This window comes from Hemitrygon akajei, chromosome 4 (genome assembly GCF_048418815.1).
Source record: "Hemitrygon akajei chromosome 4, sHemAka1.3, whole genome shotgun sequence".
NCBI lineage: Eukaryota > Metazoa > Chordata > Chondrichthyes > Myliobatiformes > Dasyatidae > Hemitrygon > Hemitrygon akajei.
This window is the reverse complement of record NC_133127.1, coordinates 186555207-186699385: the sequence shown is the minus strand read 5'-3', so window position 1 is coordinate 186699385 and position 144179 is coordinate 186555207. Positions and strand designations below refer to the sequence as shown.

Sequence of the window (144179 nt, the reverse complement as noted above, 5' to 3'; positions counted from 1 at the left end):
AAGAACTGACCATGCAGGGTGCCCAAACATTTGCTTTGGGCCCTTTTCCTTTTTTGTTATTATGAAACTGTAAAAGATGGAAATAAAAAAGTAACCTTGCTTAAAATATTAAAGCAATGTGTCATCTTTAACTTTATGCCTTTTGGAAATCAGGTCATCTTTTACTCGCTTAGCTATTCACAGTAGCAGAAATTTTGACCAGGGTGCCCAAACTTTTGCATGCCACTGTACATTGATAATAAATTTACAAAGAATAATAAGCTGACTAAAGGATGTACAGAAGATGTACGAATATGAAATTGAGCTACTGAGCAGGAATCTGTGGTTAAATGTGATGTACTAAGGAGCATTATGGGATATTCAAAGGCTCTGAAAGCTTACATTAGGATTTAACATGGAAAACAGCAGAGCAACACCAGAGATACAGTACAAGCACTATCCTTGAAACAGTCTGGGAACTGGAGAATGAGTGACGCTATATTTCTGATCATCCTCTAGCAGGAACACAACCATGTTGTGGTTTGGAGGCTTGTGTGCGTTAATGACCTGCAGAGCTATGCTGGCTGGAGTCAGGGCTTTGGCTTTGGGTCTTGGTAGGGTCACCCATGCCAAACAGGTCAAAGGTAGAGGCCAGACTAAGAGATATCCACTGGTCCTCCAGTTTCAGAGTTTCAGCTTACGGCTAACAACCCTGAATGATAAAGCAAAATTGTTACAGAACCAGCAATGAAGAACTCTTCTACATCTTAGTGCGATGGTATTCCTGAATACCCAAGATTTGCATGGCTGACAGTAGTGAAAACCGAGAGAAAGCTACTGACGCAATGAAGGAAGTCCTGAACACCGCCAGAGATGGAGGACCTTCAGCGGCGTAACGGGCAGTAAGTAAGACCATAAGATATAGGAGCAGAGTTAGGCCGTTTGGCCCATCAAGTCTGCTCTGCTATTTCATCATGGTTGATCCAATTTTCCTCTCGGTCCCCATCTCCTGCCTTCTTCCTGTATCCCTTCATGCTCTGACCAATCAAGAATCTAGCAACCTCTGCCTTAAATAAAGACCTGGCCTCCACAGCTGCCTGTGGCAACGAATTCTGTATATTCACATAGTAAGTAAGTACTTCTGATCATAAAGTAATCAATTAATCTATCTGCCATTGAAAGAAGAAAAACTTCTGAAGGTCTAAAGATAAAAATTAGCTTTATTTGTCACATGACCTGGACTTCTGAGTCAAGAGAGTGGAAAAGCCCCTGTGCAATGGCTTTTCCACTTTAAAAACTCTCCTGCACAGGGTTCCTGTCATCGTCTGACACGATAGACACCAGTTCATCAAAACATGCGGTGAAATGTGTTGTCTACGTCAACAACCAACCCAGTCTGAGGATGCACAGCCCTCAAATGTCGCCATGTTTCTGGCACCAACATAGCATAGCAATCTAACAACCAGTACGACTTTGGAGTGTGGGAGGAAACTGGAGCACCCAGAGGAAACCCATGTAGTCACAGGGAGAACATATCATCTCCATACAGACAGCAGCAGGGATTGTACCCCAATTGCTGGCATCAAAAGACATTATGCTAATCTCTACACTACGGCTACCATGCTCCCCGCTAATGTAATTCCATATCTTCGTGGTATTGTTTCTAAGATTTACCTTATTTATTTACTTGAATTTAAATTTTCCTGTTGTCACAATGGGATTGGGTCACAATTCCATCTACTAATCCAGTATTTTAATGGTGAAGCTTCATTCATTACGTGCCGTGTTGTATGACGTAGGCAATGTCTGATCACCTGGCTGTACTTCTACTCCCTGAGTATAGGCAGAGGCTGAAGACTGCAGCACCAGTAGTGAGGACCAAGAAGGTTTGGACAAGGGAAGCACAGGAGCGTCTGCAGGACTGCTTTGAATCGGTGGACTGGACCGTATTCAGGGATTCATCGTCAAATCTGGATGTGTATGCTGCAGTTGTTACCGACTTCATTAAGACCTGTGTGGATGAGTGTGTGCCTATGAAAATTTGCTGTACATTCCCAAACCAAAAGCCGTGGATGAACCACAAGGTTCATTATCTGCTGAGGGCCAGATCTGTGCTATTTAGGTCTGGCGATCCAGGCCTGTACAAGAAAACCAGGTAAGATGTACAAAGGGCTATTTCAAGAGCGAAGAAACAATTCTGAGCGAGGTTGGAGGCACCATTAAATGCACATCAATTTGCAGGATATTACTTACTACAAAGCGAAACCCAGTAGCATGAATGACAGCGATGCTTCACTACCAGATGAGATCAAGGCCTTTTATGCCAACTTTAAAGGGAGTATATAACTATAGCTTCACCTGGTGACCCTGTGATCTCTGTCTCGGAGGCCAATGTCAGACTATCTTTCATGAGGGTGATTCTGCGTAAGGAGACAGGTCCCAATGGAATACCTGGCAAGGCTTTGAATATTGGCAGGTGTACTCAAGGACATTTTCAACCTCACATTGCAATGTTTGGAAGTTCCTTCCTGTTTCAAAAGAGCAACAATTATACCAGTGCCAAACAAGATTAGTGTAAGTTGCTTTAATGACAATAGTCCAATAGCATTCCCATCTATAGTGATAAAATGCTTTGAGAGATTGGTCGTGGCCAGAATCAACTCCTGCCTCAGCAAGGACCTGGACCCACTGTAACTTGCCTATCACCACAATAGGTCTACGGCAGGCGCAATCTCAACGGCTCTTTCACATGGCCTTAGATCACCTGGACAGTACGAACACCCATGTCAGGATGTTGTTTGTTGACTATAGCTCAGCATTTAACATAATCCTGATTGATAAGCAACGGAACCTGGTTCTCTGTACTTCCCTCTGTAAATGGGTCGTTGACTTCCTAACTGGAAGACCAGAATCTGTGCAGATTGGTATTAATAACTCCTCTTTGCTAATGATCAACAGTGGTGCACCTCAGGGGTGTGTGCTTAGCCCACTGCTCTACTCCTTCTATACCCATGACTGTGTGGCTAGGTATAACTCAAATGCCATCTATAAATTTGCTGATGGTACAACCATTGTTGACAGAATCTTAGATGGAGACGAGAGGACATACAGGAGTGAGATATACCAGCTAGTTGAGTGGTGTCACAGCAACAACCATCCACTCAATGTCAGTAAGACCAAAGAGCTGATTGTGGACTTCAGAAAGGGTAAGACAAGAGATCATGAACCAATCCTCATAGAGGGATCAGAAGTAGAGAGAGTGAGTAATTTCAAGTTCCTGAGTGTCAAGATCTCTGAGGATCTAACCTGGTCTCAACATATCGATACAGCTATAGCAAAGGCAAGACAGTGGCTATATTTTATTAGGAGTTTGAGGAGATTTGGTTTGTCACCTAAAACATTTGAATACTTCTACTAATGTACCGTGGAGAGCATTCTGACAGGCTACATCACTGTCTAATATGGTGGGGGGAGGGGGGATAGCTACTGGACAGGATCAAGAGAAGCCACAGAAAGTCGTAAAATTAATCGGCTCCATCTTGGGCATTTACCTCCACAGTATCCAAGACATCTTCAAGGAGCGGTGCCTCAGAAAGGCGGCATCCATTATTAAGGACCCCCATCACCCAGGGCATGCCCCCTTCTCTTTCAATTTCTTGTGCCTTACGAACTGCAAATTCCCTTCAACCATTGTTTTTTGACTCAGTCAGCCCAACCCTAATCGTTGGTGCTTAGTAACACTTTGCTAACTTTGCACTCAAGTTTAGTTTATGCTTTTTCTTGTTAATGTTCTTGCTACGTCCCTGCGATGCTGCCTCAAGTTTTTCTTGGCATCAGTGCGTACAGTACATGAACTTGTGCACTTGACAGTAAACTCGACTTTGGCTTTGACCTGACCCAATGGCTGAGCATGTTAAAATTGCGAAGTGGCTGCAAGTTCCATTATCTGTGCCGGCATTAACACTGGGTAGTTTTATTCTCACTATTTGATGCAGATGCTGTCCTATCCTTAGTTAACTATTGGTACTGGTTTTGGTTTTTTATTGACACATGCTGCATACCAAGATTCAGTGTAAAGCTCAACCTGCATATTGTTCTTACAGATGAAACTATCACACAGTGCATTGACGTAGAGTAAGAACAATAACAATGCAGAATAAAGTGTAAAAACTACCAAACGAGGACAGTTTAGGTAAACGATAAAGTGCAAGATCATAATGATGTCGATTGTGAGGTCAAGGTTCTATCTTGCTGTACAAGAGGTTCTTTCAAGAGTCTGATAACAGCAGAGAAAAAGCAGTCCTTGAGCCTGGTGCTGTGCTCTTTCAGGCTTTTGTATCATCTGCCTGATGGGAGAGGGGGGCGAAGAGAGAATATTTGGGGTGGGTGATTCTGCTGGTTGGTTTACTGAGGCAGAAAGCAGTTTAGATAGTGTTCATTGAGGGGAGGCTAGTTTCCGTGAAGTGCGGAGCTGTGTCCACAGCTCTCTGTGTAGTTTCTTGTGGTCACATACCAAACTGTCCTGCAACTGGAAAAAACGTTTTCTATGGTGCATCTATAAAAATTGGTAAAAGTTGACAGGGACTTGTGATGAACAAGGCAATCTGAATCTGCAAGGTCTCAGAAGTGTTCTCGTGAGCTCCTAAGCCCATCAGCACAAGCAGCAGCGAGAAAGTAAACGATCACTACAAAGCTGTGAGCTAGTGGAGTTAGGGTGTGTTGTGGAGTCAAACCTCTGCAATATAAAATGGCTGGTTTCCTGGCAAACTATCAAGTTGACAGACGATTCTTAGCAGCAGTGAAACAGTTGCTTTGAGTTTTTTTTATTGAGTCAGGTTCACCAGGGTCATTTCATTTAATGGGCTTAAGAATTATCTTCCAATTAAATATGATATATATGAATATTTAGTCAGTGATATAATTCATTTTCTCTTCTTGGATGAGGACCAGAACAACATCAGTGCAAAGAGGTTTTTCCAGTCCCTCCTAGTTCACATCTGGTTAAGATGAAAGGAAAGCCTCATCTCTAAGGGTTTGTGAATCTCAACATAGCACTCACATTACCGAGGAGATGTTGCCGGTGGAGCGTACAGTCGCACCTTCCCTGGTCGGCACAAGTGCGAACACTTAAGTTAGCATTGTAAAGCTGCAATTATCAGGTGAACTGGATAAACGAGTTTCCTTTACTGCGGGGACCTGAACAAGTCTAGATAACAGAGCGATGAATAATAAACTTTGGGATAATAATACCATTAATTATTCAGAAGGAATTTACTGAGCATTCACTATTTTTAGTAATGAGGCACCATACATTACAACTCTGGAGTTGCCCATTATAAGCCGACTCCACATTTTTCATAAGAACGAATATATTTTCAGGTTATGTGTATAGTCACACTTAACTGTTCCTTGTACATTGGTGTACAACTTTGCCGGTGGCTAACCATTTTAATTCCTATCCCCATTCCCGTATCGACATGTCGGTCCATGGCTTCCCCTTTTGCCACAATGAGACCACTCTCAGTGTGGGGGAGCAACACCCTCTATTCTGTCTAGGTAGCCTCAACTTGATGGTATGAGCACTGATTTCTCTTTCTGGTAATTTTTTTTCCAATCCCCTTCCCTCTTCTTCTAGTCCCCACTCTGCCCTCTTACCTCTTATCCTCACCTGCCTATCACCTCTTTCTGGGTCTGCTCCTCCTTCCCTTTCTCCCATGACCCACTCTCATTTCCTAACAGATTTCTACTTCTCCACTCCTTTACCTTTCCCACCCACCTGGCTTCACCTTCTAGCTCACCCTCCACCTCTCCTCCCACCTTTTTATTCTTGCATCTTCCTCCTTCCTTTCCAGTCCTGAAGAAGGGTCGCGGCCTGAAACGTCAAATTCGAGTTTAATTGCCATTCAACCAAACATGAATACACATGAATACAGCCCAATGAAACAGTGTTACTCTGGGTCCAAGGTCCAAAGCACAGTATCAAGAGTTACACACACCACAAGAAGGAAAGGAGTCTCTGCTCAAAACGTTGATTGTTTCCACAGATGCTGCCTGATCTGCTGAGTTCCTTCAGCATTCCGTGTGTGTTGAACTTGCACATTGTGTTTTTTAGGATTTTTTATATTTATAATTACTGTGCTCTTTATGCTTATTGTGATTTTTACCCACATTGGGTCAAGAGTAACAATCATTTTGTACTCCTTCTTACTTAGGCACTGAAGAATGGCAATAAACAATCTTATTTATTTCATTTAGAAATACAACACGGAACAGGCCCCCATGGCTCAACAAGCCACACCAGCCTGACCACAGGATTAGGAGAATTTACAATGACCAATTAACTTACTAACTGGTATGACCTTGAACTATGGGAGGAAACCAGAACATCTGGAGGAAACCCATGCATCCTTGGGGAGAACGTACAAATACCTTACAGACAGTGCAGGAATTGTAATAGTATTGTGCTAACTATTGAATCTCGAATCTTGAAGTTTCTTTCTTTGACTTTTAATTGCAAAGAATTCACTTTCTTATGTGAAAGTGACTCAGCCAGAAGATTGATTAGGTGCACAGGTACACAAATTCAAGTTTTGTCAAGTTATATTCTCTTAGTTTTATGTTTGCCAATTTTCATTTATCCTTAACAGTATTCAATCAAAAACTGTCCAATTCTCAGCTTTGAGTTACAAGAAATCCATTGCATGAATGATGGGCCTGAAGGCTTTCTATCAGAGCACTATCGATGTATAATCCCACAAATTGCAAAATACTTAACTTACAGCACATAAGGAGCTTTTGACCCAACTGGTCTCTGTCAGTATCTAGGCTGTATACAAGTTCAGAGATAAATCTGAGTCAATTGTGCTCACCCTGCTATAGGAAACTTGCCATTTAGCTGGAATGTGTGTCAAAGGGATAAATGCACAAAGTCTTTTTCCTGCGGTTGGGTAATCACAAAACTAGAGGGAATAGGTTTAAGGTGAGAGTGGAAAGATTTCATGTTTAAACACGAGGAAGTCTGCGGATACTGGAAATCTGAGCAACACACACAAAATGCTAGAGGAACTCAGCAGGCCAGGTAGCATCTGTAGAAAAAAGTACAGTTGACGTTTCAGCCCGAAATGCCAACTATACTTTTTTTTTCCATAGATGCTGCCTGGCCTGCTGAGTTCCTCCAGCATTTTGCGTGTGTTGTGAGGAGGAGATGGTAGGTAGGTGTGAAGAAGTAAAAGGCCAGAATGGAGGGGGGAGGGGGAGGAAAAATATTTACCGGAAGAGAAATCGATATTCTTGCCATCAGGTAGGACATTTAATGCTTGGTCACTTTTCTTGTAGCGCTCGATACTTATACTTTATACCTATTATTGTGTGGCTCAGTACAGCTGAAATGCCATGTTTAAGTTTATTGATGACTCTACTACTGTCATCAATAGTGATAACACCACTGGGGGCAGGTTCACAAATTAAAGAAATATTCTGAATGAAAGCAGACTTTCATTGTGGTTTTGCTTTAATTTACAGCGTGGAACAGGCCTTTCCCAATGAGCTGTGCCACCCAGAAACCCACCTATTTAACGCTAACCTAATCACAGAGCAACTTGCAACGACCAATTAACCTCTTAACTGGTGCGTCTTTGGACTGTGGGAGCAAACCGAAGCATCCAAAGGGACAAAGAGAAGTTCTCACCTTGCAGGAAACAATGACAAAATACTCTATATCATTCATTTTTCAGTTGTTTCCACTGGTTTAAGATAAATCAGATACTGCAAACTTTGAACTGCACACGTGCCCACTCCTGTCTGCTTCCCCCTGCCAAAAGTTGCTGATCTATGAAACCATACATCAAAAACCTTTCGAAAGTGCCTCTTCTTTGAATGGCTGCCAACAGGCATCTAGGAGTCTATTCTGAATTGATATCAGAGTTAATGGAGAATAATAGATCAAAAGACTGAGTACTTATAAAATTTGGTACCAATCCAAACCTTTTCAAACATCCTTAAATAGATAAAAGACAGATGGGAACCCCAAAAAGGTATTTCTTTTCCTAAGTAAATAACTTGATTCCTTTTATAGAATATGGTGTTCATAACTAGAAGCTTCTACGAATGGAGCTCAGAAAAATAGAGGGCTATGAGTAACCCTAGGTAATATCTAAAGTAAGTACATTTTTGTTACAGCATTGTGGGCCGAAGGGCCTGTATTGTGCTTTAGGTTTTACATGTTTCCAATGCTTCCAACTGGGTCCTTTGCACACACATTTCAACAACTTTCTTCAGAGATAAAACTTAATAGTTTTGAAGGAAATACAGTTGAAGTCAGAAGTTTACACACACTTAGGTTGAAGTCATTAAAACTCATTGTTCAACCACTCCACAGATTTCATATTAGCAAACTATAGTTTTGGCAAGACGTTGAGGACATCTACTTTGTGCATGACATGAGTAATTTTTCCAACAATTGTTTACAGACAGATTATTTCACTTTTAATTGACTATATCACAATTCCAGTGGGTCAGAAGTTTACAATCAGAATCAAAAGAAATCAGCCAAGATCTCGGAAAAAAAAATTGTGGACTTCCACAAGTCTGGTTCATCCTTGGGAGCAATTTCCAAACGCCTGAAAGTACCACGTTATCTGTACAAACAGTAATATGCAAGTATAGACACTGTGGCACCACGCAGCCGTCATACCACTCAAGAAGAAGACGCATTCTGTCTCCTAGAGATGAACTTACTTTGGCGCGAAAAGTGCAGATCAATCCCAGAACAACAGCAAAGGACCTTGTGAAGATGCTGGAGGAAACAGGTAGTCAAGTATCTATATTCACAGAAAAATGAGTCCTATATCAACACAACTTGAAAGGTTGCTCAGCAAGGAAGAAGCGACTGCTCCAAAACCGCCATAAAAAAGCCAGACTACAGTTTGCAAGTGCACATGGGGACAAAGATCTTACATTTTGGAGAAATGTCCTCTGGTCTGATGAAACAAAAATTGAACTGTTTGGCTATAATGACCATCGTTATGTTTGGAGGAAAAAGAGTGAGGCTTGCAAGCCGAATAACACCATCCCAACTGTGCAGCATGGGGGTGGCAGCATCATGTTGTGGGGGTGCTTTGCTGCAGGAGGGACTGGTGCACTTCACAAAATAGATGGCATCATGAGGAAGGAAAATTATGGGATATATTGAAGCAACATCTCAAGACATCAGCCAGGAAGTTAAAGTTCGGTCGCAAATGGGTCTTCCAAATGGACAATGACCCCAAGCATACCTCCAAAGTTGTGGCAAAATTGCTTAAGGACAACAAAGTCAAGGTACTTGAGTGGCCATCACAGAGCCTTGACCTCGATCTGATAGAAAATTTGTGGGCAGAACTGAAAAAGCGTGTGCAAGCAATGAGGCCTACAAACCTGACTCAGTTACACCAGTTCTGTCTGGAGGAATGGAACAAAATTCCAGCAACTTATTGTGAGAAGCTTGTGGAAGGCTACCCAAAACATTTGACCCAAGTTAAACAATTTAACGGCAATGCTACCAAATACTAACAAAGTATATGTAAACTTCTAATCCACTGGGAATGTGATGAAAGAAATAAAAGCTGAAATAAATCATTCTCTCTACTATTATTCTGACATTTCACAGTCTTAAAATAAAGTAGTGATCCTAACTGACTTAAGACAGGGAATGTTTTCTAGGATTGAATGTCAGGAATTGTGAAAAACTGAGCTTAAACGTATTTGGCTAAGATGTATGTAAACTTCTGATTTCAACTGTAATTCCAAGGATCAATTCTTGATCCACAATCATTTACTCCTTATTCCAGGTAGGACTAGAAATAACCTTTGAAAATGCTGCATCAACCCAGCAGCATCTATGAAAAGGGAAAAAACAGTGTTGACATTTCGGGCTGAGACCCTTAATCAAGACTAGATTAAAGATCCTAAGGAAGAGTATCTGCCCGAAATGTCCATTCTTTATTCTTTTCCATTGATGCTGCCTGACCTATTAAGTTCCTCCAGCATTTTGTGTATGTTATTCAAAATTTCCAGTATGTGCAGAATCCTTTGTTTCTAGAACAAGAGGTCATGGGTTAAGGGTGAAAGGTGAAAGGAACCTGGGAGGAATTTTTGTCACTCAGAGGGTTGAAGGAACTTCTAGTGGAAGTGATGAATGCAGGAACAATTGTGACATTTAAGGAAAGTTTGGATAGGTAATTGGACGGGAGGAGTACAGAGGCAAAGTTCAAAGTAAATTTATTATTGAAGTACGTATATGTCACCATATATTACCTTGAGATTTATTTTCTTGCATCTTTTTGCAGGAAAATAAAGAAATACAATAGAATTTCACGACATGTGTGTGTGTGTGTTTATGCACAATTTATTTCATATCCATAACTTAACTTATCATTTATATCATCCCTCAATCATTCCCTCAGAAACTGATTGGAAAGCTGAGCCTACTGGGTCTGAACACCTCCCTCTGCAACTGGATCCTAGACTTCCCGACTGGGAGATCTCAGTCAGTCTGGATCGGAAGCAGCATCTCCAACACCATCACACTGAGCACGGAGGCTCCCCAGGGTTGTGTGCTCAGTCCACTGCTGTTCACTCTGCTGACCCTTGACTGTGCTGCAACACACAGCTTGAACCACATCATCAAGTTCGCCGATGACACGACCATGGTGGGTCTCAACAGCGAGAATGACGAGTCAGCTTACAGAGAGGAGGTGCAGTGGCTAATGGACTGGTGCAGAGCAAACAACCTGTCTCTGAATGTGAACAAAACAAAAGAGATGGTTGTTGACTTCAGGAGGGCACGGAGCGACCACTCCCCGCTGAACTTCAATGGCTCCTCGGTAGAGCTTGTTAAAAGCACCAAATTTCTTGGTGTTCACCTGGCGGAGAATCTCCCCTGGTTCCTCAACACCAGCTCCATAGCAAAGAAAGCCCAGCAGCGTCTCTACTTTCTTCAAAGGCTGAGGAAAGCCTATCTCCCACCCCCCCCCCCCATCCTCATCACATTCTACAGGGGTTGTATTGAGAGCATCCTGAGCAGCTGCATCACTGCCTGGTTCGGAAATTGCACCATCTCGCATTGCAAGACCCTGCAGCTGAAAAGATCATCAGGGTCTCTCTTCCCGCCATTACAGACATTTACACTACATGTTGCATCCGCAAAGCAAACAGCATTATGAAGGACACCACGCACCCCTCATACAGACTCTTCTCCCTCCTGCCGTCTGGGAAAAGGCACCGAAGCATTCTGCAATGGTTCCAGTGAACTAGAAAATTGCAACTGTCACTCCACTCCTGAAGAAGGAAAGGAGGCCTAAGAAAGGAAATTATAAGCCAGTTAGCCTAATCTCTGTGGTTGGGAAGATGTTGGAGACAATTGTTAAGGATGAGGCTCTGGGGGTATTTTGAGGTACATGATAAAATAGGGCAAAGTCAGCATGGTTTTTTAAAGGGAAAATCTTGCCTGACAAATCTGAGAAATCTGTTGGAATCCATTGAGGAAATAACAAAACAGGATAGACATAGGAGAATTGATGGATATTGTATACTAAATTTCAGAAGGCCTTTGATAAGATGCTGAATATGAGGCTACTTAACAGGACAAGAGCTCATGGTATTACAGGAAAGATACTGGCATGGATAGAGCATTGGCTGATTGGCAGGGGTCAAGAGTGGGAATAAAGAGTCCTTTTTCTGATTGGCTGCTGGAGACTGGTGGTGTTTGGCAGCAGTCAATGTGGAGACCACTTATTTTTATATTATATGTCAATGATTTGGGTGACAGAATTGATTGCCTTGTAGCTAAACCAAGTTTGTAGGCAATACGGAGACAGGTGGAGGGGCGGATAGTGTTGAGAAGACAGGGAGGCTGCAGAAGGACTTGGGCAGATGAGGAGAATGGGCAGGGAAGTGGCAGATGGAATACAGTGTTGGGAAGTGTATGGTCATGCACTTTGGTAGAAGGAATAAAAGCACAGATTATTTCCTAAGCAGGGAGTAAATTCAAAAATTGGATGTACAAAGGGGCTTGGGAGTCCTTTTGCAGGATCCCCTGAAGTTTAATTTGCTGGCTGAGCTGGTTGTGAGGAAGGCAAATGCAATGTTAGTGTTAAGAGGACTAGAATGTAAAAGCAGGGATGTAATGCCATGGTTTTGTAAAGCAACCGTGAGGCTTCACGGAGTATTGTGAGCAGTTTTGAGCCCCTTATTTAAAAAAGAATGTGCTGACCTTGGAGAGGGTTCAGAGGAGGTTCACAAGAATGAATTCAGGAATGAAGGGCTTATCATATGAGGTGCGATTGATGGCTCTGGGAATTTTTACTCGCTGGTATTTAGAAGACTGAAGGGGGATCTCATTGAAACCTATCGAACTTTAAAAGGCCTAGATAGTGTGGATGTGGAGAGGATGTTTCCTTTGGTGGGGAATTCTAGGACCAGAGGGCATAGCCTCAGAATAGAGGGATGTCCATTAGAACAGAGACAAGAGGGAATTTCATCATCCACAGGGTGGTGAATCTGTGGAATTCATTTGCATAGATAGGTCATTAGGTGTATTTATGGCGGACGTTGATAGGTTCTTGATTAGTCAGCGTGTGAAATGTTACTGGGAGAAGGCAGGAGATTGGGGCTGAGAGGGAAATGGATCAGCCGTGATGAAATGACGGAGCAGACTTGATGGGCTGAATGGCCTAATTCTGCTCTAATGTCTTATGATAAATGTATATGCAAATAAAGATGATTCTTGACAGTTGAACGCTGATCCTATCTAAGAATGTCTGAAATGTCCCTAAATTTACCTGCCTCTCCCACTATCCCTTGCAGGAAGTTCCACACAATTACCACTCTCTGTGTAAAAGAACCTACCACTGACAACCACACTCCCCCCCCACCCCCATACCTCTCTCCAATCACTTTAAGATTATTCCCCATTTCCACCCTGGTAAAAAGTTTCTGACTGTCCACTTTATTTGTGCCTCTTATCATCTTATGCATTACCATCATTGTAATATGCTGGGGTAATGGAGTGGGAGAATCTTCAACGTAAAATGTATTAAAATCCAGGTACATAGAAAGTTAACTAAAATTCAAAGTTCAACATAAATTTATCACCAAAAAGCAGCTATGTCCCCATATACTTCTCTGAGATCCATTTTCAAATACAATAGAATGAATGAAAAACTACCCACAAACAGACTGACAAACAACCAATGTGGGAAGGTGGAGGATGGTGAATCTCTGGAGTTCTCTGCCCAAGAGAGCTATGCAATCACAGTAATTTATAATAAATAGAACAGTCAATGTGATATAGAGTACACTCAAATCAGCGTGAGTTCATCAGTCTGATGGCCTGGTGGAAGAAGCTGTCCTGCATCCTGTTGGTCCTGACTTTTAAGCTGCAGTACCGCTTCCCGGATGGTAGTAGCTGGAGTAGATTGTGGCTCTGGTGACTTGGGTCCCCAATGATCCTACAGGCCCTTTTTACACACCTGTCCTTGTAAACATCCTGAATAGTGGGAAGTTCCCAACTACAGATGTGCTGGGCTGTCCGCACCACTCTCTGCAGAGTCCTGCGATTAAGGGAGGTACAGTTCCCATACCAGGCAGTGATGCAGCCAGTCAGGATGCTCTTAATTGTGCCCCTGTAGAAAGTTCTTAGAATTTGGAGGCCCATACCAAACTTCCTCAACCATCTGAGGTGAAAGAGGCGAGGCGCTGTTGTGCCTTTTTCACCACACAGCTGGTCTGTACAGACAACGTGAGGTCCTCGGTGATGTGGATGTCGAGGAACTTAAAGCTGTTCACCCTCTCAACCCCGGATCCATTGATGTCATTGAAGTGGAGGTAGATAAATTTTTGAAAGATCAGGGGTACTCAGTATTATGGGAATTTGGAGCAGTGAAGGAGTGATGGCTGGTGTGTGTAGTAGGCCTCCGTTAGTCTCGATAGACCATGGATTTTCACCTTGGAAAGTTTCCAGGGCGCAAGCCTGGGCAAAGTTTTTTTTTATGGAAAACCGGCAGTTGCCCAAGCTGCAAATCTCCCCTCTCCAAGCCACCGATGTTGTCCAAGGGAAGGGATGGCTGGTAGAACAGCTTTGAAAATATTGAATGCCAGAGTGGATTACAAACACAAGGTGGCTTACTCATTCCATATTTTCTTGTGTTCCCAACTTTAATCAATGTACACATCTAGTCAATAGTTGATCTCTCTCCATTTAACCCACTAGTTCAAAGTAAACTTATTATCAAAGTACATAGGTATAAATATGTCACCATATACAACATCAAGAAACAATTGCTTGCAGGTATTCACAGTAGAATAGAGAAATACTATAGAATTAATGAAAGACTACACACTAAGCCTGACAAACAATTGGAAAAGGAAATAAATGGATCAAAGAAAATAAATAAAGAATACCAAGAACATGAGTTGTAGAGTCCTTGAAAGTGAGTTCATAGACCATGGTCAGTGATTAGTTCAATGACAGGACTTAGACAGATTAGGAGAATAGGTAAAGAAAAGGCAGAAGGAATACAGTGTTGGGAAGGGTTTGGTCATGCACATCGGTAGAAGAAATGAAAGGGTTGACTATTTTCTAAACGGATAGAAAATACAAAAAACTGAGATGCAAAGGGATTTGGGTCCTTGTGCAGGATTCCCTAAAGGTTAATTTGCAGGTTATTTTCAGTGAGGACTGTTTGCGTTCATTTCAAAAGAACGAGAAAATAAAAGCAAGAATGTAAAGTTCAGACATTATAAAGCACTGGTGAGGCCTCACTTGGAGTATTGTGGCAGTTTTGGGCCCCTTATCTTAGAAAGCATGTGCTGAAACTGGAGAGGGTTCAAAGGAGGTTCATGAAAATGATTCCAGGATTGAGTGGCTTGTCACATAAAGAGCATTTGACAGCTCTGGGCCTGTATCCACTAGAATTCAGAAGAATGAGTGGTGACTTCATTCAAACCCATCGAATAATGAAATGCCTTGATAGAGTGGATGTGGAGAGGACGTTTCCTATGGCGAGTGAGTCTCAGTCTAGAGGATGCAGCTTCAGAATAGAAGGGTGTCCTTTTAGAATGGAGATGAGGATGAATTTCTTTAGCCAGAGAGTGGTGAATCTGGAATTCTTTGCCACAGGCAGCTGTGGAGGTCAAGTGTTTATGTAAGTGTTTGGCAAGATCCAAGATGGTGGCATGATGCAGCTTGCAGCGGCCACTCCGGAACTGATTATCTGTTATTTGTGAAATGGGGTGCCGTGAGCAATCATAATAGATTGAAAACGGATGTGGAAGCACGGAGACACATCGGGAAATTCCAGGAAGACCTTCTTCGTTGCTGCTGCTGTGAGGTCCGGGACTCTGCTGGGAAGAACAGGCCCCCAGTCCTCCGGGTCACGTTGCCGATGGCCGTTGGTGAGGCCGTCTTAATACGCTCGGCAGAGGAAGGTGCACGGAGAAGCTGTGCCGGAGGGGATGGTCGTCGGCTCAGAGGTTCGACGGACTCAGGTCGCTTTCAGTGTGTGCTGCGTCTGCGAGGCTGAGTCGGGCGGCGCCTTGGAAGTCCATAGCGGGGGTACTCCCTTCTGCTGCCAGCGTGGGATGGCGAGTCTGTTGGGACCCTGGGGACTTGTGGAAATTGTGGTGACTTCTTTTGAACTTACAGTCCTTTAACATCTTGGACTATTTTTACTGTGCCCATAGTCCGTTTTTTTAATCAATTATGCTATTGTTTGCACTGTTGTAACTATATGTTGTAATTATGTGGTTTTGTGCAGGTCTTGTAGCTTTAGTTTTTGGTCTTGTTTGTCTGGTGGATTTGGAGCTCCTTTCCAGGGAACGCACTAGACGGTAGCGCGATATTAATACGCAGCTGCCTCTCCAGACTCTGGATTAGGGATTGCCAAACATTACGTGGATTTTCTGGTGTAGTCTGTTTTGTCATATGCTTTTGTGATATCATTCTGGGGGAAACGTTGTCTCATTTTTTAACTGCATTGCATTTGTGGTTTCTAAATGACAATAAACTGAATCTGAATCTGAATTTAAGGCAGAGGTTGATAGATTCTTGATTGGTCCGAGCATGAAGGGATATGCGGAGAAGGCAGGAGATTGCGGCTGAGAGGAAAATTGGATCAGCCATGATAAAATGGCGGAGCAGCCTCTAATGGCCAAATTGCCTAATTCTGCTCAGATATCTTATGGTCTTATGGTGTTCAGGTGAGTGAATTTAGCCACACTCTTTCAGGAGCCTGATGGCCAAAAGGTAATAATTGTTCCTGAATCTGGTGATGTGGGACCTAAGGCTCCTGTCACTCCTTTCCAATGGCAGCAGTGAGATGAGAACGTGGCCTGGATGGTGGGTGGCAGGGAGGGTCCTTGAGGTTGGATGCTCTTTGTTGATGTGCTTAATGATGAACTCCTCGGCTTTTGTAGGGTTTTCTGTTCTTAGGCATTGGTGATTCCATACCATGCTATGATGTACTCACAGAAACAGCAATGAAGAATCCTTCTACATCTGAGTGACACGGTTTTCCTGAGTCTCCACCTGGAACTTGCATGACTGAGCTACTGACATGATGAGGGAAGCCCTGAACACTGCCAGAGATGGAGGACTTACATTGTTGTCCTAAATATCAGGTATGTAAATAGGCAGTATAGAGAGAGAGAGAGAGAGAGAGAGAGAGAGAGAGAGAGAGAGAGAGAGAGAGAGAGAGAGAGAGAGAGAGAGAGAGAGAGAGAGAGAGAGAGAGAGAGAGAGAGAGAGAGAGAGAGGGAGAGATCACTGGCATTTCCATGTGTGTCTCCATGTGCAATTTTATGATCCTTTCTCAATTCCTGAAAATTAACCCTTGAATCTGACAACCTGTGATGTTAGTTCTATTCCTCGTTCCACAAGTGATGTCTGATCTGCTGAGTTCCAGCATTTCCAGGTCTTTTTTTTTCCTGATTCCAACACCGGCAGATGTTTCTGTTTTAAGTTGAAAATCTGTCTTCAATCTGCTACCCATCTAAAGTAATTCCAGGAGTCCAGATTAGTCTTGATAATTCCCAGCAGTGTGCACCTTCTGAGGGTATTGGTATCCGACTCAAGTGTTTGCCTACAACCTGATTAAAATCTGTGAATAGTTCTCCAGTACCTGAGCCAGCAGCTTATTCCAGTGGTCAACTTTTGGACAGGGTCAGATGGACTCCAACCAGCTATTTGGAGTCACCATCCTCCGTTCCTTCCCATCCATACTCACCTGGTCTAAATGCAGGGAGGAAAGTGGTCCTGCTGGCCTGATGGTCTTAGTGATATTAAGGCCCTTGACCGATGCTAACATTGAAGAAGATCCAAAATAGGTTCATGAGAATTATACCGGCAATGAAGGGGTATGAGGAGTTCTTTATGGCTTACACCTGTGCACTTTGGAGTTCAGAAGAAGGGGGATCTCATTGAAGCCTATAAAATATTGAAAGCTCTAGACAGAGTGGACATAGAGAGGATAGTTCCTATAATGGGAGAGTCGAGAACCAGAGGGCGCAGCCTCAGACTAGAAAGGCATCCTATTAGGACAGACAGACATACTTTATTGATCCCGAGGGAAATTGGGTTTCGTTACAGCCACACCAACCAAGAATAGTGGAGAAATATAGCAATATAAAACCATAAATAATTAAATAATAATAAGTTAATCATGCCAAGTGGAAATAAGTCCTATTGGCTCAGGGTGTCTGACACTCCGAGGGAGGAGTTGTAAAGTTTGATGGCCACAGGCAGGAATGACTTCCTATGATGCTCATTGTTACATCTCGGTGGAATGAGTCTCTGGCTGAACGTACTCCTGTGCCTAACCAGTACATTATGGAGTGGATGGGTGTCATTGTCCAAGATGGCATGCAACTTGGACAGCATCCTCTTTTCAGACACCACCGTCAGAGAGTCCAGTTCCACCCCCACAACATCACTGGCCTTACAAATGAGAAGGTGCTTAATCTGTGGAATTCATTGCCACAGACAGCTTTGGAGCCCAAGTTGTTGGGTATATTTAAAGAGTTGATAGTTTCTTGATTCATACAGGCATCTAAAGTCATGGTGAGAAGACAGGAGAATATGGTTGAGAGAGATAATGAATCAGCCATGATGTAATGATAGAACAGAGTCAATGGGCTGAATGGCCTAATGCTGCAATGGTCATTGGCCCTTGAGGAAATTCAGCTGTTGAGGATTTTAATAGGAACACTTTAATGTTAGCATTGGTATAAATTTTAAAAATCAAGTATTTTTGTTTTGTTCATTTATTCAGAGATTGTAACATGCCTTTTGAGCCTAATGAGGCCACGCCATCTAATTACACCAAAAGGACTGATTAACCTACCGTACATCTATGCTTCATTCTATGCTCTGTGTACAATTTGTAAGCTTTTAGTGATTGTACTTATGGGGTGTAACATGCTAGAATTTTTGTCCCTCACTTATTGTCCCTGAATCAGTTGATAATTAACCATTCTGGTGAGTTTGGAGTCACAGAATAAAGACCAGATTTTCTCCCTTTAGGGCATTAATGAACCAGATGTTTTTTAAGACTAATTTTTATTTGTCATATGTACCTTGAAACATTGAAACATACAATGAAATGCATTGTTCGCGCCAAAGACCAACACAGTCTGCGGATGTGCTGGAGACCGTGGCAAGCTTCCCCCTGCTTCAGCACTAATATAGCATGCCCAGAACTTATTAACCCTAACTGATACACCTTTGGAATGTGGGAGGAGACCAGAGCTCCTGGAGCAAATCCACATGGTCACAGGGGGAATGTACAAACTCCTTACGGCAAAGTCAGTAATTGAACGCATCTCTCTAGCACGTAATAGTGCTACTGTACCGTGCATCCCATAATTCTAAAACTTAAACATAAAATAAATAAATACTTTGAATGTATGAAACTAAATTATACAGGATCAATCAATAAAGGATATACTCATACAGCTGGTGAATGTAATTAAACAATCACTTGTCAGTCATGCGTTCCATAAGAACATCAGATATAGGAACAACATCAGGCCGTTTAACTCATCGAGTCTGCTCCGCCATTTCATCATGACTGATCCATTTCCCTCACTCCCAATCACCTGCCTTTGCCCCACCCCCATATCCCTTCATGCCCTGACTAATCAAGAATCTATCAATTTCGACTGTAAATATACCCAATGAGTTGGCCTCCACAGCCACCTATAGGAATGAATTTGACAGATTCATCTCTCTCTGGCTAAAGAAATTCCTCCTCATCTCCAGTCTAAATGGACATCCTTTCTTAGATAAGGGGCCCAAAATGGTTCTCAAGACTCCAAGTGAGGCCTCGCCAATGACTTATAGACTCAACAATGCATCAATGTTTGCATATTCTAGTTTTCCCAAAATGCATGCTAACGTCACTGGCTCACTCTACAAGTTACTGTAACGTGCTGTAAGATTTCATTGCTAATGTAATGGCCTCTCTGTAATACTTCACTGCTAATGTAATGGTTTTTCTGTAGCAGCAATGTTTGGGTTATGACTAGAGATAACGGGGGCTTTGGACTGTAGGCTAGCCAATGAGCGGGATGTTGACTTTCTTGTGGGTCTGGGAGCAGGGATTTCATGGTCTTTCACTGGGGAGAGATGAGGAGAGTAGGCATGAATGGAGGGAGCTGGTAGAGTGCCAGAAGAGTGGAGGAGGACCGAGGGTCCGAGGGTTGGCTACGCCTGGAGGAGGTCGACTGGGAACAAATGAATGCAGTCATGAGCTCCAACGTTGCGCATTAGACTGTTTCATGAGAATGGGCCCTTTTCTTTCTTTTCTGTTTCTTTACTAACCATATAGTCAAATTAAGAATTATAAAGCTAAATCGTTTAATTGCATATTGTGTAGTTTGTTATTTCACGGTACTGAGTTGTAACAGGGGACACATCATGCAGCATCCACCCAAACAAGATTTCTTAAGTTTGGCCTGGCCTAGCGCTGTCTTCCCCCAGATTAAGCTGCTAGCCGAACCAAGATTTATATTACCCTTCAGGGAATCCTGCACAAGGGCTCCAAAATCCCTTTGCACCTCAGATTTTTCTATTTCCTCTCCATTTAGAAAATAGGCCACCTTTTAATTTCTTCTACCAAAGTGCATGACTATACACTTCCCGACACTGTATTCCATCTGCCACTTCTTTGCCCATTCTCCTAATCTGTCTAAATCCTGCAGTAGCCTCTCTGCTTCCTCAACACTACCTGCTCCTCCACCTATCTTCGTATTGCTCACAAACATAGCAATAAAGCCAAGTTTGGAGATCCCTAGGATTGTCCTCCTAAATGTTATGGCCAAACAATTCAATGCCAGAGACATTAAGTGATGAGACTTAGGCAGGTACATCCCATGTAGCTGAAGACGACAGAAGATACAAAAGCAAGTGCATATAAACTCAAGAGCAGCTTCTATCCTGCTAACAAAAGGCTATTAAATGGGCCCTTACTGTGATATGATGGACTCCTGACCTTACAGTCTGTCTCGTTGTGGCCTGGGGTCTTATAGTCTACTTGCACTGCACTATGTTTATACAGAGCTTTTTATAATTCCTTTGTATTTCTTTATTTTCCTGTAAATGTCTGCAAGGTAATACACGATGACGTATATATACACTTAGATAATAAATTTACTTTGAACTTGAACTCTCTTTGTAACTGTAGCACTTTCTTTGGAATCTTTTATTGATTTCCCTCTTACTACCTTAATACATCATTGTAATTTATTTATTTGAAGATACAGCGTGGATTAGGCCCTTCCAGCCCAACGAGCCGCACCGCCAAGCAACTCACTTTCTTAACCCCAGCTTAATCCCAGGTCAATTTACAATGACCAGTTAATCTACTAACCAGTGCATCTTTGGACTATGACAGGAAACTGGACCACCTGAAGGAAAGCCAAGCATTCATGGGGAGGAGTCATAAACTGAAGATAACTTGTTTAAGAAGGCTAAAGGAAGGTATTGAAAAGACTTGGAGGCCATTTATTCAATATTTTCATACGATGTAATTTGACCCTTTTCCAATCCTATTTCTTTCTGTTTCTGATTATATACATGTAGAGAGGATCAGAGTTGATGTCACTGATGATTCTTTGTCTTTTCTTAGATATTATAAACAGCCCATTTTTTTTTCTGTTAGTGGTTAGTTTGTTAGATTAGTTCTTTTTAGGGGGTAAAATGTTTTTTCTTCTTTTTCTGCCTTTTTTCCAATTGTTATACCTAGTTTGTTTTTTTTCTGTCTTGATACGAATATAACATGAACATGCATGATTTTGGAAGACTTTATTGCACTTATTGTTTAAGTATCCTTCTATGTTCGTTTTAATTTTGTAATCCTAATAATTATGTATCAGTTTTTTGTTATCTCAAGCTGTTGATATTAATAAAAAGATTGAAAAAGGAAGGTATTGTAAATTTTAAATGTGATCTTTTATTAGTTAGCTAGAATTCATTGAACTACTTTTGTAAGATTTTTTTCCAGCTGCTGAACACAGCCAAGAGCCTCAAACCAATTTATGGAAATAGGGAGAACATGCTTTACAGGCGGTGCCAGAATTGAACACTGAACTCCAGTGCCCCAAGCTACTAACCCACTAACTACTGCGGTACCTTGGTAATAAAATAATCTAAATAGAATCATAGCAAAGTACAGCACAGAAACAGGCCCTTCAGTCCATCTAGTCCATGCCAAAACCATTCAAGTTGCCTACACCCAGTGACCTGCGCCAAGACTATCGCCCTCCATATCCCTACCTTCTCTTAAACATTGACATTTAGCCCACATGAACCACTTGTGCTGGCAACTCATTCACAGTCCCACAACCTTCTGTGTGAAGTAGCTTCCCCTTAAATGTTTAACCTTTCATCCTTAACCCATGACCTGCGGTCCTACCCAACCTCAGGGCAGAAAGCTTGCTTGCATTTTCCCTATTCATACCCCTCATAACGTGGATAGTATGCAAAGCAACGTTTTTCCACTGTACCTCGGTATTGCAAACCAATTTACTAAGGAAAGCCATGGAATATTTGGAATGCACTATTTGTCCCAAAATTGCTTCAGCCTTGTACAATACAGCTTGTCCTTCTTATTTCCATGAGTTCATGTGATGCTCGCAGCTGCGTTCAGCTTGATACACAGCTGGAGAACTGCCCAAGAGGGATCAGTAGGTGGGAGAAATGTATCAATTTTTGACTATTAGAACTGCCAAGCACTGAGCAGATCCTCCAGAATGCTCGAGCAGCCAGCTAGTCAACGTCAGCTGGACGAGACGTCATCTACAACCATTTTCTCAATGTCCAAACTAAATCAACATGTGTAAAAAAAAAGCATAGAAAACCTGTTAAGGAAGATTTTCAAGACAGAAAACATACAACATGAAAAACTACATCACAGTACAGGCCCTTCAGGCCATGATGTTGTGTCGATCATTTAACCTACTCTGAGATCATAATCCCTCCTTCCTACATAGCCCTCTATTGTTCTATAATCTATGTGCCTATCTTAAATATCCCTGATGTATCTGTCTCTATCACCTTCCCTGGTAGGGTGTCCTACGCATCTATCAATCAGTGTGTAAAAAACTTACCTCTGATGTCCCCTTATACTTTTGTCCAACCTTTTCCTCCTATCATAGGGTAGTGTTTATCATTTCATGGACTATTCAGAAATCTGATAGTGGAGGAGAGGAAGCTGTTTGTAAAACACTGAGTGTATGTCTTCAAGTCCAGTCAACTCAAGCCAAGTTTATTGTCATTTAAAAATCTGACATGTTCATCGCTAGTGGAGTTTGTGACTGTTAGATGCAGACCATTTTATTTACCAAGGGAATTCACCTCTGTCTTTATAGTCGGTGTGTACATTCCCCCCAGCTCTAATGCCAAGGAGGTGCTCTGTGAACTGTACGGGGCTATTAGCGAACTGCAGAACACACCCCCTGATAGACTGTTTATTGTTGCCGGAGATTTTAACCACGCGAACCTCAAGTCAGTGCTCCCCAAATTCCATCAGTGTGTGGACTTTACAACAAGGGGGGAGGACGCGTTGGACCTTGTTTACACAAACATCCCCGACGCATACTGGGCAGAGCCTCGCCCCCACCTCGGTTACTCAGACCACAGCTCTGTTGTGCTAATCCCAGCATACAAACCACTCGTCAGATGCTCCAGACCTGTTCAGAAGCAGGTGAAAACCTGGCCAGCGGGAGCCATCTCTGCTCTTCAAGACTGCTTTGAGCACACTGACTGGCACATGTTCACAGAGGCTACAACCAATGGCGACTACCAACTTAAGAGTACACGACATCAGTGACTAGCTACATCAACAAGAGCATTGATGACGTCACTGTGTCCAAGACAATCACTACACACTCTAACCAGAAGCCATGGATGACAGCAGAGGTGTGTGCACTGCTGAGGACCTGTGACTCCGCCTTCAGAGCAGGCAATGAGGCAGCCCTAACAACAGTGAGGGCTAAACTGTCCTGGGCCATCAGAAAGGCAAAGCATGCAGCATCTCCAACACCATCACACTGAGCACGGGAGCCCCCCCCAGGGCTGTGTGCTCAGTTCACTGTTGTTCACTCTGCTGACCCACGACTGTGCAGCAATACACAGCTCGAATCACATAACCAAGTTCACCGATGACACGACTGTGGTGGGTCTCATCAGCAAGAATGACAAGTCAGCATACAGAGAGGAGGTGCAGTGGCTAACAGACTGGTGCAGAGCCAACAACCTGTCTCTGAATGTGAACAAAAGAGATGGTTGTTGACTTCAGGAAGGCATGGAGCGACCACTAGCTGCTGAACATCGACAGCTCCTTGGTAGAGATCGTTAAGAGCACCAAATTTCTTGGTGTTCACCTGGCGGAGAATCTCACCTGGTCCCTCAACACCAGTTCCATAGCAAAGAAAGCCCAGCAGCGTCTCTACTTTCTGCGAAGGCTAAGGAAAGTCCATCTCCCAACTCTCATTCTCACCACATTCTACAGAGGTTGTATTGAGAACATCCTGAGCAGCTGCATCACTGCCTGGTTCGGAAATTGCACCATCTCAGATCACAAGACCCTGCAGCGAATAGTGATGTCAGCTGAGAAGATCATCGGGGCCTCTCTTCCCACTATTACAGACATTTACACCAAACGCTGCACCCGCAAAGCTAACAGCATTGTGAAGAACCCCACGCACCCCTCATATAAACTCTTCTCCCTCCTGCCATCTGGCAAATGGTACTGAAGCATCTGGGCTCTTATGACCAGACTGTGCAACAGTTTCTTCCCCCAAGCCATCAGACTCCTCAATACCCAGAGTCTAGACTGACATCTACATTATTTATTATTATTTTGAAATTTGTTCTCTACTGTGCCTATTGTTTAATTTATTATTAATTAATTATTGTACTGCTCTGCACTATTTTGTGCACTTGATGTAGGTCTGTAGTCTAGTTTCTGTGTTGTTTTACGTAGTCTAGTGTAGCCTTGAGTTGTCTCACAGTCTAGTATAGTTTTGCATTCTTTCATGTAGCACCATGGTCCTGGAGGAATGCTGTTTCATTTTTACTGTGTACTGTACCAGCAGTTTATGGTCAAAATGACAATAAAAAGCTACTTGACCTGACTTGATGTATACCGCCAAACAAGACAACATTTCTCTGGACAGAGGCATAAAGCACAATAATGCACATAACTCACATACAACACTCAAAAAATTAGGGAAGGAAGAATTGAATCTGCAAATGAATCTTAATAATAAGCAAAATAAAGTACATATATAAATATTGTAGAGTACAGAACAGATTTACCAGTGACACTTTGAATGTGATGAGGCAGGGAGTTCAGAAGCCGAATGGTCTGGGGGAAGAAGCTGTTTCCCATCCTGACCGTTCTTGTCTTTATGCATCAGAGTCTCCTGCCTGATGGTAGAAGGCCAGAGGATACAGATGGACCCTGAATACACAGAGCTCCTGATAAATGTCCCCAATGAATTGTACAAAGACCCCTATACTCCTCCATGGTCATAATGACAACAGGATATGTGTCAGATGGTGAGGGTCCTCAATGATGCCTACCTTCTTGACGTACTACCTTTTGAAGATGTCCTCAATTGTAGAACGGCGAGTGTCCATTGGTCTATAACCCTCTGCAGCCTCTTTCAATGGCATTGGAGCCTCCATACCAGACGGTGATGTAACCAGTTAGAATGCTCTTCACAGTACATCTGTAGAAGTTTGCTGGAGTTTTTGGTCTCTTCAAACTCGTTGCCAGCCCTAGCAAGCCTTGTAGTAACTTCTATGCTACTGTGCGAGTAGCAAAGAAGCGTAGTGGCTAGCACAGCACTTTACAGTATAGGCAATCCAGGTTCAATTCCCAGTACTGCCTGTAAGGAGATTGTTTGTCTGTTTGTGACCTTGTGGATTTCATAGAAACATACAAAACCTACAGCACAATACAGGCCCTTTGCCCTACAATGCTGTGCAGAACATGTACTTCCTTTAGAAATTCTCTAGAGTTACCCATAGTCCTCTATTTTTCTAAGCCCCATGTACCTATACGGGAGTCTCTTAAAACACCCTATTGTATCCACCTCCACCACTGTCACCATTCCACATACAGTACTCAACAATCTCTGCTTAAAAAACTTAACCCTTACATCTCCTCTGTACCTGCTTCCAAACATCTTAAAACTGTACCCTCTTGTTTAGCTATTTCAGCCCTGGGGGAAAAGCCCCTGACTATCCACACCATCAATGGCTCTCATCATCTTATACTCTATCAGGTCACATCTCATCCTCCATCATTCAAAGGAGAAAAAGCCAAGTTCACTCAACCTATTTTCATAAGGCATGCTCCCCAATCCAGGCAACATCTTTGTAAATCTCCTCTGCACCTTTTCTATGGTTTCCACATCCTTCCTGTAGTGAAGCTACCTGAACTGAGCACAGTACTCCAAGTGGGGTCTAACCAGGGTTCTATATAGCTGCAACATTACCTCTCAGCTCTTAAACTCAATCCCACGATTGATGAAGGCCAATACACTGTATGCCTTATTAACCACAGAGTCAAACTGAACAGCAGCTTTGAGTATCCTACGGACTTGGACCCCAAATTCCCTCTGCTAGTCCACACTGCCAAAAGTCTTACCATTAATACTATATTCTGCCATCATATTTGACCTACCAAAATGAAGCACCTCACACTTATCTGCCACTTCTCAGCCCAGTTTTGCATCCTATCAATGTCCTGCTGTAACCTCTGACAGCCATCCACACTATCCACAACACCTCCAACCTTTGTGTCATCAGCAAACTTATCATCCCTCCACTTCCTCATCCAGGTCATTTATAAAAATCACGAAGAGTATGGGTCCCAGAACAGAACCCTGAGGCACACCACTGGTCACAAACCACCACGTAATATATGACCCGTCTACAACCACTCTTTGCCTTCTGTGGGCAAACCAGTTCTGGATCCACAAAGCAAGGTCCCCTTGGATCCCATGCCTCCTTACTTTCTCAATATGCCTTGCATGGGGCACCTTATCAAATGCCTTGCTGAAATCCATATAGTCTACATTCACGGCTCTACTTTCATCAATGTGTTTAGTCACATCCTCAAGAAATTCAATCCGACTCGTAAGGCACAACCTGCCTTTGACAAAACCATGCTGACTATTCCTAATCATATTATGCCTCTCCAAGTGTTCATGAATCCTGCCTCTCAGGATCTTCTCCATCAAATTACCAACAATTGAAGTAAGACTCATTGGTTTATAATTTCCTGGGCTATCGCTACTCCCTTTCTTGAATAAGGGAACAACATCTGCAAACCTCCAATCCCCTGGAACCTCCACCTCCCCCTCCCCCATTGATGATGCAAAGATCACTGCCGGAGGCTCACCAATCTCCTCCCTTGCTTCCCACAGTAGCCTTGGGTATATCTCATCCGGTCCCAGTGATTTATCCAACTTGATGCTTTCCAAAAGCTCCAGCACATCCTCTTTCTTAATGTCTATATGCTCAAGCTTTTCAGTCCACTGTAAGTCATCCCTACAATAGCCAATGTCCTTTACAATAGCGAATACTGAAGCAAAGTACTCATTAAGTACCTCTGCTATCTCCTCTGATTCCATACACTCTTTTCCACTGTCACACTTGATTGGTCCTAATCTCTTGTCTTGTCCTCCACTTACTTGTAAAACGCCTTGGGATTTTCCTTAATCCTGTCTGCCAAGGCCTTCTCATGATCTCTTCTGGCTCTCCTAATTACTTTCTTAAACTCCTTCCTGCTAGCATTATAATCTTCTAGCTCTCTATCATTACCTAGTTTTTTGAACCTTTCGTAAGCTTTTCTTTTTGACTAGATTTTCAACTGCCTTTGTATACCACAGTTCCTGTACCCTACCATCCTTTCCCTATTCCCTGTACCTATGCAAAACGCCATGTAAATATTGCCTGAACATTTGCCACATTTTTGCCATACATTTCTCTGAGAACATCTGTTCTCTATTTAGGCTTCCAAGTTCCTGCCTGATAGCTTCATGTTTCCCCTTACTGCAATTAAACACTTTCCTAACTTGTCTATTCCTATCCCTCTCCAGTGCTATGGTAGAGGAGACAGAGTTGTGATCACTACCTCCAAAATGCTCTCCCATTGAGAGATCTGACACCTGACCAAGTTCATTTCCCAATACCAGATCAAGCACAGCCTCTCCTCTTGTAGGCTTATCTACATACTGTGTCAGTAAACCTTCCTGAACACATCTAACAAACTCCACCCCATCTAAACGCTTGCTCTAGAAAGATGCCAATCAATATTGGGGAAATTAAAATTCCCCATCACAACAACCTTGTTATTACTGCACTGTCCCAGAATTTGTCTCACTATCTGCTCCTTGATGTCCCTGATATTATTGGGTGGTCTATAAAAAAAAACACCCAGTGGAGTTATTGACCTCTTCCTGTTTCTAACTTCCACCCACAGAGACTCTGTAGACAATCCCTCCATGACTTCCTCCTTTTCTGCAGTTGTGACACTATCTCTGATCAACAATGCCACGCCCCCACCTCTTTTGCCCCCCTCCCTGTCCTTTCTGAAACATCTAAAGCTTGGCACTCGAAGTAGCCATTCCTGCCCCTGAACCATCTAAGTATAATGGCCACAACATCATAGCTCTAAGTATTGATCCATGCTCTAAGCCCATCCACTTTGTTCATGATACTCCTTGTATTAAAATAGACACATCTCAAACCATTAGTCTGAGCATATCCCTTCTCTATCACCTGCTTATCCTCCCTCTCAGGCTACCTACAAGCTTTCTCTATTTGTGACCCAACCACCCCTTCCACTGTCTCTTCAGTTCAGTTCCCACCCCCTAGCAATTCTAGTTTAAACTCTCCCCAAGAGTCTTAGCAAACCTCCCTGCCAGGATATTGGACCCCCTCAGATTAAAGAGAAACCCGTCCTTCTTGTACAGGTCACGCCCGTCCCAAAAGAGGTCCCAATGATCCAGAAGTCTGAATCCCTGCCCCCTGCTCCAATCCCTCAGGCACACATTTACCCTCCAACTCACTCTATCCCTATACTCCTGAGATTACTACCTTTGAGGTCCTGCTTCTCAGCTTATTTCCTAACTCCCTGTAGTCTGTTTTCAGGACCTCCTCCCTTTTCCTACCTATGTCATTGGTACCAATCTGTACCACGACCTCTGGCTGTTCACCGTCCCACTTCAAGATATCGTGGATGCGATCAGAAACCTCCCAGACCCTGGCACCTGGGAGGAAAACTACCATCTGTGTTTCTTTCCTTTCATCTGCAGAATCGCCTGTCTGGCCCCCCAACTATGGAGTCCCCTATCACTGCTGCCCTCCTCTTCCTTTCCCTACCCTTCTCCAGGTTTCCTCCAGGCACTTCGATTTCCTGCCACAATCCAAGGACATACCGGTTGGTAGGTTAAATTGTCCCATGATAGGCGAGAATTAAATTGCTGGGCAGCATGGCTCGAAAGGCTAGAAGGGCCTACTCCATGTTGTATCTCAATAAATTAAAAAATAAAAACTAAAACAATGTTTACCATGCTAAATTGACTTAATTTGTAGTTTTATTTTATTATTGTTATTTAGCAATACAACGCAAAGTAGGCCCTTCCGGCCCGTTGAGCCAAGCCACACCAGCAATCTCACAACCCCAATGAACCTAAACCTGATCTTGGGGCAATTTACAATGACCAGTTTGTTTAAATTTTTTGATTGAAAGAGGAGGGAATTTATTGTGGCCAGTTAGGGAGCACACAATAAGTGTGATTAGATTGTATTGATCAGAATATTCAGATGGAGGATTCAGGGCCTATTATTCCTGAGGGAAAAAATCATCCATTTTCTCATTAATTTGGATCTGCTTGGCATGGGTCCCAGATCCTCCAGGCTTCTCCATTGGGGGCGGGGGGAGGAGGGGGAGATGGCAACAGGAGGGAAGAGAGTTCCACCAGTTGACAGCTGAAGCAACTTGCCAATAAGCGTGACACATGCAGATTCCTCAGTACTGTCAAGATCATTTATGGCCCAGGCACTCAGAGGCCCAACTACACTGAGAAACAAGAAAGTTGACATATATCAATACAGATTGAGATTAGTTTATTTTCACGTCCACCACGGTGCAATGAAAATACTTGCTGATGTGAAGCTCACGAGGTAAACCATATACATGGTAATTATACGATTATAGATACAGCTCGTCAGCCTGGGAAGGCAGTCCATCTAAGAGGGAAAACTCTGATTTCAAACCTCCGTTGACTTGCAGCCATACCCACTCATGGGAAAGGCTTTGGGAGTAACCCGGAGGACAAATCCGGAGCGGGGTCCCTAAGGCAGTCCGATGTTGCCTTCAACCTCGTTCTGGCAACTCCTGTGATGATACTGGTGCCAAGCTGTATCGGCCCTTGTCCTTCCCTCGGACAATATCAGTGGCATGGAGAGGGGAGACTTGCTGCATGGGCAACTGCCGGTCTTCCATACAACCTTGCCCAGGCCTTGTCCTGAAGAGGGCACAGACCCATGGTCTCATGTGACTAACGGATCACACACACACACACGCAGGTACAACTATGAGCACAACACAGTAGAATATTGCAAAGTTCAGTCATACAAATTGAAGTAGTGCAAAGAGACACTATAGAGATTCTGAAGATGCTGGAAATCTTGAGTAACACACAATGCCAGAGGAACTCAGCAGTTCAGGTAGCATCTATGGAGAGGGATGAACAGCATTTCATATCAAGATCCTGCTGAGTTCTTGCAGCATTTTGTGTGTGTAGTGACATTAACTGACCAAAGAGTTCCTATTTTAAGATGTTTCTAAGTCCAATAAGCTTCACCTTTTCCGATTTTGTGCATCCCAGCCTCCATACTAGACTGCGATGTGACCAGTCAGAATGCTCTCCACTGTACATCTGTAGAAATTTGCTAGAGGCTTTGATGACATAACAAATCTCCTCAAACTTCAAATAAGTAGAGTCACTGGAGTGCCCTTGCCTCAGAAGGCTGGAGAGTGATTCAGTTTCAGCCAGCTGCATCACAAGCACAACCCTCCACGCCATTGAAGATACCTTCAAGATGTGGAGCCTGAAGAAGGCAGATCCATCATTGAGAAACCCACCATCTGGAACATGCACTCTTCTTGTTACTATCATCAAAAGGACATACTAGAGCCTAAAGACTCACGTTCAACAATTCAGAAACATCTTCTCTTCTGCATCAGATTTCTGGATGGTCCATGAACTTGTTAATGTTATTTCATTATTTACACTATTTTTAATTAATTTATAATAATTTATGACTTTGAAATGTACTGCCACTGTAAAAGAACAAATTTCACAAGACCTAAGTCAGTGTTTACTTACTTGGGTCCTTAGCTCCCAGTGGAGCACAGACCACCGATCACCCCCTGTCTCCAGCGTCCAAAGTTGATGGCATGGTTGGATTTCATCAATGCTTCTGCAGTTCATTGCATCCACTGTACAGGGGATTGGCCTGCACAGTTTCACCTAAACCCTACTGGACGGCCTCTCATGATGCCGACATAGGTTTGGGCTTTGAGAGGCTAAGTCAGTGATTATGAACTTAATTTTTCTTCTTGAAATATGTTTTGATTCAATTTCACCTAAGGTAGGTGATTGGAAACTTGCTCAAAGAGAGGCTCCAATACACCCAAATGATCTCACAGAGGCCTTCCATTCAAAACAACACTGTAAAGGTGGAGAAGCGAAGAGAGGGCCAAATTAAGGGAAGGAATCCCATAAGACCATAGACATAGCAGAACTGGCCATTCAGCCCGCTCCTCCATTCCATCATGGCTGATTTTTATATCCCTCCCAAGGTCATTTGCCTGCCTTCTTCCCATAACATTTGATACCCTTATTAATCAAAAACCTATCAATCTCCTCTTCAAATACACTCAATGGCTTGGCCTCCACAGCTGTCTGTGGCATTGAATTCCACAGATTCACCACGCTCTGCCTTTAAGAAATTCCTACTCATCTCTGTTCTAAAAGGAGCTACCTTCTATTTTAAGACACCCCCACTATAAGAAACATTCTCTCCATGTCCCTCCTACCTAGGCCTTGCAGTATTTGGTAGGTTTCAACGAGATGCCCTTCCCTCATTATTTTAAATCCTATGAGTACAGGCAAGGAACCATGAAATGCTCCTCATACATTAACTCTTTCATTTCTGGATCATTCTCGTGAACCTGCTCTAGCCCCTCTCCAATGCCAGCATATCCTTTCTTAGACAAAGGGCCCAAAACTGCTTTCATTACTCCAAGTGCAATATGACCAATGCTTTATAAAGCCTCTGCTTTAGAATTCTGGAGTTAATTTACAGCTATCCATTCCAGTCACTTTAAGTTTAGTACAAATGTACTAATTTTAACATGCAAATACTTGCTTCATTCTTAAGACGTTCCTTTTCAAATATTTTTGTATGTGTAATACTCATGGTTAATGTCTCCATTAACATAGGCAGGGATGGGAGTTCAATAGATCAACTGATAAAATGATGACATCAAAAAGATTGAGTGCTAGAAATGGCGAAGAGCCAAGATCACAGTGAGTTCTGGCGATGATTTATCATCCTAAAACATTACCTCTACTTATAGAGAACAGATCCACATTGCTTGGGACTTCACCCTCCAGAGTTCAGAAGAAAAAGAAATAAGAACATGAATCCTGTAAAATTCTAATAGGGCTGAGCCAGGAAAAATGCTGGAATTATGTTTCTCCTGGCTGGGGTATCCAGAATCAAGATTTATACTCTCGGTATAAGGGATCAGCTCTGAGAGGAGGAGACGTCAAAAGTCAGAACTGAGAGAAGTTTCTTCAGAATGTAGTGCATCCTTAGAATTCTCTTCCCAATTCCTTGAACATAGAAGATTGAGAAATGACGTGATAGAGATACAGTACTGTGCAAAAGTCTTAGCCATATATATAGAAACATAGAAAACCTATAGCACAATACAGGCCCCTTGGCCCACAAAGTTGTGCCAAACACATCCCTACTTTAGACATTACCAGGCTTACCCATAGCCCTCTATTTTTCAAAGTTCCATGTACCTATCTAAAAGTCTCTTAAAAGACTCTATCATTTCCGCCTCCACCATCGGTGCCAGCAGCCCATTCCATGCACTCACCACTCTCTGAATATTCACCCCCTTTAATATGACACACCAAATCATTACTGGTGCAGCCAACTGCTTTTAGAAATCACATAATTAGTTAATTGGAGATCACTTATGTGCATTCAAGGTGTTTCAATTGATTGTAGTTAAAATACACCTGTGTCTGGAAGGTCCAACTGCTGGTGAGTCAGTATCCTGGCAAAAACTGATGGTCAGTGCAGGAATGTGGTGCTGAGTTAAAAGATCAGATAAGATCTTGTACTATCTCAGAACAGGGTGAGGCATCAAATAGCTGAATTTTTTTAAAAACTTTTTTTATTGAGTTTTTCAAATGATTACAGAAAGAAAATATATATATACCCTTCCCCCTCCCCTTAGCCCCTCTCCCCAACATCCCTATAGAAAAAAAAAGAAAAAAAAGAAAGAAAGAAGGAAAGAAAGAAAGAAAGAAAGAAAGAAAGAGTGCCTGGATATCGGAAGATCCCCACATGCTCCACGGAGTTCGTAATAACTTTAGTATATATATTTCTTTCTTTCCCCAAATAACCAATTATTTTATCTTTGGAGCACCTATATATTTAATCCTGTCTTTTGTAAATAAGGGCGCCAAATTTTCAAAAATGTTTCATATTTATCTCTTAAATTATAAGTAATTTTTTCAAGTGGAATACAGCTGGAAATTTCATTCTTCCAACGATCTATACTTAAGTATGAATCCGATTTCCAAGTAACTGCAAAAGCCTTTTTGGCTACTGCCAGTGCAATTTTTATGAATTCTTTCTGATATTTATTCAATTCGGGTTTTGATTTTATCCCTTCAATATCGCCTAATAAAAATAATAGCTGAATCTTGATTCAATTGTTCATAGCCTTGTATTGGATACGAAACAAAGGAAAAATAGCTGGAATTGCTTTGCACTTCCATTTATTAGGTGCATCAAAAATCAAACTTGCGAAAATAGTCAAAAGAAAACAGCTAATATTTTCAAAGAGATATCTACCAGAAAATACACGATAGCTTCATACTCTTTTTGTCCAGTGGGAACTCTCGGCAGCTCTGATGAGCTCCTTTTTATTTGGCACGAGGACATACCACCTTTAATTACCCACAACGATAACTTAAGACTACACATGTATTGGAAGATGAAGCAACCCACAAGCCTCCAAGGCGACTACAACCTTGTCATAGAGATTGGAGGAGTTTGTGCCCCCAAAGACTCAGAGAGCTTTGTTGGCTGGAGTCAGGGCCTTGTACTTCGGCTCTTGATAGAGTCACCCATGCCAAACAGGTTAAAGGGTAAAGGCCAGACTAAGAGTGGTCTACCAGTCTACAGGATCGGAGTTCAGCTCAGGGCGAACAATCCCGAGTGGCCAAAAAACAATTGTTATGGAAAGAGAATCCTTTTCTACAGACAGACATGGAGGACCTTCATTTTGTTCCTAAAAGTCAGCAGCGTAATAAGCAGTAAGTAGGGACCCCACAACATAGGTACAATCGTATTACAAAATGAAGAGATGTACCTACCATAAATACAGTGTACAAACAATATATACACATCCTAGTAGTAAAGAAATGGAATATTCTTACCGTGTATGGCAATATGGCAGCAAAAGGCACCAGGAAGTCAACCTGACTGCATCAGCTTGGGTTAGGACTTCTTATGAGACTATACCGGAGAAGACTTTGGAATGTACACACCCAGTGCAACAACAGAATGACGGTGGGGGGGGGGGGGGGGAGGGAGGTGTGTGTGTGTGTGTGTGTGTGTGTGTGTGTGTGTGTGTGTGTGTGTGTGTGTGTGTGTGTGTGTGTGTGTGTGTGTGTGTGTGTGTGTGTGTGTGTGTGTGTATAAAAAGAGTGCATTTACTGAGTGCTGTGCCTCACATTTTGTGTTTCTGTTACAAAAGATGCTGTCCAGTCCACTGAGTATTTGCAGAATTTCTGCTTGTAGATCTGATCTCCATCCTATGCAGTTGTTTAGCTTTGGAGCTACTGTCCAGTTCATGGCTGCTTCTCTTGAGGTGCTTATCTTGAAGTACTCCCGTTCTTCTTTCCTGCGTCCCTATCGCCTTGAACCAAATATGGAAAACGTTCAGCAGGTCAGGCAGCATCTTTGGAAAGAGAAACAGCTAACTTTTCAGGTCCGGGTTCCTTCATCTAAGAGATAGAGAAAAATAGAGAAAAAGGGTGGCATAGTCGTGTAGCAGTAGCATATCGCTGTCTGTAAGGAGTTTGCCCGTTCTCTCCATGACCATGTGGATTTCTCCTGGGTGCTCCAGTTTCCTCCCACTTCTCAGAGTTTACATACAGTTAAGGTTAGTGAATTCTGGGCATACTATGTTGGCACTGGAAGCATGGCAATGCTTGTGGGCTGGCCAGCAAAATATCTGCTGATTTGATTTGATATAAATGATACATTTCACTCTATGTTTTGATGTAAGTGTGACAAATAAAGGTAATATTTAATGCTTAAAGCAAGCTGATTTTACATAGCAGGAAGAAGGAAGAAAGATTGCAGATGTTAACTGCTTCCCCTTCCACAGATGCTGGCTGACATGATGAGTGTTTCCAGCAAATTTTAGTTTTATTTCAGATTTCCAGCGTCGGCAAATTCTTTATTCTCTTTTAGCATTCTTGCCTTTTTCCCTTGTCCATTTTTGATGAGCTATCTAAGAGGAATTTCGCTGGAATGCCTTTGCCTGCCGCTGCACTAGTGTGAGATGTGGAACTGCTGCGTGCTTATTCTTCTGGAAACATGGCTGCAGGAAAACATTCCATGCACCATCAATCTTCAGGCCAAGACACTAAGGGACCTGGGCTGTATTATATATCTTTGTGATTGTATATGTGTGTGTGTGTGTGTGTGTTGGTACTCTGTTTTGCACCTTGGCCTGGGGGGGAATGCTGTTTCATTTGGCTGTATACGTATGCATGGTTGAATGACAATAAACTTGAACTTGAATTCTTCTGCAGGTACATCCCTTTCAAGTTCAAGTTTAATTGTCGTTCAACCATACACATGTATACAGCTAAATGAAATATCATTCCTCCGGTGCCAAGGGGCAAAACACAGTGCGTATAGTCACACACAGCACATAAAAAATGTAAAAGCACGCATGTGATCTTGAGGCTTTATAAGACACCAGTGAGGCCTCCTTGGAGTATTGTGAGCAGTTTTGGGTCCCTCATCTAAGAAAAGATGTGCTGACATTGGAGAGGGTTCAAAGGAAGTTCACAAAAGTGATTCCAGGATTGAAAGGCTTGTCATATGAGAAGCGTTTTATAGCTCTGGGCCTGTACTCCCCAGAATCGAATGTTGAAAGGCCTCAATATGAGTGGGATATAGAGAGGATGTTTTCTATGGTGGGGGAGTCCAGGCCCAGAGGACAGAGCCTCAATATAGAGAGAATACCATTTAGTATGGAGATGAGGATGAATTTCTTTAGGTAGTGGGTGGTGAATCTGTGGAATTAGTTGCCACAAATGGCTGTGGAGGTCAAGTCGTTGGGTATATTTAAGGCAGAGATTGACAGATTGTTGATTGGTCAGGGCATGATATGGGGAGAAGGCAGGAGATTGGGACTGGGAGAGAAAATGGATCCCCTACGATGAAATGGTGGAACAGTTCTGATGGGGCCAAATAACCTACTTCTGCTTCTATAGTTTATGGTGTTATATAGTTATGATAGCAGATACAGTCTCAAAATAATAGCACGAGTCCCTGAGTGTCATGGCCTGAAGACAGATGTTGAATGGGATGTTTTCCAGGAGCCTTTTTTCTGCAAGAATAAGCTCTTCTCGAGAATAGTTTCTGGGTCTGAATTATTCCACGTCAATTCCATACTGAAATGCCACATCTCACAAGGCTGACCTGCCAATAACTCCAAGGTGTTCAGAAATTCCACAATCATAACCCCAAGAGTTCTAACACCACAGAGTCTTACAGCTTAGGAACAGACCTTTCAGTTCACTGAGCATATGCACTCATTCTACAAAACATAGAACAGAACGGTGCAGGAACAGTACTTTTGGTCCATAATGTCTCTGCTAAATTAAACTATTCCCTTTGTTTGCACATGATTCATATCCCTCCATTCCCAGTGCATTCATGTGCATGTCAAAATGCCTCCTGACATTAGCACAAGATGCTCTGAAAATCCAGAGGGAAACACACACACACACACACACACACACACACACACACACACACACACACACACACACACACACACACACACACACACACACACACACACACACACACCCCCCCCCCCCCCCCCCCCCCCCCCCCCCCACAGAGAGGAATAAGCAGTCAGCTTTTTCGGGACAATGCCTCAGTCCAAAACGTAGCCTATTGATTCCCCTCCACCGATGCAGCCTGACCTGCCGAGTTCCTCCAGCATTGTGTGTGTGTCATCACCACCTTGTCTGTTTCCACTGCCATCCCTGAGCCTGTTTTGCTCAGCCCACACTTCCATCAGTTTCCTCAGATTCTATTGGTAGCAGTGCAACCACTGGAGCTGTGTATGATGTTCCCCCAAGGGGTACTCCCTTAACCGAGAATGCCTTTACGTCATTTTGTACAATGTGGGGATGCACGGGCAGCCCCCACGCAGTCCTTGACCGATCGGGTTAGGGTCCAGTGGCACGGAATGCAAGATGACTGGGGACCCATCACTGCTGCAGCCTTCTTCCCCTTCACAGTCATTGTGATGTGTCGTTATCTGTCGCCAGCTCCACTATTGAGCTCTTGGTTGGATCACCCTCTGTCCTGATCCTCCCCTTTGACCTTATTGCCATGGGTGGCCCTTCCAGAAGCTAAGCAGACAACGACGCTCTTAGGATCTCAGGAACTCACAAGCCTTGTCACCACGACAAGGCGGCAATCCCTGGAGAAGTCGGATTCTATTGCTCATCTACAACAGGGGCAATTTACAGAGGGTAATTAAACTACCAATCTGCACACACTTGAATCAGAATCAGGTTTATTATTGGTATAACACGCTGGAGGAACTCAGCAGGTCAGGCAGCATCCGTGGAAACGAGCAGTCAACGTTTCGGGCTGAGACCCTTCATCAGTCCTGACGAAGGGTCTCGGCCTGAAACGTTGACCGCTCGTTTCCACGGATGCTGCCCGACCCGCTGAGTTCCTCCAGCGTGTTGTACGTGTTGCTTTGACCATCATGTACTTTGTGGTTATTATTGGTATATTGTCACATGTACCATATACAGTGAAAAGCTCGTCTTGAATACTGTTTATACAGATCAAATCATCACACAGCGTAATGATCTAGAATCAAGTCTCACGTGCAGAAGCTACTGAGAAAGTGTTGAGCAGGTACATCAAAAGGCTCTGAATTGTGTATCTGTAGAAAACTGCTAGCATCACATCCTGCGGATATACCCCTATCACAGACTTTCTGCATCTGTGCGGTGTCTGGGTGATAACTCAAGTTCAAGTTTATTGTCATCTGACTGTTCATATATACAATGAAATGAGGTTCCTCCAAACCACAGCACACCCATAAAACATACATCACACAAAGAGCATAAAACAAAATATTACCATAAATAAGTTAATAGAATTTAATTCGAAATACATGTGGTAAACAGTAAATGAGGAGACACGGCAGAGATCTGTTGCAGCCACATGGGGAGATGGTGTAATAGATAGATAGATAGATACTTTATTCATCCCCATGGGGAAATTCAACTTTTTTTCCAATGTCCCATACACTTGTTGTAGCAAAACTAATTACATACAATACTTAACTCAGTAAAAAATATGATATGCATCTAAATCACTATCTCAAAAAGCATTAATAATAGCTTTTAAAAAGTTCTTAAGTCCTGGCGGTTGAATTGTAAAGCCTAATGGCATTGGGGAGTATTGACCTCTTCATCCTGTCTGAGGAGCATTGCATCGATAGTAACCTGTCGCTGAAACTGCTTCTCTGTCACTGGATGGTGCTACGTAGAGGATGTTCAGAGTTATCCATAATTGACCGTAGCCTACTCAGCGCCCTTCGCTCAGCTACCGATGTTAAACTCTCCAGTACTTTGCCCACGACAGAGCCCGCCTTCCTTACCAGCTTATTAAGACGTGATTATTAAGTACCTTAAGGTCATTATGACATTGACCTCCATAGAGGCAAATGCAAAAAGCTATGTAATATTGCTGGAACTCTAGGGCCTGAGTTATAGAGAGAGGTGGTACAGGCTAGGGCTTTGTTTCTTGGAAGGCAGGAGACTGAAGGATAACTTTCTAAAGTAAGGTTTCCCAACCTGGGCTCCACCGATCCCTTTGTTAATGGTGGAGGCCCATGGCATAAAAAAAGGTTGGGAACCCCTGTTCTAAAGGTTTACAAATTCATGAGGGGTTGTAGAACGCAGACTTTATCGTTGGGAAAACTAGAGTGGAGAGAAAAGATTGCAAAGAGATTTGAGGAGCAGCTCCATCATGCAGAGGGTGGTATGTACATGGTACAAGCTGCCAGAGGAAGTAATTGAGGTGGGCACGGTAACAACATTTAAAGGACATTTGGATCAGTACAAGATGAGAAAGATCTGGAGGAATACAGGCGAGACACTGCTAAATGAATCTAGCTTGTCGGGTACTCAGGTTGGCACTTTGAATCTTTGAATTGAGAAGCTGGGCCTAAGAATACTGGATTACTCTATGGCCCTGGGCACATATGTGAAAGAAAACTCTCTGTTTATGGTGCCCTGCGGAAGGTAATGCTTCTGCAATGAGATGTGAAGCTGCCCAGTCAGTTATGTGTTTGGGAGATGCTGCTGGAGACTTAGAGAGCGGATTCAGGATTGTTTATCGTCATGCATCAGTACACAAGTGGAAAGGAGAGAGAAATGATTGTTATTCTGGAGGCAATGCAGCATAAAAAAAACAATAATTATAAAAAAACCCACAATTTTAAATAAAACAACATATATATATATGAGATTAGCTTTGAACATAGACTGATTATATGTACATAAAATGGTGAGAAGTACATAAGATTGATTGATAAAGTAGTGGTGGTAGGTTAGTGGGTGGAGGTGTCGATCAGTTCTGACAGATTGGGGAAGTAATTGTTTTTGAGTCTGGTGGTCCTGGCACGGATGTTACATAGCCTCTTCCCTGAAGGGAGTGGGAACGACCAGTCCACGAGCAGGGTGGGTGGGCTCCTTTGTGATATTGCTAGCCTTCTCCCGGCACATTTCTGTATATTTTGTATGTCCTTGGGGCTGATAGGTTGGTGCCAGTGATGCGTTGGGCAATCTTAATTACCCATTATTTTTTAAATTTGTACTTATTTAGAGATACAGCACAGTAATGGGCCCTTTCCGGCCCAGCGAGCCCGTGCCGCCCGTTACATCCGTAAGACCAATTAACCTGCCAACCTGTACGCCTTTGGAATGTGGGAAGAAATTGGAGCCACCGGAGAAATGCCACGCAGTCACGGAGAGGAGGTATAAACTCCTTACATACAGCAGTGGGCATTGAAGCCAGGTCACTGGCACTGTAAAGCAATGCACTAACCACTGTGCTGCTTTACTGCCCACAGAGTGTCACCGCAGCATAGCGACCCTCCTGTAGGGCCCTCTTTACAGAGCCCTCCCTGTGACACAGCGTGTTAGAATGCTCTCAACCGCATGTCTGAGGAAGGTCGTTCTGTAAGTAGTGCAAACAGTAGTCTTGATGTCTTGGCAGAGGGGAGAGTAAACATTTAGGGTGGTGGACGGGTGCCAAGCAAGTGGGCTGCTTTATCCTGGAGGGTAACTTTGATTTATTTTTGGCGCTCCTTGTGGAATTTGACAAATTAGAGAGTTCACACAAGCTGCAGCAAGTCTTTTATTTAAATTTGTTTTTTGTAGATTTCATTGCTACCATCATTTTTCTCTCTGGCTTAATTCCCCTTGCAGTCTATTTATGTTCTGTGCAAGCAATCGCTCAAAGTGTGCGGGCCCACCTCTCCCCACCAGCATTTTCCACTTTTTCTCATGTTTCTGTTCAATGTTTCCTAAAGCAGGGCAGTATTTACAAAAACATACTTCCCCTCCATGTGTATTGACGGGAGCTGCATAGATCCCAAGGGTACATTCTTATTTTAAGTTTTTACTTAGAGGTAACAGGCCCTCTCGGCCCACCCTGAGCCAACCAATTACACTCATGTGATCAATTAACCTGCTGATCCGTATGTCTTTGGACATAGGAGGAAACCAGAGTACTCAGAGGAAACTCACGCAGTCACAGAGGAAGCATACAAACTCCCTACAGACAGCGGCAGAAATTGAGCCAGTGTCTTTGGTGCTGTAATAGTGTTATGTTAACCACTATGCTACTGCGTCACCCCCAAGCTGCCTGTATATCTCACAGAGGAATTATTAAATAAATACAGCTCCCCTTGCCAGAAGCCACAATATGCTAAATTTACGGAAGGTTTGGGGGTTTGATAATAGTTGCACTTTGCTCTTTATGGTTTGCATTGAATAACATTCCTTTCTGTGGTCTAGTTAAACTTTTTAAGATTCCTGGAGGCTTTCCAATGACTACTTAACTGCTTCTTCTTTTTGACTGATCACTGGCTTGGTCCATTGACAATTTCTCCAATGTTGTACTCAGTCTAATTTGAAATGAATTTTGTCATGAATCCATCCACACTCAGTGGCCACATTATTAGGTGCAACTGTATTCATGCTCATTAATGCAAACATCTAATCAGCCAATCATGTGGCAGCAACACAATGTATAAAAGCATGCAGACACGGTCAAGAGGTTCATTTGTTGTTCAGACCAAACATCAGGATGAAGAAGAAATGTAACCAATGTAAGTTTGACCGTGGAATGATTGCTGGTAGTGGACGGGGTGGTTTGAGTATCTCAGAAACTGCTGATCCCCCGGGATTTTCATGTCCAACTGCCTCTAGAGTTTACAGTGCAAAAAACAAAAAGCATCCAGTGAGCAGCTATCCTGTGGTTGAAAATGCAAACACAAGAAAATCTGCAGATGCTGGAAATTCAAGCAGCACACACACACAAAATGCTGGTGGGACGCAGCAGGCCAGGCAGCATCTATAGGAAGAAGTACAGTCGACGTTTCGGGCCGAGACCTGGCGAAGCCCAAAACGTCGACTGTACTTCTCCCTATAGATGCTGCCTGGCCTGCTGCGTTCCACCAGCATTTTGTGTGTGTTGCTGCGGTTGAAAATGCCTTGTTAAGGAGAGTGGTCAGAGGAGAATGGCCAGACCAGTTCAGAGGGTTCAAAGCACATTTATTATCAAAGTAGGCATAAATCATACAACCTTGAGATTTGATTGCTTACAGACAGCCACAAAGCATGAACCTGAAAGAACCCAGTTAAAGGAAAACGCCAATGTGCAGAGGAAGAGGGGAAAGTAAACACAAATCTTGCAAACAATAAAAGCAAGCAATGGCATTCCGAACCAGACTGAGTCCAAACTACAGACCGGATTAAGCCTGTAGCCTCGGTCTCAGTTCGTCATAGTGTGGGGCAAATCGCCGCAAAGCTCGCAGACATGAAGCACGTAGCAGCCGGAGTAGTCTCACAGCCTCAGCGCCGCAGAGGAGTGAACATCGCGGAAGAGTGAGCAGAATGAACACGGCCCTCGCCTCTGGTCCTTTCCAGTCGATCTGAGCGACGGTAACTCAAATAACCAGGTGTTACAACAGTGGTGCACAGAAGAGCATCTTTGAATACACAACATGTCAAACCTTGAAGTGGATGGGCTACAGACCATGAGCATATCCTGAGTGGCCACTTAATTGGGTAGAGGAGGTACTTAATAAAGTGCCCACCGAACGTATATTAATTTGTTTAATCGACTGCAATAACTCCCATTCAGTCTGTTTACTCTCCAGCCTGTGTCTGTATACTCTGTGAGGACTTAAAGAGCATTCTAACAAAAACACATCCCTCGAGGGAAAAACAAAATATGGTAATGAATCAACTTCTGTAAAGGCCAAGTGTAAGTCCAGGCACAAAAATGAGAATGTAAATACTAAACAGAATTGCTTGCGGTTTTAGGCACACGCAAAAGACTTTAGTTTGGATATCCTGTCCCTGTGAGAAGTGTCCAAGGAGAATAAATTACCATCTTTCATATGATTGCTCTCAACAATAGCTTTATTCAATCCTTGTTTTCATTTCCAACATAACTCATTTCATTATGTTCTTACTCCCCAGTGAGTTCTAGTGGTTTTCACCATGAGTTATTTAAATGAAGTAATTGCAGAATCTGGTAGTGGCAGCACTTTAGCATTGACCTCCATGAAATAAAATTGGGATCAAGCTCTGTTGAGAAGGATTGGAGCCTTCCCCTCCATCCTAAAGGGTTACAAATTTAAGGATTAGTGACTATATTTTGTTAGGAGTTTGAGGAGATTTGGTATGACACCAAAGACTTTAGCAAATTTCTACAAATGTACCTTGGACAGCGTTAGAACCCTAGAACACTACAGCACTGAAAACAGGCCATTCGGCCCTTCTGGTCTGTGCCAAAACTTCATTCTACCAATCCCGTTGACCTGCACCCAGTACATACCCCTCCAGACCTCTCCCATCTATGTATCTATCCAATTTATTCTTAAAACTTAAGAGTGTGCCCACATTTACCAAGTCAGATGGCAGCTCATTCCACACTCCCACCACTCTCTGAGTGAAGAAGTTCCCCCTAGTGTTCCCCCTAAAACTTTCCCCGTTCACCCTAAATCCATGTCCTCTCGTATTTATCTCTCCTAATATAGGTGGAAAGAGCCTACTCGCATTTACTCTGTCTATACCTCTCATAATTTTGTAAACCTTTATCAAATCCTCCCTCATTCTTCGATGCTCCAAGGAATAAAGTCCTAACCTGTTCAATCTTCCCTGCAACTCAACTCCTGAAGACCCGGCAACATCCTAGTAAATTTTCTCTGCACTCTTTCAATCTTACTGATATCTTTCCTGTTATTAGGTGACCAGAACTGCACACATTACTCCACGTTTGGCCTCACCAATGTCTTATACACTTCACCTTAACGTCCCAACTCCTATACTCAGTACTTTGATTTATGAATGCCAAGATGCCAAAAGCCTTCTTTACAACCCTGTCTATCTGTGATGCCACTTTCAGGGAATTATGTATCTGAACTCCCAGATCCCTTTGTTCCTCCGCACTCCTCAGTACCCTACCATTTACTGTGTATGTCCTACCTTGATTTGTCCTTCCCACATGCCAATCCATGCCCTAAACTCATCTGCCTTACCTACAATGCTCCTTGCATTGAAATAGATGCACCTGAGAACATTTCTATCATGTACAAACCTTTGATTTCTGTCTATACATGCAATCTTCGCATGACCTTTATCCTCCTCCACTTCACTATCTGCTCTAACACTCTGGTTTCCCTTGCCCTGCAAATCTAGTTTAAACCCCCCGGAGCAGCACTAGCAAACCTACCCACAAGGATGTTAGTCCCCCCCCCAGTTCAGGTGCAAACCATCCTGTCGGAACAGGTCCCACCTTCCCTGGAACATAGCCCAATTGTCCAGAAGGATTAAGCTCTCCCTCTTGCACCATCTCCTTAGCCACGTACTTAGCTGCATTATCTTCCTATTTCTAGCCTCTCTAGCACGTAGCACAGGTAGCAATCCTGAGATTGCAACCCTGGAGATCCTGTCCTTCAACTTTGCACCTAACTTCCTAAACTCTTGTTGCAGGATCTCCTCCTTCTTCCTATCCATATCATTGGTCCCTACATGGACCAGGGCATCTGGCTGCTCACCCTCCCTCCTGAGAATACCAAGAACTCAATCCGAGATATTGCGGACCCTGTCACCAGGGAGGCAACAGACCATCCGGGATTCTCAATCTCTCCCACAGAACCTCTTATCTGTCTCCCTAACTATCAAATCCCCTATCACTACAGCTCTCCTCTTTTCCCTCCTTCCTTTCTGAGCTGAGGGTCCAGTCTCGGTGCCAGAGACGCAACCACTACAACTTGTCCCTGGTAGGTTGTCCCCACCAACAGTGTTCAAAACGGTAAACTTATTGTTGATGGGAACAATCTGACTGGTTGCATCACTGTCTGGTATGGAGGGGCCAATACACACAATTGGAAAAAGCAGCAGAGGGTTGTAAACACCACCAGCTCCATCATGGGCACTAGCCTCCTTACCAACGAGGACATTTTCATTTTCGTGAACCTCCTTTGAACCCTCACTAGTTTCAGCACATCCTTTCTTAGATAAGCCTCCCAAAACTGCTCACAATACTCCAAGCAAGGCCTCACCAATGCTTTATAAAGTCTCAAAATTACATCCTTGTTTTTATGTTCTGGTCGTTTTGGAATGAATGCTAACATTGCATTTGCCTTCCTCACCACAGGCTCAACCTGCAAATTAACCTTTGGGAATCCTGCACAAGGACTCACAAGTCCATTTGCACTTTAGTTTTTTGTATTTTCTCTCCATGTAAAAAATAGTCAAACCTTTCATTTCTTCTATCTAAGTGCATGACCACACATTTCTGATTGCTATATTCTATCTGCCATTTCTTTGCCTATTCTCCTAATCTGACTGTCCTTCTGTAGTCTCTCTACCTGCCCTCATATCATCTACAAACTTTCCAACAAAGCCTTCAGTTCCATCATCCAAATCATTGACATATAACGTAAAAAGAATTGGTCCCAAGACAGACCCCTGTGGAACACCACTAGTCACCAGCAACCAGCCAGAAAAGGCTCCCTTTATTCCCACTTTTTGCCTCCTGCCGATCAGCCACTGCTTTATCCATGCCAGTATCTTTCCTGTAATTCCATGGTCTCATAGCTTGTTAAGCAGCCTTATGTGTGATACCTTATCAAAGGCTTTTGGAAAATCCAAGTACACACCATCAACCAATTCTCCTCTGCCTATCTTGCTTGTTATTTCTTTAATTTGTCAGGCAAGATTTTCCCTTAAGGAAACCATACTGACTACAGCCTATTTCATCATGTGCCCCCCAGGTACCCTGAGACCTCATCCTTAATAATCAACTCCAACATCTCCCCAACCACTGAGGTCAGACTAACTGCCCTATAGTTTCCTTTCTTCTGCCTCTCTCCCTTCTTGAAGAGTGGAGTGACATTTGCAATTTTCCACTCCTCTGGAACCATTCCAGAATCTAGCGATTCTTGAAAGAGCATTACTAATACCTCCACAAACTCCTCAGTCACCTCTTTCAGAACTCTGGAGTGTCCACTATCTGGTCCCGGTGACTTATCTACTTTCAGACCTTTCAGTTTCCCCAAGAACCTTCACTGAACTTCACACACTTCATGCCCCCTGACACCTGGAATTCCATCTTTACCTTCTTAATGGCTTTTTTAGTCACCTTCTGTTGGTTTTTAAAAACTTCCCAACCCTCTGTCATGAACAGCACTTGGAGTATTCTGAGCAGGTTTGTGCAGAGAGTCCAGAAGAGTTTCACAAGAATGATCCCAGAAATGGCAGGGTTAATATATGAGGGACTTTGATGGGCTGTAGGCCTGTACTCACTGGAGTTTAGAAGAATGAGAGATCTCTTGAAACCTTTGGAATATTGAAAAGCCTAGATAGAGTGAGTGTGTGTGGTGAACTACATATACCTGTCTGGACACGCCCCCTGCTGACTGCTCCTTTGGCCCCTCCCACTGACCATGGCTCCTCCCACAGGCCCCGGTATAAAGGCGATAGAGGCCTGAGCCCGGCCCTCAGTCTCCAGGATGTAGTATGGTGGTCAACTACTGCTTGTTCTTTCTTCCAGTCAATAAAAGCCGATATCTCGTCTTCATGTCTCAGAGAGAGTTATTGATGGTGCATCAGTGTGAGAAGGATGTTTCTTATAGTGAGGGAGTTCAGGACACGGGAGCACAACCTCGGCATAGAAGAATGTTCCTTTAAAACAGAGGAGGAGGAATTTCTTTAGCCAGAGAGTAGTGCATCTGTTTCTTTGTCACAGATGGCTACAGAGGCTGAGTCATTGTGTATTTAAAGCAGTGGTTGATGGGTTTTAATTAGTAAGGTTGTCAAAGGGAAAAGGGAAGGGAAGGGGTTGCAAATAATAACAAATCAGCCACGGTAGAGTGATCAAACAGATTGACGGGCTGAATGGCTGAACTCTGCTCCTATGTCTTATGGATGCCCTTGATGACAGAAGTCTTTTATCAATTGTTGGGGAGGCCAACAATTTTTTTACATCCCAATTTGTCTCAATTTTGCACAAACTAGAAGAACAACTTCATATTCCACCTGAGCGGATTACAATCGGATGCCGTGAATATTGAATTCTCCAACTGCTCTCCCTCCCTCCCTGTTCTCTCTCTTCCTGATCCAACCAGTTCTTCCTACCTTCAGCGCAGCCCCCATCACTCTGTTTCTTCCCTCTCCTCTACCCCGTTCCATCTGCCCATCACCCATACACTCCTCCCACTGCCCAATGTACCGATCTGCCCTCCCCACCTCCCTCGTTTGATTACATGCTCCACAAAAATCATACTGAAAGTGGTGCATACAGCCCAGTCCATCATGGGTAAAGCTCCCCTACCAGTGAGCACATCTACAAGGAATGCTGTTGCAGGCAAGGTGTATCCATCAAGGACATCCGCCACCATCGAGCCCATGACCCCTTCTTCTTAGTGCCATCAGGATGGATTGTACAGAAGCCTTAGATCCTACAACACCAGGTTCAGGAACAATTATTACACCTCAGTCAACAGGCGGCTGAACCACAGTGGTGCTATGGTAGCCTAGAGGATAGCGCAACGCTATTCCAGATCCGGGTGTTCCAGAGTTCAGGGCTCAATCCCAGTGCTGTTCTGTAAGGAGTCTCCATGTCCTCATGTGAAATTCATGGGTTTCCTTTAAGTCCTCCGGTTTCCTCACACAGTCCAATGATAGTTTAACCTGTGAGGTTAATTGATCATTGTAAATTGTCCTGTGATTAGTTTAGGGTGAATCAGGTTTGTCCAGGATTACTGGGAAGGCATGGCTCGAAGGGCCAGAAGGACCCACTCCATACTGTATTGTCAAATGAATCAATAAACTTCACTGATCACCACACTGAACTGAGCCCACAAGCTCACTTTCAAGGGCTCTGCAACTCATGTTCTCACTATTCATTATTATGATTTTGCTTTTTTTTATTTTGCATTTGCACTATTTGTTTTCTTTTGCACATTGGTTGTTTGCCTATTATTGCTCGTGCTTAGTTTTTCCTTGATGCTATTCTGTTTCTTTGCTCTACTATGAATGCCCACAAGAAAATGAATCTCAGGGTTGTATATGGTGCCATAATGTACTTCGATAATCCCCTCCTCCCTTAGATGCTGTCTGGCCTGCTGAGTTCTGCCAGCATTTCATGTTTTTTTATTTATTTCCAGCATCTGCAGATTCACTCGTGTTTACTTCGATAATAAATTTACTTTGAACTTTGAACCTCTGTCTCCTCCACCTATTGCCTCCCAGCTTCTTCCACTCTCCCCCCTTCCATCACTCCGCCTATTGCTTATCTGCTCTTGGTCTACCACTTCCTCTCACCTCTTTACACTGGCTCACACCCTTCTATCTTTCAATCCAGGTGAAGCATCTGAACTTGAAACATCGACTGTAAATTTCCCTTCGCATATGCTACTTCTAGCAATTTTAGAGGGAAATTGATTTTATTTAATTGAAAGTGGCATCTTGGGTAGATAGGGTCATAAAGAAAGTTTTTGGCACATTGACCTTCATAAATCAAAGTATTTGGGATGTTACATTGAAGTTGTATAAGATGTCACTGAGGCCTAATTTGGAGTATTGTGTGCAGTTTTGGTCACCTACCTACAGCAAATAAGGTTGAAAGAGTACAGAGAAAATTTACAAGGATGGTGCTGGGTCTGGAGGACCCAAGTTATAAGGAAAGATTGGACAGGTTAGGACTTTATTCCTTGAAACATATAAGACTGAGTGGAGATTTGAAAGAGGTATAAAAAATTACAAGAAGTATAGATCAGGTAAATGCAAGCTTGATTTCTACATTTAAGAGAAGTTTGGATAGTTACTGAACATAGATGGTAGGAATTTAGAGGGCTATGGTCCCAGTGCAGGTCGATGGGAGTAGGCAGTTTAAATGGTTCATCATGGAGTAGATGGGCTGAATAGCCTGTTTCTGCACTGTACTTTTCTATGACTCTGAAGTGTTATTAAATGATATTGCTTTTAATTATGAATTGTAATATTTCTGCCTTTGACAATATCAGTTTATTCACTTCACTTCAATTTCTTTTATAACAAGAGGAATTGAGTATAGGAGTAAAGAGGTCCTTCTGCAGCTGTACAGGGCCCTGGTGAGACCCCACCTGGAGTATTGTGTGCAGTTTTGGTCTCCAAATTTGAGGAAGGACATTCTTGCTACTGAGGGAGTGCAGCGTAGGTTCACAAGGTTAATTCCCAGAATGGCGGGACTGTCATATGTTGAAAGATTGGAGCGACTGGGCTTGTATACACTGGAATTTAGAAGGGTGAGAGGGGATCTGATTGAAACATATAAGATTATTGAGGGATTGGACACATTGGAGGCAGGAAGCATGTTCCCGCTGATGGGTGAGTCCAGAACTAGAGGCCACAGTTTAAGAATAAGGGGTAGGCCATTTAGAACAGAGATGCGGAAAAGTTTTTTCACCCAGAGAGTGGTGGATATGTGGAATGCTCTGCCCCAGAAGGCAGTGGAGGCCAAGTCTCTGGATGCATTCAAGAGAGAGTTAGATAGAGCTCTTATAGATAGCGGGGTCAAGGGTTGGGGGAGAGGGCAGGAACGGGGTACTGATTGTGTATGATCAGCCATGATCACAGTGAATGGCGGTGCTGGCTAGAAGGGCCAAATGGCCTACTCCTGCACCTACTGTCTATTGTCTATTGGCATTGAGCCCAGTGTTATTCTGAAACATTTCTTAAGATTAAATCAGCTTCTATATTGTCATTCCTTATTATATATTGGACACTTGGGTTTAATTATGTGGTCCCAAAACGGAAAATTCTACTCAGATTCAGATTTGAGTAGAATTTCAGATTAATTTATTTATCATGTGTACATCGAAACATATAGTGACATGCGTCTTATGTGAGTTTCCTGTATTACAGATATAGGAACCTTATGGTTTAGCTCTGTATTCTTATACTTCAGTCCTGCTTCTAACAAAATCTTTGATTCTTCATGGAAATCTAATCAAACAAAAAGTAATGTTGGAGCAACAGTCAGCTGGAGGAACGCAGGTCAGGCATCTCGTATTATGTGTGGCGAGGTATGGGTATAATGAAGAGCTTGCTAGTGGCAGCAATACAGGCATGTAGATTCGTGAAATTTGTTGTCTTTCTGGCAGCAGTACAGTGCAATAAATTGTGAACTCCATTAAGAAGGTGTGTGTGTATATATACACGCAATTTAAATAGTTAAATTAAAATAAGTAGTGCAAAAATAAAAATGATAAAACGTAGTGAGATAGTGTTCATGGTTTCTATGTCCATTCGGAAACTTAATGGCAGAGGGGAAGAAGCTGTTCCTGAATCACTGAGTGTGTGCCTTCAGGTTTCTGTACCTCCTCCCTGATGGCAGCATAAACAAGAGGGTATGACTTGGGTGATGGGGGTCCTTAATGATGGACATCAGCTTTTTTGAGGCATCGCTCCTTGAAGATGGCCTGGATACTACACAGGCTAGTGTCCATGATGGAGCTGACTAAGTTCATAACTTTCTGTAGTTCCTTTCGAATCTGTGCAGTAGTCCACCCATACTAGATGGAGATGCAGCCAGTTAGAATGCTCTCCACGGTAGATCTGTAGAAATATATGATTGTCTTTTATGATGTACCAAATCTCCTCAAACTCCTAATGAAGTATACTTGGTGCCGTGCCTTCCTTGTTGCTGCCTCGATATATTGGGCCCAGGACAGATCTGCAAAGATATTGACACCCAGGATCTTGAATTTACTTACTCTTTCCACTACTGATCCCTCTGTGAGGATTGGTTCATGCTCCCTCATCTTACACTTTCTGAAGTCCACAGTCAGTTCTTCAGTCTTACTGATGTTGAGTGCAAGGTTGTTGCTACAACACCACTCAACTAGCTGATATACTTCACTCCTGTACTCCCTCTTGTCAGCATCTGAAATTATGCCAACAATAGTTGTATCATCAACAAATTTATTGATGGCATTTGAGTTGTACCTAGCCACACAGTCATGGGTGTAGATCATAGGGCAGTGGCTAAAGCATATATCCCTCCAGAACATAAACTCCAACTTCTGGTCTGCCTGGCAATTGGGAGCCCGATGTCTGTTAGTTTGAGAATCTGAGCAAGGGACTAATGGTTGGAGGTCTGATGACTGTGAGTCTGAGAGTCCAAGGCCAAGGACTGGAGGCCCGGAGATGGCCTGTTCTGATGTGTGTGTGTGTGTGTGTGTGTGTGTGTGTGTGAACTTTGTCGGCATGCTGCGCTGACTCCGGAATGTGTGGCATGACCTGCGGTCTGCTCCCAGCACCTCTTTAAGTTGTGACGTTGTTAACGCAAGGGGTGCATTTCACTGTGGTGTGGCTAGTAGAGCCACTGCCTCACAATACCAGAGATCCTGCTTCAACCCTGACCTCGGATGCTGTCTGTGTGGAGCTTGCATGTTCTCCTTATGACCATGTTGGTTTCTTCTGGGTGCTCTGCTTTCCCCCCACATCCCAAAGGCATGCAGTTTGATAGGTTAATTCACCGCTGCATAATGTCATCAATGCATGCAGGTGGGGGGTAGAATCCGAGGCAGGGTGTTGGGGGGAGAGTGAATGTTAATGTGGGAAGAACAAAAATGATTAATGTCAGATTACTTACTGCCTGTTACACCTGCTGCTGTTAACAACAATCTCTGTCTATCCTTGGCCATACTCTCACACACAGATGTAGAAGGATTCTTCATTGCTGTTCCCATAATGGTTTTGTTTTATCAATCAGGGTTGTTAGCCCTGAGAGGAACCCCCCGAACCTGGAAAACCGGTGGGCCACTCTTACCTCTACCCTTTGACCTGTTTTGCATGGGTGACCCTACCACGAGGCAAAGCATAAAGGCCTGACTCCAGCCAGCATAGCTCACCAGGTCATTGAGGCCCATAAGCCTCCAAACGACGACAATGTTGTGGTCCTCTTGGAAGAATGGAAGATTAGGGCTGGTTGATTGCCAGCATGGACAGGCTGGGCCAAATAGCCTGTTTCTATACTGTATGCTTTAATGTAGATACATTTTTGAAAGATTGCAGAATTCAGTGCTATGGGGAGCTGGCATGGAAGAGGAGTTATAGTCTGGGACCAATCAACCATAACCATATTGGTAATTGGTAATTGAGAATCAGAATCAGAATCAGGCTTACTATTACTGGTTATGAGGTGAAATTTGTTGTGTTGTGCCAGCAGCACATTGCAATACATAATAATATACATATTATAAATTACAGTAAGAAACACGTATATTAAAAGCAATGCACACAAAGCGTTGGACGAACTCCGCAGGTCAGGCAACATCCATGGAAAAGAAAAACAGGTGACGTTTCAGGCCGAGACCTTTCTTCAGGACTGAGAATAAAAAGGTGAAAAATTAAATTAAGTAGGTACTGTAGTGCAAAAAGAGCAAAAAACCCAGAAAAAATACTGAGGTAGTGTACATGGGTTCATTGTCCATTCAGGAATCTGATGACAGAGGGGAAGAAGCTCATACTACAATGTATGAGGATGTGTCTTCAGGCTCCTGTACCTCCTCCCTGATGGTAGCACTGAGAAGAGGGCATTAGTTTATTCTTGTAAGGAGATGCAGTGAGAAATGTTTGTTTGCATGCCATTCAGGCAGGTCATTCTGTTCTTATGCAACACGCACAAAATGCTGGAGGAGCTCAGCAGGCCAGGAAAAGAGTAAACAGTGAGCGTTTTGAGCCGGGACCCTTCATCAGGATGAGAAAGGAGAGGAGTAGTCAGGCTAAGAAGGTGGGGGGGAGGGGAGGAAGAAGTACAAGGTGGTGGGTGATAGGTGAGAGAGGGAGGGGTGAAGTAAAGAATCGAGAAGTTGATTGGTGAAAGAGAAAAAGGGCTGGAGAAGGGGGAGATGATAGAGGGTAGAAGACCAGGGAAGAAAGGGAAGGCGGGGGAGCATCAGATGGAGGTAATGGGCAGGTGAGGAGATAAGGTGAGAGAGCAAATGGGGGAATTGTGAAAGGTGGGTTAGCAACTACTGGAAGTTTGAGAAATCGATGTTCATGCCACCAGGTTGGAGGCTACCCAGACAGAATATAAATGTGGCCTCATTGCGGCAGTAGAGGAGGCCGTAGAATGACGTTAGTGCAGTGAAAAGGGAAAGCAGTAACAGAAAAGAGAATATAGTCTTATGCTCACTCCCTGCTTTCTGTTACAGTGTTGGGTAGAGCATTTGCCATTCCAAACCGTAATGCATTTTGTAATGTAGGGTGTTCTCTATGGTGCATCAGAACACCAGGAACATGCTAAATTTCCTAAACCTCCTGAGGGAGGATAGGTACTGGTGTAACATACACAATTTTGTAAACAAAAACTATATTCATAATTTTAAAAATGTTTGCAATAAACCTGGCAGTGACTTTTCAGCCAAAATCAATGCTTTCAGTAAAGTTCCCCTGCACATCAATAGGACGTGCAAATCGCCTCTCAGGCAGGAGCTGATACCAACCTCTCAAAGCACTTCATCGCTGTGGGTGTCAGTGCTACTGGACGATGGTCACCGAGGCAGGTCACCATGTCCTTCCTGGGCACCAGGCTAAGTGAAGCCTGTTTGATGTGGGTGGGTACCTCGAGTCTGCCGAAGCAAGAGGTTAAGATCTCAGTAAATGCTCCAGCTCGTTGATCAACACGGGTCTGTCGGACTTCTGTAGAAGTTTGTCAAAGTTTTTGGTGGAATGCTGAATCTATGCATCTCTATAGATGTTGAATGCCCACGATGTTTTCCCCAGGTCTGGGGAATCAAGAGGGCATAGGCTTAAGGAGAGAGGGGGAGAGATTTAATAAGGACATGAAGGATCTGTTAGTTTTTGTACCAGAGAAGGTTTGGGGGAGTTTGGGGTTTGTGAGTTTTTGTTTCTTTTTTTCATGGGGGGGGGGGCTTGTCGTCTTTCTTTCAACTACTCTGTGGCTTTCTGTATTTTATGGCTATCTGGAAAAGACAAATCTCATTCTGCTTACACATTTTGATAATAAAATGATGAGCCTTTGAACTTTTTCCACCCGAAGGTTGGCTTGTCTGTGGAACGGACTTTCAGAAGAAGTAGTTGAGGCATGTACAGTATCAACATTTAAACGACACTTGGACAGGTATTGTACTTGATAGAAAATTATGGGCCAAACGGGACCCGGCTTGTTGGCAATCGTGCTTGGCACGGGCCAGATGGATCGAAGGGCCAGTTTCCGGGCTATAACAGAACTTGGAAGACAGCAATATATTGTCATTGCAGGAACACACTAAACACGCGGAAAGCTTCAACGACCAAGCATTGTATACGCGAGACATCTGTCACCCAACCTTGGCGTCGTCTCGGACTCTATCACAGACCTTCTGTTTCGCTGTTCCCTACCACTACACGCGATTAAGTCACTGCTTTTCCCATTTCTGGCATTTAATGTATGCCTCCCCCCCCATCCCGAGATGCCACCTGAACTGCCGTGTGACTTCTATCGACAGTGACTTCTAACTCACTGAAATCCGCCACTTCAGTGAGTTGCATTGGTGTGTCGATGAGTCTGTCTCCACCCACGCTAGTAATAATTTAGTGAGGTGAATGCGTGAAATCGAACGCTGTCCCTCCCCTTTCTCGGGGAACAGGCTGCCCCCGAGCCAGTCCCGCTCAGGGGTGTATGCATACTACGCCAGCCCGCCGGCAGTAAACACTCCCCCTCTATGTCAGGCAGCCTCCCCGAACCCTCCGCTTCCACTCAATCTCGCAGAGTCCGATTCGCAGAAACCCGACACATTGCTCTGCGAGTTTAGTTGGTTTTCCTGAGTCCAACGAGAAAATCTGAGCGGGTCTCACTTACCATCTGGCATTAAATATACCCCTTGCAACACACAAGTCTGCGAGCCACTGACGAAACTTCAAGGGAAGCTGCTTAAAACTCCCCCCCCCCATAATGGATCAATGAACATAATATTTTTTCTCTGCTATAATGAGGAAAGCAAGAAGGCTGACTCCCAACCGAGGAGGTTTTCCTGAAATTAGACGCCTACCCGGCACTTTCGTTGCTTAATCCCAACAGGACGCCGGAGTGTGTGTCGGGGGATTAATGGATCCCCTTTTACATACAGAAACGACTCAGGAGTGACCCGCTGACACCCTTGCATGCAACTGGACCCAGCTGTACAGACTAGCATCCGAAACACACAAGGTAAATACCCTTTTTTTAACACTTCTGTATGATTTAAGTGATCGGGATTGCAAAAATAAGTAACAGTTATAAAATAATAATATTTCAAATAATTGAAACTGCGTTTGCTCACATAGGATTTATGACAATATTGCATATTAACGAAAACAATATTTCAGTCGGTTGGCTGGCTATTATTCAAACTACCTTTTGACCTTTCTGTTTGTGACCATGTTGCATAATGGTGAGGATGAAGTTTGCAACTTTTCAAAAGCAGATGATGGGAACGTTGTGTAAATGTTGCCATGTTTCCCCACCGTGAGATCCCAGTCAGGGCACCGTGTCACTCGGCAGCAACGCACACGCACAAAATGCTGGAGGAACTCAAGCGGGAAAGTCAGTGTGGATGGAAAAGAACGAACAGTCAACGTTTCGGGCCGAGACCCCCCTGAAGATCCGGAGCAACACGCTCACAAAATCCTTGAAGGGGTCTCGGCCCGAAGTGTTGACTGTTCGTTCACTTTCCTGGATGCTGCCTGACCTCCGCAGCTCCTGCAGCATTTTTGTGAGTTGCGCTGGATTTCCAGCATCTGCAGAATCTCATGCCTTTATGAACGGCAGCAATGTTCTTTAAAGAGAGGGTCCTGGAATTTCACACATTATCACAGCATTTGGCCTCGATGGCCCGGGGAAGTGTGTGTGTGTGTGTGTGTCCGTAATCGGAATCATCTGTATTTGGCCAACGGTGACTCAGTGTCTACAGCGACAGGCTGGTGGGGAATAAAAAGCCGTCGCTCAGGAGTGAACCCTCGCGAACCAGGCTTAAACCTATTCGTGTCCACGAACGAAACCCCAGCACAATACAGCTGCCTCAAAGTTTCCCTAAACTTCGCCCACCGTGTTTCCTCGAGTGCCGGTGTTGTACTAACATATTACCCGCATGCTCTGCGAATATTTCTAGTCCCCCTCCACAATAGATTAAAACTTTTGTTTTGGACCTGCCTCTTAATAATAGAACAAGGCAAAATAAACACTAGCGATTCTGCTGGAGGAGAATCATTCACCTGAGAAGAAATTGGATTTTAGCTCGAAAAGATGACTGAATAACAGTTGGATCAGGTAGTATGGGTTGATATTTTAAGTATCTTTCCCCGAACTAAACACTCCGTGTCCTCATTGCAAATGTCCCAGAACAGAGAGCTTGTAACCTCCACACGTTACGACCTCCGAAGTTAGAATGAGAGTTCTCGGGAAAAGCCACAACTTTGTCATACAGAGGCGGGCTGCCCCGTGATTGACGCGTGAAACAGCCAGTCAGTGATTTCACTGGTGGGCGGGGTCCCCGAAACAAAACTCCCTGTAATAATAATTCTTTCAGTTCTCTGTAGAGTGGAAGGTAGATGCGACAAAACCGTTACACATGCCTCCCCATTCGCATTCCCCATGTCCCCAGTCACAAAAAAAGAGAAAATCTGCAGATGCTGGAAAGCAAAACAAGACACACAAAATGCTGGAGGAACTCAGCAGGCCAGGCAGCATCTATGGAAAAGAGTACAATCGACGTTTCAGGCAGAAACCCTTCATCAGGACCTGAAGGAGGGTCTCTGCGCGAAACGTCGACTGTTTACTCTTCTCCATTGATGCTGCCTGGCTTGCTGAGTTTCTCCAGCATTTTGTTTCTAGCTTCTCATTGATTCCATTGTGTTTGTCTGTATCTTCTGTGAATGCCCGCAAGAAAATGAATCTATACGGTTACATATATGTACCTAGACAATAAATTTACTTTTAACTTTGGACTTGCCCAGATTGAAGACAAAAAAACATATACATGAGAGACACAGATGGTGAAACATAGAAACTAATATGTTGCTGTCTCTTATACTCTGTTCTTTATACACAGAATCTGTCTCTTATAATTTTATTAACAGTAAAACAGTGTATACACATAAAAAGACAAAATGACTCATCTTTTTTTTCTTTAAAAACAGCTGGGACCACTTCAACAGCTGTCATTCAGATTTGCCCATTCCACATCAGGCAATTACAGAATCTCTGAATAATAGCCCCATGTCCATTATAGCCTAGGTTGCTTAATGACACACACACAATGCTGGAGGAATTCAGCAAGTCAGGAAGCACCTATGGACAGGAATAAATAGTTGACGTTTCGAGCTGAGACCCTTCATCGGGAGTGTCACTTGGTATATAGTGTACTATGGCCCAGGTTGCTTATAACAGATGAGTACATATTATTGTGCACAATTATATGACTTTTTTCCAATAAATATCGTGTTACACAAGTGTGGCGGTGGACGAACCCAAGTGCAGAACACGGGCACGGAGGCAGAGTCAGAAGGCATTATTGACGTAGCAAGCATGGAATCGGTATCCAGGAGTGATGCTAGACTTAGAACTGACCGTCCTAAGAACCATGAAACGAGGTTACTCATACCGGAATCCACCAACGAACTGGCAACTCCTTGTTGTGATCACAGGGTCTTTATCCTGCATTTCCTGATGGAAAGCAGGTGTATGTAGTTAGTAGAACCTGGGAATGGTTGGAACTAAATGAGGGGATTGGGGCCCAATCCCTGAGGGAAATAGTGAGGTGGGGGATTGCCAGAAAGGACCATGACATATTGCTGCTAAAATATTTGTATATAATAACCGAATATCTATGTTTTGCACAAATAGCTGATCTGAAGCTTATTCTACTTAAACTATATTGTTGATCCATTGATTTCAAATATTTCTCAATGCAATAAAGTGAGGGATGGTAATGCGGTAATTGTTTATTAGTATCTGTAATGTGAAGGGTTAGTTTACTTGCTGGTCAAAAGCTACCTCCACCATGCTGGTTGTTGATTGGCCCATTCGAAGGATGCAGCAGCACTTTCCCATTGGTTGCCTTGCTCGCCATGGCACTGGTGTTCAGTTCTGGGCGTATCAGGGGTATAAGAATAGCAAGTGCAAGGGACTTGTGGGTTTTCCTTTGTCTCCAGGGGCTCCTCTTCATAGTGAGGTTGTGACCAGTGCCAAAAAGCCACTGGGGAAAATATGCTGCAGATATAGGAGGGCCCATGTGCACACTTAGCTAAGTAACTGTTTTTTGAATGTTTAGCTTAGTAGTTGTGTAACTTGGGGGATACTTAACAAGGTACCTGTTGAGTTTGAAGTGTTACTGAATGTTTAGTGTCGTGGTTTCTGTAAATTAGGGTGGCTTAGATGTAGAAACATAGAAAACCTACAGCACAATACAGGCCCTTCAGCCCACAATGCTGTCTGAATATGTACTTACTTTTACCCATAGCCCTCTATTTTCCTAAGCTCCATGTAACTATCCAAGAGTCTCTTAAAAGACCCTATTGTATCCAACTCCACCACCGTCGCCGGCAGCCCATTCCACGCACTCACCACTCCCTGTGTAAAAAAACTTACCCCTGACATCTCCACTGTACCTTCGTATTTCCAAGTACCTTAAAACTGTGCCCTCTCATGTTAGCCCTGGGAAAAGCCTCTGACTATCCACACGATCAATGCCTCTATCAGGTCACCTCTCATCCTCTGTCACTCCAAGGAGAAAAGGCCGAGTACTTTCAACCTATTCTCATGAGGCATGCTCCCCAGTCCAGGTAACATCCTTGTACAACTCCTCTGCACTTTTTCTATAGTTTCCACATCTTTCCTGTAGTGAGGTGACCAGAACTGAGCACAGTACTCCAAGTGGGGTCTGACCAGGGTCCTATATAGCTGTAACATTACCTCTTGGCTCTTGAACTCAATTCAATTGAATGTCTGGTCGAATATTTTACTGTTTGTCTGTAAATAAATGCGCTGATTTATAATTATTGTCTCACTTACCAAACCCATGAACTTGCTTTCTTGTAACAATGGCAAAGCAGTTAGTGTACCACAATTACAGCACTAACGATCAGTGATCAGGGTTCAATTCCCACTGCTGTCTGTAAGGAGTTTGTATGTTCTCCCTGTGATCACACATGTTACCTCCCACATTTCAGAGGTGTACAGGTTAGGGTTAATAAGTAATAGGCATTCTACAGTACTGTGCAAAAGTCTTAGGCACATTTATATAAAAAGGGTGCCTAAGACTTTTGCACAGTATTAAATTTGTCAACGTGGAGCAGATAGCAAGTTTGTAAATTTGTTGGGCAGAAAATACATTGGGAGTGGCAAGAGTGGAGCACTGTGGGAGGGGTGTGGGACAGGTGGCAGAGAAGGTGGTGATACCTGTGTCACTTCCCACCGCACGTTCAGAGGAAACACCAATGTATAAAAGGCCACAACGGGAGCACCGGACACAATATACCACACCAGCCGACTTCCTCCCTCACCACCATTCAGGGCCCCAGACAGTCCTTCCTGGTGAGGTGACACTTCACCTGTGAGTCGGCTGGTGTGGTCCGGTGCTCACGGTGTGGCTTTTTATATATTGGTGAGACCCGACGCAGGCTGGGAGACAGTTTCGCTGAACACCTACGCTCGGTCTGCCAGAGAAAGCAGGATCTCCCAGTGGCCACACATTTTAATTCCACGTTTCATTCCCATTCTGATATGTCTATCCATGGCCTCCTCTACTGTCAAAATGAATCCAAACTCAGGTTGGAGGAACAACACCTTATATACCGGCTGGGTAGCCTCCAACCTGATGGCATGAACATTGACTTTGCTAATTTCAATTAATGCCCCTCCTCCCCTTCTTACCCCATCCCTGACATATTTAGTTGTTTGTTTTTTTTTCTCTCTCTCTGCCCATCACTCTGCCTGTTCTCCATCTCCCTCTGGTGCTCCCCCCCCCCCCCACTTTCTTTCTCCCGAGGCCTCCCGTCCCATGATCCTTTGCCTTCTCCAGCTCTGTATCACTTTCGCCAATCACCTTTCCAGCTCTTAGCTTCATCCCACCCCCTCCGGTCTTCTCCTATCATTTCGCATGTCCCCCTCCCCCCACTACTTTCAAATCTCTTACTATCTTTCCTTTCAGTTAGTCCTGATGAAGGGTCTCGGCCCAAAACGTCGACGGTGCTTCTCCCTATAGATGCTGCCTGGCCTGCTGTGTTCCACCAGCATTTTGTGTGTGTTGTTTAGGGTTAGTATGTTTTGGGCATGCTAGATTGGTACCAGAAGCATGGCGACACTTGTGGACTGCCCCCAGCACGTTGCAAACGATGCCGCAAATGATGCATTTCACTGCGTGTTTCAATATACAGTACTGTACAAAAGTCTTAGACACATATATATGGGTAGGGTGCCTAAGCCTTTTGCACAGTGCTGTGGTAATTTTATATATTGCACTGTACTGCTGCCACAAAAAAAATAATTCCATGATGATAAACCTGATTCTGATATGGGCCTCTATTGTGGACTGTTTAGGAAGGGGGCAGGGAGAGAGGGAGGGGGACGGAAGCACCAGAGGGACATTCTGTAATGATCAATAAACCAATTACTTGGAATTAAATAACCTCTCCTGGTGTCTCAAGGATGGCTGTCTCTGTGTCTGTGCCACCACTGCCCTGGCACCTGTTACTCACAGTGCTGCACCCTCACCATTCCTAACATCCTTTGCTCCTGCCAGATTCACAAACTCACTATCTGCTCCATGTTGACAAATACAGTACTGTGCTAATGCCTTGGGCGTCCTACCTATATACTGGATATACGCACCTGCGAATTTTACACAGTACTGTTCCTGTACCAAATAAAGCTAATCTCTGTCTATCACTTGTCAGTTTCTGCTCCATCACTTCCCTTTGTCTCATTATACTGGCTATTTCCCCTGCACTTTTTAAATTCAAGTGAAGGGTGTCAACTCGAAACATCAACTGTCCCATTTCACCCATAGAAGCTGCCTGACTCTCCGAGTCATTCCAGCATCTTGTGTGTTGCTCTAGATTTCAGCGTCTACCGTCTCTTATCTCTGCGCAGTGAAGCAAAGACTGTAGTGTTGAGACAGGCGCGCCTCTGGCCGATGAAGTGGATATGTGTTGGAGACACATTTTTGGGTCAAATAAAACACTGGGGTTGCATACAATCCATTTCGGTTACAGGCAGAGGCCAGGGAGAGGGACAGCGTTTGGAAGAGAGTTTGTGAAAGGAAAGTAGTAATTATAACAGCTTACTCACATTAGAACAGGGCACCTAGGCCTGTATGACAGTACAGGTCCTTCGCCCACGATGTTGTGCTGACCTTTTAACCTACTCTAAGATCAATCTAAGACAGCCCTTAATTTTAGTATTGTTCATGTGCCTTACCTAAGAGTTTCTTAAATACCCCTCTATATCTGCCCTTCTGTATCTGCCTCTAACACTACCCCTGGCATGGTGGGTAAGAGTCACACACACACACACACACACACACACACACACACACACACACACACACACACACACACACACACACACACACACACACACACACACACACACACACTTACCTCTGACATCGTTCCTGTACTTTTCTCCAATCACCTCAAAATTTGTCATTTTCCACCCTGGGAAATATAGTCCCTGGTTATCCACTCAATCTATGCCTCTTATCATCACTCCTGGATCTTTGCTTAACATTGACTTCAGCCTATAACTGTCTACAAACAAAGTCAAAATGTAACCCAAAGAATAAAAGTTCCACCATAAAATACAGGAGCAGAATTATGAACATGGGAAAGTCTGCAGATGATGGAAATCTAAAACAAAACACACAAAACTGAGCAGGCCAGGCAGCATCTATGGAAAAGAGTAAACAGTCGATGTTTTGGGCCAGGATCCTTTTTCAGGACTAAGAAGGAAGGGGGAAAGAAGTGGAGGGGTGTGGGAGGAGCAAGAAGCTAAGGTGGAAGGTGATAGGTTAAGCCCATGTGAAAGGTGAAGGGTTGGACAAGAAACATCCTGATAGGAGAGGAGAATGGACAATAGGAGAAGGGGAAGGAGGAGGGGATCCAGGAGGAATTAGGAGCAGAGTCAGGCCATTCACTCCATCAAGTTTTTCACCATTCACATATAGCTGACTTTTTTCGACCTCGTTGTCCCCCATTTGCCCTTTAACCCTTTACCAATAAACAGCATGTCAATTTTTGCCTTACACCCAACGACTTAGCCTCTGTGGTAATGAATTTCACAGATTCACCACTCTCTGTCAGAAGAATTTCTTCCTCAGCTTAGTTAAAGAGGCACCTTTTTATTCTGGGGTTGTGCTCTTAGATCCAAGACTCTCCTACTAAGGGAGACATGCTCTCCATGTCCTCCCTATCCAGCCCGTTCAGTATCTAGTAGATCTCAGTGAGATAATGAGATTCCCCCCCACCCCCCACAACCTTCTGAATTCCATTTGAGAGACATCAAATGCTCCTCATATCGTAAGTCTTTCATTCCTGGAATCATTCTTGTAAATCTCCTGTGGACCATCTCCAGAGTTTTCAAAAGTAGTGTTCTACTTCAGACTAATTATTTGTTCAGGATTAAATGCATCCTCTAAAGATAGAGTGGCATGGCAGTGTAGTGGTTGGCACAATACTTTACAGTGCCAGGGATCACGATCGGGTGGGGGGGGGGGGGGGGCGGGCTGCGGTTTGATTCCTGGAACTGTCAGTAAGGAGTTTGTATGTTCTCCCCGTGACCGCATGGATTTCTTTTGGGTGTCCTTGTTTCCTCGCACATTCCAAAGAGATCCGGATGAGTGTTAATGAGTCGTGGGCATGTTATGTTGTCGCTGAAAGCACGGTGACTTTTGCAGTCTGACCCCCAGCAAATCCTCAGACAATGTCAGTCATTGACGCAAGTGACTCATTTCACTGTGTGTCTAGATGTACCTGTAACAAATAAAGCTAATTCCATCTCATTTCATTTAGAAGCAAACTTATTTAGCAGGCTGCCCAAACCCCAATCATGTAAGCTTTTGTGTTACTGTTGTAAATGCCAAAACTTGATGAGACTGGGGAGTAGGACAGAAGGATTAATTAGAGATTTTCCATCCATTAAATAAAGAAATAATCCTGCACAAATAAATATCACGTGCATGTCCGCAACAAGCAAGATTTTCTGCTTCAAAAGAAGGGAAATTCAGATGGGCAATTTTGAGGTTTGTCTAATTTCATAATAAATATTGACAGGGGCTTACAATGGAAAAGCAAGACATTTAGTGATAATGACAAGGAAAACGGCTACGAATGCAGGAAGTGTGTGCTTTTGTATGGGTACAAGAGTTCATGCAGATGCAAAATTTCACTTTGATTTAAAGCTTACATTTATCCCAGTCAACATTAACAAATCAAAAATCCATAGCAAGGATTTTTGTCTAATTGTTTCCATTTATTTGATTTTTTAAAAATAATCATTATGAACGATGGATTTCATCAAGTGAATACTTTCTTCCTGTTCTTTCACTGGGGATATGGGCAGGAATTCGTACTTAGTGCCCCATTGAATATTCCAGTCGAGACAGGTTATGGACCAGATGATTAAAATAACTATTTATAATGTACCTCCTCCTCTGAGTGTCAAATAAATGGCTGAGCCACAGCCTTGTCCTGGACATTATCAGTTTAAATAAGACAAGAAAACCAAAACACTGTTGCTCCTAACAACGAAATAAATTGGATTAGCTTTATTTGTCACATGTACATAGTAACATCAAAATATTTAGGCTTCTTTCCCCTTCCTTTCCAGTCCTGATAAAGGGTCTCGGCCTGAAATGTCGACTCTTTGTTTCTCTCCATAGATCTACCTGACCTGCTGAGTTCCTCCAGAATTTAGTGAGTGTAACAGTGAAATGTGGGTTTTAGGTTAACGACCAACCCTGTCTGAAGGTATGCGCAGGGCAGCCCACACATGCTGTCACAATTTCGGCGCCAGTGTAGCATGCCCACAACTTACTAACCCTAACCAGTACATCCTTGGAATGTGGGAGGAAATCTGAGGGTCTTGAGGGAACCTACGAGGTCATGAGGAGAACATACAAACTCCTTACAGACAGTGGCGGCAATTGAACCCTGACTGGTAATGGCTGGCACTGTAAAGTGTTGTGGTAACCTCTACGCTATTATGCCACCCCACTGAATAAAATCAAAGGCATTATCACAGGTCCACCACTTCTTCATCTCAGAGTTATATAGAACGGGACAGCAGAGGAAGAAACCTTTCCACCCAAGATGTTGTGCCAAGCTAATTAAACGAGTAATTAAATGCCTAAATAAACTAAACCTTCCTGCCTGCGCTATATCCATATCCCTCAATTCTCTGCACATTCTTGTGCTTAACGAATAGGCTCTAAAAACGGGCATTTGAACAGAGATTGGGAGCGAGAGAAGGAACGTCTCACTCAGGTCGGTGAGTGGACACTAAAAAGCAACGCTTTGCAGGAGCTTCGGTGTTGAACAGCGGACAATCTGAGATTGCAAATCACTGGCAAGTGCAAATTGAAGGCAGAGGCAAGAAGAGTGGCCTTTGTGGGAGCGGCCATTGTTGGAGTGGACGGTGATAGAGTGGGGCCTTTGAGGCTTTAACTCTTTGAAGCTTCAGCGAGGAGAGGTTTGAGTGAGAGAAGTGAAAAGCTGTAGCTGGATTTTTTTGGCTTATTTATTAATTGTTTTCCTTCTTTATATTTGCACATCCAGAGCAGTAGGGATGCAAGGCGGGATGTTTGAATGCTCCTCTTGCAGGATGTGGGAAGGCAGGGAGACCTGCATTGTCCCTGACAACTTCACCTGCAAGAAGTACATCCAGCTGCCTCTCCTTCCTCCTTACAGACAGTGGTGGATAGAACCGGGGATGCTGCACATGTGATAGTGTTACCCTCACCGCTATGCTACCACGCCACCTTATTAATCTTCTAATTGAGTACTTACTGCTCTCCAAGACTCTATACAAATTCAACAATTTCAGATAGCAACCATTTATAAAGATGGTCTTTATTTGACATGTGAACTTCGAAACATAAAGTGAATTGTGTCATTTTGCATCGAATCAAATCGACAAGAATTGTTGTGGGCTGCCTGCCACGCTTCTGGCCCACAACTCAGGTTCTGGACTTCCCCTCTATAGGAAACATTCCCTCTACATCCACTCTCTCTAGGCCTTTTCAGTATTCAACTAGTTTCAATAAGATCGCCCCACGTTTCTTCTAAACTCTAGCAAGTACAGGCCCAGAGTCATTAAATGCACCACATACATTAGCAATTTCATTTCCAGAATCATTCTTGTGAGTCTCCTTTGGACCTCTCCAATGCCAGCACGTCCTATCTTAGATAAAGGGCCAAAACTGTTCAGAATGCTCTAAGTATGGTCTGATCAATGTCTTAGAAAGGCTTGGCATTACTTCTTAGCTGTCTTTTCTAGTCCTCTTGAACTGAACGCTAATTTCCAGTATGTTTTCTTTCTTCTCTTTACATGGTACCTTAGATATTATTTGTCTCATCTTATCACCTCGCCTCTGGCCTGTCTTTACCTTTAGCATTCGCTTCTGCCTCATCTCCATTCTATTACTAACCTCTTTTGCTTCTTATGCCCCTCTTTGAATCCCTACAATCCACTATCACCCCCCACTCCTGCAGCTTAAAACCTGCTCCATTTTTGCCTTTTCCCAATCCTCCTTTACCTTCAGGCGCTGCTTGACTTGATGAGTATTAATGGGCCGTTCTCATTTTAAATCACATTGATTAGGTTGAGATTTTGTCATTATCTTAAACACGAGTCTTCTACACATACTGATTAACTAACTGTGTATATTCAGAGTCCGCCGTTCTCTATACATGCAGTGGCCACTTTATTTAAATTCTTCCTGCACCTAATAAAGTGGCCACTGAGTGTATGTTTGTGACCTTCTGCTGCTGTAACCCATCCACTTCAAGGTTTGACATGTTGTGCATTCAGAGGTGTTCTTCTGCACTCCGCTGTTGTAAAGTGTAATTATTTGAGTTACTGTCGCCTTCCTGTCAGCGTGAACCAGTCTGGCCATTCTCCTCTGACCTCTCTCATTAACAATATGCTTTCACCCACAAGAACTGCCACTCACTGGATTTTTTTTTTTGTTTTTCACACCATTCTCTGTAAATTCTAAAGATTGTCATGCATGAAATCCTCAGAAGATCAGCAGTTTCTGAGATACTCAAACCTCCCCATCTGGCACCAATAATCACACCACGTTTGAAATCACTTGTATCACATTGCTTCCCCATTCTGGTATTTGGTCTGAACAACAACTGAACCTCTTGACCAGACCTGCATGCTTTTATGCATTGAGTTGCTGTCACATGATTGGCCAATTAGATATTTGCACTAATGCACGGTTGTACCTAATAAAGTGGCCACTGAGTGTAACTTGTCCATTGACTTTGATAGATTGCCTGATACACAGATGAGAGAAGTGTGCTACCTTTGTGATATTCTGCAACTAGTTCAAGAAACCAAACAAATTTCCACCCTATTACATCATATGGGCCATTCAGCCCTTTATACCCATGGTAGCTGCTTGAAGAATTAGTCCCATTCCATCTGCTCATCCTTAGTACACTTCGCATAATCAAACGCCTTCCAATAACCATGTTTTTACACTCAGGCATATTAACCCCTTTGTTTAACAGTGTACCCCTCCATTACCCATAAAATAGTGCCTGGCCCTTCCCTATTTCCCATCTCTGTCTACTTGCCTACACTGCTGACTGTGTATTCAAGCCTGCAAAGCAAAATAATCCCTCCTACCACTGAAAAATTGGCATTTTTCATATTTCCTGTTTCCAATATCAAGCCAGCTTTATCTATTGCAAATGTTTATTTTTACTTAGAGACACCGCACAGAACAGGCTCTATTTAACAGGCCCCACCTACTTATCCCTAGCCTAATCACAGGGCACCTCCAAGAGGACCACAGCCTTGTCATAGGGTTTGGAGGCTTGTGTGCCTCAATGACCCACAGAGCACTATTGGCTGGAGACAGGGACTTGTGCTTTGGCTCTTGGTAGGGTCAACCATGTCAAACAGGGTAGAGGCCAGACTAAGAGTTGTCCACAGGTTCTCCAGGTTTTGGGCTTCAGCTCAGGGCTAACAACCTGACTGCTCAAAAATTGTTAAAGAAGCAGCAATGAAGAATCCTCCTATATCTGAGTGTGACAGCATGGACAGACAGAGATCAGGGGCTTCATTGCTGCCCTAAATGCCAGCGGCCCAGCGGTCAGTAAATTAAGTAATTATAGGAAAATTTACAATGACAAATTAACGTACTAACCAGTACGTCTTTGGACTGTGGGATAAAAGCAGAGCACCCAGAAGAATCTCCCGTGCGTGCAGGAATTGTGTACAAACTTTCATACAGAGGATGCCTGAATTGAATTGGGAACTCTGATGCCCTGAGCTGTAATAGCGTAAAAACTGCTATTCTACCATGGCTCCCCAAACTTTTCCAAAGTAACTTTGCCTTGAAAGTTGTTTTTCAATCTGCTCATCCCTTTCTTTAAGGCAGTATTTTCCAGATTAATCCAGTATACTGCAGCAAAATATTCTTCTCTCCCATCTGAACTTTTTTGGTCAGGGCTTGTCTCTGAAAGAGAAAATGCATAAGCCTTCTGCTTCTATGAACTACTTAACAGTTTAGCTACAAATCTTCCTTAGATCCGAATGTTTTCTCTTCATTGTGTAGGGCGTTATGTTTAGCATAATTGCTTTACAGCTCCACTGATTGGTAATCTGGGCTCGATTCCCGCTGTTGTCGGTAAGGAGTTTGTACGTTCTCCCTGTGACCATACCGCATTTCCTCTGGGTACTCCGGTTTCCTCCATATTCCAAAAGACATAGTGTTAGGGTTAAGGTTTGTGCATTGCGGCCATGTTTTGTCAGCACCAGAAGTGTGGTGACACTCATGGGCTGTGCCACCTTTCCTGCACCTCACTGATTTGATGCAAACGACACATTTCACGGTATGTTTTGATGTTTCGATGTACAGTTTGCAAATAAAGCTAATTTTATATTCTTAAACATAGAATATACACCAGTACAGAACACGAACAGGCCCTTCAGCCCACAAAGTTGTGCCAAACTAATTAATTTAGTAATCAAATGGCCAACTAAACTAAACTTCTCTGCCTACGCAATGTCCACATGCTTCCAATTTCCTCATGTTCATGTGCTGATCCAAGCGTCTGTTAAAAATCCCTAATATATCTGCCTCTATCACCACTCCAGGCAGAGCATTCCAGGCATTCTTACTTTATAAAGCTAACTTGGGTTCTTAACGTTGTTACAGCTGAGAATGGAGGTGAAGATATGCTCCCACTGCTTATTAAATGCTCCCAATGGCGTGCATCTCAAATAGCCTCTGACAACCAAGTCTAGCTCCTGGTCTTCATGTGCGGTTTAGCTACTAAGTTCAACAGAACACTTTCTACTGCCAGGAGAGGGGGCAAAGGCAGGTTACTGGCACCTTAAAACCAGTTGCTTTGGGCAGATGGGATGCCTCAGCCATGGTTGGTAACTCAACTAGGAGAAGGAAAACTCTGATCTCAAACCTTTGCTGTCTTGTGTCTATAGCCACTCATAGGGAAGGCTTTGGTAGTTATCTCTAAGGAAAAAATTAGTGCTGGAGTCCCCAAGACAGTCCTACGTTGAGTTCAACACAGACTGGCAATTTCTATAATGCCACTGGTGCTAGACTGTATTGGTCATAAGGCCAATAGATCTAGGAACAGAATAAAGCCATTTGATCCATTGAATTTTTTCTGTCATTTCATCATGACTGATCCATTTCCCTCTCAGCCCCAATCTCCTGCCTTCTCCCCATGTTCCTTCATGCCCTGACTAATCTAGAACCTATCAACTTCTGCCTTAAATACACCCAATGACTTGGGCTTCACATCTGCATGTGGCAACAAATTCCACAGTTTTATTATTATCTGGCTAATGAAATTCCTCCTCATCTTTGTTCTATTCTCAATGTACATCGCTCTATCCTGAGGCTGTATCCTCTAGTCTTAGACTCCCTCACCATGGAATCATCCTCTCCACATCCACTCTATTGAGGCCTTTTAAAAGGTTTTTGTGGTTCTATGAGATCACCCCTTATTAACCTGAATTCCAGTGGGTAGAGGCCCAAAGCCATCAAAAGCTTCTCATATGACAAGCCTTTCACTTTCGGAATAATTTTCATGATTCTCTTTTGTACCCTCTCCAATGCCAGCACATTATTTCTTATATGAGGGCCATTTGTTTGGATTCATCAGCTGTCTGGAGAGGGGAAGCCTGCTACAAAGGCAAATGGTTGATCTCCAGGAATCTGAGATGCAGAGGGATTTGGGAGTCCTTGTGCAGAACACACTGAAGGTTAACTTGCAGGTTGAGTCAGTGGTGAGGAAGGCAAATGCCATGCTAGCATTCATTTCAAGAGGTCTAGAATACAAGAGCAAGGATGTGATGCTGAGGCTTTATAAAGCACTGGTGTGAGTCCTCACCTTGAGTATTGTGAGCAGTTTTGGGCCCCTCATCTTAGAAAAGATGTGCTGGCATTGGAGAGGGCACAGAGGTGGTTCACAAGGATGATTCCAGTTATGAAAGGTCTATCATACGAGGAATGTTTCAAGGCTCTGTTTAAGGCAGAGATTGATAGGTTCTTGATTAGATATGGCATGAAAGGTTACAGGGAGAAGGCTGGAACTGGGGTTGAGGAGAAGACAGAAAAAAAGGATCAGTCATGATTGAATGGTGGAGCAGACTCAATGGGCCAGATGGCCTAATTCTGCTCCTATGTCTTATGGTGTTATGGTCTTATATTGTACTACCCTGGTCTGCCTACCATGTAGGCAGCTCTGGATGCAATATCCGTATTTGACCCCGATCAATTTAGCGCCTCATAAAGCTAATCTTACATTTGTTTGACCAATTCAGATGCTGACTGTAGTATTTCTGACAGTTTTTGTTTCTCAATACATTGTACTATACTCTTCCCCACTTCCTGAGCTGAGTTATAATTCCATCAGAATTCTGTGGGAATGATGCATGATTAGTGGGTTGTCTTACATTCTTCATGCAAGAGAAACCCATGCCTCTCACCGGAACCTTTCCAACTCCATGGATTGTATTTCATCCTTGAATATCGTTAACAGTCTCCTTTCACCGTAAGCCTGACAGCGTTAAAATGAATGTGCAAGGCCTTATGAGCTGGAATTTGTCTTGATTACATTGGCGAATAATGTAATTGAAGATGCTGGAATGGAATATATGAAACTTCGTGAGGATATGACATTGACCCTGTCACCCATTGGCAAAGCAACTACTTGGGAAAATTTGCCTGCCAATTGGCCCATCAAGCCTGTTTAGACTCTTCAAAACCTGCTCCGATATCCATCAGAAGTTTGAATCTTCTTTTGCAAGCCTGTTTTGATTTCTGTTTAGATGGTGGCTGTGGATTGCATTTCCAACAACATATCAGGCAACACATTTCTATTTAGAATATCTCACTACATTAAAAATATTATCATCTTTTCTCTCCTGGTTCTTTTCCCATTTATTCTAAAGTTACAACATCTGGATTTCAGTATTTCTATGGCTTGAAGCAGGTCCTTATTTAGCCTTTCTCTTCACTCACTCGTCATTCAGGATGAGGTACTAAATTGGATTAGACATTGGATTTGTGGGAAAAGCCAGAGAGTGGTAGCCCACAAGACCATAAGACATAGGAGCAGAATTAGACCGTTTGGCCCAGCAAGTCTGCTCCACCGTTCCATCATAGCTGATTTATTATCGATCTCAATCCCATTCTCTTCTCTTCTCCCTGTAACCTTTGACTCCCTGGCTAATGAAGAACCTTTCCACCTCTGCTTTAAATAAACCCAATGACTTGGTCTCCGAAGCCAGCAATGGCAATGAGTTCCACAGATTCACCACCCTTTGGCTAAAGAAATTCCTCTGCATTTCTGTTCTAAAGGGGTATCCCTCTATTCTGAGACTGTGCTCTCTGATCCTAGGTTCCCCCACTATAGGAAACATCCTTCCACATTCACTCTATGCAGGCTTTTCAATTTTTGATAGATTTAATCGAGATCTCATCTCATTCTTCTAAATTCCGGTGACCACAGGCGCAGAGCCATCAAAAGCTCCGCATACCCAGGATCATTCTCATGAACCTCCCCTGGACCCTTTCTAATGCCCGCACATCTTTTCTTAGATAAGGAACCAAAAAATGCTCACAATGCTCCAAGCTGGTCTGGCCAATACCTTATAAAGCCTCAGCATAACATCCTTGCTTTTATATTCTATTTCTATAAGACCATAAGACATAGGAGCAGAATTAGGCCATTCAGCCCATTGAGTCTGCTCCGCCATTCCATCATGCCTGATTCATGACCCCATACACCTGCCTTCGCACCATATCCTTTGATCAATCTGGAAACGATCAACTTCTGCCTTAAATATACGCAAAGACCTGGACTCCACTCCAGACTGTGGTAAGCATTTCACAGATTTACTACTGTCTGGCTAAATAAAATCTCTCTTTATCTCTGTATAAATTTTGAGGCTGCGTCCTCTAGTTCTGAATACCCCCACCAAAGAAAACATCCTCTCCACATCCACCCCATCTAGTCCTTTCGACATTCGGTAGGTTTCAATGAGACCTCCCCGCATTCTTCTAAATTCCAGTGAGTACAGGATTAAAGCTGCCAAACGTGCCTCATATGTTAACACAAAATACTCTGCAGAAGCTGTGGTCAAAGCAACACGTACAAAGCAACACTGGAGGAAGTCAGCAGGTCAGGCAGCATTGTTTCAGGCCAAGACTCTTCGAGGCAGGGGCCCTATAAAGAAGGTGGGGGGAGGGTGGGAAGGAGAAGGCTGGTAGGTGCCAGGTGAAAAACCAATAAGGGGAAAGATCAAGGGGTGGGGGAGGGGATATGCAGGAAAGGTGAAGGAGGAATGTAAGGGGAAAGTTGGGTAGTAGAAGAAGGCAGAATCATGAGAGAGGTGATAGGCAGCTGGAGGAGGAGGCAAAGTGAAACTGGGATGGTGGAAGGGAGAGGGAGGGAACTACCAGAAGTTGGAGAATTCAATGTTCACTCTGTTATTTTATTTATTTATAATTTATGTTGAGCTACGGCACACCAACAGGCCGGATGGATTCATGCCACCTAATTACATCCTTCTACTAATCTCTGTGTACTTCGATTGTGGGAGGAAATCCAGAGCACCCTTAGGAAAAACCACTCGGCCACTGGGAGAATGTCCCTTTCAGGCAAGGGTGGAATTGTGTTTAATTTATTTATTGTGATAAAGCACAGAGTAGGGCTTTCTGGCCCTTCGAGCCACGTCACCCAGCAGTCCTCTAGTTTAATCCCAGCCTAATCATGGAACAATTTACAATGGCCAATTTACATACCAGCTTGCATGTCTTTGGAATTTGGGAGGAAACTGGAGCACCCAGAAGAAACCCACGCGGTCACTGGGAGAACATACAAACTCCTTACAGACAGCAGCAGGAATTGAACCCTGGTCGCTGATGCTGTAATAACATTACACTAACCACTACATACTGATCTTCCTAGATCCTTGCACCTCACTGTCTACCTGCACTACACCTTCTCCATCATTGTAACACTCATTGTTGCTTTCCTTTGTCCTACCTGAATGCACCATTGTAATGAAATAACCTTATGGGTGGCAAACAAAACAAAGCTTTCTCTGTACCTCATTACACATGACAATTTACCTCTTTCCCATTCAAATCAGTAACTGCATCACAAAGGTAACTGACCTTAACAGCCTTGACTAATTCACCATTATAGGCATCCGTTAGTACCAAGAGACCATGGATTTGCACCTTGGAAAGTTTCCTGGGCAGGGTTGTATGGGAGACCAACAGTTGCTCATGTTGCAAGTCTCCCCTCTCCACACCGCCGATGTTGTCCAAGGAAAGGGCAAGGGCTGATACAGCTTGTCAATGGTGTCGTTGTGGTTAAGTGCCTTGCTCAAGGACACAACACGTTGCCTTAGCTGAAGCTCGAACTAGCGACCTTCAGATCATTAGACCAACGCCTTAACCACTTGGCCATGCGCCAACACCATTACGTTCAGTCAAAACGCTGGAACAGGATACACTGATAACACAACTGCATTCCAGTTGCTTGCAGCACTCCAACATTAGAAATAAATGGCACTGCATTGAAATCAAGAGCGAGGAGTTTGTGTAAAACTCAATGAAGAATTCATTAAGTTGCCATTACTTGTATCAGAGCCAGATTAGATGTAAGGCAACAAACTATTTTAGAGTCATACAGATTGTGCAAATGTCTTGGGCACATACATATAGCTTGGGTGCCTAAGACTTTTGCACAGTATCGTACTTGTCAATGTGGAGCAGCGAGCAAGTTCATAAATTTGGCAGGAGCAAAAGATGTTGGGAATGGCAAGGGTGGAATGCTGCAGGAGGGGTGTAGCAGCAGAGAAGGAATGCCAGGGGTGGGGAAGGTGTGGGGTTGGTGCGGGTGTAGACACAGCCAGTCCTGAGACACCAGGCAAGGACATTTTATTCCAAACAATTGGTTTACTGATCATTACAATAATGTCTCACTGGTGCTTTCTGATCCCTACCCTCTCCCTTCCCCTTTTCCCAACCATGATTCTCCTCTCCCTGCCCCCTTCCCTCTCTCAGTCCACAAAAGAGACCCATATCAGAATCAGATTTATCATCACTCACTTATGTCATGAAATTTGTTTTTTTGCAGCAGCAGCAGTAGTACAATACAATACATAAAATTACCACAGTACTGTGCAAGATTCTTAGGCACATATAGGTATATAGTGAGACTTCTGCACAGTACTGTATGTTATACCTTTTCAGTTACCAAATAACATTTAATACTACTGAGCCAATACAAAGGTAAGTACTGTTATTTCTCTTTCCCAGTTTTAACCAATATGGTGTACAGTACTGTGTAAAAGACTTGGCCACTCATAGTACTTTATTTCCTGTATGAATTTGACAGACACTTGTGTCTAGAAAGTCAATTTATGATTAGTACATTGAGAACCTCAATTTCATGCTATGTTTATGATGAATAATTTCTTAATTCAGATTTATACATCCAAATAGTTTGATGGGATTATTACTATGTTTATTCCAAAATTAGTGAAACTTTACTAAATTAGTATTAAATAATCACAAGAAAATTTCCATTATCCTTCACTAGTTTTTTTTTGCAAATGGCCTCCCTTTATTGGATGTCTACAGCTGGAGTCATATCCCACTCTGTAGCCAAGGGAAAGACTGATTGGTTCCTGGTTGTGGTTGCTGGGTGGAGGGGTGGGGCGTGTAGGAGCAATTTGATAGTACAGTTGGGTTTGGATGGAGGACTATGGTAGTTCTGGGAAATGTCCAAGGTTTCTGATGAAGGGTTTTCCACCCAAAATAACAACTGTTCATTCCCATCCACAGATGTTCCTCCAGCATGGTACCCGATGCAATTCATCCAAGTTAAAAAAACCTACAAGCAATCTTCCTGAATCTTTGTACAGAATGCTAAATCATAATCATTAAACAGCATTTCTCATTCTGATGATAAGTGCTGCATTTTCAACAAAATTTATTTAGAAATATAGTTTATTACCTAGAACATAACAAAGAAAAGCCCAAGATCAGGCCCTTCAGGCCACAATGTCTGTGCTGTACACAATGCAAAATTAAAATAAAACTCTTCAGCTTGCACAGCATCCATATCTCTCCATCCTCTCTACACTCAGGTGTCCATCTAAAAGCCCCTTAATGCCACTGAATCAGGATCAGGTCCAATCTGACTGTCATAGGTCGTGCAATTTGTTTTGCAGCATCAATACAGTGCAGTAATTAAAATATACTACAAATTACAATAGAAAATATGAAATATATACATCTACAATAAATCAAATTAAATAATCAGTGCAAAAAGGGAGCTAAAGCAGTGAGGAGTTACTTTCTGGTTCATTGTCACTTCAGAAGCTTAATGGCAGAGGGTAAGAAGCCATTTCTAAAATGTTGAGCATGTGCCTTCAGGCTCCTGTACCTCCTCCGTGATAGTAGCGACGAGAAGAGGGCCAGTCCTTGGTGGTGGGGTTGATTAATGACGGATGCCATCTCTTTGTGGTATCATCTTTTGAAGATGTCCCTGATGGTATAATGATACATGTTGTACATGGGCTGCCGAGAGTACCAGACATTGCTGTGCCTACTCCCACCACTACCCCTGGCAGCCCATTCCAGACGCCTACCTCCCTGTGTTAACAAACTTGCCCCTGCACATCTCCTTTAACCAATCCCTCTCTCAACTTAAAAGCATCTACTCTGGGAAGAGGTGATTCTGACTGCCTACCCTATCTATTCTTCTCCTAATCTTATAAATTTATACCAGGAATCCAGTGGACCAGAATTCCATGTGCTGAACTCAGTGGGTACTTTCCAGTTGCAAAAGGAAATCTTGTCTCTAACCGGAAACCTTGCTAATTCCATTCAAGGCAGCTTATCATTAACTCACAATTCGCAAGTCAACATCACATGACTGACTGTGTAAAAATGAGTAAGGTGGTTGGAATTAGTACATTTTTCTTTTGCTACATAGATATCGCTGGGCAATAGAAGCTTGAGAATGCACACCATCAAACCCAAAGACAGCTTCTACCTCACTGTTATAAGACTCTTAACCAGATTTCTTCTATGATAAAGATGAATTCTTGATCTCCCAGTCTATCTTGTTATGGCCATGGCACTATATTTGTCTTCCTCAACTGTAATTTCTCTGTAATTGTAAAACTACACTCAGTGGCCATTTTATTATGTGCCTCCTGTATCTAATAAAAGTCATCACTAAGAGAAAGAGAGAGAGAGAGAGGTGGGGGGGGGGGGGGGTTGGGGAAGAGGTCTTACACTAAAACAAATAGATCCATACATCACACTTCCTCTCCCTTTAGATTAATGCACCATAAAACTGAATGTGTACAAAACATTCAATAACTCTTTCAATAAACCATATTCCAAATAAACATGCTTTCACAATAACGGTACATAACTAACTTCACAGGCCTAAAGATTCAGTTTTTTTTTTGAGTATCGCTCTGTTTCATTCAGGATATTGCAGCTGGACCTGTGGAGTGGCATCAGGTTTGGTAGATGTCTTGTCTAAGACAATGTTCTCAGTTTCCAGTGTCACGTTGTTGTCAGTGACATAATCCTCACAGAGAGGTAAGTCCGGTGACTGTAATGTGTCCGTCTTGTTAGATGCAGTCGAGTCAGGTGTGTTCTTTGGTTGAGCATCCAGTATCTGGTCCACGTGACGTCTCCATGTCTGATCTCCAACATCCACTGTGTCCATCAATGGTCCAGCTCTTGTGTAGCTATCCTACCGGATGCCCACTTGTTAACTTGGTAATCATGCACTAAGACTTTTTGTCCAATCTTCAAGCTCTTTGTTGCTTCACCTGGCAACTGGTTGAACTGCTTATTCTATACTTCCCTCCGGAGGTCTGGTTTCAGGAGGTCTATGCGAGATCTCAGATCCCTGCTCACGAACAGCATTGCAATTGTAGGATTTGTTGTCACGTGAACACAGTTCTGATACACTAAAAGGAAGATGTCCGACTTGTCCATCGCTTTAGTGGACTTCTTGAAGGTTTGGATAAACCTTTCAACCAACCCATTTGCTGCTGGGTGGTGAGAAATGCCTTTTGCTAGTTTTCTTCGTTAACAGTCGGAATTCTTCTGGCATGTATTGTGGTCCGTTTGTCGTTCCTAATTTGTTCCAGTAAGCCATTTCTGGTGAAGGTGGTCCTCAGGGTGGAGACAGTCTTTGCTGACGTGGTTGAGTTCATTGATATAACTTTCGGCCACTTCAAATGATCATCCACAACAATCAGAAACATGGAGTCCATGAATGGTCCAGCAAAGTCCATATGTACTCTTTGTCTTTGCCAGACGGCCACCCCCATGTGTGTATCAGCGCCTATTTTGAATCTTTTGGCATCCCAAGCAGTTTTTTTGCCAAGTCTTCAATCTGTTTATCTATTTCCTTCTCAAACACCTTCTGATTAGCATTGAGCAGCTGTGCCAGTCTTTGGTTTGTGCTACCGTTTAGGATGCCATTGTCTGTTGATGCCACACTGAGAGCTTTGATTGATGCCAGTCTAGTTTGACTATGCTCAACCACTCATGCCTGAAAAGTGCTGGCCCTCCACTTCTCAGTACATAAAGCTCTGACTGTTGTGTTTGGCCTCCATACATCACCTTATTTTAGTTTGCCTCTGTGTAGGTCTTTAGCATCACTGAGGTCTTCTCTAATGGTATCTCAGAAAGCATTGTGTTGTAGTCAGCCTCTGGAATTATGGACAAAGCTGACCCTGCATCCAACTCCATTTTCAGTTTTACACCAGACACATTGTGATCCGTATAATATTGCAATCTGTTTCGGTAACACTATGCAGTTCTAGGCATGACAGTCCAGCTTTGTCAGACTCTATGTTGTCTGATTCTGTTTTACATTCGGTAACTTTATGCATTTGCTTAGTTTTGTGTTTGAGAATTTTCACTCAGTTGTGCTTTTTGTCTGCCTTGCATATTCTCTCTATGATGCCTGTGATACTTTCTGCAGACTTTTTGTTTGAACCTACAATCATTTCTATCATGGGAGGATTTGCCACATCGATAACATCTTTGGCTTTTTGCACCATTCGGGGACATTTTGTGCATTTCACATTCTAATCTCCTTTTCTGTAGCTCTTCCGCATCCTTTCCTGCAGTCTCTAACAATATTGCAATGATCAATGCCCATCCTAAGATTAGGTCTCTTTTGGATAATAGCCTCATTTGAGTGAGTTAACTATTTATGCCACATACAAACCTGGATGCATTAATGCATCTGAAAGTTCACCGCTAAAGTCACAGTACTGGGAAAGTGTGTGCAGTTCTGTAATGTATTCAGAAAGGCTTTCATCTTTTGACTGGTTCCTTTCATAAGATCTAAATCTCTCAGCTATTAACAGAGGTTTAGGGCTCAATTAATTCTGTAAAATTGCAACAATATCATCGAACGTCTTGCTTGCTGACTTTGCAGTGATTACTAAGTTGTGTAAGAGACTGTACATTCTTGCTAAGAAGTAGGGGTTTTCTTTTGCTCCTCCACATTGTTCGTGTTACAATACAGTTCCACCCTCTCAATATACAATTTCCAGCCTTCATCAGCGCTATCAAATACATCGACTTTCCCAACTGAAGCCATTGCCATATCATTTTCACTTTAAATTCAGTGCGTCCTTCACTGTGTACAATGTACTGTACTCACGCCTTTCATAGCATCCGTGATGACTTTCTCGTGCTGTTTAATTCTCGCTGTTCCATCCCCTGTCAGTGCAGATCATGATATTTTCTGACATTCAGGTTCAAATCAAGTCAAGACACTTTCTATTGTCATTTCGACCATAACTGCTGGTACAGTATACTGTAAAAATGAGACAATGTTTTTCAGGACCATGGTGTTACATAAAACAATACAAAAACTACACAGTCCTGACGAGGGGTCTTGACCCAAAAATGTCGACACCACTTCTCCCTATCGATGCTGCCTGGCCTGCTGCGTTCCACCAGCATTTTGTGTGTGTTGTTTTAATTTCCAGCATCTGCAGATTTCCTCGTGTTTTTGTTTTAAAAAAAACTACACCGAACTACGTAAAACAACACAAGTCTAGTGTAGTTTTTTTTTCTGTGTTTTTTTTTACGTAGTTCAGTCTAGTTTTTTGTACTGTGTCATGTAACACCATGGTCCTGAAAAACGTTGTCATACATATCTACATACATACACACATACACACACTCACTGACTCACTGTGTGACTAGGTACAGCTCAAATGCAATCTATATAAATTTGCTGACGATACAACCATTGTTGGCAGAATTTCAGATGGGTACAAGAAGGTGTACAAGAGAGAGATATATCAGCTAGTTGAGTGGTGTCATAGTCACAATGTCAGGAAGAGCAAAGAACTGATCGTGGACTTCAGGAAGGGTAAGATAAGGGACACACACCAGTCCTCATAGAGGGATCAGAAGTGGAGAGAGTGAATATTGTCAAAATCCTGGGGGTCAATATCTCTGAGAAGCTAATCTGGAGCCAGCATAGTGATGCAGCTACAAAGAAGGCACAACAGTGGCTATATTTCATTGGGAGAAGATTTGATATGTCTCCAACAACAATCGCAACTTTCTCCAGATTTACCATGGAGAGCACTCTGACTGGATACGTGACCATCTGGTATGGGTGCTGGGGGCGGGTGTGGGGCTACTGCACAGGATCGAAGTAAGCTGCAGAGAGCTGTAAAGTTAGTCTGCTCCATCAAGAGCACTAGACTCCTTAGTATCCAGGACATCCTCAAGGAGCAATGCTTCAAAAAGGTGGCATCCATCATTAAGAAATCCCATCACCCAGGACATGCCCTCTTCTCGTTGCTACCATCTGGGAGGAGGTACAGAAGCCTGGAGGTACACACTCAACAATTCAGGAAACAGCTTCTTCCCCTCTGCCATCTGATTTCTGTATGGACATTGAACCCATGAATACTACCTCACTATTTTTGTCTCTCTTTTTGCACTACTATCTAATTTAACTCTATATATATATATGATTTACAGACTGTAAATGTAATTTATATGTTATCCTCCACCTCATTCTAACTCTAGGAGAAATATTCTTGTTTTTATTGAAAGAAACAGCTGTAGTTTCTCTCATCTCTGCTTTTTACACAGACTTTCTCCTCAATAAATACCGGTACTTTGTTAATCTGACTCTGTGGAATTTATTGCCACAGACAGCTGTGGAGGCCCAGTCATTGGGTATATTTAAAGCGGAGGTTGAGAAGTTCTTCACTAGTAAGGGTGTCAAAGATTACGGGGAGAAGGCAGGAGAATGGGTCTGAGAGGGATGATAAATCAGCCATGATGGAATGGCAGAACAGACTCAATAGGTCAAGTGGCCTAATTCTGCTGCCAGGTCTTATAGAACATTACAGCACAGAAATGGTCTTATAGTCCTATAGTTTTATACTTAATTGCACAATCAACTGTTGAATTACAGACCTGTTTCACTTTAACTCACCGATTGATGCACAAATGTTACTGGATGAGAGATTTTGAACATAAAATTGAGGCTGACGCTTAAGTTCAGCACTGAGGGAGTGCTGCACAGCTTTAAATCCCACCTTTCTGATGAAAGGTCAGATTATGACATTAACCACTCCCAAGGATCATCAGATCTGGCATTAATGACCAATGTTTTTGCTGTATATTCCATGAAATTTAAAAAAACATATGTAATATAGATAGATAGGTGTGTGTGTGTGTGTCTAAGATTTCTGGACAGTATTGTACAGGTTAGGGTTAATGAGTTGTGGACATTCCATGTTGGCGCCAGAAACGTGGTGAAACTTGTGGGCTGCCCAGCACAATCCCCGCTGATTTGATTTGATGCAAACATGCATTTCACTCTAAGTTTTAATGTACCTGTGACAAATGAAGCTAATCTGTCTTTAATCTCTCAGTTCTCCCTATTGCTGCACCAAATAATGTGCTAACAAAAGAATGTGTCTCAAGTGTGTCTTTTTAATCGTTTCTCGGCTACTGAACACCTCTGTGCTTCCTGGCATGTGCAATGTTTCAATACCTGGTCGAAAGCAATAAAAAAGCATGTGGAATGCATTAGGACAAAGGTGATGCCGATGGTTTTTCCATTAGTATTTGAAAGTTAAAACACTCTTTCGTGTGTGTGTGCCAAACTTCATCAGAACTGGGTTATTATTGTCACAAGCACTAAGGTAGAGCGAAAAGCTTGACTGGTATACAAATCAGGTCATTACACAGTGCGTTGAGATGGTAGAAGTTAAAACAAAAACAGAATGCAGAATAAATTGTAACAACTACAGACAAAATACTATGCAGGTAGACAATATGGTGCAAGACAACGTGGTCAATTGTTAGGTTAAGAGTCTATATTATCTGACATGGGTGCGACGGTAGCATAGCGGTTAGCACAACACTATTACGGCTCAGGAGGTCAGAGTTCAATTCCAACGGTATCCATAAGAAGTCTCTGTACATCCTCCCTGTAGAATGAGTGGTTTTCCTCTGGTGTTCCGGCTTCCTCCCACAGTCCAAAGATGTACTGGTTAGGTTCATTGGTCCCGTGATTAGGTTAATCAGAGTGGTTGGATGTTGCTGGCACTATGTGGCTCGAAGGGCTACACGGACCTACTCCGTGCTGGATCGCCAAATAAAATAAATGAACTTATGTACTAGAGAACTGATGCACCATCAATAACTCTCTGAGACGTGAGGCGAGATATCGGCTTTTATTGACTGGAAGAAAGAACAAGCAGCAATCGACTACCATACTACATCCTGGAGACTGAGAGGCAGGGCCCAGGCTCCAATCGCCTTTATACCGGGGTCTGTGGGAGGAGCCACGGTCAGTGGGAGGAGCCACAGGAGCATTCAACAGGGGGGGGGGGCGTGTCCAGACAGGTATATGTAGTTCACCACAAGAACTAATCAGTAGTCTTAAAACAACGGGGTAGAAGTTGTTCTACGGCCTGGTGGCACATGCTTTCAGTCTTTTATATCTTCTGCCTGAAGGAAGAGAAAATGTCTTGAGTGGGTGGAGTCCTTGATTATGTTGGCTACTTTCCTGAGGTAGAGAGAATTATAGGAAGAGGAGCGTGGACAGCTAGAATTTTCTAAGCATTAAAGGGATGCAGTTTATATTTTAGGGATTTGTTATTCGTGGCAGATCGTAAGCAGGCTTACTTGTGTTAATGGAGTATTAACCGTGAGAAGTTTGTTAACGAGCAGTTCCCCTCTGAATTTTTCAGGACTAACTTTTAACATGAAGATGTGGTAAGTTCATTGCGAAGAGTGTGGAGAGGGTAAATGTGAGCTGAATGTCACCTTGGGAGGGCACAGCCAGTGTCAGGGGGCAATAAGGGTGCAGGAGCAACACCTGTCTGGGTAGCCTCTGACCTGATGGCATGAATATACATTTCTACTTCCGATTTTAAAAAAATTATTTTCCTCCCCTCTTTTATTCCCCACCCTGGCCTCTTCCCTGTTCTCACCTGTCTATCACCTCCCCCTGAGTCCTTCCATTTCTCCGTGGGTCCACTCTCCTCTCCTATCAGATTCCTTCCTCTCTGTTATGTTTTGTAACTTCAAGAATATTAAACTAATTCAAAGGAAGCCAAAGGAAACCAAAATGCAGTTCTAACTTTGTGTTTTTCTTTAAGAGAGGTGCGCACGTATCACATGGTAGAGTGGTGATGTATGCATTTAATGTATATTTACATATAACCATAATGAATTACTTATATTAACAGGAATGCTTGATCAGCCAATATATATACAACAACACCCCAATATTACATAAATATTAAATACATAACACTCTCCAACCCTTTACTTTTCCTACCCACCTGGTTTCACCTACCACCTTCTAGCTTCCCTCCTTCTTATTCCCCCATTTTTTAAAATTCTGGCATCTTCTCCCAGCCTTTCCAGTCCTGAAAAAGGCCTGAAACATTGACTATCTGTTCACTTCCATAGACGCTGCCCGACTGGCTGAGTTCCTCCAGCATTTTGTGAGTGTTGCAAAGCTTCTTGTCGGGCTAGGGGCTCAACAGGTCAGAGGTAAGAACTGATAATGGTGTTATAGAGTCGTTAGGTCATACAGTATGGCGATGGGCCCTTCATGTCAACCTGTCCATGCTGACCAAAGATTCAAAGTACATTTGTTATCAAAGTATGCATGTCGTATGCAACACTGGAATTCATCTTCCCACAGACAGCCAGGAGACAAAGAAACACCATGGAACCCGTTCAAAGAAAACACCAAACAACCAACGCGCAAAAGAACGAACAAAATGCACAAACAGCAAAAGGCAAACAACAAACACAAACCATGAAACACCAAACCACAGAGTCATTGAAACAGTCTAGGAATGTTCGGTTGAGTTTAGCGCTGTGCCAGTCTGCCCAGATCAAAATCGCACAAAATAGCAATAAAAAAGAGTAACCAGATAAGATAAACAAAAGAGACCAATCCACAAAACCACATTGATTAAACCTTGTTGAAAACTCAAGATTGTGGTGCCATCCTCCAGCAGCAGTGAGCGAGGGTGAGTGAGAGAGAGAGAGAGAGAGACCGGTCAAGTGCAGGCAACTTCCTCTGGGAGCAGCAAGCAAGAGAGTCTGTCAAGATTCTCTGCTAGACCCATTTGGCCAATATCCCTCTAATCTTTTACAATCTATGTATATGTCCAAGCTCAATTTAAATGTTTTTAATGTACCCGCCTTGGCTATTTCCTCTGGCAGCTCATTCCATATTCTGACCACCCTGGAGTGATAAAGTTGCCCTTCATGTTCCGATGCAGTCTTTACTCTCTCACCTCAAACCTATCCCCCAACCTTGGGAAAATTGACTGTGCACATTCTCCCTATCTGTGCCACTCGTGATCCCATACACTTCCACGTGCTCCTATGCTCCAGTGAAAAATTTCCCAACCTGCTCAACTTTTCTTCATAACTCAGTCCTTCACGAACATCTTCATAAATCTCCTCGACACTCTTTACAGATTAGATAGATGGATAGATACTTTATTGAGCCCTAAGGAAATTATGGGGTCACAGTAGCATTACAAGTTCACAGACATACAATATTAGAAGACAAGTAAGAAGAATAAATAAAAATAGGGTATCTTGAACAGTCTAACAGGAGGCGGTCATCACTTCCCTGGCTATAGGTTGACTCAAAATAGAGCCTAATAGCTGAGGGTAAGAATGACCTCATATATAGCACTCTTTGGAGCAGTGCAGTTGTCTTACTCTATTACTAAAAGTGCGTCTCTGTTCAGCCAAGGTGGCATGCAGAAGGTGAGAAAAATTGTCCAGAATTGACAGAATTTTCAGTCGGGCCCTTTGTTCTACCACAGCCTCTAATGTGTCCAGTTTGACTCCTATAACAGAGCCAGACTTTCTGATCAGTTTATTGGGCCTGTTGGCATCACCCATGTTGATGCCATTGCCCCAGCAACCCACCAAAGAGAAGATTGTACTGATGACAATAGTAGAACACTTGAAGGAGAGGCTGGCATACTCCGAAGGACCTCAATCTCCTCAGGAAGTAGAAGCAGCTCTGGCCCTTCCTGTACACGACCTCTGTGCCAGTGCTCCACTCAAGTCTGTTGTCCAGGTCCTTGTAGGTCTTCACCACATCCATGCCCACTTCCTCACTGCAGTATGATTATGGTATAACTACTTATTTACTGAGATACAGCGCGGAGTAGGCCCTTCTGGCCCATTGAACCTCGCTGCTCAACAACCCCTGATTTGACCCTGGCCTAATCGTGGGTCAATTTACTTTGACCAATTAACCTACCAACCAGTACGCCTTTGTACTGTGGGAGGAAACCAGAACACCCGGAGGAAACCCACGCCGTGATGAGGGAGAACGTACAAACTCAGTACAGGCAGCGGTGGGAATTGAACCTGCGTCCCCTGTACTGTAAAGTGTTGTGCTAACCACTGTGCCAGCCCACTACAGCACTGTGCAAAGCTCTTAGGCACATATACAGTATATAGCTAGGGTAACTAAGACCTTTGCACTGTACTCTAGAACAATACAGCACGGAACTACAGGCCCTTCAGCCCACGGCCTTTTAATCTAGTTGAAGATTCATGGTTTCCTGTACAACAGAATTCTGTACAGAGATTCTAGCGACCCCAAAGTCTCATCAGCAGGCATTAGGTCTGGCCAGGCAGGAAATGGAAGGCCAAGGATGCAATAAAGATGGCTGAGTCACACCTGAGGCACATGGATCTGGGAGGGACAGTGGCATCTGGTCAGATAGGGCTTGGTAGCTTCCCTTTACTCTGCTTCGACAGAGCCCAAGGCAGGGACGGGCGCAAACTCATTCAGGAAGAGGTGGTAGCAGGAGTTGAGGAAGTGCATACCACCAGGATGGTAGGAATGGGGCAGCAGGGAGCTTGGACAAGGTGGGAGTGTGCTCTGAAGTGGAAGATCTCCTGCTCCAACATTTGGTTGTCAGAACCTCAGTGCATCAGGTTCACGATCCAGGCCAAGTACGACGTCCTGCCTGGTCCAACGAACCTTCTTGCTTGAGGCAAAGGTGAGGCACCATCATATCCACTCTACCCTGGCAGAGGGACCCAGGAACAGATCCTCAGCAGCTGCTGAAAAGCCCTGGGAGAAGGCCGCTACTGCTAGCGCCATGACCAAGTGCTGAGGGCACTGGCAGAAAGTATCTTCTCGGTCATTAACAACAGTAGGCACCTCTGCCAATCTGGAAAGCCCATATCCTTTGTCAAATCTGGAGACCAACCACAGCCTCAGTCCAGATCACCAGCAGGTTTACTCACCACGGCGTCTGACTGGCCACTGAACGTTGATCTTGGCAAGCAAGGAAAGTTCCCTGACTTCACTGCATCATCATCCCTGAGGTCCGACATGGTGAATCTGTCAGAAGCCTCAAAGTAGGTGGTCATGGTAGAAATGGAAGATCCTTGGGATTGAGGAGGTGCTTAAGCGTAAGAAAGCTAAATATCAGGAACTGGTATTTGATCAGTAGATGACTTTTTGTCTAACTGCATGCATGAACATCCCTCCTCTCCTCTCTTCTTTCCCATTCCCCATTCTAGCTCCCCTCTTACCTATTCTCTTCTCATCACATGCCTATTACCTCTCTCTGGTGATCCTCCTCTTTCCCTTTCTCCCGTGATTCACTCTACTCTCCTATCTGATTCCTTCTTTTTCAGTCCTTTACCTTTTCCACCAACAACCCCCCCTGCTTTTCACTTCATGCCCCTCCCACCACCTTCTTCCCCATTCCTTTCCAGTCTTGATAAAGGGTCTCAGCCTGAAACGTTGACTTCTTATTCCTCTCCATAGATGCTGAGTTCCTCTAGCATTTTGGATTTCCAGCATCTGCATAATTTCTTGTGTTTATGATTTTTTTTTTCTTTTTCTCTGACAGGACACGCCAGAATTTTTATGCAATACTGTGATGATCGTTTTCAAAGTGAATCTTCCCTGATGAACGGTTCAACACTGCCAAAGTAACATCAGAAAGACACTCTCTAAGAAACCCAAGGAAGAGCCTCCACGAGTCGCCAGCTTAAAGTGCATCGCGTTGTCCTTCGCTCTGCCACCCACATCATTCGAATTTTGCCACCTCTGACAGAAGTATGGCAAAGGTGTTCGAGGCATCGCCCCTCATGGTTCCCATGGTAACCCTCTCCATGGTGCTGATGTTAACTCTGGGATTTTCAAGCCAGGCACTCTCATGCCCACAACCCTGTGCCTGTTACTTCTCCACTGAAGTTCACTGTACTTTCCGATCACTAACAGCTGTTCCAGCAGGAATACCAAAGACGGTGGAAAAGATCAATTTTGGGTGTGTATTCATTTAGATATGATTCTATTATCTGCAAGGTTTTTTTTTGTAAATCTGTAAGACTGGAAGTGTGTGAAGTGATTCATTTTGGATGGTCGAATTTGAAGGTAGAATACAGGGTTAATGGTGGAATTCTTAGCAACATGGAGGAATGGTGGGAACTTGGGGTCCACATCATAGAACCCTAAAAATCACCATGCAAGTTGATAGGGTTCTTAAGAAGACGTATGGTGTGTTAGCCTTTAGCAGTGGAGGGAATGAGCTCAAGAGCTATGAGGTAATGTTAGACCATAAGACATAGGAGCAGAATTAGGCCATGCAGCCCATCGAGTCTGCTCCAACATTCCTTCATGGCTGAGCCCGGATCCCACTCAACATCATACACCTGCCTTCTCGCCATATCCTTTGATGCCCTGACCGATCAGGAAGTGATCAAATTCTGCCTTAAATATACCCACGGACTTGGCCTCCACTGCAGTCTGTGGCAGAACATTCCAGAGATTCACTACTCTCTGGCTAAAAAAAATCCCTCCTTACCTCTGTAAGGAGCATACAGAAGTTGACTTGATAGAAGTGTACAAGGTGATAAGGGGCATAGATAGAGCTAACAGCCAGAGACTTTTTCTCAGGGCAGATTTCCAAGGTGACATAACTTTAAGGTGATTGGAGGAAAGTATAAGGGGGTTGTCAGAGGTAAGGTTTTTACAGAAGGAATGGTGGGTGTATTGAACACTCTGCCAGAGGTGGTGGTAGAGGCAGACACAATAGGGGCATATAAGAAATACTTGGACAGGAAACTGGATGATAAAAATATGGAAGGTTATGTAGGAGGAAGGATTAGATTGAGGTTGGAGTAATGGGTCAGCCCAGCATCAGAATCAGTTTTAATATCACCGGCATATAGCATGAAATTTATTGTCTTAGTGGCAGCGCTACCAAGCAATACATAATGATAGAAAAATAGTGAATGACGGTAAGTACATATATAAAAACAGTTTAAATAAATAAGTAGAACAAAATTAAAAATTAAAAAAATAGTGAGATAGTGTTCATGGGTTCAATGACCATTCAGAAATCTGATGGCAGAGGGAAAAAAAGCTGTTCCTGAATCATTGAGTGAGCATCTACAAGCTCCTGTACCTTCTTCCTGATGGTAGCCAGGAGAACAGGGAATGTCCTGGGTGATGGGGGTCCTTAATGATGGATGCTGGCTTTCTGACGCATCAGTCCTTGAAGATGTCCTACAGAATCTAGAAGGGCCAGTTTTGTGATGTAATGTTCTATGTTCTATAAGACAATTTTTACATAGCTACAATATACAAGAAGTGGAATTTTAATTGAATTGAAAGCATTGAGACAAATTTGGCTGGAAAATGTGTAAGCAGGATGGGGAATGTAATTCTCCGTGTATGAATGACTCCTTACATTGCATGCGTGCTGTATTCCTGGCCCTAGTTATAGCTTATTGGTGACAGCTCGCTGAGTCAAATCTTCATGGGTTTAATTCCCCCTCAAGGGACTTGAGCACCACCAGTACCCGCACCATCCAGGGCATGCTCTTTTTTCACTGCTGCCTTCGGGCAGAAGTACAGCAGGCATTGCCTAATGTCCCACACCACCAGGTTCAGGTGCAGTTATTATGCTACAACCATCAGGCAACTGAATCAGTGTGGGTAACTTCACTCACCTTTCCTCAAACCAGCAATGGAAACCCGGAACCCAGTTTCCTTAATCATAAATTTTCTATGACCTTTTGTACTCTGAACTATGATTTTTGTTACTGTACTGACAGGGCACTCAACCATCAGCAGTGTTATCCTTCGTCAGAACTGTTAAACTAAAGCACTCCCTTCTCTGAAGTGAAAGAGAAGGTTGGTAGCTGGGGATGGCTGCTTGTTCACAGAGCCTGAAGGTTAGGTCACCAGCGTTTTGTCACCAATTGAGGTGACGTCATCAGTACACAATTAAGTATTGCCTCTGCTGAATGCTCGAGTTTATATATAAACAACTCTCAATTGCGCACTGACGATATCACCTTGACTGATGACGAAATGCTTGCAACTTAAAGTCCAGGCTCGGCAGACTCCCTTATAAACAAACTCCCTTCTTTCTCAGTAGAGATAAACAAAAATCCACTATGGCTTTAATCAAGGAAGCCAAGGGAATATGTACATATGGTGTCTAAGTAGCTTGGCCTTCGTTTTATTCCATTTATAATCTTATTCATCAGAATTCTTTTAATTGTTTGGCAAGGAAATGTGCACTGTGCACATCTGTATAGCTAGGGTGCCTAAGCCTTTTGCACAGTGCTGTTCATTGGTTAAAATAGGAGGGTAGTTAGGAAATAGAATTGTGAGTACTTAGCTTTATATTAGCTGAGTAGTATTAAGTGTTATTTGGTAATTGGAAGGGCATAATATAAAGTAGATCATAAACTTTAATAAACTTTAAAACTTTAAAATACAAGATGGCATTTATTATAACCTTCTTGAATAAATCGATTAGGAAGTGAATACAGTTTAACATGTGGTTAAGAAGATGGTGCAGGAGGGAGGGTTTCACATTTTTGGATCATTGGGCTCCATTCCAGGGAAGCTGGGTCCTGAACAGATAGGATGGTTTGCTCCTGAAGTGGAGGGGGACTAATATCCTAGCGAGAAGGTTTTTTAATGCTGCATGCTGGTGGTTTTAAACTAGAGTTGCAGGGAAATGAGAACCAGACTGCCAGAACAGATAGTGGAGAAGTTGTGAGGAAAGATGATGGTAAGCCTACATGGAAAGTCAGGAAGTTTGAGCGTGATGGGACTGATGTTCTGAGTTATGTATATTCCATGCAAGGAGTATTGTAGGAAAGGTGGAAGAGCTTAGGGCATGGATCAGCACATGGAATTATGACATTGTAGCCACTTATAAGACATGGTTGCACGAGGAACAGGATTGGCTGCTCAGTGTTCCGTTGTTTTAGATGTGATAGAGCAGAAGGGATTAAAGTGGGAGAGGTGGTATTACTAGTGAGGAGTCCTGTGTAGGTCTGTAGTCTAGTGTAGTTTTCTCCGTGTTGTTTTTTACGTAGTTCAGTCTAGTTTTTGTACTGTGTCATGTAACACCATGGTCCTGAAAAACGTTGTCTCATTTTTACTATACACTGTACCAGCAGTTATGGTCACAATAAAAGTGACCATAAAAGCAGTTACAATAAAAGTGACTTGACTCGACTTGAAAGATTTTACAGCGGTGTTCAGACAGGACAGATCGGAGAACTTATCTACTGAGGCTGTATGGGTGGAATTGAGGAATAAGAAAGGGGTGACCACATCAATGGGATTATATTATAGACCACCTAATAGTCAGCAGGATTTAGAGAAGATTCACAGACTGTTGCAAGAAACCTAAGTTTGTGATAGCAGGTCATTTTAACTTTCCATATATTTCATTGGTTCTCCCATAATGTAGAAGGGCTGGATGGGGTAGAGTTTGTCAATTGTGTTCACAGAAGCTTCCTTATTCAGTTCGTCAAATTCCCAACGAGAGAGTATGTGATACCAGATCACCTATCAGGGAATGAGACAAGCATGTGACAGAAGTTCATGTTGGGGAACACTTTGTATCAAGTGATCATAAATAATGTCATTGGTTTCAAGATAATCATGGAGGAGGATAGGTCTGGTCCTCAGGCTGAGATTCTGAATTGGAGAAAGGACAATTTTGATGGGATCAGAAAGGATCTGACAAGCGTGGATTGCGACAGGCTGTTTTCAGCCAGTGGCGTACTTGGTAGGTGGGAGTCCTTACCAATTTTGAGAGTACAGAATTTATTTGTTCTAGTCAGATTAAAAGGCAGGGATAACAGGTTCGGGGAACCTTGGTTTATGAGAGATATTGAGGCCCTAATAAGAAAACAAAAAAAAGAGGTGCGTCGCAGCTATAGGCAAGCAGGGACATTAGGCACTTGAAAACTATGAACTGCAAGAGAATCAAACCTTTGACAAGGTCTTGCACGGCAGGCTGGTCCAAAAGGCTCAGTTGCTTGGCATTCAGGACGAGGTAGTAAATTGGATGAGACATTGGCTTCACAGGAGAAGCCGGAGAGTGGTTAACAATAGACGGTTGCTTCACCGACTGGAGACCTGTGACTAGTCGTGTGCCACAGGGATTGGTCCTAGGTCCGCTATTGTTTGTCATCTATATTCACGATCTGGATGATAATGTAGTAAGCGGGATCAGCTAGTTTGCAGATGACATCAAGAATGGGGATGTGGTGGACAGTGAAGAAGCCTATCAGACTTTGCAGCTGTATCTGGACCTGCTGGGAAAATGGTAGACAGGATTTAAAGCAGTCCTGCATGAGCTTTTGCACTTTGGGAGGATAATCAAGGTTAGACTTGTAGGTGAATGGTAGAGCACTAAGGAATGCAGTTGAACAGAGTGGTGTCACTTCCAAGGAATAATCAAATTATTGAGTACAGGAGTTGGGATGTTGTGTTGAAACTGTGTAAGAAGTTGGTGAGGCCTATCTTGGAGCATTGTGTGCCGTTTTGGTCACCTACCTACAGGAAAGCTATCAATAAGATTGAAAGAGTGCAGAGAAAATTTACATGGATGTTGCTGGGACTTGAAGAAAGATTGAATAGGTTAGGACTTTATTTCCTGGAGCATAGGAGAATGAGGGGATATTTAATAGAAGTATATGAAATTATGAGAGGTATAGATAGGGTAAATGTAAACAGGTTTTTCCAGCTGAGGTTGGGCGTGACTAGAATAAGAGTTTATGGGTTAAGGATGAAAGATGAAATGCTTAAGGGGGACAATTGGGGAAGTTCTTCACACAGTGTGTGATGAGAGTGTGGAATGAGCTGCAAGTGGAATTGGTGGATGCAGATTCAATTTCAAAATTTAAGACAAATTTGGATAGGTACATGAATGCCTCTAAGAGACCTACAACTTTCCTGTGGTTGGAGGCTTGCGTGCCTCAATGACTCGGAGAGCTATGTTGACTGCAGTCAGGGCTTTATGCTTTGGTTCTTGGTTGGGTCACCCATGCCACACTGGTCAGAGGTTAGAGGACAGACTAAGACTGTTTCACCAGACCTCCAGGTTCAGTGGTTCAACTCAGGGCTAACAACCCTGACTGGTAAAACAAAATTATTACAGAAACAGCAATGAAAAATCCTTTTACATCTGAGTGCGACGGTATTCTTGAGTCTCCAACCAGGACTTGCGTGACTGACAATATTGAAAACCATGAGGAAGCTATTAACGTGATGAAGGAAGCCCTGAACACTACCAAAGGTGGAGGACATTCTTTGCTGCCCTAAACACTAGTCTAGCATGGACTAGATGGGCCAAATGGCCTGCTTCTGTGCTTTAGTGTTCTATGACTCTGATCGATGTTTTTTTGTTTGAAATGAAGGATAACGTAATAATTTACATCAATGCTTTATTTGAGCTTAAGAAAATGCTGGTATGCTTTCTATGTTCCAGACCTTCTACTCTTCAAAAGAGCATCATTTGCCCATATTTTGTTATGTAACTGGGAAAGGGTTATAAAAATGAATCACTGTATTCCTTTGCAATGTGCTGATAAGGAGCTGATGCACAGATGTACCGCGAGAACCAGAAGTTTAACAGCAATCAGATTAAGCGGATAACTTCATTCAACTTCATTTGCCCCATCATTGAAATGTTTGCTCTAGCAATGGACTCACTTCCAAGGATTTTTCATCTCTTGTTCTCAATATTTTTGTTTGTTTGTTTGTTTGTTTATTTATCTATCTATCTATTTATTATTATTATTATTATTATTATTATTATTATTATTATTATTATTATTATTATTATTATTATTATTATTATTATTATTTCTTTCTTTTTGTACTGCACAGTTTGCTGTCTTTTGCACAGTGGTTAACTGCCCAAGTTGGACAGTTGTTCATTGATTCTGTTATGGTTATTGAGTAGCCTGTAAGAAAATGAATCTCTGGGTTGTATATGGTGACATACGTGTACTTTGATAATAAATTTACTTTGAACTTTGGAAGATTTTATCTTTTAAAGAAATAAATCCATCCAAATAAGAACAATTAAATGTCTGGTATAGGATGTTCAGAGAGCTTTTGACCTCCGTAATGCATTGCATTATTTCAAGCCAAAGTGAAAATAAAATTTATTGTCGAGAATGCCTGCATTACCATTTACTACTTGAGATCCATTTTCTTGCTGACATTTACCATAGAACAAAGAAATAGAATAGAATCAATGAAAAACTGCACACAAACAGGAAAACAGAGAAATACAGTAGAATTTATGAAAAACTGTACACGAAGACTAACAAATAACCAATGTGCAAAGGAAGACAAATAATACAAAAAAATACTGAGAACAGAGTTGTGGAGAATCTTTGAAAGTGAGTCTGTAGGTTATAGAATCAGTTCAGAATAATGGTAGATGAAGTTATCCACACCAGTGATGCACCATCAATAACTCTCGGAGACGGGAGGCAAAAGATAGGCTTTTATTAGCTGCAAACGTGACCACAACATCTTGGAGACTGAGGGAGGAGCAGTGCCTCCAATCGCCTTTATACAGGGGTCTGTGGGAGGAGCCACAGGAGCAGTCAGCAGGGGGGCGTGTCCAGGCAGGTATACACATAGTTTACCACAACCAGTTCAAGAGCCCGATGTTTGTAGGGCAATAACTGTTCCTGAACATGGTATTGCGAGACCTGAGGCTCCTGTACCTCCTGCCTGTTGGAAGTAGTGAGAAGAGAGCCTGACCTGGATGGTGAGGGTCCTTGATAATGGATGCTGCTTTCTTGTGGCAGCACTCAAACATGTTCAGTGATAGGGAGGGCTGTAGACTTCCCTGTTCCTGGGCATTGGTGTTTCCATAACAGCCTATGATGCAACTGTTACGTTTTGTAACTTTAAAACATTAAACTAATTCAAAGGAAGACATGGGAGTCCAAAATGCAGGTCTAACTTTGAGTTTACTTTAAGCAAGGTGTGCATGTATCACATGGTAGCATGATGATGTATATATGCAATTTGCGTATTTGTACATATAACTCATAACAAATTATTTAAACAATCAAGAATAGTTAATCTGCTAATGTATATGTGCAAGATTACTAAAATATTACTGAATTATTAAATACACAACAGCAACCAGTGCACCTAGAAAAGTTTGTCAAAACTTTTGGTGACATGCTGAATCTATGTGAACTTCAATGAAATCTGGCTTTTTTTCATAGCGATGTTCTTCTGTTTTGTACAGCTTTAACAACATACAGGTCGTGCACAAAGAATTATTCAATGGACTGCAAAGGCTGGAACTTCTAATGCTTCACGGGAATGACATTCAAAGTCTTCCGGATAAGGTCTTCAAAAACTTGAAATCACTGCAGGTAATATTTATGACATTATTTAAAATATATATAATATATTGCTTAAAACTACATTTATGTTTTCATGTACAAGAGTGAATATCACAAAGTTTATTGAAAATATATTGAATACAGGATCATAAACTCAGGGCATTCTGGAGTTCAGAGTTCAATTCTGGAGAAGTCTGAGAGGAGTTTGTACATTCTCCCCATGAACTGCCTGAGTTTCCATCGGGTGCTCCCGTTTCCTCCCACAGTTCAAAGGTATACCAATTAGTAGGGTAATTGGTCATTGTGAATTGTCCTGAGATTAGACTAGGGTTAAATAGATGGGTTGCTGGACGTGCGGCTCTTCGGGCTGGAAGGGCCTGTTCTGTGGTGTATCTCTAAATAAATAAAATATTGGTGCATTGAGAAAGGAGGCCATTAAACCCATTGGGTCTATGCTGAGCCCCAGTTGAGTCATCTGTCAGTAGCTTGCTTCCGCTTCCTCTCCATCATACTATAAATTATTTTCACTCACATGCCTTTTGAAGGTCTCAATTGCTTCATTTATTCATTGTCCTGACAGTTCCAGAAGATTTACAAAGCTGTTGCTGGGACTTGAGAACTTGAGTTTTGAGAAAGATTGAGTAGGTTAGGACTTTATTCCCTGCAGTGTAAGGGAATGAGGGGTGATTTGATAGAGGTATACAGAATTGTGAGGGGAATAGATACTGTAAATGCATCCAGGTTTTTCAACTCAGGCTGGGTGAAACTAGAACTAGAGGTCATAGGTTAAGAGTGAATGTTGAAATATTTAAAGGGAACTTGAGGTGGAAGTTTTCACTCAGAGGGTGGTGAGAGTGTGGAAAAGATTTCTGCAGAAGTCATGTATATGGGTTTGATTGCACATTTAAGAGAAATTTGGATACGTACATGGATGGGAGGGGTATGAAGGGATAGGTTCTTGGTGTGAGTCAATGGAACTAGACAGAACAACAATTTGACACAGATTAGATAGGCCGAAGGGTCTGTTTCTGAGCTGTGGTGATATATGAGTCTATAACTACGTTCTGCATTCAAAACATTTTTCCTCACATCCTTCTTTTATCTGTTGCCCAGGATGTTAAATCTATCTCTGTGGTCCTTGAGCTATCTGCTAATGGAAACGGTCTCCCTCTCTTTGCCCCATTTAAATCAGTCTCTCTCAAAGCTCCTTTCAACCTTCTCTGCTCAAAAAAACAACTCCAACTTCTCTGCTTTAGCCTGAGGCAGAAATTCCGCAGCCTGCTAATCACTTTCGTAATTTTTTTTCTCTGTAACCTTTCTAGGACCTCGATATCCTTCTTAAAGTTGAGTTTAGAAGTGTTTATCTGGGAAAAAAAGGTCTATTATTTCGTCCTCTTTCAGGTGGATTAGAATGCACTGTCAGATATTCCTAATTACCCTCACTCTCCACATATGGAAATTCACTGAATCATCCCTTTGAACAATAGTGTCAGTTCATTATTTTCAAAGCCATTTCTATAAAGCCTTGAAGCACCTGTAATTGTGTGGTTCCACAGTGACTCTTTTGCTTAATCACAGAGGTTCCTCTTTGCTCTTTCTTTTCCCCCGGTTTGGTTGATGGCTCTCAGAGGATTAAGATTAGATTTATTTCTCATGTTTACATCAGAACACACAATTAAATGCACCATTTACATCAAATCAGATGAGCAAGGATTGTGCCAGGCAGCCCTGCAAATGTGGCCTCACTTCTGGCACCAACAACTCACTAACCCTGGCCGTACATCCTTGGAATGTGTTAGGAAACTGGAGCATCTGGGGAAAACCCATGTGATTACAGAGAGAACATCCAGACAGCAGATGGAATTGAACCCCGATCGGTGGTTGCTGTGCTGTTATTGTGTTACATTAACCACGATGCCAACATGCTGAAATAGCTGGTATTTACATGCTGTGAAAATAACTGGTAGAGCAGCATATGTTCAAAGTAAATTTGTTAACAAAGTACAGATACGTCACTAAATACGACCCTGAGATTTGCTGCCCGTACAGTACTGTGCAAAAGTCTTAGGCACATACATAGAGCAAGGGTGCCTAAGACTTTTGCACAGTACTGTATTTGTCAACATGGAGTGGAGAACGAGTCTGAAAATCTGACGGGAGCAAAGGATGTTGGGAGTGGCAAGGGTGGGAGGGGTGTGGGACAAGCACAAGTGAAGACACACCCAGCCCCGAGACATGAGTCAAGGTTGTTTGTTTCCAAACAATTGGTTTATTGATCAACACAGAATGTCTCTCTGGTGCTTCCTGCTCCCTCCCCTCTCCCTTCCCCTTTTCCCCATCATGATTCCCCTCTCCCACCCGTATAACCATATGACAATTACAGCACGGAAACAGGCCATCTCGGCCCTTCTAGTCTGTGTCGAATGCTTACTCCCACTTAGTCCCACTGGCCCTCACTCAGCCCATAACCTTCCTGTCCATATACCTATCCAATTTTACTTTAAATGACAATACCAAACCTGCCTCTACCACTTCTACTGGAAGCTCATTCCACACAGTTACCACTCTCTGAGTAAAGAAATTCCCCCTCGTGTTACCCTTAAACTTTTGCCCCCTAACTCTCAACCCATGTCCTCTTGTTTGAATCTCCCCTACTCTCAATGGAAAAAGCCTATCCACATCAACTCTATCCCCATCATAATTTTAAATACCTCTATCAAGTCCCCCCTCAACCTTCTACACTCCAAAGAATAAAGACCTAACTTGTTCAACCTCTCTCTGTAACTTAGATGCTGAAACCCAGTTAACATTCTAGTAAATCTTCTCTGTACTCTCTCTACTACTCTCTGTACTACTACTGTACTACTGTACTCTACTACTACTGTACTATCCTCACTCCTCCCCACTTGCAGTCCACAATAGAGACCCATATCAGAATCAGGTTTATCATCACTTGCATATGTCATGAAATTCATTTTTGTGGCAGCAGTACAGTGCAATACATAAAATTACTATGTTACTGTGCAAAGGTCTTAGACACCATAGCTATATACTGTGTATGTGAACACAGAGCAGAGACACCTACAGCCCACAATGTTGTGCCGACCATGTAACCCACTCTAGAAACTACTTAGAATTTCCCTACCTCATAGCCCTCTATTTTTCTAAGCTCCATGTACCTATCTAAGAGTCTTAAAAGACCCTATTGTATCCGGCTCTACCACCTTCGCTGGCAGTGCATTCCATGCACCCACCACTCAGTGTGCCTAAGACTTTTGCACAATACTGTACATTGTCCATTCCTTTCCCTGAGTAATGGCAATGTACTTCTTGATGTTGGAATGACTTGCCAGTTTGTTCCAAAGGTTCAAATATTCAAAGTTCATTTATGATCAAAGTACGTCTGCTGTATACATCCCTGAGATTGTTCTGGGTGGCATACCACATTCATACTTTGATAATAAATGTACTTTGAATCGTCCGGAGCAGTGGTTCCCAACCTGGTATCCACGGACCACTTGGTTAATGGTATAAAAAAGGTTGGGAACCTCTGTTCCAGAGGGTCAGTTAACACATTCAGAGCTGGCTGAAGATGACAAATGACCTTTCCTGAAGAACATTAGTGGACGAGTCTCCACAGCAGTTTCATTAGGTTTCAGTAGGTACACTTAATGTCAGAGAAATGTATACAACATACATCCTGAAATTCTTTTTCTTTACAACCATCCATGGAAGCAGAGGAGTGCCCAGAGAATGAATGACAGTTAAATGCTAGAACCCCAAAGATCCCCCAGCTTCCCCCCTCAACACACAAGCAGCAACAAGGCAACGACCCCCCCTCACCCCCCACCAGCATCAGTACCCTCCACTGAGCATCCAAGCATGCAGCAAAGCATCAATAAAGATACAGACTTACAGTACCCCAAAACTACTCGTTCACCCAGTAGTTCGACAAACCACAAGCTCTCTCTCTCCTTAACAAGGGAAAGAGAAGTGTCCCCGTTTCACAGCGAGGGGGGAGACATAACTAACAACTCGCTGATTTACGATGTTAGAAGTCTGTTGCTTCACTTTTCTGAGCTCTGCAACCAGAGAGTCGGCCCCAGAAAGGCACAGCTCTCTGGACACTCAACCCCCGGCAGCTAACCGGCCGCTCCCAATGTTCCGCGTTCTCCCGCAACGCTTCAGTCAGGGGCACCGGCCTAGAATCAGCCCGTCTCCAGAGCCACGGAAATCCGGAACCCTGAAGGCGTGTTCGCCTTCCAGGCCACATCCTTGGGAGATCAAAAAGTGGCCGGTTGTGAAGCCCTGAGAGCGGGTCTCATTCCTGCAAAGAACCAAAGCCAGAGTGTAACTCCAGGTCAAAAAAGAACCTTGAAAGGGGAAAAGGAGATATCAAAGATAGAAACAGAGCTGTTTCCGAAAGTGCAAGCAAAGGAGTTGACTTCTTGACTTCGCTCCACCCCTCCAAGTCCATGCTCACCTTTACTGGTACAACCTAGATGCAGAAGATTTTTCCCCAAGTAAGCTAATTTAGAATCTAGAGCTGCTATATTAAGTCAAGTGGGCATCACTCCGGGTTTTCTAGACACTTTATCCAGTTATATATCTACGATGCACCAAACGCAGTAGTTAAAACATTATTAGATTAAACTGAGATTACCACTGTGAATCAGCCAGTACTAAGTATGTTGGAAATGGTTCAATGGTTCCATTTAATATCAGAGAATGTATACGACATACATCCTGAAATTCTTACTCTCGGCAGACTTCCTTGCAACAGACGGAAAAAACACTAAGAATAAATAACAGAAATAATGTAAGAACTCCAAAAGCCCCTACCCCTTCCTGTGCACAAGCAGCATCAACCCTCCCCCCACATCTTCTAGCAGAGAGTATCAGCATTCCCACCATCCACCATGCAAGCAACAGCAAAGCTCCCAAAGAAAGATTATGGTCATTGTGGCATACTGTAGTTCAAAGGTTCATTTGTTGCACTGTTCCTGGCAATGAAAGTTTTAATGCTGTATTGTCTTTCTCCTTCACTCATCATTGTAAGTGCAGCTTTGGAATTTAAAATAAGAAAAATGAGACACTTCAGAAAGTTTGGCCCCAGATTCTTTGCACAGTTACGTATTGACCATTTCATAATAATCAGCTTGTCCTGAATAAATGATGAAGTTTATTGAGTACAATTCTGGATAACTTTGTAATCTAGGAGCTGAATTCCTCTCAATTTAAGGAGCAAAAGCTTAAAATAAAACACTGAAGAAAAAAAAATTAACAGTGTGAGTGAAGAGATTTTGTACAAAATATATCATCAACATTATTGCATAGGATTGTAGCAAGCTGCAAAGAGATGTAAAATTAATCAGCTCCATCATGGATACTATCTTATGTCATATACAAGACATCTTCAAGGAGCAGTGCCTCAGAAAAGTGGCTTCCATCATCAAGGACACCCATCACCTAGGTCATGCCCTCTTCTCATTGTTACCATCAGGAAGGAGGTACAGAACCATGAAGTCACACGCCCAATGACTCAGGAACAGCTTCTTCTCCTCTGCCATTCAATTTTAGAATGGACATTAAACACACGAACACTACCTCACTACCTTTTGTTTTATTTTCTGGGGGGTTTTTGCCCAACTTACCTTAATTTAATGATTTAATATACATATACCATATATACTTAATATAAATCATTTTTTGTTATTTATCAAATATTACATAGTGCTGTTGTCGCAAAACAGCAAATTTCATGATATATGCTGGTGATATTAAACCTGATTATGATTCTGACTCTAACTATCTTGCATTCTGCCAAGTTAAGCTTTCAAGAGCAAAGTTTAGGATCAAAGAGAAAGATTCAAGTTTATTTATCACGAGTAGATCAAGACATGTAGTGAAATGCATCATTTGAGTGAACAGCCAACAAACCCAAGGATATGTTGTGGGCAGGCCGCAAGTGTCACCACGCATTCTTGCGCCAGCTTAGGATGTCCACAATGCTCAGCAGAGCAAGCCAGCTCACAGCAAGCAACAAACCACCAATGGTAAATCAAGCCCAGATCCTCCCTGCCAAGCGCACATAAACTGTCCTTTAACTCACTGTTAGCTCCTGTTCTACTTCACTGTACACCCATGCCGCAAGATTTTTCCCTTCCTCCATCTCCATCATTTCCTTAAACCTCCCAAGACGATCCAATAAAGTTCAGTAATGCTCTGTGGGGAAGTAGGAGACTAATCATGTCAATGATCTGTGAATATAATGCATGTGTTGTTTGCTAATGTAATGCCTGGGCATTTTGGAGGAAGTCATTGTGCATACTGAATTGATTTAGTTTTCCTTTTGAATTGCATCGTGTTACTTAATGTTGCATTCATTTCTTCCAGACACTTAAACTGAGCTACAATAAAGTGACTACTATTACAGGATATACGTTTCAGGGACTGGTGAATTTGCTGCGGTTGCACTTGGATCATAACAAGATTGAATTCATTGAACCTGGGGCGTTCAATGGACTGACTTCCCTGACACTACTGCACCTTGAAGGAAACCAGTTGCAGCAAATCCATCCAAACACCTTCGTAACCCTCTCGGTTCTGCAACATTTTATGTTCTCTTCAATAAAGCACCTCTATCTCTCGGATAATTCCATCCGTACACTGCCCAGGAAAATGCGAAGTCAGATGGTACAGCTGGAAAGCCTCTATCTGCAGGACAACCCCTGGGCTTGTGACTGTAGCTTGCAGTGGCTGCTGGAGTGGGGCAAAGAGGCTGGAGGTAATCAGTGACTTTCTGAAGGAACCTAGTCCTGCATTGTTATTTGTGTTGAGGAACAGTCCATTTTGATCTCGCACCACAGTCAGGTGTGTTGCGATAGGTTGCAGAGAGAATCTCCCTGTAAGAAAGAGAAGATGAAAAGGTAATTTGTAAGTTATGAGGAAACTTAAAGCCATTCAGTCACAGAGTTAATGAGCCCCGAAACAAGCCCTTCAGCCCATCTATTCCATGCTGATTTTTCTGACTCGTCCCATCAACCTGCACTTGGGCTATACCCCTCCATACCCATCTCATCCATGTACCTATCCAAATTTCTCTCAAGTGTTGAAGGTGATCCTGCGTCCATCACTTCCACCGGGAAATTGTTCCACATTGTCACCACTCTCGGAGTGCCGTTTTCCCTCATTTTCCCCTTAAATACTTCACCTTTCCACCCTTAACCCATGATCTTGAGGGGTTAATCATGATGGAGCAGGTTTAGAGAAAACTTGTTATTTGAGTGAAAACCAAGGGTCATGAACAGGAGAGGGTCAGAGTCAAATCCAGTAAAGAATTCAGAAGAAACTGTTTCATTGAGATGGTGGAGAACCGGCTCTCACAAGGAAGGGGAGGACTTCAATAAAAGATGCTTTTCAGGGGAATTTTAATAGGCCCTTCAGCCCACAATGTTATGCTAACCTTTTAACCTACTCCAAGATCAATGTAACATTTCCCTCCCACATGCCCTTTCATTTTTCTGTCATCCATGTGTTATCTAAGAACCTAAATGTCCCTAATGTATCTGCCTCGGATAACACCCCTAACAGCATGTTCCATGCACTCACCACTGTGTAAGAAAATACCTCTGGCATCTCTCCCCTATATTTTCCTCCAATTACCTTAAAATTATGCCCCTCATATTACCGTAGCCATTTTCTCCCTGGAAAAAAGTCTCTGGCTATCCACTCAATCTATGTCTCTTACCATCTTGTCACCTCTATGAAGTCAACTCTCATCCTTCCTTGCTCCAAAGAGAAAAGCTCGCTCAGCCTGTCTTCAGAAGTCTTGCTCTCTCATCCAGGTAAATCTCCTCTGCACCCTCTCTAAAGCTTCCGTATCCTTCCTTAAATGAGTCAGACCAGAACTGAACACAATATTTCAAGTCTAACCAGGGTTTTATAGAGCTGCAATATTACCTTTTGGCTCTTGAACTCTGTCCCTATCTAATGATGGCTGTCTTATCCACCTTATCAACTCCTGTGGCCACTTTGAGGGATCTATTGACATAGAAACCAAATTCCCCTGTTCTTTCACTTTGCTAAGAATCCTGCCTTCAAAATAGACATTCCTAAGTTAATCACTTCACACTTTTCTTGGTTCAACTTCATTTGCCACTTCCCAGCTCAGCTCTGAATCCTAACAAAATGTTTTTCACCTGACACTTTCCACAGCTGCCCCCAGTCCAGCTGAGTCTTTCCAGCACTTACTGTTTTTACCATGTAATTTTAGCTCGAGTAATGTTAGAACAAATTCTTCTCACTCAAGATGGCAGAAATTTGGACTTCTCTAAACAAAAAACTGCTGTGGCTTGGTCAGTTGTAATGGCTGAACCTGAAATATCAGCAATTCCTTATCAGCCACTGACGCTGCTTGACCTATTGGGCTCAACTGGTAGATTATATTTTGTTGTGGTCTCTTGTGTCTCAAATGACAGCAAGTGTCTTAAAGGTCTGAACACAGGCAGATGTACAGGGTGAACATAAAGATCAGTAATGATTTTTTTCTCCATGTTTTTATCACTGATATATGTCATGAAATTTGTTGTTTTGTCGCAGCAGAATAGTGAAATACATACAAATACTATAAATTGCAATAAGAAATATATATAGTGCCTATAAAAAGTATTTGCCCCCCCTCCCTGAAGTTTTTATGTTTTATGGTTTTACAACATTGAATCACAGTGGATTTAATTTGGCTTTTATTGATACTGATCAACAGAAAAAGATCTTTTCAAAGTGATCTAAGTTATTTGCCAATATAAAGCACAAAATAATTGATTTCATTAAGTATTCACCCCTATTAATATGAAACACCAGATCATCACTGGTGCAGCCAATAGGTTTTAGAAGTCACGTAATTAGTTAAATGGAGCTCACCTGTGTGCAGTCAAGGTGTTTCACCTGATTGTCGTAAAAATACACCTGTATCTGGAAGGTCCAACTGCTGGTGAGTCAGTATCCTGGCAAAAACTACACCATAAAAACAAAAGAACACTCCAAGTAACTCCGCTAAGGGTTATTGAAAAGCTTAAGTCAGGAGATGGATACAAGAAAATTTCCAAGTCACTGAATACCCCTTGGAGTACAGTTAAGTCAATCTTCAAAAAATGGAAATAATATGGCACAGCTGTAAATTTGCCTGGAGCACGCTGTCCTCAAAAACATGAAAACTTCCAAGGGGGGTAAATCGTTTGATATGCACTCTAAGTTTGAGAAAAAAAAGTTGTGCAAAAAGAGAGAAAAATAACGTGGTTATGTTCATTGTCCATTCAGAAATCTGATGGTGGAGGGGAAGAAGCTGTTAATAAAACATTGAGTGTGTGTCTTCAGTCTCCTGTACCTCCTCCCTGATGGTAGTAATAAAAAGAGAGTATATCTAAGGTGGTGGGGTATTATGGTGCCTTTTTTGAAGCATCACCTTTTGAAGATGTCCTCAATAGTGGGGAGGCTAGTGCCCATGTTAGAACTGGCTGAGTTAGCGACAATCCTCTGCAGCTTTTTCCAATCCTGTGCAGTGGCCCCTCCATACCAGACCGTGATGCAATCAGAATTTTCTCCATGGTACATCTGTACAAATTTGTTAGTCTTTGGTTACAAACCCAATCTCCTTAAACTCCTAACCAAATAAAGCCACTGTCATGCCTTACTCATAATCGCATCAATATGTTGGGTCAAGAAAAGATCTTCAGAGATGTTGGCACCCAGGATCTCACTGAAAGATGGGAAAATTTCTAGGGTTGACGTCTCTTTGTGCTTTGTACTGTCCAAGGACTGAATCTCACAGCCCCTCTTCCACCAGGAGACATAGGGGAGTTTGGCAAAGTCAAAATAATATCAGAATCAGTTTTATTATCATTGGCATATGATGTGAAATTTGTTAACTTAGTAGCAGCAGTTCAACACAATACATAATATAGAAGAGAAAAATGAATAAAATAAAAATAAAAATAATAATACGGCACATATATATTGAATAGATTAAAAAACATGCAAAAACAGAAATACTGTATATTAATAAAAGTGAGGTAGTATCCAAGGGTTCAATGTCCATTTTGAAATCTGATGGCAGAGGGGAAGAAGCTGTTCCTGAATCGCTAAGTGTGTGCCTTTAGGCTTCTGTACCTCCTACCTGAGGGTAACAGTGAGAAAATCACTGATAATAATAACCTGCCTAATAATTTACCACGTTATCCTTTCCTTCTCATTTACAGATGTCGTGAAATGTAAAAAGGACAGAACGAATCCCGAGGGTCGAGTGTGCCCGGTATGTTCAGAACCCAAACAGTTTATCAAAAAGGAACTATTTAAACTGGACTCCAGTGAACTGACCTGCACAAAGCCGACCATCAAATCCATGTTGAAGAGGGGTTACAGCAAAGACTGGGAAGCTGATGAAGCCGAAGATATATTGCACGAAGACTATCAAAAACCTCTTGGCAGCATGTCATTGAACTTAACGGACCAACAAGGAAACAAAAATGACTTGTTCTGTCAGATCCACGGTATGAAAAATGAGGGGTATGCCAAGTGGCGTCGGGTGACTGAGCAAGATGTAGCCGTCAATGTGACACTCTCAGTAAGACTGACATGCCCCATGAATCAGGAAAACATGGAAAGACTTTGGAAACTCATTGCCTACTACAGCGAAACACCTGTAAGACTAAAGAAGGACTTAACAATGTCTCAAGAATCTTCAAGCTACCAATATAGACAAGCAGTTGACAGAGATTCCTATTACTACACCGATGTAAGGGCTAACATAGTGGCCAAGCCCTCCTGGTTAGTGCAAGATTATGTCAACATAAAACTTGATAGAAAGCTAACTTCTGCTAATGATGCTGTCCTCATATTCTCACTGTACCTGTCTCAACAATTTCCAGTTCAGAGTACTACAAGGGAGAAGACTGACTGGGTTCTGATCAAAGTGAAGGACAAGACAAAACTGGTTCATGTTGTGGTTACTGGAACGATGTTGGAGCTACAATGTCAGGTGGTTGCCTCTGAGAATCCATTGATACAGTGGGTGTTACCCAATGGTAACCAAGTTGCGGCACCCTACACCAGTGAGGGCAACCGCATTTCGGTCTCTAGCACTGGGAAATTGGTGGTGAAGGCAGTGGAACATCTGGATGCAGGTTTATATCAGTGCATTGGCTCTGTGAAGGATGATACAGACAGCCTGACCCACAGAGTCGTTGTGCAGCCGGCAGAACTCCACGCGTCACAGGTCAGGGAAAGAGGCATCATTGTGCCTTACGGTGACACCATCTCTCTACCCTGTACGGCCGCTTCAGTACCTGAAGCCCAGCTCACCTGGATCCTCCCAAGCAGAAGCACGCTCACCGCCCCGACAAATGCCACAACTGGATCAGTCCAGGCAAACGGGACTCTGGTCATCCGAAGTGGCCACGATGGCAACAGTGGACACTACAGGTGCATTGCAGCCAACAGGTACGGTTCAGATGTAATGATCGTCAACGTGGCTGTCATTAAAAAGCTGCCCAGCCGGGTGGTCGAAAAGGGGAATCCTTCCCGTATCTACTTCAGGGCTGGGTATCAGAAGGGAAAAGAAGACGGTGGTTCGGGTGAAGTGACAGCCCATGAGAGTCAGAAGAAGGTAACTTACAACATATACACAGGCAGACCGCCCAATGGGAGGAGAAATCTTCATGCTGACGGAGCCCGGGATGATTCGAAAGTGGATTACCCTCGGGACGTCAGGCTGAGGAAAGGGTTCAAGAGAGGCAGAGGGATGGTGGCAGCTGAAGGCAGGAGGAGGTTGGACTCACGCAGACGGATCAATATGACGAATAAGAAGATCGATCCACAGAAGTGGGCGGATATCTTGGCCAAAGTCAGAAGGAAATCCATTCCCCGGCCGACAGTTGCCCCGTCACACCAAGCCTACACATCAGTCTTCCCGTCTCCAACCACTCCTGGGCGACGAGTGCCTGGGACCGTCGTGAAAGTTCCCGCTAAGGCCAGTCCAAAGGCAGGGTTTGATTTGGAAGACTCTTCTGGAAACGGTGACCTGAACTTCTCTGAGGATCAGTTAATTCACGTGGTCACTTCACATAATGTAGTGGTGGGGACACCAGAGGACGCTATGTCCCGGGAAAACCTCAAGCTGCAACCTTCGGAAAGCCATCGTGGTCCTTCAGAGGAGAAGCTTACACCGAGTCCTCCTCCCGAGATCAATACAGAGTCTAGCACTGCGGCTACACCTACTCGGGGACCGGAGATTTTGGGACAGGTACCGACCCCCACCCCGCCAGTTGAAGTGCATCCCAGTGAAGCGACGGGGATGTTTCTCAACACGTGGCTGACTCAGGAGAAAGTGGGGAGTGATGTCAAGCAAGTAAGCGTTCCGAAAACGTATGTAGATGAGTCAATTGCCGGAGTTTGGGTTGCTAGGAACCTTGACCATCCGAAGGCTAAGGAATCAATGGTGGATGTGAATGTGAACAGTGATAATGACACCACATACTTCTCTGGAGATCTGAATGTAGTCAATGAAACTACTACATTGAGCACCCCCATAGTGTCCATCAGAGACCCAGCTTTGAAGGGAACTACTCAACGGACTCACACCACCACACCTAGAATAACCACTGTTGCCGCTGGTACCACAATCCAAGCTGACAATATCTCCACTGCTGCAACAACTGTTCCCACCTCGTCAGGCGAAACAACTACACCTAAAAAAACAGCGTCCAGCACCATGACAGCCACCACCACCGGCGTCAACACCAGCACACGAGCAGCCGGCAGGAGGCGTTTGTCTTACCCTGGTTCTCGAAGGTACGGCCGGAAGAGACGCCCCGGGAGGAGGTATCGTCTCAATAGGCTTAGGCAGAACCATCATCCACAACCAAAGGCCAAGGCCAATGGGGTGTCCACCACTTGGCCGACGATGAAAGGGGCTCCAACAGAAGAAAGCAGACAGAAAGTCAGGATTAATGCTTCCACAGAAAATAAGGCTGGTTTGATGTTGACCACTGCAGCTTACCGCAAAACAGAGCCACAGCGACTGACCACAGAACGACCAGGGACGACCTCGGCAAATGTCTTGACCACGATAGAGTCTACACATCTAGGTACAAGTCCCACCATAGAGCAACATCGCCCAAAGGTACAAGGACTGAACACAACTCCAATGGTGCAGACAGAACAGGCCGCGGTAAAAACTTATCACAAGGCTGCCAGTCCCATCCCTCCCATCCAGCGGTCAAAACCTCTGCGTACTCAAAGCCACTATGAATTGCAACATGAGTCAAAACTCGTAACTACAACTGTGACAGCTCCGATGGTAAGCCCCACTGGTAAATCTCCAGATTCCCCGGACTCTAATAATGTGCCAGTGTCAAGTGGGAGAACAACTACTATAGATATTCCAGTGGTGGAGCTGGAGGACAGCAGAGAAACATCAAATGTTTTCTTAAGTCCACTTGTCCCAATTACAGAACATTCCGTTTCTTCAACAGTTACATTGACATCCAAATCTGTATTGAATTACCATGTGGCGTCAGCCACTGCTCCTAATATACAGAGATCAGGCAGCACTCAAACATCAAACGCTGTGGTAAAAATGCCACCTACAGTTTTAGAAACTGATCCTGACTCACCAAAGTTTCATCCTGATGATGGAATTTCCACAGGTCTTGACCACAGAGGTGACAGCCCTCCAAAAATACCTTCCCTTCCTTATGTTGATACTATGACTTCAATACCCTCTGTTAAAAATAGAACTCTAGATGGAATGGGAATTGAAAACATTGCACCAGAAATACAACCGACTGTTGGAAACTTGGTGGTAGTCCCTGATTTGCATCCTCAAGTTACCAAAACAACACCACATCCAGATGTTAAATTGGGTGGCGTTACCTCACAAGGAAGGGATTCTCTCCCTTATCCGAACGCTGGAGTGAAAGAAATTGAACGAGACGGAATAGACACCACGGGAACATCTGAAAGTAATGCTATACCAGACAGATTCCTTCCAAAGCACCGTACAAGTGGCTGGCAACAATTGAAGGAAAGACACACCGGGCAGACCAGCAATTCGACCTGGATTGTGAAGGGTGGGCGGAAGTCAAGTGGAAACCTCAGGCCGAAGGCCATTCCAAACAAAGGCACATGGCATAAATCTAAATATATCCCCGTAGAACCAACACAAAAGACACTGAGCTCTGCAGCAAGTGGTAAGCCCCCTTACTCTGTAACCGGATCCCCATCAGTAGGCACCAGCGTGCCCAATTTCTCAGTATTTGCTACAATGACCATGCAAAGCATGACAACGCCAGATGAGCCTTCTATCAGGCCTCCTACGCCGACGTTAGTGCCTCCAGTCCGAACGACAAATAGCAAACCCCGCAATAAGTCTGTTGCTGATTTAGGCAACCGTTCAAGAATGAATAAAACAAAGTACCTGCTGAAAGAACACACTTTACAAAAATCCAACAGCAGTCGAGGCACTCAGAAGACACATTCTGTGCATGTTCCGATTCCATTTACTAACGTGAGGACTTCACCAGCCGCCTACAAGACAACCACCCGCCCAGTTCCAGTACCTACTCAGACAAGTGTATCCACACCACCGGCAGAGTGGCTCTCTAAAACTGCCTCAGTAAACAGCTCCCAGGGCCTTGCATGGGTAGAGAGAGACTCACCTGATATTACCCTGGCACCTCCCAGGTTTAGGATGAATGGAACCAAACCAAAGATAATTCCCAGCAGTCCTGTGACCGTGTCAGTGAAAGCAGAGATGGATGCGCATCTCCCCTGTGAAGCTTTTGGGGATCCTATGCCTATTATTTCTTGGTCAAAGGTGTCAACAGGTAAGGTCTCCTCTATCAAACTGCAATCACCAGTGGAGAAGCATGTAATGTGATCTGGTCTGCCAGAATGGTTTTATAATGCCATCTATACAGATATATTCATTATAGCAGAGCTTTGAGGAAAAACAATAACACAATTCAGAATAAATACCTCCCACAGAGCAGAAAATTACTTGATTTCTTGATAAGATTCTTTATAAATTGTATTCAGGTTGCCGTAAATTGCGTAGATCCATGGAGTTTTGGAGCACTACTACACAGAAATGGGCCCTTCGGTCCATCTAGTCTGTGTCAAGCTGTTATTCTGCTTACCCCTGTCAACCTTGTTATGTTTTGTGACTTCAAAACATTAGGCTAATTCAAAGGAAGACATAGTCTGAAATGCGGATGTAACTTAATCTTTACTTTAAGCTGGATGTAAGCAATTAACATATTTTTAGTTACAGGTGTCCCCCGCTTTACGGCACTTCACTTTTACAAAAGATCTACATTAGTAACCTGTTTTCGCATTACAAAGAGGATTCTCACTTTTACGAAAATTTTTCCCATATAAAGTAATGGTTCTTCGCTTTACGCCATTTTGGCTTAAGAAAGTTTTCATAGGAACACGCTACCTTTTTAAGGGGGGGGGGGGGAATACCTGTATAACCAACAATGAAGTATTTAAGCAAACAAGAAAGAATGCTTAATCAAACTATAAATAACAGAATCAGGTTTTTCTTATAATCAATGGCATGTGTCTTGAAATTTGTTAACTTAGCAGCAGCAGTTCAATGCAATGCATAAAATGGAAGAAAAAAATAATAAATAAAAAGTAAATCAATTACAGTATATGTATACTGAATAGATTAAAAATCATGCAAAAACAAAAAAAAGTATATATTATACACACACATACACAAACACATCAAGATGACTCAAATATTATTAAAGTATTAAATAGACAGCAGACCTGTACCTGCATCATAGCCCTCCACTGCCCTCCCATCTATATACTTATTCAAATTTCTCTTAGTTGCCAGAATCAGACTCATACCCACCACTTCAGTTGTCATTTTGTTCCATGCTTGCACCACCGTCTGAGTGAAGATGTTCCCCATCAGGTTCTCCTTAAATATTTCACATTTAACCCTTAACCTATGACCTCTATTTGAAGTCCTCCCCCCCCCCCCCCCAACCACAGTGGAATTTCACAAGTTATTCCTTTTTTTATACAAATCAGAAATGTGGTGTACCAATTTCCCAGCAGGTGGATGAAAATTCTATCCACAAGATCAATGCCTCTCATCATCTTATACACCTCTATCAGGTCACCTCTCATCCTCCGTCGCTCCAAGGACAAAAGGCCGAGTTCACTCAACCTTTTCACATAAGGCATGCTCCCCAATCTAGGCAACATCGTTGTAAATCTCCTCTGCACCCTTTCTATGGCTTCCACATCCTTCCTGTAGTGAGGTGACCAGAACTGAGCACAGTACTCCAAGTGGGGTCTGACCAGGGCCCTATACAGCTGCAACATTACCTCTCGGCTCCTAAGTTTAATTCCACGATTGATAAAGGCCAATACACCGTAAGCCTTCTTAACCACAGAGTCAACCTGCGCAGCAGCTTTGAGCATCCTATGGACTCGGACCGCAAGATCCCTCTGATCCTCGACACTGCCAAGAGTCTTACCATTAACTCTATATTCTACCATCAGATTTGATCCTACCAAAATGAACCACTTCACACTTATCTGGGTTGAACTCCAACTGCCACTTCTCAGTCTAGTTTTGCATCCTATCAATGTCCTGCTGTAACCTCTGACAACCCTCCACACTATCCACAACACCTCCAACCTTTGTGTCATCAGCAAACTTACTAACCCATCCCTCCACTTCCTCATCCAGGTCATTTATAAAAATCACGAAGAGTAGGGGTCCTGGAACAGATCCCTGAGGCACTCCACTGGTGGCCGACCTCCATGCAGAATATGACCCATCTACAACCACTCATTGCCTTCTGTGGGCAAGCCAGTTCTGGATCCACAAAGCAATGTCCCCTTGGTTCCCATAACTCTTTACTTTCTCAATAAGCCTTGCAATGGGTACCTGATCAACTGCCTTGCTGAAATCCATATACACTACATCTACTGCCCTTCCTTCATCAATGTGTTTAGTCACATCCTCAAAAAATTCAATCAGGCTCTTAAGGCATGAACTGCCCTTGACAAAACCATGCTGACTACTCCTAATCATGTTATACCTCTCCAAATGTTCATAATTCCTGCCTTTCAGGATCTTCTCCATCAGCTTACAAACCACTGAGGTAAGACTCACTGGTCTATAATTTCCTGGGCTATCTCTACTCCTTTTCTTGAATAAAGGCACAACATTCGCAACCCTCCAACCCTCTAGAAACTCTCCCGTGCCCATTGATGATGCAAAGATCATCACTAGAGGCAGTAATCTCCTCCCTCACCTCCCACAGTAGCCTGGGGTATATCTCATCCGGTCCCAGTGACTTATCCAACTTAATGCTTTCCAAAAGGTCTAGCGCATCCTCTTTCTTAATATCTGCATGCTCAAGCTTTTCAGTCTGCTGCAAGTCATCACTACAATCACTAAGATCCTTTTCCATAGTGAATACTGAAGTAAAGTATTCATTAAGTACCTCTGCTATTTCCTCCGGTTCCATACACACTTTCCCACTGTCACACTTGATAGGTCCTATTCTCTCACATCTCATCCTCTTGCTCTTCAGATACTTGTAGAATGCCTTGGGGTTTGCCTTAATCCTGCCCGCCAAGGCCTTCTCATGGCCCCTTCTGGCTCTCCGAATTAAGCTCCTTCCTATTAGGCTTATAGTCTTCTAGATTTCTAACATTACCTAGCTCTCTGAACCTTTTATTAGCTTCCCTCTTCTTCTTGACTAGATGTATTACGTTTGTACACCACGGTTCCTGTACCCTACCATCTTTTCCCTGTCTCATTGGAATGTACCTATACAGAACTCCACACAAATATCCCCGAATATTTGCCACATTTCTTCCGTACTTCTCCCTGAGAACATCTGTTTCCAATGTAAGCCTCCATTTTCCTGCCTGATAGCCTCATAATTCCCCTTACTCCAATCAAACGCTTTTCTAACTTGTCTGTTCCTATCTCTCTCCAATGCTATTGTAAAGGAGCTAGAATTATGATTACTATCTCCAAAATGCTCTCCCACTGAGAGATCTGACACCTGGTCAGGTACATTTCCCAATATCAAATCAAGTACAGCCTCTCCTCTTGTTGGCTTATCTATGTATTGTGTCAAGAAACCTTCCTGAACACACCTAACAAACTCCACCCCATCCCCCTTGCTCTAGAGAGATGCCAATCGATATCTAGGAAATTAAAACCTCCCATCACAACTCTGTTATTATTACACCTTTCCAGGATCTGTTTCCCTATCTGCTCCTTGATATCCCTGTTACTATTGAGTGGCCTATAAAAAACACCCGGTAAAGTTATTGACCCCCTTCCTGCTCCTAACCACCCACAGAGATTCCATAGATAATCCCTCCATGGCATCCACCTTTTCTGCAGCCGTGACACTATCTCTGTTCAACAGTGCCATGCACCCACCTCTTTTGCCTCCCTCCCTGTCCTTTCTGAAACATCTAAAACCCGGCACGTGAAGTAACCATTCCTGTCCCTGAGCCATCCAAGTCTCTGTAATGGCCACCACATCATATCTCCAAGTATTGATCCACGCTCTAAGCTCATCCACTTTGTTCACAAACTCCTTGCGTTAAAATAGACACATCTCAAACCTTCGGTCTGAGCGCGTCCCTTCTCTATCACCTGCCTATCCTCCCTCTCACACTGTCTCTAAGCTTTCTCTATTTGTGAGCTAACCTTCTCTTCCCCAGTCTCGTCAGTTTGGTTCCCACCCCCAACAATTCTAGTTTAAACTCTCCTCAGTAGCCTTGGCAAACCTCCCTACCAGGATATTGGTCCCCCTGAGATTCAAGTGCAACCTGTCCTTTTTGTACAGGTCACACCTGCCCCAAAAGAGGTCCCAATGATCCAGAAATCTGAATCTATGCCCCCTGCTCCAATCCCTCAGCCACGCATTTATCCTCCACGTCATCTTATTCCTATTCTCACTGTCGCGTGGCACATGCAGTAATCCTGAGATTACTATCTTTGTGGTCCTGCTTCTCAACTTCCTTCCTAACTCCTTGTAGTCTTTTTTCAGGACCTCTTCCCTTTTCCTACCTCTGTCATTGGTACCAATATATACCACGACCTCTGGCTGTCCTCCGTCCTACTGCAGGATATCTTGGACACGATCTGAAACATCCCAGACCCTGGTACCTGCGAGGTAAATTACCATCCGAGTTTCTTTCCTGTGTCCACAGAATTGCCTGTCTGACCCCCTAACTATAGAGTCCCTTATCACTACTACCTTCCTCTTCCCTTCCCTACCCTTCTAAGCCACAGGGCCAGACTCTGTGCCAGAGGCACAGCCACTGCCACTTCCCCCAGGTAGGCTGAACCCCCAACAGTACTCAAACAGGAGTACTTATTGTCAAGAGGTACAACCACAGGGGTACTCTCTAGTACCTGACTCTTCCCTTTCCCTCTCCTGATTGTGACCCACCTGTCTGTCTTCTGTGGCCCTGGTGTGACCACCTGCCTATAACTCCTTTCTATTTCTCCTGTTTTCGTCCAAACAGGTGAAATATTTCTCCTCAGGCAACGCAGCATCTATGGAAAAGTGTACAGTTGTCATTTTGGGCTGAAACATCAACTATGCCCTTTTCCCATAGATGCAGCCTGGCCTGAGGAGTTCCTCCAACATTTTGTGTGCATTGGTTGGATTTCCAGCATCTGCAGATTTTCTCTTGTTTGTGAACATTTCTCCTATTCAAGAGAAATATTTCGGTATGTCTTCCTTCTAATACAAATTGACATAAACGTCAACCAAAATCCTATTGCATCTGTTGGCTCAGTGCAGTTTACTCATATTCCTCGTGTTTGCTGACTCGCTTTGTCTCCTAATTAATCAATGGCTCTGCTTTTCGAGTATTTAGTCATTTCAGTTGCTCCCAAAGCCTCACCCTTTCTGGGCAAATTATTCAGGCCCTAAAACTCTGTGAGCTGTTTTTGATCCTCTCATTCATCAAATTAATATTCATATCTGATCCATCCAGTAACCTGCCAAAGACCTCAACTCTGGAATTCCAGTCCTATATCTCTCCAACTCTCTATATTCCTTCCTTTGGAGCCTCTTTATTAAACCTAAAATATTGGCCCAAGCTTTTATCATCTGTTCTAACTTCTGCTTTTGACTTGGTGACAAATTTGTTTGATAATGGCTTTGGGGAACATCTTGATATGTTTTGGAACCTTGGACGGGTGGGTTAGTAAGCTTGTAGGTGACACAGAGGTTGGTGGCATTGTGGATAGTGCAGGGGTTGTCGTAAGTTACAAAGGGACTTTGGCAGGGTGCAGAGCAGGGCTGAGAAGTGGCAATCTGGAAAAGTGTGAAGTCATTCACTTTGGAAGTTTGAACTCAAAGGCAGAGTACAGGATTAATGACAGGATTCTTAGTGTGGGAGAAAAGGGGAATCTTGGGGTTCAAGTCCCTCAAAGCTGCTACACAAGTTGATGGTGTGGTAGTTGGGGGATCAAGTTCGAGAACCATGAGTTAATGTTGCTGCTCTATAAAACTCTGGTTAGACCGCACTTATGTTCAATTCCTGTCACCTCAGTGTAGGAGGGATGTGGAAGTGTTAGAGGGAATGCAGTGATTTACCAGGATGCTGTCTGGATTAGAGCGCATGTCTTATGAGGAAAGGTTGAAAGAACTAGGGTTTTTTTTCCTTTGGAGCGAAGGAGGATGAGAGGTGACTTGATAGACGGTGTAAAAGATTAAAAAAGGCAGTGACAGAGTGGACAAGCAGCATCTTTTCCCCAGAATGGAAATGGCTAATACAAGGGTTACTGTGGTGAACTACACATATCTGTCTAGACACGCCCCCCGCTGACTGCTCCTGTGGCTCCTCCCACTGACCGTGGCTCCTTCCACGGACCCCGGTATAAAGGCAATTGGAGGCACAGCCCCGGTCTCAGTCTCCAGGATGTTGTGTGGTGGTCACTTGCTGCTTGTTCTTTCTTCCAGCCAATAAAAGCCTATATCTCGTCTCACGTCTCCGAGAGTTATTGATGGTGCATCAGTTACCACCCGAAACATCAACTGCTTCTTCATTTTCGTAGATTTCATACAAAATGTCGGAGGAACTCAGCAGGTCAGGCTGCATCTCTGGAAAAGAGTAAACAGTTGACGTTTTGGGCCAAGACCCTTCTTCAGGACTCCAGCATTTTTGTGTGTGCTGCTTTGGATTTTTAGCATCTGCAGACTTACTTGTGTTTTTAATTTCAAGGTGATTGGAGGAAAGTATAGGGGAGATGTCAGAGGTAGCTTTTTTTCCACAGAGAGCACTAAGTTCGTGGAACGTGCTACCAGGAAGGGTGGTAGAGGCCATACATTAGATATGTTCAAGAGTCTCTCAAATAGGTACTGCACATGGATAAAAGAAAAGGTGAGGGCTTTGCAGGAGGAAAGTACGAGATTGATCATGGAGTATTTTAAACGTTTGGCACAACATTGTGGGCTAAAGTGCTTGTACTGTGCTGCACTGTTCGATTTCTGTTTTAATTTGGTAAAGGAAGTCTAAATTAATAGGCTCAATATGAGTGTAGCTTAGATGCCAATATTACCACTGGAACTAATTAGAAGTTATTTCAAAGACTATAATTCATCGAACAATTTTGCCAGTTTATTCATTCTCATTTCCTGAAGGTAGATTGGTAGATTTTTCCCTTAAGATATCCATTTCTCAAGATCTCTTTCTGGGGTAGATGCTAGAACGTTTGAGGACTTTTTGAAAATGAGGAAATAAATGGAATCATTTAAGGTTGGTTTAGCGACAAACAAGTTATCGGGGTCATTGCTGAGGGATTGGAGTCCGTTTCTGAATATAAGAGCCATGTTACAGCTTAGTAAATCTTCAATTAGGCCACATTTGGAGTCTGGTATGCAGTTGTGGTCAGCGCAACCGTGGAAGCTTTGCAGAGGATCCTGAAGCGGTTCAGTAGATTAGAGAGCGTTAGCTATGAGGAGAGTCATAGAGAAGTACAGCACAGAAACAGCCCCTTCGGCCCATCTAGTCCAAGCCAAATCATTTAAACTGCCTGCTCCCATCAACTTGTACTGGGACCAGTAGCTTCCTTTACCCTTACCATCCATGAACCTATCCAAGCTTCTCTTAAGCATTAAAATCGAGCTCGCCCTGGCAACACATTGCACACTCTCACAGCCTCTGAGTGAGGACGTTTCTCCTCATGTGCCTCTTAAACTTTTCACCTTTCACCCTTAACCTGTGACCTCAGTGTAAAAAGCCTGCTTGTACTTACCCTATCTATACCCCTCGTAACTTTACATACCTCTATCAAATCTCTGCTCAATCTTCTCAGTTCAAAGGAGTAAAGTCCTAACCTATTCAATCTTTCCTCATAACTCGGGTCCTCCAGACCTGGCAACATTATTATAAGTTTTCTCAGTACTCTTTCAACCTTGGATTGTTTTCTTTGGAGTATCACAGGTTGAGGTCAGATGTGAGAGAAATTTGTAAAATTATAAGGGGCCTAGAAAAGATAGACGATCGGTATCTTTTGCTATGAGAAGGATGTCAAAAATATTTGATGACGTGTATGTAAGGAGAGTGGAGGAAAGTTTAAAGAAGATGCGTGGCTTAAGTCTTTTTTTCCCACAGGGGTGCCTGGAACAGACTGCCAGGGGTATGTGGCAGTAGCAGATTGGATAGTGGCATTTAAGGGATAGTTAGGTCTGAAACCCTCTGTTGGTTGGGATCGACCATGGATGTTGAATCCCAACTGTCTACGTCATATACAAGCCAGGTCAGTATGATATGGGGAGCAAGCTGTTGTCCATGTATCAGGCTGCCCTTCTCCACACAGCGGATGAAGCCAAAGGAATGGCAGAGACCAATATAATTTGCACCAGCAGTGTTGCAGGAGTTGCCAGTCAGTGCTGAACTCAACGTGGGGCTGCCTTAGGGACTCCAGCTCTGGAATTTTCCTCGGGGTTTGTTCCCAAAGCCTTCCCCCTGAGTGGGTATAGCTGTAAGCAGCAGAGGTTTGAGATGACAGTGTTCCTTCTCCTAGATAAGCTGCCAACCACGGCTGATGAGCCCCATCTGCCTGAAGTAACTGAAGAGTTGTTGAAAGTGTCCATTGATTGTGGGAACAGTTCAGTGTTGGGGGTAAGTTATCCCATCTGGTTCAAGAGCCTAGCGGATGAGGGATAATAACTGTCCCTTAACCTGGTAGCATGGTTCGGGAGGCTCTGTGCCTTCTTCCTTATGGCAGCAGGAAGGATTCTACCTCGATTTAGAAGTAATCTACTTAGGTTTTTGCAAGGCCTCAGAGAGATTGCTCGTGTCACAGATTGGTCCAGTGAGTAGAAACCCATGGACTTCAAGGGAGAGTGATCCTGTATCCAATATTAAATCAGAGTTTTATAGAAAGTGTTGATAGTGATGGTTCCTTTGGTGTCTGGAGACTTATTACCAGTGGGAGTAACAGGAGTTAGAGCATAAGACGTAGGAGCATAATTAGGCCAAGTGGCCCATCGACTCTGCTACACCATTCAATCATGACTGATTTCTTTCCCTCTCATCCCCATCCTCCTGCCTTCTCCCCGTAAATGTTGACACCCTTACTAATCAAGAACCTATCAACATCCACTTTCAATATACTCAATGACTTGTTCCCCACGACCATCTTTGGCAATGAATTCCATAGGTTTACCACCCTCTGGCTGAAGAAATTCCTCCTTATTCCTTTTCTGAGGCTGTGTCCTCTGGTCCTAGACTCCCCCACTATTAGAAATATCCTCTCCGTGTCCACTCCAACTAGGACAGGAGTTCCAAACCTGGGATACACAGTCCCTTTTGTTAATAGGAGAGGTCAATGGCATAAAAACGTTTGGTAACCCCTGATCTAAGACTTGCAATATTCATTAAGTTTCAATGAGAACACCGCCCCCCCACCCCCCATTCTGGGTGGCAAGGTAACGTAATGGTTAGCATAATGTTTTACGGTGCCAACTGTTAGACCAGGATTCGTTCTCCATGTGACTGTGTGGGTTTGTTTCATGTGCTCCAGTTTTATCCTACATTCCAAAGACGTGCGGGTTAGGGTTACTAAGTCAGTATGCTATGTTGGCATTGGAAACATGCTAATACTGCGGGTCACCCCCAGATCATCCTTAGACAGTGTTGGCCCTTGATGCCAACGATGCATTTCACTGTAGGTTTCTATGTACATATGATAGATAAAGCTACTCTCTGTTTAAAAATAAACTCCTGTGAGTACAGGCCCAGAGCCAACAAACGCTCCCCCTCTTTTAGCTGCCTATCACCTCTCTCATGATTCTGCCTTCTACTACCCATAGTGCTTTCCCCTTACATTCCTTCTTCATCTCTCTGGCCTATTCCCCTCCCTGCTTCCCCTCCCCCACCCCCTTGATATTTCCCCTGATTGGTTTTTCACCTGGCACCATCCACCTTCCCCCTCCTTCTTCAGTCCTGACGAAGGGTGTCGGCCCGAAATGTTGACTGCTCAGTTCAATGGATGCTGCCCAACCTGCTGAGTTCATCCAGCTTGTTTGTACGTGTTGAAACGCTCCTCATATGCTAGCCCTTTGATTTCTGGGATCGTTCTCGTGAACGATCGTCCCCTTGTGCTTTGTAATAATGAATTTAACTTCATTAATTTGTCAGCGGGTGCAAAACTAGCTGTGGGCTTGCTATTGAGGTGGAAGCCGGCTGCAGGAGGTTGCAGAACTTAGGTGTGAAAGTGTCACTGGGTGTAAGAGATGGTGGAATTGCTCTGAAGGCTAGGAAAAACTCACTGAGCCAGATGGACTCTTTCAACATCTTAACGAAATATGGAAGAAGGTCTGGCCAGTGGTGTAAATGGAGTTCAGTCCAGAGAAGTGTGAGGTAATGCGGTTGGGAAAGTTTATGAAGACAAAGGGGAGCTAACAGTAAACGGGAGGATATTGAGGGTTCTAGACGAACAGAGGACACAGGCAGCAGGATGTGTGGAAATCTGATGAAAAAGCAATCGCAATGCTTTATTTTATTAGCCAAAGACACAAGCATAACAACAGGACGGTTTAGCTTGAACTGAAGCAAACCTTGGTTCGAGCACAGCTGGTCACCACATTACAGAACAGTTGAGATTACTTTGGAGAAGATTTATGAAGAAGCTGCCAGGTCTGAAACATTTTAGTTAGGGTGAAACATTGCTGGGTTGCTTTCTTTGGAACAGAGAATTGCTGTATGGAGACAATTGAGGTGTATCCAATCATGGGTCCTGGATGGGTCAAATAGGAAGAATTTATTTACATGAACAGAGGCCAAAATGTAGGAAGCAGGATCTTAAAGTAATCAGTAGCAGGATTTGAAGACATAGATTTTTCTTTTTCGCCCAGAGGTGGGTCTAGAACTCACTGACTGAAGGGACCCGAGAGACAAGGAGCACTCGTCGCGGTTAAAGCTTTCTTGGGTACGCATGTGAAAAATTGTGACTGCAGAGCCATGGAGCTAATGGTGGGAGGTGGGATTAGACTGGATAGCACAATATGCAGGATTAACAGAGGCTAAATTTTTTTTAGCCAGAGGGTGGTGAATCTATGGAATTTGTTGCCATGGGCGGCAGTGGAGGCCAAGTCATTGGGTGTATTTAAGGCAGAGATTGATAGGTATCTGAGTAGTCAGGTCATCAAAGATTATGGTGAAAAGGCTGGGGAATGGGACCAAAGGGGAGATTAGATCAGCTCATGATGTAAATGGCGGAGCAGACTCGATGGGCCGAATGGCCAACTTCTGCTCCTTTGTCTTATGATCTATGGTCTCATATGACCAGTAAGGAAACCAGATGGTTGTTGGAGATTGACAATAGACTATCAACAACTGAATTAAGTAATCTTATGGTCTTATGGCTGAAGAGGGTTGTAAACTGAGCTGGTTCCACCACGGCACAACAATGGTATGTCACCCACCGGAACATACCCTCTTCTCACCAGGGAGGAGGTATACGAGCCTGAAGGCCCAATCTCAACATTTTAGCAACAGCTTCTTCCCCTCCACCATCAGAACTCTGAACAGTCCATGAACACTAACTCACTCCTCCTCTTTTGCACTAATTATTTATTTACTTTTGTAACCTATAATAATTTTTAATGTCTTGCACTGTACTGCAGACACAGAACAACAAATTTCACCACATGTCATTGATAATAAACCTCATTCTGGTCTGATATTTCTTAATAGCCAGGTGAAGCCCCAGATGAGGGCAAAATTGCTTCCTTTGTTGTAAATCTTCTGGGAATTTAACACTTCTACGCATTTAGCATACTAGTATTCTAGGAGGTTTGGGCAGAAAAGAAAATGGTTATCATGTAGCTAATATAACCTATCATGCTTCTGATGGTAGTTTACACTAATGCCCTCAACTCTAATCTCATCTATACCCTCACCTGTCTTCATCAGTACGCTCACCTGTGCCCTCATCTGTACCTCAAGCATGGCGATATTTGTGGACTGCTTCTGCACAATATTTGAACTGTGTTGGTCATTGACACAAAGGATGCCACATTTCACTCTATATTTCAATATTTCGATGTATATGTGTCTCTTTATGATCTTTCCTACCATGTTACTGTCCAACTGCTTTTTAATGTTGTTTATGTACCTGCTTCAACCATTCCTGTCACAGCTCATTCCGTGTACACACCACCCCTTAGGTTCCTATTAGATCCCTCATTTCTCAGCTTCAACACCTCAACGGTGAACTAACTCCACAACCGATGGACTCATTTTTGTGTCCTCAGTATTTTTAAAAAAATATTTGCATGATTTGTTTCCTTTGGCACATTGGTTGTTTCTCAGTCTTTGTTTATGTATAGATTTTCATAACTTCTATTGAATTTTGTTATTTTCCTGTAAATGCTTGAAGAAAATGAATCTCAGAGATTTATATAATGGCATATACATTCTTTGAATTTTGACTTTGAATTTGCTCTTTAGTGCTTGATTCCCCAACCCTGGCGAAAAGATTAGTGCACATTGATCCTATCAATGTCCTTCATGAGATTATAAACCTTTACACCGGCATCGGTCTCCTAAGCTGCAGTCCTTAGTTTGCCCAACCTCTCCCCATTACTCAGGCCCTCGAGGTGGGGACTTCCCCCTGTGTGCCCCTGTGTTTTGTCCTGTTGCCCCAATTTCCTCCCACATCTCAAAGACATGCTGGGTTGTAGTTTAATTGGCCTTTCTAAATTGTGCGGGGTACTGGGAAGTGGCAGAAGAAATGGCAGCTTCAGCTCTGTTGTGCAGGGCTAGTATCAGATTCAGAATCAGAATCATATGTCATGAAATTTGTTGCTTATTTATTTAATTTGTTGCAGCAGTCCTTTACAATACCCAATAATAAAATCTATAAATTACAATAAGTATATTTCAAAAAGAAAACTAAATTAAATAAACAGTGCAAAAAGAGAAGAAGAATACTGAGGGAGCGTTCACGGGTTCATTGTCCATTTGGAAATCTGATGGTGGAGGGGAAGAAGCTGTTCCTGAATCATTGAGTTAGTGTCTGCAAACTCCAGTGCCTCCTCACTGATGGTAGCAAGGAGAGGACGACTGTTAATGGTGGGGATGGGTTGTTGAATCATGTTTAACTCTATGATTTTAAAAATGCCCTGGTGATTAGTAATTACTTGGGTAATTATAATGGGTAAATGGACTGAAAACAGGGAAGAAGGATTAGTAGAAAGTTACATCTTGGTCTGGGCAAGCCAACGATGGGCAGAACAGCCTCCTATGCCTGCAGCGAAACATGTGCCTATCTAGGCGTCTCTTAAATGCATTTAATGGTGCATTTAATCCACCACCACCACTGGCAGTACGTTCCAGGCACCGGCCATTCCCCATGAAAAAAAATGCTCCAGAGGTCTCCAAAGAAATGTTCTGAAATATGCCTTTTGTGTTTTTTAATTTTTTTTTGTTGCTGTTTGCATGGTTTTCTTTGCACATGGTGGGGCAGGGGTGTTTGATGTTTGATGGTTTTCTTTGAACGGATTGGTTCCATGGTCCGTATTTGTTTCGTGGCTGTCTGTGGGGAAGGTGAATTTCAGGGTTGAATACTGCATACACACTTTGATCTATGAACCCTCTCTCAACATAAATGCATGCCCCCTAGTGTTAGATATTTAAATATGTTCTATGATTCCATTCAGTCTTCAAGACTTTGTGTTTCTTTCAGGGGCAGTAATGACCACAGGCAACAGTTCATTGAGGTTTGAAGTCTTTAGCAACGGGACCCTCAGTATCCGCGGGGCCGAGGTGCAGGACCGCGGGCAGTACCTGTGTGTGGCGCAGAACCCTCACGGTGCCGACCAGATGCTGGCTACCCTGGTTGTGTTGGCCCAGCCACCACGGATATCCGAAGCCCGCCATCGGGATGCCACCGTCTACCTGGGCGAGCCGTTCACAGCGGAGTGCAAGGCTGAAGGGAGCCCAGCCCCGCACGTCGCCTGGTTGCTGCCGAGCCGGCGCATGCTGCAGGCACCGGGCGACGTGGATGGCAGTGCGACACTGGCCGCCGATGGGACACTGGACATCAGGCAGACCGCCTTCTCTGACCGGGGGGTCTACAGGTGCATCGCCGGCAATGCAGCGGGGGCTGACGTGGTGACAGTGAGGCTGCACGTCTCCGCCCTTCCCCCTCGGATCCTGGGGCAGAGGGTAGAGAATGTCTCAGCGGCACTGGGCCAGTCCGTCCACGCCCACTGCACCACCAGGGCGGCCCCGCCCGCCAACGTCCGCTGGATCCTGGCAGGCGGCGTGCAGATCCGGCCTTCCCAGTTCATCAACGGCAACCTATTCGTCTTCCCGAACGGCACCCTCTACATCCGCCACCTGTCGCCGCGGGAAGTGGGCACTTACGAGTGCGTGGCCACCAATGTGGTTGGCGTGGCCAGGAGGACGGTGGGCATTGAAATCCAGAAGCACTCGGCCACAGCGAAGATCACCCTGTCTTCTCCTCAGAGAGTGGACGTGAGTTACGGCAGCATTCTGCACCTGGACTGTGAGGCAGCCGGGAATCCAGGACCAAGGGTATTCTGGAGACTGCCTTCAAAATTGCTCGTGGATTCACACTACAGGTACAGTAAGGATGCTCGGTAACCCGATGAGCAGTTTCACTCGAGGAGGGATGTGTTGTTCAAAAAGTTCAAAAATTTCAAAAGAAAATCTGTTACTAAAGTACGTACATGCTGTATATGTCAGCATATACTACCCTGCAAGTCATTGCTGCTATTGCAGCGAAAGCCCTCTCAGTTTCCTTTGGCCAATGATATTATGCTGATCTTGTAACCTGCTCTAAGATCAGTCTAACCCTTTGCTCCTACATACCCTTCCATTTTTATTTCATCCAAGTCTAAAAGTCTATCTAAAAGTCTCTAAAATGTCTCTAACGTACCTGCCTCTACCACCAAACCTGGTAGCGCACCCACTACACTCAGTACAAAATACTTACTGAACTTCTGACGCCCCTTATACTTCCCTCCAATCACCTTAAAGTTATGCCCTCTCCCATTAGGAAAAAAAAATCTCTGGCTGTTCACTTGACCTATGCTTCTTATCATCATATACTGTACACGTCTAGCGTCCTGCTTTGCTCTGAAGAGAAAAACTCCAGCTTGCTCAACCTATCCTCATAAGATTTGCTTTGGCACCATCTCTAAAGCTTTCATATCCGTCCCATAATGAGGCGACTATAACTGAATACAAGAAGGGTGACCTTATTCAACTTTGTAAGATTCTAATGGGCCTTAACAGAGGTAGATGGGAGAGAGAAGCAAACAAGGGAACATACTGTATATTGTAACTGTGTCAACCCATATTGCTCCCTCTGGCAGCTCGTTCCCTATGCCCACCATCGTCTGCATGAAATTATTTCCACTCAGGTTCCCTTTAAATCCTCCTCCCCTCGCCTTAAATTGTTGTCCTCTAAAGATTAGATCTAATTGTCACATGTACATCAAAACATAGAGTGAAATATATCATTTTGTATCATGTCAAATCAGCGAGGGTTGTGCTGGGCAAGTGTCACCACTCTTCAGGTGCCAATGTAGTGTGCCTACAACTCAGTAATCCTAAGCAGTATGCTTTTGGAATATGGAAGGAAACCTGGAGCAATCCCACGTGGTCACAGGGAGAACATACTTACTCCTTACAGACAGTGACTGAAACTGAATCCCAATCTTGCATCCGAAGCTGCAAAACGTCGCACTCCCCGCTACATTACTGTGGCGCTCTAGTTTTGACCAGCCACCATATCTCCACCGCTCATCATTTTATACACATCTAGCAGGTATCGTCTAGGCTCAAAGGAAAAGCAAATTAGACTACCTTGTCTCTTCTTATAACTAGTCCCAGTAGCCTACTCATGAATCTACTCTTCACCCTTTCCAGTTAAGTGGCATGCATTATATAAAGAGTTTTTGTATTAAATCTAGGTAAACCTCAAGGCATGGATAAAAGTGTTAATACTAAAAATTATAGTTTTCTCCTGGAAAAATATAAATTAAATTGGTCTGTCATTGTCACATGTGCTGAGGTGCAGTGGAAAAAAACTTTGCTTTGCACGCCATCCCTACAGATCATTCATCATGTCAGTACGTCGAGGTATTACAAGGGAACAGTAATAACAGAATACAGAATATAGTGTCACAGTTGCAGAGAAAGTGCAGTGGAGAATGACAATGAGGTACAAAGCCTTAAGTGGATTGTGAAATCAAGAGTCCATCTAAGAGGGCAAAAGTGAGTTCTTACGTGCAATTATGAAGACAGCACAGCAGTGCCCCTACTTCTTTAGGAGTTTGCAAAGATTTGACATGTCATCTAATACTTTGACAAGCTTCAATAGATACACAGCAGAGAGTTAATTGACTGGTTGCACCACAGCCTGGTATGGAAACACTAATGCCCTTGAACGAAAATTCATACAAGAAGTAATGGATATGGCCCAGTCCATCACTGGTAAAAACCCTCCCCATCACTGAGCACATCTACATGGAATGTTGTTCCAGGAAAGCAGCATCCATCATCAAGGACCCCCACTACCCAGGATATGCTCTCTTCTCCGGTTGCCATCAAGAACAAGGTACAAGAGCCCCAGGACTCTCACTACCAGGTTCGGGAACAGTTACTACCCCTCAACCATCAGGCTCTTGAATCAAAGGGAATAACTTCACTTGCCCCATCTTTAAAATGTTCCCACAACCAATGGACCAATTTCATCACATCTTCGATATTTATTGTTTTTTAAATTTATTATTAGTATTCTTTTAATTTTGTATTTGCATAGTTTGCTGTCTTCTGCACTATGGTTAAATACCAAGGTTTTGCAGTTTTTCATTGATTTTGTTATGGTTATTATTCTATAGATGTACTGATTATGCCCACAAGAAAATGAATCTCAGGATTGTATATACGATGGGTGATTGATAAGTTCGTGGCCTAAGGTAGAAGGAGTCAATTTTAGAAAACGTGGGTTATTTATTTTTCAACATAGTCCCCTCCTACATTTATACACAGTCCAGCGGTAGTGGAGCATACAGATCTTGGACCTCCAGAAAGTGTCTACAGCAGGGGTGATTGATAAGTTTGAGGCCTAAGGTAGAAGGAAATGAACTATACAGCTCTCATTACATGCACATGCAGGTCAACTCTTCAAGTGATTATGCAGAAAGTTTGAAGTTAATAACTCATCTCCTTCTACCTTAGGCTACGAACTTATCAATCACCACTGATGAGTTATTAACTTCAAACTTTCTGCATAATCATGACATGTGTCATGAAATTTGTTAACTTAGCAGCAAATGTTCAATGCAATACATAGTATAGAAGAGAAATAAATAAATTATGGTATATGTATATTGAATAGATTAAAAGTCGTGCAAAAACAGAAATAATATATATTTAAAAAGTGAGGTAGTGTTCATGGATTCAATGTCCATTTAGGAATCGGATGGCAGAGGGGAAGAAGCTGTTCCTGAATCACTGAGTGTGTGCCTTCAGGCTTTTGTACTTCCTAACTGATGGGAACTGTGAGAAAAGGGCATTCCCTGGGGGTCCTTAATAATGGACGCTGCCTTTCTGAGACACCGGACCTTGAAGATGTCCTGGGTACTTTGTAGGCTAATACCCAAGATAGAGCTGACTAAATTTACGACCCTCTACAGCTACTTTTGGTCCTGTGCAATAGCTCCCCCATACCAGACAGTGATGCAGCCCGTCATAATGTTCTCTATTGTATATCCATAGAAGTTTTTGAGTGTTTTTTTGACATACCAAATTTCTTCAAACTCCTAATGAAGTATAGTCACTGTCTTGCCTTCTTTACATGTTGGGACCAGGTTAGGTCCTCTGAGATTTTGACACCCAGGAACTTGAAACTACTCACTCTCTCCACTTCTGATCCCTCTATGAGGATTAGTATGTGTTTCTTTGTCTTACCCTCCCTGAAGTCCACAATCAGCTCTTTCGTCTTACTGACATTGAGTGCAAGGCTGTTGCTACGATACCACTCCACTGGTTGGTATATCTCGCACCTGTACCCATCTCCATCTGAGATTCTACCAACAATGATTGTACCGTCAGCAAACTTATAGATGATATTTGAGCTACACCTAGCCACAGTGTCATGGGTATAGAGAGTAGAGCAGTGGGCTAAGCACACACCACTGAGGTGCACCAGTGTTGATCATCAGCGAGGAGGATGTTATCACCAATCTGCACAGATTGTGTTCTTCTGGTTAGGAAGTCAAGGATCCAATTGCAGAGAGACCCAGGTTCTGCAACTTCTCAATCAGGATTGTGGGAATGATGGTATTAAATGCTGAGCTATAGTCGATGAGCAGCATCCTGACATAGGTGTTTGTGTTATCCAGGTTGACCATGTGGAGAGCCATTGAGATTGTGTCTGCATTGATATATAGTGGTGACAGGCAAATTGCAATGGGTCCAGGTCCTTGCTGAGGCAGGAGTTCAGTCTAGTCATGACCAACCTCTCAAAGTATTTCATCACTCTCAATGTGAGTGCTACAGGGGGATACTTATTAAGGCAACTCACATTATTATTCTTAGACATTGGTATAATTGTTGCCTTTTTGAAGCAAGTGGGAACTTCCGCCCATAGCAGTGAGAGGTTGGAAATGTCCTTGAATGCTCCTGCTAGTTGGTTGACACAAGTTTTCAGAACCCTACCAGGTGCTCCGTTGGGGCCTAACGCCTTGCGAGGGTTCACCCTCTTTAAAGACAGCCAAACATTGGGCTCCAAGGTGGAGATCACAGGGTCACCAGGTGCAGCAGGGATCTTCACAGCTGCAGTTATATTCTCCCTTTCAAAGTGGGCGTAGGAGGCGTTGAGTTCATCTGGTAGTGAAGCATCGCTGCCATTCATTTATTGGGTTTAGCTTTGTAAGAAATGATTATGCATTGTTACTGTTTTACATTGCACTGTGTAACGATTTGATCTGCATGAACAGCATGTGTAACATGAGAGCTATGGGCGATGGTGAACCAAAGTGCAGGGAATGACCTCGAATTAACTCAGACATAGTTAAACAAGACAACACAAATGACATCCAAGGTCAACATCTCAAACAGTAGTACTAGACACGGAACTCTTATGATTGTGCACTGAGTGCTCAGCTGAGTTCAGGCTTTCCACGAACGATTGTAGCAGGCAATAATTGACAGTCTGAGCCTTAAAGGTGCAGTGGCAGCTAACCATACTCTGGAGAATTGGAGCGGTAAAACTTGTTCCGTTGGGACCACAGACTATGCAAGGCAAGTTTTTCACAGCACCCTGGTACCGGTGACAATTTACCAGGATGCTGCCTGGATCAGACAGCATGTCTTAGGAAGATAGACTGAGCGAGGTAGGGCTTTTCTCTTTGGAGCAAAGGAGGATGAGAAGTGACTTGATAGAGGTGTAGAATGATAAGATGTGTAGATCAAGTGTATAGCCAAAGACTTGTTCCAAGAGTGGAAATGGCTAATGCAAAGGAAGGTGATTGTTTGGAAAGTATAAGGAGTGTGTCACAGGTAATTTATTTATACAGAAAGTGGTGGGTGCATCAAACTCCTTGCCAGAGATGGTGTAGCGGAAGATACATTAGGGGTATGCAAGGAGCTGTTAGACAGGGACATGGATAATAGAAAAATGGAGGGTTACGCAGGAGGGAAGGGTTAGATTGATCAAAACTTCAAAGCAAACGTGTTAACAAAATACTTACATGTCATCATATACAACCCTGAGATTACACTGTAAATCCAAGAAACACAATAAAATTGATGAAAGACCAGTGCAAACAAAAAAAATGTGTAAAACACAACAATCTATGCAAATACAATAAAGAAAAAAATAATGCTAAAGAACGGTACAATAAGTAGGACCAGCAGGACCTTGAAAGTGAATCCACAGTTTGTGGGAACAGTTCAGTGATGGGACGAGTGAAGTATTATGTATTATGCCTCTGTTTCCAGAGCCTGATAGTTGAGGGTAATAACTGTTCCTGAACCTGGTGATGTGAGTCTTGAGGCTCCTGTACCTTCTTCCTGATGGCAACAGTGAGAAAAGAGTATGAACTGGGTGGTGGGGGTCCCTGATTATGGATGCTACTTGGCCGCAACAGCGCTCATGTAGATGTGCTCAGTGGTGGAGGTGGTGGGGGGGAGGCTTAGAATTTTGTTTTGTTTCAAGGGCATTTGTGTTTCCATATCAAGTTGTGATGCCACCAGCCAATATACTCTCCACTACACATCTATAGCATTTTGTCAAAGTTTTAGATGCCATGTGGAATCTCTGTAAACTTCTAATGAAGAAGAGGTGCTTCCTTGCTTTCTTCATAATGGCACTTATGTGCTGGACCCAGGACAAGTCCTCTGAGAAGATAACATGGCGGAGTTTAAAGATGCTTACCATCTCCACCTCTGATCCTCCAATGAGGACTGGTTCATGGACCTCTGGTTTCCTCTTCCTGAAGTCAATAATCAGCTCCTTGGTCCTGCTGGGATTGAGTAAGATATTGTGGCACCGTTCAGCCAGATTTTCAATCTCCCTCCCATAAGCTTATTTGTCACCACCTTTGATTCAACCAATGGCCGTGATGTCATTGGCATAACTTACAGGGCCAAAGGGCCTGTACTGTGCTGTAATGATCTACGTTCTATAAGGCAACTTTGCATAACTAAGATATACAACAAATAAAATTTACCCCATGGCAATGCTTTCAATCTATCTTATATGAAAGAAAAATGGAGGACTATGTAAGAGGGTTAGATAGATCATAGGTTAGGTTAAAAAGTTGCCACAACATTGCAGTGTGAAGCTTCTATACGATGCTATAGTGTTCTGTGATATATGTTTTTGTAATATAATGTTACCAATGCCAACTCTTACTCTGGTTTATTTTGCAGTTACAGCAAGAGAATCAAAGTGTTTGACAATGGCACACTCATGGTCCAGTATGTAACAGACAAAGATGCAGGTGATTACCTGTGTATCGCCAGAAACAACATGGGGGATGACTTCATGGTGCTTAAGGTCAATGTCATGATGAAACCAGCGAAGATTGAATACAAGCAAGATGCCAACCATAAGGTGATGTATGGTAAAGACCTGAAAGTTGATTGCATAGCATCGGGGCTACCAGATCCTGAGATCTCGTGGGGCTTGCCGGACGGCACCATGGTCAACAGTGTCATGCAGTCAGATGACAGTGGAACAAGGATGCGAAGGTACACTGTCTTTGATAACGGTACCCTTTACTTCAACGAGGTTGGCCTGAAGGATGAAGGCGACTACACGTGCTACGCTGTCAACCAGATCGGCAAGGATGAGATGAAAGTCAACGTGAAGGTGCTGGCCGAGCCTCCGACCTTCAAGGGTCACGCCCCCTCTCTTGTTGAGGTGCCGTACGGCGATACCTCCTCATTGAAGTGCGAAGCCAAGGGGGAACCCACCCCCTGGGTCACCTGGCGTTCTCCAACTAACAAGTTGATCTTTCCCTCGTCGAAGTACCAACTGGGCACTGATGGCACTTTGTTCATACAGAAGGTTCAGAGGTCAGATGGCGGGAACTACACGTGCACAGCCAGAAACACAGCTGGGGAGAGGAGAAGGATCGTCACCGTGCGAGTAGTTATTGAACCCCCAAGCATTAATGGGTGGACGAGCTCCAACATCATAGTCAAGGACACAGCAATGAGGGAAAGCCGCAAGCTGATTGACTGCAGAGCAGAAGGCATACCCACTCCGCGGGTTATGTGGGTGCTGCCCGAGAACATTATTGTGACTGCGCCGTACCATGGGGATAGAATTCAGGTACACCGCAATGGCACCCTGGACATCAGGAGCCTGAAGCTGTCGGACGGAGCCCAGTTTACGTGCATTGCTCGCAATGAAGGGGGTGAGGCGAGGCTCACAGTGCAGTTGGAAGTGCAGAGCAACCTGGAGAAGCCTTCATTTACCAACCCACTGAACGCTGGGGTCGCCATTGTGATCGGCAACAGCGTTAACCTTAACTGTTCCACCAGGGGGAGCCCCACCCCGGAGGTAACCTGGATATTACCGAATGGAAAGAAACTGATGTCTGGTCAGCAGTTACCAAAGATGTACCACGCTAGAGACGGCACACTACACATCAGCAGCCCTACCGCCACAGAGGCTGGTTCTTATCGCTGCATCGCCAGGAATACAGTAGGCTCTGTGGAGAGATTTGTCACCTTGGAGATTGGACACAATCCGGAGATACGCAATCGATACACGAACCTGATCAAAGTTTTACCTGGAGAGAGTATGCGACTTGACTGCATGAGTGGAGGCAGCACCCTGCCTCAGTTATCCTGGATTTTACCCAGCGGGGTGGTTCTGAGCAGACCCCAATCCGTAGGCCGCTTTTCACTCTTGCAGAACGGGTCCCTGATCGTCCACGAGGCCTCGGTGTATGACAGGGGCACCTACACCTGCAAGTCGGTGAGTGAGCTGGGCCTTACCTTGATGAGCGTGGCGGTGATTGTCATAGCCTACCCACCGCGCATCACCAACGGACCAGCGCCGGTGACCTATGCCCGTCACGGCAGCTCGGTCCAGCTGAACTGCATGGCCATGGGGATTCCAAGAGCGGAAATAAGCTGGGAGCTGCCGGACCGGACTCGGCTCACGGCAACGCTCCAAGCTCGCCTGATTGGCAACAAGTTCCTCCACCCTCAAGGGTCGCTCATTGTCCAGAACCCTTCCAACAGAGACACTGGATTTTACAAGTGCACTGCAAAGAACTTGCTGGGCAGTGACTCCAAGATAACCTATGTTCACGTTTTTTAAAGGAAAGTTTCTTTCAAATTGTTTTTTCTCCATAATGAAATGCCCGAATGGCTGCCTCCCCACTTGCAGTGGACACTACCAGTTATGAAATGGCACACTGTCCTTAGTGACCTTCACAGAAAATGCACAAGATACTGCTTCAATCTTTTCACAAATGATTTCAGTCTGAAATCTGTTTTAGATACCAGTTGTGCACATATATACTAACTTATGCCTTAAAGGATTGGGTCAAGGGAAAGGAATATTTGAACTACAATATGTGTGAAATGTTTAGGTAATTCCAAGCATCCAGCTCCTCAGACTAAGAACTATCACTCTACAGATCCCATTGAACATAGAACAGGCCCTTTGGCCCATAATGTTGTGCTGACACTTTAACCTACCCTACAATCAATCTAACCTTTCTCTCCCACATAGCCCTCCATTTTTCTATCAGCATGTGTCTATCAAGTAGTCACCTATCACCTGCCAGGTTGTACTCCTCCTCCTTCCCCACTTTCTTATTGTGGCTTCTTTCCTTTTCAAACGTAGAATGTTCATTCCTCTCCATAGATGCTGCCAGACTTGCTGAGTTCCTCCAGCATTTTGAGTATGTCCCTAATCCATCCGCTTCTAATACCACCCTGGCAGTATGCTTCATGCTCCTACCACTCTTTGTTAAAAAAAAACTACATCCAGCATCACATATACTTTCCTACAAACACCTTAAAGTTATTTCCCCTTGTTACAACCATTTCCACCCTGGGAATAAGTCTCTACTCTGTCTACACCTTTTAACATCTTGTACGCCTCTACCAAGCCACCTCTCATCCTCCTTCACTCCAAAGAGAAAAACCCTCACTGGATCAACCTGACATGCTGTTTAATTTGAGGCAGCATCCTGGTAAATCTGCTCTGCACCCTCTCTAATCCTTCCACATCCTTCCGAAAATGAGGTGACCAGAAACCAATTCAATATTCCAAGTATGGTCTAACCAGGGTTTTATAGAGCTGCCTTGCTCTCTGCTTCTTTTCCAGATGCTCTAAAGCAGCGGTTCCCAACCTGGGGTCGACAGATCTCTCGGTTAATGGTAGGGGCTCGTGGCATTAAAAAAGGTTGGGAACCCTTGCTTTTAAGGAAATCCTCATGCCAGTTTTTCCTTATGTGCTCTGCTAAATCCCTTCAGGATTTTGAACACCCTCAATCAATCTTATTTTAATTTTCACTGTTTCAAGGAGATTCATGTTTCTCCTAATGTTTCCACCTGAATGAATCCTACCATTCCAGCTTCCATCCCCCTTCACTCTTTCCAAAAATCCAATAACCATACCAAAATATAGTGCAAAAAAAAACAAATGAGGCCAAACCAATTTATAAAGATTGAATATTTTAATTAATTTTATTGTACATTAAGAATTTGAAATTGCAAATGACCACTTCCACTACACTAGCTATGTAAATAAATTAAAGCACCAATAGCTTGTAAGTTTCCTGTAAGTGCTAGGTCATTATTAAAGACAGGGATATCTGCTTTAATTTTGAGCTCGGTAACTTAGTTTGGCTCCTGTCCCACTATTCCACAATACTACAGTGTCCAGCAAGGTTTAGTCTGTGCTGAAATGGTTGGCCAAGGCTTGAAACAGAATGTATTAATTGGCCATATCACTGCTAAACTATTCTTAAGATAACACTACAGCAGGTCAATAAAAATTGCAGTAAAAAATTCTTAATTCCATTATGAAGGACAAAATAGCAATAGTTATGGCTCACAAATTCACAAAACAATGGCAAAGCTTACTGTTGCTCCTAAGTCCCTTTGGAAATTACATCTACTATCCTTTAAGCAAAGTATTTTGATACAAAATAAGGCCATTGGTCCAATAAAATGTGCTGTTTTGATTAATCCTACACCTTAGCTCTTGGGCCACATACCTACAGCTCATGGCTGTTCAAGTGATCTTTGAGGTACTGTTTAAATTCAGTGAATATTTCTTCACGTTTTTAGTCAGTGCGTTCCAAATACTTGCAACTGGCTGTGAAAATATAGTAAGACTATAAGACATGGGAGCAGAATTCAGCCATTTGGCGTATTGAGTCCATCTCGGTCGATTTATTATTCCTCTCAACCCCGTTCTTCTGCCTTCTCCCCATAAAGTTTGATGCCCTCACTAATAAAGAATCTATCAAACTCCACTTTAAATATACTAAATGACTTGGCCTCCAGAGCTTTCTACAGCAATGAATTCACAGAATTTGCCACCCTCCAGTGAAAGAAATTCCTCTTCATCTCTATTCTAAAGGGACATCCTTCTATTCTGAAACTGTGCCTTCTGATCCTAGACTAGCCCACTATAGGAAACATCCTCTCCACGTTCACTCTATCTAGGCCTTGCAATATTCGATAGATTTCAGTGAGATCCCCCCCCCCACCCTGCCCATTCTTCTAAATGCAAGCAAGTACTGGCCCAAAACCATCAAATGCATTAACCCTTTCATTCCCAATAAATTGAGAAATGCCCTAAATTCTCATCTGATGCTTCAATCTCAATCACTGATTAGCATCCTTATGTAGTGTGTGGCACAGGTCCACAACAAAGTGCTCAAAATGATGCAGCAATCCACTCAGTTCAAGTACGAGGAGATGGCTGGGCTTGCCAGCAACACTTAGGTCCTGCAATTGATGAATAAAGAACTTACGGTACTGGAAAATGGAAATAAAAACAGAAAATGCCGGAAACACACAGTAGGCTGGGTAGCAGTTGTGCAAAAGAGCGCATAGTTAAAGTTTCAAATCCAAAATCCTTGGTCAAAGGTGGGAAAGTAAGCAAAGCAGTCCTTTCAGTTACAAAGAAAGTGGGTGAGAGATGGGAGAGAACAAAGGGAATATCTCTGATGGGGTGAAACCAGTGAGAGGCAGATTATGGTTATGTCCGTGGTTAGTCATGGGAAGTGAAAATGTTCAACAGTACACAGTATACAAGTAGAAAGAGAGAAAATCTGAGCCAAAAACTATAAATGAATTACAGGTAGAAAAAGTTCTACTGTACGCAGGAAGAAAGGCTTAAGTTCTGAATAACCTAATTCTGTTCATATGGAAATATTAAGATCTGTAAAGTAAGAAAATCTGATAATCAGTTCAGGAAACTGCAATAGACTTAAGATGAAGTATTTTCCCTCAAAAGATTGTTGGCAACATTGCAACAGTGTAGGCGGCCACAAGTGGATAGGTTCAGAGTCGGAGAGAAATAGAGAATTAGGTACAGATTCAGATTCATTTATCACATGTCATCGAAACATACATTGTTTGTGTTAACAACTAGCACACCTATGAATGCGCTGGGAGCTGCCCATTAGTGTCGCCACACATGAGAATCAGAGTCAGGTTTAATATCACTGGCATGTGCTGTGAAGTTTATTGTTTAGTGGCAGCAGTGCATTGCAATAGATAATACAAAATAGAAATTTCAATAAGATAATACATATGTATTTAAATAAGAAGTGCAAAAAAGAACAAACGAAATAGAAAGAAATATAGTGAAGTAGTGTAGATGGGTTCATTGTCCATTCAGAAGTCTGATGGTCAGGGGAAGAAGCCGCTCCTAAATATTGAGTGTTGTCTTTCAGCTCCTGTGCCTTCTCCTTGATGGTAACAATGAGAAGAGAGCATGTCCGGGGTGATGGGGGTCCTTAATGATGGATGGTGCCTTTAGGAAGAAACGCTTCAATTCTGGCACCAAAATAGCCTGCCCATTATTACAGCACCAGGCAATGGGAAGCTGAGGGTCACAGTGTAATGAGCAATGATTCTCTGCCTTTCCCCAACCTTGGAAATTGGAACTGACCTGTTTTCTCTCCAGTTATGACGTGTTTCCTTTTCCACAGATGCCGACTGACCTGATGATTGTTTCCAGATCCTGTAAACAAATTCACATCTCTTAAAATCAGCCACATTGCTTCAGGGGTAATGCTGCTAGATCTTTGATCTGGGGAAAATAAGTTTGTGAATGTAAATAATACGTTCAAAACATCAGGGAGAAAAATGGATCAATAAAAGTGACCGTAATTAGTGTGGTATTCTGCAAAATCACCTATGTCCATGGAGAATAAAACCTGCAACCTGATCTACAATTAATATGACATTACACTACATCAAGGCTTCTACCTTCTCAAGTAGCTTCGCAAGTCACTTAGTTCCACTAAATAAACTCCTAAATTACATTAACGCAAGAGATTCTCCAGATGCTGGAAATCTAGAGCAAAACACACACACACAGAGTGTCTCTCTCTCTCTCTCTCTCTCTCTCTCTTCCTCTCTCCCTCTCTCCCTCTCTCCATAGATGCTACCCGATCTGCTGAGTTTCCTAGGCTACCTTCTCAGTCCAGAAACGATGATTACTGAATATCATCCTTGTCAGCTATAGTTTCTTCCCAACATGAGGTTCAAACCACCAAGAGATCAACCAGAGGTGGTTATTCTGTGATTGTGTGGCCATTAACACCTGAGCAATCAAATTATAAATTACTTCAGTGGAAGTTTGGTACATGTGTTTGGGGTTGATGAGCCTTGCAGAGGTCTCGGTGTCTTTTTTATACTTTGCCACCAATTGTTTCGCTGTCAGTTTGGTTGATAAAGTAAAATTGTAAAATAAAACACTGACGTCACCCCAATCGCAGTCTACCACACCTAGATAGATACAGTACAAAAGGCACACACTGTGTAGACGGGCATACATATCACACAGTCAACATGTGGCACAATTGCCCACACATTATCCACTACAATCAGTGGCTATTTTTTTTGTTACCTCCTGTCCCTAATAAAGTGGCTACTGAGTAGATATTCATGGTCTTCTGCTGCTGTAGCCCATCCACTTCAAGGTTTGACGCGCTGTGTGTTCAGAGATGCTTTTCTGCACACCACTGTTGTACAATGTGGTTATTTAAGTTACTGTTGCCTTCCTGTCAGTTCGAACCAGTCTCGCCAATCTCCTCTGACCTCTCATTAACAAGGCATTTCCCCCACAGAACTACCACTCACTGGATTTTTTTGCTTGTTTTTTGCATCATTCTCTCTAAATTCTATATGAAAATTCCAGGAGATCAGCAGTTTCTAAGATACTTAAACCACCTCGTCTGATGCCAACAACCATTCCACGGGCAAAGTCACTTAGTTCACATTTCTTCCCAATTCTGATGTTTGGTCTGAGCAACAGCTGAACCCCTCATCCGCATCTCTATGCTTTTATACGTTGAGTTGCTACCCCAGGATTGGCTGATTAGATGTTTGCATTCATATATAGGCATACCTATACATAAAGTGGTTGCTGAGTGTATTTGTGCGTTTCATACATCCTCACCGTACATCTGTGCCGATAACATACTGCATCATACATACAAAGTGCGTACTACACACACACACACACACACACACACACACACACACACACACACACACACACACACACACACACACACACACACACACACACACACACACACACACACTACAGAGAGCCAACTACAGTATAGACAACGCGAGGAATCTGTGATGCGCTGGTCTGTGAGGATTATTTCTGCACCAGGCAGTGTCTTTGTTTAACGAGCCTTGCAGTGGGAATAATTTAGTAAAGGCTGAGCGATACAGCAGCGGATGTCACTTTATCTTTATTATGTAGACCAGAACAGTATAACACAGGAAAAGGCCCTTCGGCCCACAATATTGTGCCAAAGAAGTTAAATTAGTAATCAATTGTTGAACTAATCTCTCCTATCTACACAATGTCCATATCCGTCCATCTTCCTCACATTCATGTGCCTATCTGAACACCTCTTAAGAGTCTCTAATGTTTCTGCCATTACCACCAGCCCAGACAGCGCATTCCAGGGGCCCACCACTCTCTGTGTAAAAAAACCTGCCCCTCAGATCACCTTTGAAATGGCTCCTTCCCATTTTAAATGTATGCCCTCTGGTATTCGACATTTCAGCTCTTGGAAAAAGATATTATCTCCCTACTCTATCAATGTCTCTCATAATCTTATAATGATCTCAAAATCTCCATCAGTTCTCCCCTCAGAACTTGCCGCTCCAGCGGAAGCAACCCAAGTTTGTCCACCCTCTCATCGTAGGAAATTTCCATCACATCCCAGCTGGATACACATATTGGCCCACCTGAGAAATGTCACATTTTCAACCATTTAGACCTTTCTACAAAAAGCTAAAAATATAAATGTTGCACTCAAAGAGATACTTCTAGTACCAAGGTGCTGCTGGAGCAGAGAGCACGTATGAGCAGAGTCCACTGATGTATAGTAATGTTTATAATGTTAATTCAATGTACTGTACATCTTGTAATAAAGACTATTTTACCACAAAATGCATGATTGGTATAATGCACGTTTTTCAAAGGACGTAGCTGATGCTATCACTGGTCAGTGGTGACGTAGCATCAGTGCCGGACCCAGGGGCGAATGGTCCCGGGTTCGAATCCAGCCAGGTCCTTGCACACTTTCAACCTGGGCGGGGTTGAGCATTGAGCTGGCAACTCGGCCTTGAAGGAAACAATTTTTAAAAATGCCGCCCATTTCACCACAAGGCCTGAAAAGGAGCAACAATAGCTGACACAAGTGGAGAGGATGATTACAACTATCATTTGTCCAATTCCCTTTGTCAGGCTGGGTTGAGTATCTGGAGGAATTGACTATGCTCATAGAGTCATTGAGTGAAATATAATCAGGCCCTTCAGCCCACCTTGACTGTGATGACCAACATCTCCTAGTAAACTAGTCCCATTACCTACAGCTTTGGTCAGATTGCACTTGGAGTATCATGAGCAGTATGGGCCCCTTATCTAACAAATTGGAGCTGGTCCAGAGGTGATCCACAAGAATGATTCCAGGAATGCAAGGGTAAATGTATAAGGACCATTTATTGCTCTGGGCCAGTACTCGCTGGAGTTTAGAAGAATGGGGGAGGGGGGCTGCGAAATCTCATTGAAATCTATCGAATGTTGAAAGACCTAGATAGAATGGATGTGGAGAGAATATTTTCTTAAGTTGGGAAGTCATGGACCAGATAGAAGGACATCTCTTTAGAACAGAGATTAGCACGAATCTGTGCAATTCATTGCCATAGATCTCTGTGAAGGCTAAGTAATTCAGTATAGTTAAAGCTGATGTTGTTAGGTTCTTGATTAGTAAGGGCATCAAAGGTTATGAGGAGAAGGCAGGAGAACGGGGTTGAGAGGGATAGTAAATCGGCCGCGATGAAATGGCGGAACAGGCTTGGTGGGCTGAATGGACTATTTCTCTCCCCATATTTTGTCTTATTCTCTTATGGTTATCTGCCTCTTATCCCTGTAAACTTTCCCTTTTCATGTGGCTGGCCAAGGATCAGAATTAGAATTAGGTTTATTATCGCCAACTTCTTACCTGATGGGAAAATCTGTTGTTTTGCAACAGCAGGTGCAAGATGTAAAATTACTATAAATCATGAAATAAATAGTGCAAAAAAAAAGGAATGATGATGTGTTGTTGATGGATTCCTGGTCCTTTCAGAAATCTGATGATGGAGGGGAAGAAGCTATTTCGGAATTGTTGAGCATGGGTCTCCGGGCTCCTGTGCTTCCTCCCCAACGGTGGTAAAGAGAAGTGAGCACGTCCCTGATAGTGAAGCTCCTAGATGATGAATTATCTTTTAAATGTTGTTATTGTACCTGACACAACCACATTCTTTGGCAAATCATTCCACATTTGCTCCGCACAAATTTCCATCAGGGGAATGCTGCAAGTCCATCACCACCAGGACTACACATCATCTCCAAAGCTTCTTTCCTGTAGGTATTCAGCTTCTCCACAGAACTCACTCAAATATAATACCCTAACCATCCCTGTACAACATCCATTAATGGTCTTTCCTGCTGTCCTTCTTTTGTAATAATTATTGAGTCACTTCATATGTTAACATTCATTTAAGTTTGATTTATGACGTTTGCGCATGTGAAGTTCTGCCAATTGTTGATCGCTCATGGCTTTTTGCACAATTGTCTTGCAAATTGTTGGTTGCCATTGTGTTGTCTGTTATGGTATCATCCTGTGTTTTATGCTTGACACCGAATCACAATCAATTCGAGTATGTCTCACATACAATAAAGTGATTCTAATTCTGATTTTCTCTGTGTGAAAAATTTGCCCCTCTGGTCCCTATTAAATCTTACCCCTCTCATCTTAAACCTATACTCTCTAGTTCTTGATTCCCTTTTCCTGGGATTAAAAAAAAAGATTGTATACATTCATGCTTTCTATGCTTCTCTTGATTTTATACTCTTCAATAAGGTTATCCTTCAGTCTCCTACACTCCAAGAAATAAATAGTTCAGATGGCTTAATTTAATATCAGAGAACATATACAGTATACAACCTGAAATTCTTACTCTTCACAGACATTCCGGAAACAAGAAACCCCATAGAATGAATGATAGAAACATCAGAACCCCAAAGACTCCCCTTCCCCATTGCATAAGCATCAACAGAAACATCGACCGTCCCTCCCACCCCAACTTGCGCCAGCAGATGCCCAAACTCCCATTCCCACACCTTGCAAGCAATAGCAAAAGCCCTCCAAAGAGACCTTGATGCAGAGTCCGTTGAAAACTGCAGTTCATATTCTGGCATTTTGGTGTCTCAGACAGGCTCTCTTTCTCCATTGAGGGAGAGAGAGGTCACTCCTGCAATATCGAGAGCTGAGTCCAGCAGCTTACTGTTCTGATGTTACAATCTTCCGCGTCAATTCTCCAAGAACTTCCCTCCCCGATTTATGCAAGTCAAATAACATCCCAAACAATAAAAACAATAATAATAATGAATAAATAAGAAACAAGTATTGACAGCATGAGAGGAAGAGTCCTTGAAAGTGAGTCCATGGTTTGTGGGAACAGTTTAGTGTTGGGCTGAGTGAAGTTATCCCCTCCAGTTCAAGAGCCTGATGGTTGAGGGGTAATAACAGTTCCTGAACCTGGTGGTCTCCTGTACCTCCGCAACGAGAAATGACCATGGCTTTGATGATGGGGTCCCTCAATGGCAGCTTTCCTACAGCAGTGTGACCAAGCTGAACACATTATTCCCAATGTAGTCTGACCAATTTACTGTAGAGCTATAACATAGCATCCCAACTCCTATACTCAATGCCCTGACTGATACCAACATCCCAAACGCTTACTCTCCACCCTGTCCACTGGTGATGCCACTATAAGAGAACTTTGCACTTTCACTCCTAGATGCATCTGTTCTGCAACACACCCCAGGGCCCAACCGCTCACTGTGGATGGTCTACTCCGGTTTGGTTCAGAACTCCGAGAGTGACAGTAAATGCCTGAAAAGTCTATCACTGATGCTAGTACAGAGGAAAGAAGATATAGACACTGGCTAAAATAAAGATTAATCAGTGTTATGATCACTGGCATTTCATCAAATGTCAAACAGGAGAAAACCTGCAGATACCGGAAATTAAAGCAACGCACATCTCTAGCATTTTATGTGCATTGCTGTCATCAAATGTGTTGCCTTGCAGCAGCAGTACACTGTGATACATACAATATACTATAAATTATAGTGTAGTAAGGGGTGCAGAAAGAGATCAAAACATTGAGAGATAGTATTCATGGGTTCATTGTCCATGCAGACATCTGATGGTAGAGGGGAAGAAGCTGTTCCTAAAATATTGAGTTTGTGTCTTCAGGCTCCTGTACGTCCTCTCTGATGGTCTGATGATAGAAATGAGAAGAAGGTATGCCCTCTGTGGTGGGGGCCTTAACGATGGATACTGCATCCTTTTGAAAATGTCCTTGATGGTTGGGGGGTGAGTGCCTATGGTAGAGCTGGCTGAGTTTGTTCTGATCATGTGCAGTGGCTCCTCCCTACTAGATGGTGAAGCAACCACTTAGAATATTCCCCATTCTGTAGAATTTGCTAGAGTCTATTGTGACATAGCACATCTCCTCAAACTCTGGTAAAATATAGCTGCCGGCACATCTTCTTCATTATTGCATCAATATGTTGGGCCCAGGATAAATCTTCTGAGATGCTGGCATCCAGGAACTTGAAGCTTGATGGAGAAGGTAGGAACTGAGCAATGAAGTCGAAGAGGAGTTTGAAGACCCGGGTGCTTTATTTTTAAAAGTACTTGCACCATATTCCAACATTTATCTTCTGTCATTGATTGTCCAGTTAGAGACTGTAAAACCTCAAGACATCAGAGCAGAATTAGACTATTTGGCCCATTAAGTCTCAAACAAGAGAAAATCTGCAGATGCTGGAAATCCTCACAGCACACACAAAATGCTGCAGGAGCTCAGCAGGCCAGGCAGCATCTATGGAACAAAGTACAGTCGATGTTTCAGGCCGAAATGTCAACTGTACTTCTTTCCATAGATGTTGCCTGGCCTGCTGAGTTCCTCCAGCATTTTGTGTGTGTTGGCCCATTAAGTCTGCTCAGCCATTCCATCATAGCTAATCTATAATCCCTCTCAACCTCATTCTCCTGCCTTCTCTCTGTAAATATTGCTGTCCTTACTAATTGAGGACCTATCAACCTCTGCTTTAAATATACTCATCTGGTCTTGGACTCATCCAATGTAGGAAACATCCTCTCCACATCCACCTATTTGATTTTAGAAGCATAGAAACATAGAAAACCTACAGCACAATACAGGCCCTTCAGCCCACAAAGCTGTGCAGAACATGCCCTTACCTCAGAAGTTACCTAGGGTTACCCATAGCCCTCTATTTTTCTTACAGCCCTCTATTTTGCTAAGGTCAGCATTGTTTCCTTAAGGAAAAATCGTGCCTGACAAATCTGTTGGCATTCTTGGAAGAAGTAGCAAGCAAGGAGAATTGGTTTCCTCAAGTGAAACTCGTGCTGGAAAAGCAAACCAAATGATAGAAAATTATGTGGTGTACTTGGATTTTCAGAAGGCCTTTGACAAGGTGCCACATACTAGGCTGCTTAATACGCCCATGGCTTATTATTACAGGGTAGTCTCTAGCATGGATTAAACAGTAGCTTATGCTGGCTGCCGTACTGAAGCAGTGAGAAGACCATAAGACATAGGAGCAGAATTAAGCTATTCAACCCATGAACTCTCCTGCACCATTCCAACATGGCCGATTTATTATCCCTCTCAATCCCATTCTCCTGCCTTCTCCCCATAACCTTTGACACTCTTAGTAATTAAGAACCTAAGAATCTCCACTTTAAATATTCCTAATGAAAATACTTCCAGAGAAGCGTAGACAGATTTCTATGTTGGGATGAGTCCACAATTTTCTGCAGTTTCATGTGATGATGAGCAAAGCAGTTGGCATACAAGTTAAAGGTCAGTTAGATTGGTGGGTGTGTAGTCACATATTGACCAGGCTGGGAAGTGGTGGCCTATTTTCTCCTTGAACAATAGTAGTCATCCAGCTGGGTTGTTCCCACATAGGTGCTGCCTGACCTGCTGAGCTCCTCCAGCATTATCTGTGTACCAATGAAAAACCATGGTGTGATGTCAGGACTTTGAAAGTGTATTAGATGAGGTCTAGTGAAAATCAGATTAAACTTTGGAAGTAACCAAAATGGTGCTAAGTTTTCAACGGAAAACCTGGAAGCAGAAGGTGATGGATACCAAGAATTTCCCATCAGTGATCGTTGTTGCTTCTGACTTTCAATGAATTACTTACTTAATGCCCGTTACACCGCTCGCGTTTACAGCAGCAATAAAGGTCCTCCATCTCTGGTGGTGTTCAGTGTTTCCTTCATTGAGTCAGTAACTTCCTCACTATTGTTAGGCATGCAAGTCCCGGGTGGAGACTCAGGAAAACTATTGTGCTCAGATGTAGAAGGATTCTTCATTGCTGTTCTCACAACAATTTTCTTTTACCATTTAAGGCCATTGAGGCACACAAGCCTCTAAACCACAACAAGGCAGTGGCCCTCTTGGAGGTCTCAATGTATCACTTACAGGAAATTTCCTCCCTCCGATAACTTCCTGCCCAACTCCTCACCTGACCTTCAACTGGCTATTTCCTCCATGCTGATATGGACATAACAGCATCATGCAGTTTGTTTCACACTCTCACCACCCTCTGAGTGAAGTAATTCCCTTTCATGTCCCCCTTAAACATTTCACCTTTCATCCTTAACCCATGATTTCTAGTTCTAGACTCAACCAACCTCAGTAGAAAAAGGAATGGAAAGCTTTAAAACAAAACCTAGAAGTGAACATCACCGATACCTTATCATGGTCCAACCACCTAGATCCCACAGCCAGGAAAGCTCACAAAGCTTCCAATTCCTCAAAAGGCAAAATAAATTTTGCATGCCCTTATCAACAATTGCCAATTTTCATCAATGCACCCTAGAAAGCATCCCAACTGAATTCTTCAGGGCTTGGTATAACAATTGCTTTGTCTATGATTGTAACAAACTGCAGAGAGTTGAGGACACAGCTCAGCACATCAGAGAATTCAGCCTCTCCCCTATGGACTCCATCAACTGCCTCAGTAAAGCAGCAGACATAATCCACCTGACATAAACCTTTCTCCTCTCTCCCATCAGACCGATGATACAAAAGCCTGAAAGCATATACCACAAGTCACAAGGGCAGCCTTTACTCCACTGTTATAAGAATGCTAAATGGGTTCCTTGTACAAGGTGAACTCTTTACCTCACAATCTACCTTGTTATGGCTTTGCACCTTATTGTCTACCTGCACTGCACTTTCTCTATAAATGTTACACTTTATTCTGCATTCAATTATTATTTTACCTAGCTCAATGCACTGTGTAATGATTTGATCTCCAATTTATCATCATCATATGATCATATGTAA

The 144179-nt window shown here is 43.3% G+C and overlaps 1 protein-coding gene across 2 annotated transcripts; it reads left to right on the top strand.

The window, feature by feature from the left end:
* Positions 1-54589: 54589 nt before the first annotated feature.
* On the top strand, positions 54590-137688 carry mxra5a (matrix-remodelling associated 5a). 2 transcript variants are annotated; one of them, XM_073044232.1, is made up of 7 exons: positions 54590-55129; positions 86141-86560; positions 93833-93962; positions 100329-100719; positions 104189-108814; positions 122209-123103; positions 129429-137688. In XM_073044232.1, the coding sequence occupies exons 2-7, from the start codon at positions 86352-86354 to the stop codon at positions 131332-131334; spliced, it is 8157 nt and encodes a 2718-aa protein (XP_072900333.1). In that variant the 5' UTR covers positions 54590-55129; positions 86141-86351; the 3' UTR covers positions 131335-137688. The 2 variants fall into 2 exon arrangements, with proteins under 2 accessions (XP_072900333.1, XP_072900332.1); XM_073044231.1 differs by having other exon boundaries at positions 122203-123103.
* Positions 137689-144179: the final 6491 nt, after the last annotated feature.

What these genes read in the sequence shown, in the direction of transcription:
- mxra5a (XM_073044231.1), top strand. Translation starts at nt 86,352, where the DNA reads ATGGCAAAGGTGTTCGAGGCATCGCCCCTCATGGTTCCCATGGTAACC. An exon ending in GTGGGGCAAAGAGGCTGGAG is followed by an intron (nt 100,720 to 104,188) that starts GTAATCAGTGAC and finishes TCTCATTTACAG; the next exon opens with ATGTCGTGAAATGTAAAAAG. An exon ending in TTGGTCAAAGGTGTCAACAG is followed by an intron (nt 108,815 to 122,202) that starts GTAAGGTCTCCT and finishes TGTTTCTTTCAG; the next exon opens with GGGCAGTAATGACCACAGGC.